At 40.6% G+C, this 143,031-nt stretch overlaps 5 protein-coding genes across 13 annotated transcripts; 3 read left to right on the top strand and 2 right to left on the bottom strand.

The window, feature by feature from the left end:
• The first annotated feature begins 10,121 nt into the window (after positions 1-10,121).
• CFAP206 (cilia and flagella associated protein 206) lies at positions 10,122-24,924 on the top strand. Of its 2 annotated transcripts, XM_069011186.1 has the most exons (12): positions 10,122-10,363; positions 11,669-11,752; positions 12,049-12,139; positions 13,204-13,392; positions 13,659-13,817; positions 14,281-14,489; positions 15,208-15,327; positions 17,785-17,983; positions 18,708-18,845; positions 20,814-21,007; positions 22,035-22,178; positions 24,616-24,924. In XM_069011186.1, the coding sequence occupies exons 1-12, from the start codon at positions 10,256-10,258 to the stop codon at positions 24,844-24,846; spliced, it is 1,866 nt and encodes a 621-aa protein (XP_068867287.1). In that variant the 5' UTR covers positions 10,122-10,255; the 3' UTR covers positions 24,847-24,924. The 2 variants fall into 2 exon arrangements, with proteins under 2 accessions (XP_068867287.1, XP_068867288.1); XM_069011187.1 differs by lacking the exons at positions 11,669-11,752; positions 12,049-12,139 and having other exon boundaries at positions 10,296-10,363.
• Positions 24,925-26,480: 1,556 nt separating this feature from the next.
• On the top strand, positions 26,481-42,822 carry SLC35A1 (solute carrier family 35 member A1). Its single transcript, XM_069011188.1, has 8 exons — positions 26,481-26,736; positions 29,927-30,104; positions 34,415-34,574; positions 34,937-35,089; positions 36,827-36,893; positions 40,215-40,391; positions 40,796-40,930; positions 42,267-42,822. Exons 1-8 carry the CDS (start codon positions 26,481-26,483, stop codon positions 42,395-42,397), a joined length of 1,257 nt encoding a protein of 418 aa, XP_068867289.1. The 3' UTR covers positions 42,398-42,822.
• A 1,428-nt stretch (positions 42,823-44,250) lies between these two features.
• RARS2 (arginyl-tRNA synthetase 2, mitochondrial) lies at positions 44,251-75,752 on the bottom strand. Its single transcript, XM_069011189.1, has 20 exons — positions 75,657-75,752; positions 74,894-74,967; positions 74,187-74,292; positions 70,816-70,899; positions 69,413-69,510; positions 68,242-68,297; positions 66,604-66,687; positions 63,051-63,127; positions 61,394-61,549; positions 59,831-59,937; positions 59,144-59,239; positions 57,102-57,162; positions 52,664-52,740; positions 51,238-51,362; positions 49,897-49,964; positions 49,688-49,797; positions 48,580-48,675; positions 46,726-46,800; positions 45,753-45,816; positions 44,251-44,396 (listed from the first exon to the last, which is right to left on the bottom strand). Exons 1-20 carry the CDS (start codon positions 75,693-75,695, stop codon positions 44,310-44,312), a joined length of 1,740 nt encoding a protein of 579 aa, XP_068867290.1. The 5' UTR covers positions 75,696-75,752; the 3' UTR covers positions 44,251-44,309.
• A 144-nt stretch (positions 75,753-75,896) lies between these two features.
• On the top strand, positions 75,897-111,817 carry ORC3 (origin recognition complex subunit 3). Of its 5 annotated transcripts, none has more exons than XM_069011182.1 (20): positions 75,909-76,005; positions 78,425-78,479; positions 80,190-80,287; positions 84,244-84,388; positions 85,647-85,751; positions 86,502-86,656; positions 87,585-87,721; positions 89,400-89,559; positions 90,381-90,494; positions 91,919-92,052; positions 92,546-92,609; positions 95,547-95,663; positions 96,570-96,649; positions 100,437-100,570; positions 102,942-103,024; positions 103,501-103,598; positions 104,493-104,634; positions 108,901-109,017; positions 110,061-110,140; positions 111,259-111,817. In XM_069011182.1, the coding sequence occupies exons 1-20, from the start codon at positions 75,982-75,984 to the stop codon at positions 111,362-111,364; spliced, it is 2,148 nt and encodes a 715-aa protein (XP_068867283.1). In that variant the 5' UTR covers positions 75,909-75,981; the 3' UTR covers positions 111,365-111,817. The 5 variants fall into 5 exon arrangements, with proteins under 5 accessions (XP_068867286.1, XP_068867283.1, XP_068867282.1 ...); XM_069011181.1 differs by having other exon boundaries at positions 102,939-103,024; XM_069011185.1 differs by lacking the exon at positions 78,425-78,479 and having other exon boundaries at positions 75,897-76,005; positions 102,939-103,024.
• Positions 111,818-116,388: 4,571 nt separating this feature from the next.
• On the bottom strand, positions 116,389-133,376 carry AKIRIN2 (akirin 2). 4 transcript variants are annotated; one of them, XM_069011180.1, is made up of 5 exons: positions 132,736-133,359; positions 122,024-122,167; positions 121,196-121,330; positions 117,398-117,469; positions 116,389-117,086 (listed from the first exon to the last, which is right to left on the bottom strand). In XM_069011180.1, exons 1-5 carry the CDS (start codon positions 132,938-132,940, stop codon positions 117,076-117,078), a joined length of 567 nt encoding a protein of 188 aa, XP_068867281.1. In that variant the 5' UTR covers positions 132,941-133,359; the 3' UTR covers positions 116,389-117,075. The 4 variants fall into 4 exon arrangements, with proteins under 4 accessions (XP_068867281.1, XP_068867280.1, XP_068867279.1 ...); XM_069011179.1 differs by having other exon boundaries at positions 121,196-121,345; positions 132,736-133,352; XM_069011178.1 differs by lacking the exons at positions 116,389-117,086; positions 117,398-117,469 and adding an exon at positions 118,353-118,526 and having other exon boundaries at positions 121,166-121,330; positions 132,736-133,376.
• Between the last annotated feature and the right edge of the window lie 9,655 nt (positions 133,377-143,031).

The raw sequence follows: 143,031 nt of genomic DNA, 5'->3' as shown, positions 1-143,031 counted from the left end.
GGCGGCGCACGGGCGGCGGTGGCAGCGGAGCAGAGCCGCGCCCAGCTGAAACATGCGCTGGAGCAGGGCGTGGGGGGGGTCATCGCTTGGGGGCCTGGCCGAGACGTGGGTGCGGCCCCAGGCAGCGGCAGCGCAGCTGAGAGCAGAGGAGGCGGCGCACAGAGAGCTGAGCGGTGGGGCCTGGCCCGGCCCGCGCGGCCCCGAATGCGACCCCGGGAAGAGCGCGCAGGCACGAGCAGCCCCGACGGCCCCGGCAGCACTGACAACCCTGGCAGTTCCAACACAAAAGCGAGCAAAAGCGAAAAAAAAAAGCAAAAATGCAGTGAGACAGAAGACAGCAGCCACTTGGAAAAAGGAAAAAATCACTGTAGCTAAGGTTTTAGGAATAATAAAATGGTATCATGTTAAACAAAATTATGGTTTTATAACAAGATGTGACAACCAAGAAGACATATTGGTTCATAGAACTGCTATTAAAAAGAATAACCCTAAAAATTACCTGCAAAGTGTAGGAGATGGGGAAGTTGTACAATTTGATACAGTGCAAGGAAAGAAGGGTTTACAAGCAGCAAATGTTACTGGACCTAGGGGTATTCCAGTCAAAGGCAGCCATTATGCACAAAATTATAAACAATATCCATCCCAGCAACTTCCCTACCCACAACCTACTTTCCCCTTTCACCCTATACCCAATATGAACCCTTTCCTAAGTTTACCCCATCCCCAGTTTATTCCTAATCCATTTTTCACCCCATGGCTTCCCTATACAATTCCCTTTCCCTACTACTCCTCTCCGATGCCGAGGGGGGGATGAAAAGGGGGAGGGAAGAAATTAACTATTGTTGTTTAGAGTTCCAATAGGTACAAATGGAAGAAACCCTCTCCTGCCTCAGTTTCCCCACAAAGCATACTCAGAGAGTCCTGTCTCCCTTCTGTCAGCCCTTAAGATGTTCCAGAGAATCTGTTTGGACATTTAAAGACTCAGGAGGGTGGCTTGTTTTGTTTTGAAACTGTCCTTGTTATGTTTATCCAGTTGTTTTCAATGTTAAATTTTAAATCTCTTTTTGTTAAAAATAAACGGGTGAAATGTTGGGGTCCCTCCCCCCCTGCCATGTGGTCCTGGGAGAGGGGCCCTGGGGGGAGACACGGGGTTTCCCTGCCCCTGGTCAGCCTCGTTCCCCATTGGTTGTTTTGTGTTCCCTGCGCGGGCAAAGCAGCTCGGGTCCTGTGATTGCAACAGTTCCTAGGCAGATCCCGGCCATGCGGCTGGAGAAATAAACATCTCTGAAACATCTAGCAAGAATCAGTCCATAGATATTTCTTTCCACGGGCCTCGTTGTTTGATACGTGTGTTACAGTATCCACACTGCAACAATACCTCTTGTTGCAGGTGCAGAATGCCCACAATTTGCAACACTATGGAATCCACATCAAGGCAGATGGAAGTCCTTACACCACCCTCAGAGTGGGATTTAAGGAGTTTCAAGAGTCACAAGGCTTGCAAAAGCCAAGAATTCTGAAAAGTGAGTAAAAGCCTTGAAAGGTTCCAGCAGGAATGAAAATGAGAGATTCACTTCCCTCCTGATCTCCCCCTAGAAGGCAGCAAGGGCACTTCTCATGAGAGGCCAGATACTGGCCACACCTTCTCTTGGTCCATGTCTGGGTGAGGAGGAGTCCCTTGTTGCTTGGGCTGGGACTGAAGATTTGGACTACAAGGTAAGACCCAGAGTCTGAAAGGCAGAAACAGGAGCAGAAATCAGGGCAAGTGATTTGCTCACCAGTGAGTGAATTCTGAACAGATATAAGAAAAGCTGCCATTCCGTAGAGGCCCTAGTCAGGTATATGAAGTTTCTGTTTCTAATGCAGCCAACTATAAGCAGCTATCTAGTTAAAAGACAAATACTGACTAAGAACTCCGGGAGATGTCAGTTTGCCTGCTCTGGGCTAAAAGATATTTCTTACAGCTTTCTGCTCCTGGTTGATGCTTCAGACCAAGAAAGCTATTAGCATGCTGCTTCCCTCATGTGCAGGTATCCATATGTGCATGTCAAGATGTATGTAACTTATTAATAGTCTTCCTCCCAGGCACCACTACACATATCTCTAGAAAAAATTCTGATTAAAATGAGACTTAATGTTTACAAAAAAACAGGGTTGTGTAAAAATGTGGTCTCCTTCAGGATGAGGGGCTTGTAGCATTGGCTGGTGACTCTCTTGAAATGATGACTACCTCTGGCACTTCAAGGGAGCAAGGCATGCTCATGACTGATGGTCATGTGTTTTACATCCTTGTATCTCCACACAGAGCTGTTACTGAGGAAATGCCAGAGGAAACAACTGGCAAAGTTTTGGCAGCAAGAATTCAATGTGAATGTAGGGATTTTCTTTCTGCTTTTCCCAAATAGTCCTAGATGTTGCAAGTGACCAACTCGAAAGAATGGCCCAGAACTAGGGCTTTTTGGAAGCTGTTACTTCACATTATATTTCTCAGTAAAGCAATGTCTTGCTGCAGCATGGGAGAGCACTTGTGTTCTACATTTATTAATACTGAAAACTTTTAATCTGCCATTAAGGTTTACTGTGCTCAAAATTATCTGCCAGCAGACACATTTCTAAGTGCCTCAAAACTATAAAGGATAGGTATTGTCTTGCCAAAGTGTTCCTGACCTCAGTCCTGTGGTTGTGCACTGGAGTCAGCCTGCACGTTTATATGGCCTCCAGCTTACACTTTGATAAAGGCTTGAAGAAAACTCCAGCTGCACTTCAGTCATGGGAAGGACCTGAAGAGAAAGTCAGCATGGTAAACTGTCCTAGCAAAGGGCTTTCAAAATTGTTTTCAAGACATCTTTGATACAAAGCAAGCCCAGCTTGTGCTTCTCAAATGTTTGTGCATTCCAAGGAATAGGACTTCTGCTCTTCTGTCAGCAAGATGGATTTTATGACCATCTCTAAATCCTTTCATTCAGATTTTATTGCTATAGTTGAATGGTTCCTTCCGTATCACGTTTTGTTTACTTGTAATTTCACAAATTAGTTTCCTGCCTCCTTAAGTTATTTTCTATCCAAATATTGTTTTCCATTTCTATTAGCAAGATTAGCTGACATGCCAGATTGAAAAAACAATCACAGCTGGGCAGTGCTGTATAAAGTCTTAGAATTCATTTCTAAACTAAAAGGTAAGAAAGAAGTGCTACTTCAGCAATATTTCTGGTTTTCTAAAGGTTATTAGACATCCCATGATGTTAAAATACCACTTTTTTTCCAGTTCTTAGTGCTGCTTTTGAAGATTGCTGCAAACAGGCACAGCTCTCTAAAGAGTTTTCCTGCCAAGTATTCAGCACAAATTGACAGGGTCTTAAGCCTTAATAGTTGCTTTAGGGGAGAGAGGCTGTATTGGGAATAGAACTGCTTTTGGGAAAAAAAAAAATCAGAATTTTGGAGAACGGTTGAAATCTGCATATAACTACAAGGGTATCTATTTTGTTCCCAGCTCATTTCTTGACATGGGAAGGCACTGCAGGGAGGGCTCTGGAGTACTGTGGATAATAATCCTCTTGCCCTCCCTGTCTGATTCCCTGATCATTCCTTTCCTTTCTGATAGATGAATTAAGAGCATCCTTGTACATCAGTGAGAAGCCTGTAGCTGGATAAAAGTAAGCAGAATGAGAAGTTAACTTACAAACTGTGGAATAACCACATTCCCATTACTAGTACATTTTTTCTTCTCACACTAATGGAGTCAGACACAGCAGGATATTTGCTGTAAGATTCTCTCCTTCATCTATTTATTGGATAGTTGTAGTTCCATAACTTTGAAATAAGTTCCTATAGCCTGAACTGAGAAGAAAGTCTTCAGTTCTGCATCTCCTCAGGAATCCCATCAGTGCAAGGTGCTGCCCAGCAGTTGATTCTTAAAATTGCTGAGCTCGAAAAAAAATTACAGCACCAGGGATTTTTTTGCTGTTGTGTTTTGTTTGTTTGCTTTTGCACAGTGGTGGGACATTCTATATGTTGCAATGACTCATCGGAACACTGTACAAGGAGGTGGTCACCTGTAAAAAAATTTAATGTTTCTGAATTATTATCAGGCCCGGTTACTATTGAGCTAACCCATGAAATAGCAGTGTGTGCTTCTGGCCAAACTACTGCTCTTTTGAAACATAACTCATCAGGAATATGTGGCAACTACTTGATAAAGATCAAATCTATGATAAATCCTGCGTCTAGCTTTGAGCAGATTTTTTTAGAGGGATGATTAATGCAAAATGATCTTGATTACTTTTATAAATGCCTTTAACTGAAATGTTAATGTAATGTTAATATTGTTTAGGAGCCTTAAGTAGTGATTCATCTGAATACAGCTGAATAATGCATCTTTTGCAGGAGTTTCCAGTTGAGGCACTGATGGTATGTCTGGAATCTCTCCACTCCCTCTGCACAATGACAGCCAGAGCTCTCAAGGTTTGAAGGACAAATAATTGTGCTCTGCACCCTTTTCTGTAACCTGGCAAATACAGTGCATTTATTGTGCCTACTAAGAGATCCAGGCTAACAATAGTGAATTTATTAACTGGGTTTCTATGCCTCTGGGGTTTTTTTATCCAGAAATGCTCAAATGAAAGGTAAAATTTTTGTGCCGTGTTATCTGTCAGTGATTTTTTTTTTCTATTTCTGAGTTAAAAGCCAAATTGGACTTCTTTGTCCAGCAAAATCTTGCTGCCCTGGTGACAGTTTCATCCTGGGGTTAACTGTTGTCTTCCCTGATCTGAGTTCCCTGTACAATGATTTAGTCTAAGGCCCCTTCTAGGTAGCCTCATATTGTAGTGAAAGTCTGATATGTTGGGACTGGGGGGGAGACACAGCACTAGCATACTCAGACATCCTTTCTTTAATGCAGAAAAATGATGGAGCTGGGAGAGGTAAAGAGAAGAATCTAACATTCCTTTATCATATTTCAAAAGGGAAGGTCAGACCCTAAACTGTATGTTAAATAATTGCTATAAATGTAATCTAGGATTCCTTTGAATGTTAACCATTAGTCTGCACTGTGCCTCAATGAGTCTGCAGTGCTTACATACCTAGCATTTATATAGCTTTCCAGGAAAGTCATGGGAGCTTAAAATAGCACTGCATGCTCTTTTGTGACTATGTCATTAAAGCTGAGCTGGTCAGCTCTGTTGGCCGGCACCACAACTCTGTGCTCCAACCAAGGCATCACAAGCACAGAGGTTTCCATTTGTTGATATACAGGTTTGAGGAAGAAGAAAGAATAAAAATCCTTGCACCAAAACATTCTCAGCTTTGAAAGTTGGCTTTATTGTGAACTAATAGACAAGCTAAAAAAGGTGGTATGACTTGTCTGTCCTCACAAAATGGATTTCTGACTGTGACACTTCTCCATGACACTTTGGAAATAAAGCCAGATAGATGGAATGTATTTTCCTCTTGAAAGAGACAGGCCTTTGATTCTTGTGTGAAGACAGCCTTTCCCTGCACTGCTCCTTTGAAAGAAGCAAGCATAATAAAATGCACTTGTTTCTGCATCAAGGTGCAAGGTAGTTTTAGGACTCTGAAGAGTAGAAAACAAAAACCTGCAACCCACATCTTATGTTTTAACTTCAGAGATGAGGAAAGGGACAGTATCTCAGCTTCTGCTTGTATCCTGCACTGTCAGCTGTAAATCCCTGCACTTAAGTGTATCAACTTCAAAGAGCTTTAATCGGTGCCTTGGAATATTTATGTCAACAGAAGACCTTCAGGCCAAGGAGCTGGTGCTCATTCATCAGCAGGGCATCCAGTCAGAGGAGGTCTGAGTGCAGAGAGAGGCTAACTGAGCTGGAAGGTCTCTTTCAGATGAGCCATGAGTAGGAATAGGGTGGTTGCAGAATCCCTTGGTGAATGTGGCTGTGTTAATGGAACTCAGACAGACTCTCCCTCAGCCCAGCATCTCCACTGGGCACAGGGCAATGGGTGAAGCTTCAGAAAACAGTGCTTTTTGCCATCCTGGCAGTCATTATCTTCTGGTGTGCAAGCTCTCTGTTCACCTAATATGACTCAGGCTGTGCCCTGAACTGGACTCCTGAGTCATGTAGCTGCTTCTGGGTTGTGTCCTCTGCAGCTCAGTGGTGTAAGAGCACCCAGCTGCAACTTTGTCCCCACACAAGCAAAATGAGGGTATGAGCTCAGACTTGAGCAACCTGTTAAGTAAATCCCATTTTCTGTATGTAGCTGGATAAAGGGGTGACTTCCTAGATGTCAGTCTATCTTCCTAGATAGCCAGTCTAATGCGACAGCAAATTCATCAAACAGCTGATATGCTTTCCCATGAATAAAGCACTAGGGTGTCAAACTTTGCAGAGATTTTTTAAAAACCGTGTATGTTGTTTTTAATGTCTCTTCAAACTAATTCGGGAATTCCTCCTACCCCAAACCAGGAAACTTTTTACTGACTGTCTGTCAATGGCTCAGATACGCCGCCAGGGGGAAGAGTTTATCTGTCTTTCGTGTACCAGGCCTCCATTCCTGGAACTGTTTAAAACTTGATACTAATTCTAAAAGAGAAACTCAACCTCTTTGGTTATAAAACAGTGTTCTGCAACCTAAGTCTTCGGTAGGTTGCAAATAAGTTAAAGTAATTTTTGTGGTTTAGTACAGATTACATACCTTCCCTGAAAGTACATTTTTCTTTGGAAAATAAATAATTCCCTTCCCTTCCTGTCCCCTCCCCATGCTGCAGGGAATTTGTAATTTTTGGATTCTAGTGCTATCTGAAATACAGGTTAATGCTACTGAAATGCTTAAAACAGTAAAAGAATTTAAATTCTCAACATGCTAAACTGAAAATATATTTTTCTTTCCTTCCAGCCTGCAGCCTAAAAGTGTACAGGCAGTTGGACATCTCCTACTGGGATTTATGGGTGTGACCTAGCACTGGTAGCTTTTCAGAAGCTCCATATAATTCAAGTTTTTGCAAAAGGAATGCAGTAACAGTGTGATACAGTCACTCATATTTATTCCCAATATTTTGTCTTTTGAATTAAGTTCTCTTTGGCATATAGGTGTCCTACTGACAACAGCAAAGTTGTATTTTTCAAAGAATGTCAGTTATTTCAATTGAAGTAAGATGTGCTTATATCTTATTTTTCCCCCAGGAAATACTCAAGCAGACTAAAATGACTGTGAATATTGAGGCAGGGGGAAGTGGGATGATAAGGTGTGTGGTTTTTAAATTTTGGATCAAGCATGTGTTTACAGAGAGACTCTCTACATAGTCCTCACCTGCTGTGCTTTTGTTTGCACAGTACAGCAGGCTTTGAGCACGTGAATATTTTGGGTGAAACTAAGCGTGAAGGAGAGCTCTGGCTCTTAATGCACTTAATGCACTTCAGCCACAAACAAAGGATCAGTCACTGGAACCAGACTAAAGCTAGTCTGAAGGAGCAACTGCTAAAGTATGTGTGTTGTGACTGTCAGGTCCTCAGCACCAAATGTTGTGCAGAGATTGTGCTAACTGTAGATATAGACACAGACACACATTGAAATAGTCTGTAAATCATCTTTACAAAGTCCTTTAATTGCTAGGCCAAAACTGCACAATTATACGGGCTGTGCATACATACTAAAAACCTGGTCACATCCTACCCGCAGATTCATGCTCTCTCTGAAAGTATTTGTTTACTAAGCCTGTGAATGTGTCATCAAAAATCTCACTGACTGTTACGGGATGGAAACTGACTTTCTGCATCGGCAAAGCTGCAAATTCCACCTCCATCTCTACTGCAGACAGTGTTTGTTTGAACTCTGTAAAACTGCCTGCTTTTAGATGATAATCTTTTCAGGAGGACGTGTTACCATTACTGCTTTCAGCACCAAGTTTTAGAACTAACTTTTAAAATTTGCTTTTGTAGAGAGAAAGTTGGCACTAGCACCTTCTCTTTTTCCTTCTAATCCCAAAAACTACATTCTTCTTCTCCTCTTGCTCCTCCCAACCTGCAGCTCCAGAAGAGCTGGTTCTTATGTGATTTACCACAAAGCACAGAGGAAAATCTCTATGACCCTAAGCTCACCAACAGCAACACACTTCTGCTCCAGGAAGGACCCCAAAAGCTTCTCGTCCTGCAATTTGTAGAAAAAGAAAGGGGTGTTGTAGATTTCTATTCTCTTGATGAAAGCCTTGCTACAATTACTGAGCTTAAGGGTATTGAATTTTTTAAATGTCAATGCAGAAGACATATTAAGAAGCCCCATTATCTGTGCTACTAGAATGAAACCTAAGACTTCACAATGTCCGTTGCAGGATTGTTTTGATGCCTGTTCCACAGATCTTCCCAAAGCATTTCCCATGGTGATGCTGGCACTCCTTGCATTGCACCTTTGTACACACACTGACAACATGGATGTAACCCTGCAGCTACTTGCCAGGTAGCATAGTATCATCTTAATTTTACTGATAAGAGTGACTTGTCTGAGGTCACAGCGGAAAAAAAATTATCATTTTGATCTCATTGTGATTCTCAGTGGAGTTCCCTATGTCTGACAGCATAAATCAAAGGGAAAAAAATTAAATCAGTGGAAAACTGGTGCAGCTTTTCATCAGTTATCCCTGCATTCCTTGTGCCTTTTGAGCTTATTTGATTGCCTTTCAGGGACATAGCTTTTAAATTTAATTAGCATGCTATTGCTCTTTCCTCTATCTGATATGGAAAAGCTGGAATTAATTGCATATTGACTAACTGAACCAGTTGCAGCAAAGCATTGCATTCATCCAGTGGTGTGCCCACTGGTGTGTGCAAGAACTTGGGGGTCACTGGGCTGCTACTTGCAGGCACTATATCTGGAGGAACTGCCACCTCCAGCAGCAGGAATGAGACCTGAAAGCAGACACAAAACTCTGCTTGTGTTGCAGAGCAAAGTTGCCTCATCTGTACTGCCTCTGCCTGCAGCACTCACTGTGTACCACAAACACATTTTGTTTATACGTGTATGTGTGAATTTATCTACATATTATATGCATTTATAGGTGTGTAAATACACTTATCTGTACCAGGTCTGGCTGGGATGGAGTTAGCTTTTTTATCAGCATCCCCTGTGGTGCTGTGCTTTGGATTTGCGGTGTGCTGTTAACACACGTGTTTTGGCTGTGTGCTTGCTTGGCCTGAAGGTTTTCTTTTTCCCACTCTACCTCCCCCCACCCCTGCAGACCATTCATAGAATGGTTTGGGTTGGAAGGGCCCTTAAAGATCACCTAGTTCTGATCCCTGCTGCCATGGGGGGTATATATATTGTATGTATGAGTATATATGGGTCCACAAAAAAAACCATTTGGGATCTGGAACATCCCTCTCATAAGGAGAGGCTGCAGGAGGTGGGCCTGTTTGGTCTTGAAAAGACTGGGAGGGTATCTCATTAATGCACATAAATATCTCAAAGATGGGTGCCAAGAGGATGGTGCCAGACACTTTTGAGTGGTGCCCAGTGAGAGGGTGAGGAGCAATGGCCATAAACTCAAACAAGAAGTTCTACCTCAACATGAGGAAGAACTTTACACAGAGCGTGGCAGAGCACTGGAACAGGCTGCCCAGGGAGGTTGTGGATGTCCCTCTGGAGATGTTCCAAACCCACCTGGACACATTCCTGAGTAGCCTGCTCTAGGTGACTCTGCCTTGGCAGGGGGGTTGGACTGGATAATTTCTAGAAGTTCCTTCCAACCCTAACGATTCTGTGATTCTGTGATATTAAGGTATGTATACCCACGGACGGTATATATGTGTCTTTATACACACGTATGTATGTATATTTACACGCACCTACATACAGCCATAGCCGCAGACGTCCGCGCACACGGTTTGTGTGTGCACCGAGATGGTCATGTACACATACACACCTACAGTCCTGTGCCTCTACAGCCACGTGCTGGGCATATATGCAGGCGTGTATGTTTTGCACGCACACCGACCCATATATCCTGTACAAACACGCGTCTCCCTATGCGCTGTGTGTAAATTCACACAGCCGCCTGCCCCTCGCCGCTCTCCCGGCAGGCCGGGCCGGGCCGGGCCGCGTCCCCATGGCAACGGCGGGGCTGGCGCTCGGCCGCGGCCGCTCCCGCCCGTCGCCAACGGCTGGGCCGCGGGCACAGCTGCCGCCGGCGCGGTCTGGGGTCGGGACGGGCTGCCCGGCAAGCGGCGGGGCCGCGCCGAGAGGAACCCTCGCTGAAGTGAATGTAACCCCGCTAAGGCGTGTGGGCTTGGCCAGCATGTCCGGCGAGCTGACCCGAAGCGTGATCAAGAGAATAATCCGCCAAGTCGGCCTGGAGTGCGCTGCCCAGGGACAGACCCTCTCTGAAACCTTGGTGGCCTTCATGGTAAGCGCGAAGGGAAGAGTTCAGGGGCTGGCGGCAGCTGAGGCTTTCAGGGCTGACCAGAGCTTGGAAATCTCTTGGTTTCCAATTGCCTGCATTGAGAAATTTTAAAGGGGCATCCAGCGACATCCAGTATAGGGTCCTGTAAAAGTATTTTATTCCCCTGAAATCTATGTGAATATAATGCCCCAAGAAGGCTGCAGGTCCTGAGTCTTGGAAACTCTCTGAACTCCAACTCAGAGCTCTTTCTCAGTTTTGTTATGCAGGCAGATTAGCGTTATTTTCTTTCAGAAATGGAAAAGGGAAGTGTTCTCAAGTTTTAATAACGTTTCTTCACAATCTCATTAATGAATGTGTGATCCACAGGTGAATGTTTAATGCAGCAGCTATATTTGTTCTTCGATGTTCACCTTCTCTCTCTATTGTGATGGATAATTTTTTTTTGTTTCTCTGTTCACACAGGGCCAGGTAGTATAAATGGGCTGAATATTTGAAGGAGCAGGCTCTGATCCCACTTAAAGTGAAAATTTAATGGAATCAGTCTCAGTATTGTCCTTGGTAGACAACCATAAGTATCCAAAAAACATTTTACATCTTGGCTTCTGTTAGGAGACACAGCACTGCTGCAGAATATAGTCTGAATGCGCCTCCAGAGCTGTGTCTGAAGAAAGATGGAGCTAGGTTCCTTTTAAATTGTTGATCAGCTCTTGATAAACTTGTGTATAAATGTAAATGGTTCACAGCAGTACTGTTAATCTGCTATTTTTTCCCCTAAAGGTGACACTACAGCTCTAGAAAATAGATTGGGCTTAAAAGCAGTATTAATCAATTAAGCAGGAAAATTTTAATGAGTAAAAAATTCATACAAGTGGCTGGAAAGGCACCCAGCATGAACACCAACTGCAAATATGCACATATTTTGCTGCATGCAGAATACTATGGGTTTTTTATTCAAATGGTAAATGTTTATACTGATGCCTATAACACCAACAAAGAAGTTTATAAACAACCATGATGGATTTTCAAAAAGTGTTACTTAGGAAAGTATTTTTCCAAGTAATTTTTAAAGGAGCTGTATTTAAATGTTTTCACCAAAAAGAAGGTTTTTTTCTTCATTTGCACCTGAGAACTGAGATTGAAGCTGACTAGATGAGAAATGATTTTGTTTCATTATCAAAGATTGAAATGGATAAAAATGAATAGTAAAGAAATACTGAATGCATCTGAGATTTTTCAGAAAATAAAAGGTGAGGTGTGAAGGTGATATTTTGAGATGTAAATTAGTATCTTTGTTTTGGCAATCTCTAGGTGAAAGCTGTTGTTTTAGATCCAAGAAATGACTTTAATATGGATCGAATCCTTACAGAAAACAATATGCAGGATCTTATCCAGGTAATTCTGACATGATGTTGAGAGTCAGTACTTAGCTAAGACTACAGCATTATTTTCTACCTGTTCCTGTAACTAAAATGACATGCACACTTTCAAAATTCTACTGCTACTTTATTCTCATGGTTCTGTTGCTAAAGACAACAGTTTCTGTAAATAAATGCCTTAGAAAAGCTTTATATGGAGAGAATGGTAGCAAGGGGGCTCTACAGCTGTTGTGAAACCTGTAGTAGATCACTGTCAGTTCAGATGTTTCCCCAGAGATGAGAAAGAATTCACTTCTCTGACTTTCTTTTTAGTGCTGTGTTACCAGACTGCTTGACACAACAAACCCATCCCTAAGCACAATTAAGATGCAAGTTTACTTTGATATGAACTATGCAAACCGAGGTAATTTCAAATATGTTTTCATAGAAGTTGATGCTGAGTTTAGAATTTAATAATAGTAATTACTGTTAAATGAATGCTGGCAGTAGAGCAAAATAAAAATCCCATGAGAAATTTACTGTACAGGAGTCTGATGTTTCAGTATGGTTATAGTAGGGAAAAGTGTACATAAAATTTGAGAGGACACTCTTCTCATCCTGTCTGAGAGATTTACTGAATAGAATGCATTAGGTTGCTTGAGGACAATTACTCTTTCAGGTTCAGTGGTTAGCTGTTTTCAGCAAGAAAAGCTTGCACCTGTACCTGCACCTGTGTGTCTGAAGGCACTCAGAACTCTGCTCATGTATCTCAAAGAGAACTCAGTGTTTTATCAATATCCCTAACTGGGAGATTTGAGTAATCTTGAACAATCAGTTACCGTTTTAATTGAGTACATTTTTGTCTCATCAGTAGTAATTTCATATGGTCTGAGAATGGGAATGTGAAAATAAAATGAGATGGGGAAAATGCCTCTGCTGTAAATGTAACTTCAGATCTCAATGGGACAGTGGAGGCTGGCTGGGAAATAGAAGACACAGAACAAGTACAGACATGAAAAAAGCATTTCTGTGTGGGGAGATAATGAAAACATTTTCCTGGTAGCATGGATTAAACCCAAAAATTAGCAACACTGGGAGCTGCTCCTAAATCCTCTGAACTCTCTAAGCTCAGTAACTCCAGCAAGTTTTTGAGATCCTGAGTAGCGTTCAAATTTGAGCATGTAAGTTCCGGTGTGTTTGAAATATGTCCTACAGTCAGAGGAGTCCAGAGAGCCAGAGACTTGCTGTTTAATTTGGCCTGAATAGTTCTCAGGACTCTACTGGCTGATGTTAATCATGCTAATTATGTTAATGTGTAACTCTTCTGTATTAAATTCTAATGGTGTGGTACTATGAACGTCTTTTCCACATACCTGTGCTTCAGAAACCTTAAGGGGGTGCTCTGACTGTGGAAATGAATTGTACCCTCTGTATAAGCCAAATTTCAAAGAATTTAGATAGCACTTTCTAAGTGTCCTTCTTTCCTAGATGATTTACTCAGTGAGCAGCAGCGTGTTCTGGAAGGAAAACTGGCTCCTATGGTCAGAGCTATCACAGAGGCTGGTGCACGTGCTCAAGAAGAAAGAGAGAATATGTATCAAAAGATTGTTACCTACGTGCTGCTGAGATCTGGCCTGGGATCCCCAACAGATATTGAGGCTGTCAGGGAGGTAACAGGTCAGTAAACTCCCAGCTGTGAAATTGGGCTTTTCTTCTTGAAAAATAAAATTTCACCTTCTCTTTGCTGACATTTAGATACAAACAGGGTAAACTGTGATAAATGCTTACTATCCAAACTGTCATTGCTCAGCTTTGAAGTGTAAATTTCCCATGGATTTCCTAATTTATGCATTTGTTCAGGAGAGGGTATTTTTTCTTATTTAATGATTTTCTTTTCTGTTCCCTCATATTGAGGGTTTTCTCCCACTTTGTAATGCTTATAGCTGCCTTGCAGAGTGTATTCCCCCAGGCAGAGATGATTACTTTCATCTCACTCAGTAAGAAGGACAAAGAACAACAGCTGAAAGATCTTGCCGTGCTAGTCACAGGAATTCGTTTGTACAACAAGCAGTGCCAGAAAGGAGGAAGCAGCATTGAGGACTGTAAGTAAACTGCATTTGATCTGGGTATTCCCAATTCATTCTTCCTGGCTTTCTTCACTGGAGCTGCTCCAATAAGTTCCCATCCCAGGGAGGCCTGTTATTGTTATTAATATTTTACAAATTAGGAAACTGAGAATTCAAAATTGTGCAGATTCTCTCAGGAAACCCATGTCAGTTCTAGCAACAGAGTTGCATCTAATATGAAGCAAGCGTTCTCACGTTCCTTGACTTCACTGTGATATTTCCACACCTGTAATTCTAAATATTTGAAACAACCTGACTAGTGAGATAGGGTGGTTGAATCTGGTTCTCAAGTATTTGGAAATGCAAGAATATGAGGACAAAGTTTAGAAATTAAAATTTTATCAGAGGACCATTATGCTCAAATACTGCACTTTAACCACTCGATAATGATTTCATTATTTCTCTTTATACGTATTTCGTATTTATTCTATGTGAATAGTGCCAGCCGTCCTGAATGAAGCCATTCCGTCAGCTACACAGACTGTCGATGACCGTCTGAATTCCTGCCAGCTGCTAGCCCACCAGTACACAGCCCTGCTGGAATCCATGCAGGAAGACCCCCACAGATACTCCTGGCTTAGTACTTTTAAATTAAAAGAAGCACTGTTCAATGTGAGACAGTATGAAAGCTTCCTAAGCATCCTTCTGGTGAGATATCATCGTGTTATATCCTGTGGACTTTTATTGCAGATGGAATGTCTTCAACTTACCTACTTGTACAGGACAGAAATATAAGAAAAAATATTCAGAAATAAATAAAATAAAATACATTTTTAGATAAAGAACCATAGATTGTTTAGGTTGGAAAATACCTTTAAAATCATCAAGTCCAACCATTAACCTATGAGTCTTGGCACTGCCAAGTCCACCATTAAAGAATTGTTTGCATAATGATTCTCTGCCCCAAAAGGCATGAGAGAAAAAATCTCTGTGATGAATCCATAAATTATCTCAATTTTAGTCTGCAGACACCCCCAAAATATATGGAGTCATCAAAAATCTTTGAAGAATACAACTTAAATGCTTGTTAATGAACAGCTTTCCATTTGTGTTTTGAGAAACTGCAGGCATTTCTTAGTCTTTCCTATATAAGGCATTGAAAAAATATTTTTTTTAATTTTATTTTGTTCTCTTCATTGGGAAAATGTAGAGGATTTTCTATAAAAATTGGTAGTTTATGTGTGAGTGAAGTGCCTAAACACCTGAACATTTAAGGAAAAATGTATTTTGTGGAAAGCTAGAGTACATTTTGTTCCCTAAAACAGTTGTTCTGAAAACAGTTGAATGAAGAGATCCAAGTAAATACTTATTACTAAATACTTGATTTTTTGAGTATGATGCATCTTACCTGGAGTTCTCTTTCCAGTCTGATGCAATTACAAATGCTCAAGAAGTTGAATCATTGGGTGTTCAGGTTGAAGCAACAATGATGGTACTGAAAAACAGAATGCAGGATAAGACTTCCATAGAGTCCAAAGACGTTTTTGTAAGTATTACAAATGGAAAACCCATTACTTCTTCAATAGAAAAAGATTATTAAAGTAAGATACTTTGCTGGTGTGTTCTTGACTAGTTTATATTAAGAAAGGGGCTGCATATTTTTTCTCTATATTACAGTATCATCTGTGATTTTTGAAAGGACAACTAAAAGACTTTCTCTTAAGGTATAAAAAAGGCAAGGTACAATAAAGGAGCAAAGGAATTAAATGGTATTTTACTGTAAGTGTCTTGAGTTATTTGTCAGTATTTGTAGATTTACAGTGATATTTTCCTTTTTTGTGTGTGTAAATATTCTTTCCTGTTCCTTGCAGAAACTGTAAGAACATAATGATTGCAGAAAACAGCACATCAGAGTGTGATTCTTTAAAAGTTCCCATGGATAGCAATCCCTGTAATTACAATATGAGTCATTGATATAATTTTTCTGAAGAAACTGGGTTTCTGTGATAGGGGTGTGACCCTCTTTTCCCCTCACAATAGCTTCTGAACCTGTTGGCAAGTTTCAGTCACATTTGTCAGAGTCCAGAGATCTCAAAATATGTCATTTTCTGCAAGTTTTGTGGAAAAAAAAAAAAAAAGAGCAACTAGAAACACACAATTAGAGCCCTACCAAGATCAAGTCTGAAATGGTTTGTGTGCTGCCTGGCCAGTGAGCAGCCACTGAAGGTACCTCTGCAGGATTGATATTCTGTACTGGTGCACCCTTGGTTGGGAGCTACAGGACATGGGAGGGAGGTATTGGGGGGAGAGGGAATGAGTGCTGTGAACTAAAGGTATTATGGGGCAGGCTGCTTGATGAGCCTGGGAAAACCTGGGATTATTATGCTGGCATGTTATAAAGGAAACAGGAGAGAAATATGCTAGAAACCAGCTTCATTTAATTTGCTTTTCATGTAAGAGCTCGTTATTTTGTGTGATTTGATTATCATTCCAATTCCTTGTGGATAGCTCCTGCACCAGCATGCAGTTTCATACATATTTTATGTTATTTTTCAACATTCTAAGCTAATTATTAGAAAGCAAAATAAAACCTACTGTGGAGGAAGAGGAAGATCATGACCTCCACCTACTCAGTTTATTTGTTACACTTCCCATAAGGGCATCCAAGCTGGAAACTCCTTAGGAACAGCACTTTAACTGAGTGATCCAAGCTTCAGTTTATGTATGCTTTTGATTTTATAAGCCAGATGTTCTCATTTGGAGAACATTTTCCCAGCTGCTCAAAGCAGTTTTTTCTCTTCTATATCTTTGTGGGGCTTAAGTGACTGATATACCTTACCCCTTTCCCTAAAAGCTGTCTGTTGTTGTTTGCTGCCTTCCTAGAATTTTTTTTTGCTCCAGGTTGGTTAGTTGTTTTGTCTTCTCTGCTGAAGATGGAATATATAATGCTTTTTGATTTCAGATTTTCAGATTTTTATATTAACACACCATTTAAATACCTTTTCTTGTCTTTGGCTTGTTGACAAGCTGGATCCTCTACAAAGGTAGAGAAGCAGGGCATTCTGTCTTTTAAAAGTATAGGATAAGGCCTATATCTGTAGTAAACATTTGTTTTAGGAAAAATAGTACATTTCATTAATATTCTCTGTTTATTCTATTAAGAATGTTTTTGATCTTGCTGCCCTTCCTTTAATTTCTTCCATTTTTGTAACCATAACATTTCCACAGCATTAGCGATGCTGATGAATTCCAGAGCTGGCTCTGTTGGCTGTTCTTATGATAATGTTGTTAACATGCATAAAATGTGTTGTTAAGTGCACATTTCAGATTGGTTGAATCTCTTCCTGTAAATGCTCTCTGTGTGTTTAGATGTAACAGGGCACTTTTTATGTCACTGTCATTGAAAACAGCATTTATACTTAAAGCTTATAGGCTGCTTCTTTTTGTGCCTACACCTGTATACCAGCATCACTGCCAGGAAGGACAGCTTCCAGTTTTGCCCTGAACCATGGACCACTCTGAAGAGGCCTGCACCCCTTCCATTTGGCACACGTGGGGCTGTGGTACCAAGTCACTCTGGAAACAGGGCAGACAAAATAAAAACCCCTGATAGTTTGTACACAGGTGTGGTTTTACCTAGTTTGGTAATTAATCAGCTGTGTTCCTTCTGGTCCTTATTCCTGTACACCATATTTTCAGTTATAAAACTGTACTGTCAATGAAGTGCTCAATTCAAAGCATGGTCACAGAATACATTTATTTGGAGTAAAATACAGAAAAGTACTATTCTTGCCTGTGGGATGACATGCTGGATATACTTGCTTTAGGCATATGTGGTGGAAGCTCCTCTTACAGTGTCCCTGAGTTCCCCTTGAATTTCTGGTTGCTGAAGGCCTTGGAGATCAGCCCTGCTTTGTTCATAGCAGAGACTGTTCACAGTGCTTGGGTTACACTGTAGACATAAAACAAATCTGCAGTTCAGATCATTTTCTTTATGTTCTAGCCTCTGTTTATGGAACTTTCTAAGCTTTGGACTGGCTTTCAGGATGCGAAACTACTGCTAAGCTTCCTCACAAATATGACTGACAATCTGCAACAATTCTTGGAAATCCAATCACAGCTTTTTCCAGAGGAAACACTAACATCTTTTCTGGAAGGAGTGACTGTGAAAAGTGATGAGGAAAGGATAAAAGAAACCATGGGTATGGAAAGTTAATACTTGTTTTTTTTCCCTCATTTTCCAAGATTTTGTAGTTGGAGTTTTCTTTACAAAAGGTGCTTTACAGAAGGTGCCATATATTGATTTTTTGAATACTCAGAATTTGCACAGTAAATTAAAATAAGCATTGTAGGGTATAGATTTACATTTTCATGTAGTGTAGCTTGGAATTTTACTTTTACATGTAAAATTTAAATGTAGCTTCTAGATTCAAGCATACCTTACAAAAATGGCATAATGATCAGAGAATATATATAATATTTTAAAAGGTTTTAAAGTGTATTTGTGTCTTTTTATACCTTTCAGAACTTTGGAAATGGAGGGGTAGGTGATAAACAAGATAATTTAACAGTGTTTCAGTTACCAGAAGTGTTTGTTTGTAAGATAGTATCCCTAGGAACCAAGTGTTATGCCAGGGAGTTTGTAACACATGGGTGGGTGAAAACAAAATGGAAGAGTAAGATATTATCTTCTTGTTGTTGTCCCCTGTTTCCAGAGAAAACTAATGCTACTAAAGAAGATTCCTTCAGGACTGATTTTTCAGTAGGTTCTCTTTCAAGACAGGACTAAAATTTGGCTTTTGGGATCTGGGCACTGCAGGTCATCCTGTGAAAATCAGAATAATCTGGTCATCCTGTAATATTATTATCTTTTAAACATCTGATATTTTAATATTGAAATCCTTCCTTTGTTTTATCTTTTCTTAGAAACCAGAGTGAATGTTTCTGATTTCAAGAACCAAGAATGGCTTTTTCCAGAGACTACTGATGATTTTGATGAGTTGCTAATCCAGTACCATGGTTTCTGTGCACATTCCATTGGTGTGAAAGGTCTCACCCTAGTAGGTATGCTTCGTGGTTAGACATTTTCCATACTATATATTTACACGAGGACTAGGGAAAATGTAAAGGCATTCTGAATGCATCCTCTTATGTCAAAGCTGGAATACTGTTTTTCCACATTTGCAGTTTTCACCTCAGCTAACTTATTTCCCTTGTTAAAGTATCGTTCTTTAAATACATGAATAAACTGCCCTTACTAGAAGGTAGGAGGGCTTGAAGAGCAAGCAGGGGCAGAAACAAGATGGGATGGAGAAATGTTTCTTCCTGCTGTATGTGCATATGTATAACCTCCACTGTAGCAGAATACAGGTTTGTTTACTGTTGTTAATGGGCTATAATGCAGGCATAGGGAAATGACCATTCCTTCTATTTTGTGTATCTGTATGTTGCAAACATAGCCATTCATGCCTACATCACATGTATTTTTAAATAGTCATGATAAAGTACTAAAAATCTTTCCTGAAAAGAGTCCAAAAGCGCACTTGATTAAGTCAACTAATTGTAGGAATTTTTGTCTCTCTAGGCTCATTTGTCTTGAAAGTAAGCCTTATTTCAGCTACCCTAGTTCATGTTTTCTGTCTCCCTGTCCTTTCTAGAACCTGTCCATATAGAATTTTTTTAAACCTACTGGAGTTTGGGAGGAAAATATGGCCATTTACTTGTCAGTATTAAAGAACAGCTGTTTCAATGGCAATGTAGTTTATTTACACTTATTTATTATTGCACATGAGAACATCTGTCCTGAGTTGGACTGAAGATCTCTCTAGCCCTGTATCTGATTACTGCTCATGGACAGTCATGAACACTTTAAAATTACGAGAATTCCAGTCAGAGTGATCCTTCCTTAATTACATCCTTCCTTGTTCTATCAGTTAGTGGTTATGGGATTTCCTCTGATTAATGTTGAGTCTGAAACCTTCTGTTGAATAATCCTTCAAAGAGGTTTTTCATTTATCTAATTGATTTTTGAATCCATCTAGAGTTTGCCATGGGATATTCTTATTCTCAAGAGCCCCACAATTATATATGCTATGAAAAGGTACCTCTTCTTGAGATGGTTTTAAGCTCTGGCTTGATAATTTCAACAAAGACTTGATAGTCCTTCTATTAAAGGAAAGAAGTCTAGTAAACAGTAATTTTATATTGCACACAATTTATGGTTTTATAACCTGCTATCATATTATTTCTTTTTTTTTTTTTAATGCTGAGGAGGCTTCTTCTTTAACCACTCCTATGAAAGGTACCACAAGCCTTTGATCACTCCTAGATCCCTTTTACTTGTTCTGTTGTATTGGAACAAAATGTATTATTAAAAATGTAGCCTACAGGTTGTTATAATGTTGATTTTCTTCTCCTCTGTTCGCATACTAATAATGCCTTTTTTGACTGGGTATTTTCAGGGCACTGTCCATGATGATTCTGGTCTTTCCTGGGCAATGACATCTGAAGCACAGCCTGCCACTGTCCTTGAAATCAGTTTGTGTTTTCCCATATAAGTTATTTGGCCTTTAATGACACTTCATTTTCTCTGTTAATTTATTGTTCAGCTTCCCAGCTGCTTTATCTGCTTCTTCAGTTATTCTCAGTGTTATGCTCTTTGGTATAAATGCACTGCTGATCTGCGATCAGATATTTGCTGGAGATTATAGGGGAAACATTTGAGAGTAGAGACTGGTTTCTTATGGCTTTGCTATATGTGCTTGATCTGTTGTTTTTCTGAGACATGCACTAAGGCATGCTGGATGTGAACTGATCAAAAGAAGTTTTACTGACCTAACAAAACAGACTTTTCTATATTTGAAAAAGCTTGCTTTCAAGGGTTTATACTGAGTTCAGAAAAAGAAGGAAGTGAAACTAACTTGAGGGAAACACAGAATCTTGATTACAAATGTCTTTTGTATTGGATATCATACTGTTCACTATTTTAATTTGTGGAGTTTATTTTGGGTTGGCTTTTCTTCTCATTTTTAGGAAATCCTGCTATTGGAATTTTGAAGCACAAGGAGAAATGTTATGTTTTCAGTTCAAAAGAAGCTGCATACATCTTTGCTCAAGATCCAGATAAGTTCATTCAATTGAATGTAGAAAAAGCAAAAGAATATCCAGAGCTAATTCAACTGCTTGAGCTCCATCATCAGTTTGAATACCTTGTTCCACATGCACAGGTACACACTGCCCATGCCTCTTGCTGAACAGCTGCTGCATCACTGATTGGCCTGTCCCTTCTAAAAGAGAATAGGTGATACCTATCTTTAGTGAAGAATAAAATCTTCTGCCTATCTGAAGGTCCATCTTTTCCAGGTCTTCGGTGTTGAAAAAACGTTTCTACTTAATGTCATTTTCACCTATCTCTTCATAGGAGAATATGCAGATCCAAAGCATTCTGGCAGTGATAAAAGCTATTAGTCCACAGCCTAGGCAGGTCTTGTGTCTGATGTTTCTTTTCCTCATTTTTGCAAAAGTAGCTTAAAAGAACAGTAAATGAATGCAACAGAAGATAAGTCAGATTTCGTGTTAACTGGAGTTTTAGCTTAGCAGTCCATCCATGTGTGCTGGATGAGGGTGTAGTGATACCTGGGGACAGGAGTTATGGAACATATTACAAAATAACAGACAAAGTAATAGGAGAGTTATCAATAATGAATGTGATGGTGCTACTATGTGAAATTCAAAGACTTGATTTGGATTTATAGACAAGACTCCCTGTGATCCACTTGTGAATTTTAGGTCCCTAGCAGTGGAAAGAATGTAGTCTTGAACTGGCCCTTGGTGTGAAACATAGTTTATATCCTAGCTGTAGCAGAGATGTGTGCATTTCTCCCAGTTATGATTTGTGATACTTAGTCCATTCATAAAGACAAACTGAGGTGCCTGCATCATAAAATACTGGTGGTAGCGGGACCCTTTTTTTTCCAAAAGTCAACGATTAAGCACTCACAAGGTATCCAGGAGCCTGCAACTCAGCAACTCTGCCTCAAGGGTTTTCTGTCAGAAATTAAATCTATCAGATACTTAATGTTTTCCTTTTAGCAGGGGCATGGGGAACAAAAATACTGTTGAATGTAAAAATCATTATCCACTTGTGGTTTGCAGGTCTCTACTTGCTTTTAAAGAGTAGCATATCCATATGCTATTTCTCTGTATTCTTCTCATTAATGCCTTGCTTGGCTTTGGTTGTTTTTTTTCATCCAGGCCAGAAATGCAAGCAAATACTCGATGAAACCACCCCCAAAGCATGACAGCGGTACTCAAACTGATACTCATATCTTGCCTCCAACTATTGTGAGATCCTATGAATGGAATGAATGGGAACTGAGAAGAAAAGCTATAAAATTGGTTTGTACTGTTATTACCAGATTTTCATTGTTGGATAACAAAGTTAAGAATAAATTATTCTTAACTTTTGTTCCTTGAACGTAAATCTAACCTTTTATTCAAAGACATATACTTCATTACAACTGGTTCAATTTTTTTTCTAGGTATTTTCTCTCCTTATTTCTAGACTTCTCTCACTTCTTCCATATTTTTCCCTGTTTTTTGAGCAGTGCTTCCACTGCTGTATCTATTAATTTCAAATTTTGCAGTTGCCTTCCTTATGTAATAAGAGTTTGTTGTTTTGAATTGAATTGCATGGAATATTAAATTTGTTCTACATTCAAATCGATTTAATGGGTTGAAGATACTACTATATAATTTATTTGGGAAAAAAAAGCCAGAGCAAATGTTTGTCATACTATCATGATGATTTTCTGATGGATTGGAAATCAGTCTGTCCATAGAAGGTTGACCACATACGTACATAAAAACTTCTAAATTAACAGCATATATTTCAGAAGCTTCTTTCTAGGGTTTGCCAGCACATGTAGTTGTCAAGGTATAGCACCTGATTTTCACAATTCAATCAAAATGAACAACTTGTGAGTCCAGGGAATATTGCAGTTGACAATATCAACTGAACACAGAATACTTAAAGGGATTTTTTTCTTCTGTGAACAGATGCACTGTGAAAGCCTGTGGTCTGCTGGGCAGCCTATTTCCTTTCTGTTTTTCTTTTTGCCACAAAATCTCTAACATTATAAAAGGAATCCAGAATTTTGAACTGAGGAGTCTTGCCAGTGTTGATAGCTTATAAAGGATTCTAAGAAATAGTTGTTACTGAGGTATATAAAAGAAGCCAATTACGTGTACAAGAAGCCTAGCTAAAAGCCTCTTTTGCTTCTGTAAAGGACAAAAGTACATAAATAAACATAAGATGTGGTCAGTGGCTCTTCAGCATAAGCAGAAGTGGATATTTTCCAAAATCTGGTCATGAAGACCATTCACAAACAAATTTGTAGCTTGTTAGTTTGAAATATTTAGAGAAAGTACTTTAAAGTACTAAGGGTGTTTGAGCCTCAGCTGTCCAAATGGGAGATTAGTGATGTGGAGCTGAATCCCAGATGCATGCAAAAGTGCTTTGACTATGCTCATTTGTAATATGGAGGTGATAAAACATTTAATATCAAGGTGATAAAATGACAGAAGTAGTTTACCAGTACATCAATGAATTTGATACTTCAGGGGAGCATCAGATGTATTTGTGGGTTTTGTTAGAGGATGAGCTCAGATGCCTTTAGGGTTTTTTGTGTTGTTCATACTTAACCAAAGACCTTGTAGTGGTACGAAATGTAAAATATTACTTTGTTAGAACACCTTTATGCTGTTAGAAGTAATATTTTTAGCTCACATTTGTTTCTCTCTGCAAGCCCAGTTCCTTGTAATTCAGTCATTAAAACCCTCAGAAAAAGAAAAGATTTAATATATTGTCTTTCTTCCCATACCATCTCCTCTGTAAGTTCCTTATTGTTCTTTTCTGGATTCTCCTTGATGACACTGCATATAAAATTTGGTGCCTACATTTACGTGCTTCACCCAACATTCCAGTGGTGGAGTCTGGAGAATGTTTTAACTTGCCCAACATTTAGAACTTTTAACATTTTAACTTGCACAACATTTAGAACATTTGGCCAGCTGTATCACTCTCCAGCTTCCACTGACTCCAGTCTTCACTGACTGGACTGGACTTCAGGGACTTTCTCACTTACGTGGAGGGGTCTGATTTCCAGCACATGAGACTGTATTTTGTATATTTTGAGAAGAACATTATATTATATTTTACAGTGTTTTACATTGTTGCTGACATAGAAGGCTCAGTGGGATAAGGGACATTTTTTTGTTTCAAGTGCTGGCTTTAGAATACTAACAGTTTGTGAGAAGTGGTTTTGTTGTTGTATCTACAGCAATTTCTGTGAATAACCAGCTTTAATCATAAATTACCCTAACTTTTACCCCTTGTCAAGGAGTTAGTGAGCAACCTGGTGTAAGAAGGCATTTTTTCACTTTTATCTGATACTTTGTGGCACCAACCCCTAAACCTCATCACATTCGGCAGAAACCAGACAAAGACTGGAAGCACTTGCCATGAAAACATTTTACTCTAACAAAACAAAGGTGAAGCATTTAACAAAATTTGAAGGACAATGACCAATGAAAAATATGAAATTATAAAGAGATTCACTTAAAATTGTGTGGGCTACATAAAGTGCTGTTCACACATCCTGTTAGTTCAGGAGTTACAAATCACAGTCGCAACCAGGTATTGACAGGAGGGTAAGACGGGCCGTGTTCCAGGTTTGTGAAGCCTACGGATGTAAAATAGACAAACATGCCCAAGTATATATTAGTGCTAAAATGTTCAAAGTTTTCCTTAATCTGATTCTTTTTGTGTCTTTAGGCCAATTTGCGCCGCAAGTTAACTCATGCCATGCAGACTGATCTCAGCCACATGAGAAGAGAGAACTTCACCCAAGTGTATTTGCCAAAAGATGTCGGCACCCAGACTAAGCGTGACAACTCAAGCAATGTACCCAAACCCCAGATTTTCCTGAAGGGTCTCCGAGGAGGATCATCTCCCACTACTCATATGGTCGCAGTAGATTTAACAAGACCACTGGATGAAACCTAAGTGAAAATGAGAAACCTGAAGACACATCTTCAATATGTATATAAAAATCCCTGAATATATTCGAATTTAGACACTAAAGATTTTTCTGTGTCTGTTGATTCCAGGAACAGTTGGTCTGTTTCATTTATCTTATCTGTTGGGGCTGCTGACTGGCATTAAGTGACAGAAGAGATAAGACTGAAGCACAGATTTTAAATAGCAATTTAGAATCAAGATGTTCCCAAGGACTTTCACTTCTAACATTTAAATGCATAGCATTGTGGGATTTTACTGAAGTTTTAATGCGACGGTTGCTTGTTGAAATACTGTCTTTAAGTGAAAAAACTTACCCCAGGAGAGTCACTCAAGTGTCACAGCTCCAGCCTTAGAGCAGAATTTCGAAGAAGGTAAAACCAACAAAATGAAACCAGTCTGGCTGCTTGGGCCTGTCCATTTGTGATGGTGTTAACCCAACCCAATGAGTGTAGGCCAAGGCTGGGAGGTTGAGAAGAGGGAATCTGTCTTGGATGGTTCTGGCACCCTTTTAGGTCTCTAGCAATTTCTTGACAAAATAGGTACAGGTGAGCACACTGCAAACCGTAGGAGCTTGACTTCAGGGGACCTTTTTGAAAGCTCTGTTTTGCTTGTGTTTGAAAAACTAAAGCACAACAGAGAAAAAGTTTCTAGCTTTATGTCATTGTGGCAAAGAAATATGTACCAGGTGTGATCAATGCAACTGCAGATAGCATTTCTGTTTGTGAAACCCTGAATCATTTGAGCTTTAGGATGAAACATCTTCTCAAATGGAAGCAGGGGGTACTTTAAAATAGATATTCTTTTCATGACAGTAAAGACTTCCACAAGCTGCTATCTGCACAATGCCCAGGTGCACAAATCGTTTGCAGAGGGTGTGCTAAGGTTTCTAAATCTCTTTTTTTTGTGTGCCTTGTGATGCAGTGTGGTTTCCTGGCTCGTTCTTAGACAGACTTGTGACAATGAAGCTCAAAGATTCAAGCTGCTGAATGATTTTTCTGTGGCATTGTGCAGGATAGCATTCTCTTGTTGTTTAACTGTTTGCAAGATACCTGACTTCACTTTTAGAAGTTATACAACAGGGATGAATCCCCAAAGCATTATTTAAAAAACAAAGGAGCATGAGGGGAGCACTAGGAAAGAACTTTGCTAAATGGTTTTTGACTAGGTGATTTTCTCTGTTAGGAAAATAAACTAGTAGCAGCCAGATGTGCTGCTCCACCATGTTTTTAAATTATGAGCAGGCACCAATGATTAGATTTATTAATTAAAATATCAGTTCAGTTACTAGCTGCAGCTTTATTTTTTTTCCCCAGAGAAAAATACCCTGTCACTTCTTTATTAATAAACACTTTTTCTTGCTGTGATCTCTCTATATTATCATCATTTGCTTTGAGGCTTTTATGCTACAGTTCTTACCAACCAACTGGTATTTCAAGAATCCAGAAATACATTTTATTTAAAAGTAAACTGATGATTGAAATTTCATTTTATCCTACTTTGTTCTTTTCCACTGGAGAAGGTACTGCAGTGCTGTAAAATACTGGAGAATACAATTGTAACCTCCATCTCGGTTTTGTCGCGGCAGAAATGTGTCGGTGGCTACGAGCTTACTCCTGGCAATGAGAAATGCGTGTGAGATTTCCTGGATGTTTGCTGCCAGTAAAACAGTTCCGAAAAGCGGCCGGGTGGAGCAGGATGCTCTCCAGGATATCCAGGCAGGACGGAGCTCGACTCGATGGTTCGGCGCGGGCGGCGGGGCGCTCTGGGCGGCCGCGCTGCACTCTATGGTGCGATGGGAGGAGCGGCGGGGCACGGCGGGCGGCTCCGGCCCGGCGGTCCTGGCGCCTTCGGCGAGCACCATGTCGCCTCCGAAAGGTGAGGGCGGCGCCGCGGGGCGCCCGGCGGGTCCCGCGGCTCCTGGTGGGCGGCACGGCCGGAGAACGGGAACAATGCCCACCCGCTTCCCCAAGAGGAAGCGCGACCCGCGCGCAGACTCCCCCCCGCCTCCCCCCTGGCAGGGGGAGTGGAACTGGCCTCCCCGCTGGGGACTGTGGCGCCGGGCGCCACCACCGCGGGAGCGAATGGGGGGAAGGGGCTACGCGGGGCCGCGGGGTCGCGCTGGGGAGGGGCTCTCCCCGCCTGCTTTCCCGCCCTCCCGCTCTCCTCCCGCCGCCCGGGAGCTTCTTCCCGCGATGTGGCACCGCTGCGTCCCCGGCGTGTGGGCGGCGGGTGCTCCCGGTACGGGGCTTGCCGGGTCCCCGGGACGCCTCCGCCTTTAGAATCAGCCACAGCCGCGTCTTTCCTGGTGCCAGTTCCCCTCTGGAAGCGTCTGACCGTGGCGCAGCATCTTTGGGGCTTATTTTTTGGGGCACCTTTGGCGCAGGTGTTCAGTGCATGGGGACATCCCCTGCACCCATTCTGTGGGCGCCGCAGGTGTCCCTGAAAATGCCGCCGCGCCCGGGTGCCTACTGGAGTGTGTTTAGATTGGACATTAGGAGGAATTTCTTCACAGAAAGGATGATTAGTTGCTGGAATGGACTGCCCAGGAAGGTGGTGGAGTCACCATCCCTGGAGGTGTTATGGAAAGACTGGATGTGGCATTTAGTGGCACGGTCTAGTTGACTATGTGGTGTTCAGTCATAGGTCAGACTCGATGATACCAGAGGTCTTTTCCAGCCTCATTGATTCCGTGATTCTCTGTGATTCTGTACAACGAGGCCAGAGCCCACACGGTCCCGGAGCCAGAACCTCGGGCAAGCCGGGAGGGTTTAAATCGGCCGGGAAGGCGCCGCCTGCCCCTCTTCCAGCTCCCCCATGGAGGGCCTTGCCCAGGGCTCCCCAGCTCCCGGCAGTGGCTTGGCGGGGCCTGGAAGGGTGAGGGGCAGGAAGCTCCCAGCGGTGTGTGCCAGGTGCGCACTACCCCGGATAACCTGGCAGGGAGCGAGTTGTGATCCCTATGCTAGGCTTGGCCCGCGGCTGCCTTCCAGGAGCCCTGGCGGGGAGCCCTTAGATGAGCCGTGGAAATGTGTGGGAGGCCCGCACTTGTAGCCCTTAGATGAGCTGTGGAGGTGTGTGGGATGCCCGCGCTTGTATCCTGAGGCTTTTGGCCTCTGCTCCCTTTTTGCCAGAAATCATTTCATCCAGGTGGGATTTACTAGGAAAAAACCAAAAGCTTCTTCCAGTTCTTCTTTCTTTAGGCGAGTATGAGTTCAGATTTACCAGCAAAAGTTACAGATGCCCCAGCTATGTTTTTCTTCTGCTCCCCTCGCTGCACTGGTACTAATGCAGACATGTGAGCCAGGCTGGAGAAATGTCCAGGCTGAAAATAATTACAAATACTTTTTTACATAATGCTGGAACTATCTAGTCTAGATACTAGATTCATTATGTCTTGCTGCATTTGGTTTACCCAAGTTTCCAAACTATTGCCAAATTGGGGCTTTTATTTTTTTTCCTTTTTTTTTTAAAGGGTAGTTAATAGAGGCAAGGATTAAGTTTAGCTTTAGTTTGGTGGTGCATAGACTTAAAATCTTCACGTGTCAAATCACAGCATTAGTGTAATTTTTGTCAGCACTGAAACATCATTAGAAAATACATTTTGTAAAACCAGATGGGGTTAATTATATTTCCTGGTTGTTATGCCCTTGGATTCCCTCCCCACAATCCAAATTTAATTTAAAAATGGATTACAGCTTGTAAGTCTCTTCTAAGCATTGTTAGTCCAGAAACTAACTGGCTCACCTTTTAAAAGTGGTTACTGACGTGGGTAAGATTTTTATCTATAAGGAAGTAGCTAATTTAAATTATTGCAGTGGCAGGAGGTATTAACTGTACCTTGCAGAAATGTTATGCAATTGAAGACATCTCTGGCTTGAAAGAAACATGAACCAAAGCATTGGGAGCACTGGATTCAGCAATTCATTCCTATATTAAATGGCAAAGTTTTTACAAAACTACTTATCCTGTATCTCGTTCCCTAATCAGCAGAGGAACACAAACTTCCACCAATTAAAGCACATTTCTTTAGGATATTCGAAACATGACAGTGGCCCTAAAGGTGCTGCTGAATGACCAGTATCCACCAGAGAGATGCCAAACATAACAATCTACCAGTTTGAAAAAGGATTTTGTAGAAGCCACACGTTTGCTGGTGTCTCGTGTTGGGTTGTACCTTTATGTAGAGAAATCCCGTTTGGAGCTGTGTGCTGTTTTCTTTGCTGGTTTAGATGCTGGCTTAGCCATTCCCTGACCTGGGAATGCACTGGAGTGGCCTGATAGAATTCTCAGGCCTTAGAGGAGTGCAGATTTATGAAAAACTGCCTTGTGCCAGGAGACCTTGGACAGGCTAACTCCCAAATTTTGCAGGATAGTAGTTGGTCCAGGTCAAAACTGTTACAAGAATTGCTACTGATGTAGGAGTATAGCAGTGGGGAAGACAGAGGGCATAACGCAGATGATACAGAGTCCTTGTGTTGTTTATTTTACTGGAAGAGCCTTAACCTTAGACCTTTATACAGGGAATTTTTCAAGAAAGCCCTTTGTGTGAAGTCCCATCACCATTCAGAGCAAAATCTTCTTCTTTTACTAACTTAGGTGGAAAACAGGGCTGAAGGAAATTCTGCCTTATTTATTAAGATTTGCTAGATTTCTTTGCTGATACTGAACTTTTCCTCTTTCTGCTTTTGCTAGTCCGCCAACGCTCTTTGTGTCAGAATTCAGTATATTACGTGAAGAGGATCAGCTGCCATTTCAGTGTGGGTGCCTAGTGTCAGCTAAAGAGCAGGAAAGCACAGAAAGACTTTTTGATTGTTATTAGATAAATATTAATGTATGATTTGTTTTTCTAGAGCATCTTATTTTCAAACACTTGGAGTTCCTGTACCAGCTTCTTTGAGAAGGCTGTAAAATTTAATGGAAACTTTTTTATGGGAAGTGTTTCCTAACACTGTAATTATTGTCTGCTGACTCTGGTGTTTGATACAGCCCTCCAGCTGGAGAACACACTGTTTCAGTTTGTAAATTAAAATGGGGGTCACGCTGAGTTATCTCCTCTGTTTTGTTTCAGAAAATGTCAGCTTACTGTTCAAGCTGTACTGCCTCACGGTGATGACCCTGGTTGCTGCCACATACACAGTGGCACTGCGGTACACCAGGACAGTGGAGACAGAACTCTACTTTTCAACGACAGCTGTGTGCGTCACTGAAGTTATCAAGTTGTTCTTGAGCGTGGGCATCCTGGCTAAGTAAGTATGGGAGTGCTGATCAGTGTTTTGAAAACCAGTCCTTGCTTCTAACCTCAGGTTCTCAGGTACTGAAGTGCAGGTACATTCGAGAATGTGGCTGGATAATCATGCTGTGGAAGGGTAATTTTAAAGAGGGTTAGAGTTTGTGAGTCCTCATCAACAGAAACTGCTTTGTATACAGCATGATACTGAGGTGTGTCCTTTCTGCATATTTTCTATTTTTGTATGCTTTGGAATCAGTTCAGAGCGTCAGCATGGATTATCCACGATGTTTTGGGTCTTTAAAATGTTGGTGTAGATGAAAGTTGGACTTCAATCATCTGCTGTGAGCCATTATCTGCTGAGTTACATAAAATTCTAGTGTTCCTACTAATAAACTTTCCCAATGTTGCAGACAGACATTTTGCTGTCTCTAATAATCTGCAAACCAATGCTGAAAGACTGTGATCAACAAATACTCGTTTCTGTAATCCTAGACTGCTGCTAAGAACTAGAACTTGTCCATGCATGAGCCCTCCCTCAAGTAGGGAGGCTGTCAGTCTGCTGCCTTTTCTGTCAGCTTCTCTGTGCTACATCCTTCCTAGGAAGAATCTTCATATTCCAGACTTTTCCAAAGCCCAGTTCTTGCTGTTGTGGTAGAATTTGTTCTTTTAGGGTCTCTGTCTCTCTTTGTGGCTTTTGGTACATCAGAAGGCTGGCTGTTATCTGCCAGAGGATTGTGGAGCCACATGATGTACTTCAGATTTTCATCAAGTCTTTTCCTCTTAACATACAAATGGCATTTTACTTGGAGTGAGGCAATATTTGAGTGTGACAAACTGCCTTTTTTTTTAACGTTTCATTAAATGGAATGTGTTAGAGTCGGCAGGTGTGAGTAGTAGGGAATTTCTGTTTTTCTCTTCATGCACCCTGGGCTTCTCACTCTGTCAGCACAAAATGCTGGCAGAAATGACTCTGCTGACACGTGGTTGTGCTGTGGTTCTCACTGTTGTGACCAGTGAGGATCCCACTGGCTCTCTGGAGACTGTAGCAGCCCGTGTTTCCCAATAGTGAGGGACCTCTGGGTAGCCTAACCTGTGTGTGTAATTTGTCAAATCTTGTGCAGCTGGGACCCAGGCTGTTTATAGTACACCTAGTGCAGCGGGGTAAGCGATCCCTTTTGTTAAGGGTCTGTAATACTGTGTTCATTAAATGTATGAATGGTCTTTAATTATTTTGAAATAATTAAAAACTAAATTACTTTTAACTTGGAAAGAAGTCTTAGCATGTTGTTGTTTTTAGAACAGCCCTGCACAGCCAAAAGTCTCTGTAGCCCCTCATCTTCCCTTTATCAGCAGAGGATGTGTAGAATAGAAGTGTAGCCAAGGGGGCAAGCATGGGCTGAGCTTTTCTTAGCTGATGGCAGAAACGTACGGATTCTGTTGTCTTGTGTTGACAGATGTGATGAATAATCTTTCTTCCTTCATTTTGCTTTTCATATCTCTACGGATTTGTGTTTTCATCTCTAATTTATTTTCTAAGCTGGGAGTCCTTGTTTAATTTTCTGTGATCGTTATAGTTCCCATCCTTAGAGCACTTCCAGTATTGTTACATCCCTTTTGAAACAGGATCCAGAGCTGCATGCTGTATTCAGGATGTGATCGTGCCATGACATTAGGCAGAGGGCTGAAGGTGCTTTCTCTCTTGGCCTCAGTTCTTTTCCTAAGGATTCTGCTCATTTCTCTGAAGCTGAGCCTTGAGGTGGTGCCATCCAAGAGCTACTTGCATCTTTTCGTCAGGTACCCATGACTAGATTAGAGAGGGTTGCTGTATTTAGGGGTTGTCATTTCCTGTGGTTCTTTCTCCTTTATTGACACCTGAGCCTTATTTATCAGTTAAAATGGGAAGAATCAGATTGACTGAGCTGTTTGGAGGTTATAATGTCTATTCTGATCTGGTCAGCTGGTGGGGTTTTTCTCTCCATAACTGAGAGAGATATGGGCACCTGCAGACACCATTCATCAGGCCATGCTCACCGCTCCTTGGTAGGATGTCTGGCATGCTGATGGGTCCAAAAGTTGCCAGCTTTCTAGTAACCTCCCTTTTCAGATCACTTATGAATATGCTGAACAGCATCAATTCCACGTAGCTTCATTCTGTGTCTCCTTTACAGCTTCCTTCAGTTTTAAATCCTAACCAATTTGTCTCACCCAAGGCAAGGTGCCTTTGTAGTTCAGTAACCAGTCAGAAGATAGAGTACCATCTCTTTTTACTGTACAGCAGGATACATTTATGTGGGTACCTTTTCTTTTTGAAGGAGACAGCATTGATAACTGCAGTATACAGGATACAAGAGTACAACTCCTGCGTTGTTCCAGCTGCAGAATTTGTTTTCTTACACATTATTACATGATGCCTTCACTGTTTACTCTTAAGGTATCTCCCGGAGGGCACATTGAATGGATAAATGCCAAAGAATTGTCTTTCAAAAGTGAAGCTTACGATAGTTTAAATTGTGCTAAAATTAAGTCAACTGTACTCTCCATTTCTCATGCTTATTTAAAGTCTTGTTCACCATCTGGTAATAGCATTTGCTACATTCTTAGCTGGTACATAACTACTTAGCAATGGATGAAGAAAAGCAGAGGTGTTTTGCAAACTCTAGTTTTAACTTCAGCTTTGCTAACAGATGCATGTTTCTGTTGCACAGCTGATGGTTATTAGTATCTCTCACCTCTTCATACCTAGGAATTGCCTTTGTGAATGGGGTAATGAATTTATGAAAGGAGAAATGGCTTTAAAGTGAAAGAGAATAGCTTTAGGTGAGATATTAGGAATAAATTCTTTATAGGAATTCCTTTATAGGAATAAATTACCCAATTTTCTTGTACATCTTACCTCCCAGTCCTAGACAATGTAATAAATACATTCAGAAATGGAATAAATAAAAAAAAATTGCCCATAATATCAACAACTCCTAACATTTTATACAGTTCTGTATCTAGTGCAAGTAACCATGGTGAGCTGTAGCATGAACTCTTCCCCTTTTCTTGTATTGCAAACTTCACTTTGAGTGCTACTTGTCCATGGATTTTTTTGTCATGGTTGTTGTCTGTGGCCAGACATGTCTGGTTTTTTGTGTGTGCTTTCTGTTATGGAAAAATACAAAAAGAATTCCTTCCTGCCTGTATAAAGACTGCTCTTCCTACGGGGGAAAAAAAAGCCAGGAAAAGGACGTATATGCTTGGTGCAAGTAGGGAGGAAGGCAAGGAAGGGGAGAAGTTTGGATGGAAGGATCATGAGAGGGTAAAGCCTGTAAGTTTTTGTAGAGGAAAAGTTGAGAACTGGAGTACAGAGTCAGGGGTTGATCAGGAAAGGAAAATATGCTGAAACGAGGTGGTTAAAGCTATTTATTTATACAAGTGTGCAACAGAAGCACAAGGAGAGTTAAATTTAAGAGCAGTACAGTTTGCAAGTTGAAAGGCCTGTGGGAGGGGGCAGGAATTATTTTGGATGTTGGTATTTGTCAGTGCTAAGCCAGTGAAGATTGGAAAGGGGGGCTGTGGGAGAACTGGGAAGAGGACTGGAGCAGCAGCAACAAGTAAGCAGCAAATGTCAGATTGATGTGCAAGTGATAAGGGAGAACCAGTAATGCAGAGGTCAGCTGTGAACAGCTGAGTAGCAAACTGCAAAAGGGGGCAGCAGCCAGCAGCAACACGTTCTTCCCCATTGCCTGCTCTTTCACACGCTGTAATTACTTGAAGGAGAGGTGTGAAATGCAAGGACAGGGACAGGCACGGGGAGCTGCCACACACCTGCCAGACCTCTTCACGTGTGTGCTGGTGCTGGTCCAGCATCTCCCACGGCACAAGTGAGACTGGGAACCCATGGCTGACTGAGGAATGAGAGGTTTTTCTAGGTAAGTAGTGTGCAAGGGTACAATCCTTTTTTGGCTGTACTGTGAGGCCCAGTTTAAAGGGGATCTGGAAAATCATGAGCATTTGACATCACACACAAACATTAATACTCAGTAAAAAAGGGGAGACACAAACAACAGCCTTCTGTTCCACTGCCTGTATTGACCCACTGCTACTCGATAATGCATCTAACTTCCTGATTCCAGAATGTCTCTCTCGCCTTCAGGGCTTTCTACTTGTTGAAAACCTCACTTGTTTTTTGCCAGTTAACATTTTTTTTCTTGTATGAGCAGAAAGTACAACTGATTGTGGAGAACAAAATTTCAGGCCTCCCAAAGGATTCATTGATTTGATTTCTGTTGTAAAATACCAGTTTAAGAATGCCCTCAGTTACGCTACTATTTTATTTTGCAGAGAAACTGGAAGTCTGACGAGGTTAATAACATCTTTAAAAGAAAATGTATTCGGAAGTCCTAAAGAATTGCTAAAATTAAGTGTTCCATCTGTGGTGTACGCTCTCCAAAACAATATGGCGTTTGTGGCTCTTAGCAACTTGGATGCTGCAGTCTACCAGGTAATACACGTTTCTGTCAGTAACAGATCTGGAAATATATTTCTCTTTCCTGATTCATGAGGGACACGTGTCAGGTATCTGTCTGCCAGGCACGCAGCACTCTCTTCAGCCTCAGTGTTAAAAGCCAAACTGTGCTTTGTTATATTCAGAGCATACACTGCTGCAGGGCTCTGGCTTTCTGAGCTTAGCAACTCACTGCTGGAGTCACTTCAAATTCACTTAGTTGTAGTTGGCGATGGATCTGTAGGAAATCAATGAATATAAAAATCTATCGTTCTGTAGTTGAATTTCCTATTTTATTTTCTTGTCTTGGAGGAGTTTCTAAAACCATGTCCTCTACACTACATTCCCGTCTTCTTCAGGTGACGTACCAGCTGAAGATCCCTTGTACAGCTTTATGTACAGTCCTGATGCTGAACCGTACCCTTAGTAAGTTGCAGTGGTTCTCTGTCTTCATGCTCTGTGGTGGCGTTACCCTTGTCCAGTGGGAGCCTGCTCAGGCCACAAAAGTACAGGTAAGAGTTAGTGTTTTGCCTCTTCAGCTAAAGAATAAACGATCATTGATCACTGGCTTTCACATTTATTGTGTACCAGTTCAGGCAGGCTTATGGTATTGCTCCAGTCTCACTTGTTGGAAATGCAACTGATTGCTACAATTAGTATAAATTACTACAGTCATCATAATCAGTCTAATGCACCATCCTAGGAGTGTCTGAGTAATAGATTGTTTCCAGCAGTTGGCCTTGGTAACATCATAATTGTTGGAACAGAGAATTTGGAATCAAAGCACTGGGAGGAATTAGGAGCGAAGCTCCAGCGCAGTGTGGGTATGTCATTTAAACCCACCCTTCAGAGGTACTGACCTAATCCCGTTCTAGGGATGAGCAAGTGTCTTCTGTTTCTTAGGTCAAGGCTGCTGCTCAGCTGCATTAGTGGGAAAGGCAGGTCATGCCTCTGGGAATACCGGCCACAGCCCAGTAGACAGTGCCTCTGAGCACTGCAGGAGTACCCACAGAAAACAGAACACCACACAGCTACAGCGAGCTGAGCTGAGGGACAGCCTTAGATATGCAAGTGCATGTTGTACTGCAGTGAAATGCTAATAATTTTGCTCCACTTAATGAACTACTTCTGTGTCCTGATTTTGGCTGAGATAGAATTAACTTTATTCCTAGTGATGCCATGAAGATTTTTTGCCTTTTCTTTTATACCCCTGTTATACCTTTTCACAAGTTCTGTATTCTTAGTGCTTTTTGCCTACATTCTTGGACTTGTTTGTTCAGCTAGAAGACTAAACATTTTAGAAGCTTCGTAGATAGGGGTTAGTGTGCCCCAGACCCCAAGGTCCTCTCCAGAACACATTTTATAAACTGAGATAGAACCATCCAGGGGAAGGTTCCTTGGAGAGGGGGGCTCATTCAAGCCTCTCATTGGGGAATCTTTGATAGATATGCTAATTAGTAAGACCTATAATGTTACACCAGATCTTTTGGGGGTGTGCACTGTGGTGTGCATTTCAGTGCATTCCACCTGGATGTGGTGCACCTAAGGATCCTTAAAATAAATACCAAGGTAAAATCCCTTTTTCCCTTCTAACCATGTGTGACTCTTGATTTTAAGACCAAGAAAAGGCATCACTAGTATCTGGTTCAGTGCTGTGTTTTGGATTTGGTATGAGAACAATGTTGGTAACACTGGTGTGTTACCACACAACACAGTTGTGGCTCAGTAGTGCTTAACCATGAGTCCAGGTCTTTTCAGTGTCTCCTGCTCTTCCAGTGAGGAGGGGCACAAGAAACCAGGAGGGAGCATGGCCAGGACAGCTGACCTGAACTGGCCAAAGGGATATTCCATACTATAGTATGTTACATCCAGTATAGAAAGTCAGGGAATTTGGTCAGGAGGGGCTGATTTCTGCTGCAGGATGGGCTGGGCATCTGTCAGCAGGTGGTGAACAATTGTCTTCTGCATCACTTGGTTTTCTTGGGTTTTATATCTCTCTCTCCTTTTGTCAGTAGTAGGATTATTAGTAAATTTTATTTTTATTTAAGTATTAAACTGTTTTTCTATCAACCCACAAAGTTTCCCTTTTGTTTTTGATTCTCCTCCCCACTGTGGGGCTTGGGGGGGAATGAGTGAGGAGCTGGGTGGTGCTTAGTTGCTGGCTGGAGTTATACCGTGGCACTCTGGAATTGATTACTGTGAATTACTGAAGTGTTGTATCTTTTTTAAAGTAAGGGCTGATGTTGCAGGTGGAGCAGAATCCATGGCTAGGGTTTGGAGCGATTGCTGTGGCTGTTCTGTGTTCAGGATTTGCAGGTACAGTATTATTTCTGTTCACGGGCTGCATCTAAAGGACTGGAGAACTCAACAATGTTTAAAACTGAACATTCTACATTTGTTAACTGTCTTCCTGTAATAGTTTATTCCCTCTGCCCATAATTATCTTCTACTTCTGGTAATTATGGCAGATTCATAATATGATTACTCCCATTGTCAAGCAAATGATAGGAGCATGTGCCATTGGTTTTACATGATGCAACATAGAAGGCTGCTTTGCAAGTGGAAGTGTCTTTCAAATGCTGTGAATAAGACTGTAGGGAGCAGCATAATGACTCACTGCGTACATTTAATTAATGTACATCAATTTTATAAAGTTTACTTTGCAGTGAATAGCTCCCCTATGGTGATCACATGAAATAGTTGCATTTTTTTAACGCAGGGAACTGAGCTCCTCACCAGTTCTTGTACCAGCCCTGAAATACACATTACCATAGTTCTGTAGGTGGAAAATCTAACTGGGATGCAGAGGGAGCATGAGGAAGGCAGAGAGGTAGATTAGTAGCAGGAAGTCTGGATAAACTCAGTGAAGGATTTTTGGTTTTGTTTATTTTTGCTTTGTTCTAAAGCCAGTGTCTCTCCTCAGGGTAGTTTTTTCTCTGTCTTCTGGAGAAGGACACCAAAACTTTAGGACAAGTGAACTGGTGCTCAGAAATAAAGAAATGCAAATTACTTCTTAATTTGAAGTTTGGCTCACAGGGGCATATTCCCCTGGCTGTAAACTGGATTCTTCCCCCCTCCTCTGTAAAAAACCAAGGTACTGTCACCCACCTCTAGTACTGTAAAATCCTGAAAGAATAATCTTGGGCTGTGCATAGATGCCCATTACTCATGGAAAAACATTCTGGTGGGCAGAGGAGGAAAGGAGGAGAGTGTCATTCTTATTTGGTTTCAGTGAAATGGGCACTTTGGAGCAGAAATATTAAATAAAACTGTGTAGAGCTCAGTCAGCTTTCCCTGGAAGGTTATGAATTTCCTCATTTAAATAGATGCTCCCAAGCCACAAAGACAAAATACAGCCTTCAGAGTCTCCTAAAACTCCTGCTTTCCCCAGTAATGTGGGTCAACAGCTATGCTTCCAGAGGTCTGCAAATTCAGAGCACTGACAGGCTGATGCAGACAGCTCGAGACACTTAGGGCTTTCTTCTCCTGCAAAAGGATTGCAGCTTGGGTTTCCTTGCTGACAGCTGAAGCTCTGGGGCAGCTGGGAGGGACAGTGTGTTTCATCCGCAGAGCTCCTTATGCCCTTGGGGCTTTACATGTTGAAAACATAAATCCTATTCAAATTCCCTTCTCTTCTTCCTTCCCACACTCACATGAAGCAGTTATTTTGGCATTAGACCTCCAGTTTCTGGACTGACCATGTTTTACAGTGTGTTTTATTATTCAAGCAAAAGGAAAAAAAAAGGTTAAGTGTTTTTGTCACTTAGAGATCGAAAATAAGGTTTTTATTCAAATTGCTGATCCTGTGATAATTCTCAAGTATCTGGGGCCCCAACAATGCTTCTAAAGCATTGGACAGATAATTTAATGGCAGATCCTTTATGACTTAAAACAGTTCTGAAGAGTGAGTTCTCTTATCGGCCCCCATACTTTCCTTCCTCTTGCCTAGTGGATTTGTGAACTGTATATTCACAAATCTAGAAGCATAGTTTTATTGGTTTGCTACTGTTTTCTCAGTTTATAAAATTTGCAAATTTGGTTCATACTTGCAAATTTCATGCCAAATTTCTGTTACATTGATTACACCTGGTTGTGCTCTGTGGGTCTTCTCAGGGGGCAGAAATCTCAAGGTAGTTATTCTGAGTTATTTTAAAGGTTGCAGTCAACTAGTTTGTTGTTGTTTACACTTCAAAAATTTATATTCTTCTGAGGTAATATAGTATTTCCTTGTTTTTGTAATTATTTGAACCCCTGAAATAGAAATCTGCTCTGTCATTTATTCACCATAAATACTCACCATACTCTATTAAATTATAAATTGCATTTTTTGTCAATAAAAGAATAGCAAGACCTTCCTTGAAGCTAACTTGGGGATTTTAGAGGGGGGTGTGCCTAGGGCTTATAACACATGGGTCTTTGTGCCATCTGTGTTGGTTCCATATTATTTTCTCATATGGTATGAAGGATCTTGTGTGATATTAATCACCAGTAAACTTCTAGTCAATAGGGCTCTCACCAGAAGGTCATGGAAGTGGCTGGTAAGAGTCCTGCAAACTGCTCTCCCTGTTTTGAAATGTGGAGGAAATTCCAGAACTTGACAGAGTCGTGATGGGTGAGCAGTGGTTAAAAAGGCAGGTGGTGATGGCCTTGCCAAATGTCTGCCTTTTAGTCTGACAAATGCCTCCCAAGTAGGATAATGAAGAAGTGTTTGGGGAGTTTCAGTAATGCAGAACATAAAAATAATGCTCTTCAGTGTGAGCTTTAGATTAAAATGAATTCCACTTCCTCAAAACCAACCTGTAGTTACAATTAGCAGAAGGCTTAGATTTTGATTTGCTCTGTAATCGTCTGAAGCTGTGTGTTTCAGAACGAGCTGCTCTGCCAAGTGCTCTGTGAGCACAAAGCTCCTGAGGAGTTTTCAGTTTCAGTACTGAGGTAATAGAGATCCTCCCTTCCTCCCCTACCCCCCAAGAAAAATTGGACTAAAATCAATCAATATAAAACTAAAATCAACATTAAATTATTTACATGGAGGCTGTGGATTGAAAAAGGGAAAAAATGGGAAAGGGTAAGGATAAAATGGATTGAGGGAGACCTTCTTGTTGAGTCAAAGCAGATCCTCTTGCTGCTGAGCCCCAGGGCCTGACCAATGGTTTAGGCCTAAAGGTTTTAACTGCACTTAACAGCCTAATTTGAAAAATTTAACAAAAGATTCTGTAAGACAACAGTAACTCGCTTATAGGCCTAAGTTAGTTACAAATCTGAAGTGCTTGAGAATGTAAGAGAGGAACATCCATAGTTCCTTTGCTGTAGTATATGCACACTCACACAGATATAAAGGAGTTTGTACAGGGCAAAAAATGCCCCTGGAGTTCAGTGAAGGGCTCACATGGGATGCCTTTTCATCTTCTCAGCGGGCCAGGGGTTGAGCCTGGAGGAGTGGGGCACCAGCCAAGGATCCATCATTGGCGTTCAGCAGTGGTCTCCCAGGGATGGTGAACTTGAGAGTTTGCTGGCTCCAAGAGGTGTCCCACTCGGAGCGAGGTTGTCTGGTTTTAAAATGCAGTAAACTGTGAATCATTCTTCTCACTGAAATGTTTTTGGTTTTTTGTTTGTTTTGGTTTGGTTTTTTTTCAGGAGTTTATTTTGAAAAGGTGTTAAAGAGTTCAGATACTTCCTTGTGGGTGAGGAACATTCAGCTGTACTTATCTGGGATTGTGGTGAATTTATTTGTTGTGTACATGTCAGATGGAGCCCAAGTTCTAGAGAAAGGGTTTTTCTATGGCTACACATACTACGTCTGGTTTGTCATCTGTAAGTATCTTGTGGTTTTAGTCTTTTGGCATTGCTTTTCCTCTTTAACAATGATATAACTGATTGCAGGAAGCTACAAATTCAGTCTAACACACTCTCTTTCTACTGTGTTTTGATGGATTTTATTTAAAAGTATCATTTTCTTGGAAGTTACTCACTTACTCAATTTAAAATTGTGCTGAAACAGCAGCCTAAATAATTGACTAGCAAGTAGATCATCTTTAAGTGAGTCATATCTTATTTACTGGATGCCACATAGACATCCCATTCCATTGAATGATACGTTAAATCACTAATTAGGACAATGTAGCCCGAACTAGGAGCACACTAGTGGAGTAAAATGCATCATTTCAAGAGTAACCATCTGCACCTGTACTAATGGTAACACCTTATCTGCTTCCCAGTTCTGGCCAGTGTTGGTGGCATCTACACCTCGGTGGTTGTTAAGTACACCGATAACATCATGAAAGGCTTTTCTGCAGCAGCAGCCATTGTTCTCTCTACTGTGGCGTCAGTCATCCTCTTTGGCCTTCAGATAAGTAAGTGCCTTTTTGCCTTTGATTTGATGGCCGTGCATGTTTCCTGCCTGTCCAGCCTGCTATACACAGCCCATACCAAAGCCATAATTTGTGCCCCCTCTCAGTTTTTCTGGTTTTAGCTTCAAGTCTGCTCCAGGACTCCTGTGCACTAATGCATCATCATCCCTGTTGCGGTACACAAGGTGCCTGATGACTCTGTGCTTTTAAAGGCATCGGTGGTTTGTTCTTTCAGAAGCATGTACAACATCAAACAGAAAGGTTCTTTTGGTTTAAACAGCTTTATTTTCATGCATCACTTTCTGATGCAGTTTAGTGTGTGATACAGCTGTTTACCTGGGACTGCTGTTAATAGGTTATTATTTCTTGTTGGGTTTAGTACAGCCAGTGCCAAATTAATTCCTCAGCTATTTCTTCAAGGGCTTTACACATCCCCATTGAGTTACACCCACTACAGCATTAACTTCTACTTTCCCCATCTGCTGTGGACATCACCACGTCAGAAAGTCAAAGAGCAGCTGAGGTTTTGACTGACTGATGTGGTGAAGTTTTTGAGGGGAAAGAGCAGATGGCTCTGGGCTGTTCTGCAGCTACAAAGGATTTTTTCCGCAGTCAGGTCTGCATCTGGTACTGTGCCCAGGACTCCTGCTCAGTCCTTCACTGTTTAGTTGTGGGTAGTTTCCTACCTTAATCCAAAGATGATGTGGCAAAATGGTGGAAAAACTAGCTTTCTGATGTAGTGAGACAAAAGGAAAGTTTGCATAACGAGAAGACAATCAGTGTTTGGCTGCAAAAGAGCACCATAAAGCAAGGGATGAAAAAAAACCCCACTTAATTTTAAAAACTTACTTGAGCAGAGTGTTTTACTGACAGTTGACACAAATCAAACCTGGACTAATGAGCTTCCTGCAAAAGCCTTGTTAATAGTTTCTTAACCCTGTCTAGACATGGAAAGGCAAAAAAGATGTGTTATCACAGGCTACTTTATTACATTCACTGCTTTTTATTAATTTTATCAATAAGGAGTTAAGTTTATTGTAATGTAAGCCTGTCCAGATGGCACCTGGGACTTCAGGAGATGCTTTACTCTTGCTTTTATGACCACCACCACCACATTCTTGCCGATGAGACTAACGGGAATGCTGCGGGGATTGTAAACACCCAAGAGTTCCCAGTGACATAGGATGAAGCTAAATGCTGTGACTTACCAATAGCTTGCTGTCCTGTTTATTTGTGGGTAACTTCAATGCTGTCATTCAGATCTCATCATAACTTACACAGCTTGCTGAAGGTTTCTTCTTACATGAATATTTATTTAAGCTATTTTGTCTCCTTTCAGCTGTTACCTTCTCCCTGGGTGCTCTCCTGGTGTGTATTTCTATTTACCTCTATGGATTACCTCGACAAGACACCACAAAAATCCAGCCCTCAGAGACTAAGAGCTCAAAAGAGAGACTTGCTACTGTGTGATGTTGTCCATAAAAAGGGACAGATGGACAAGAGAAAAAACAGACTTTAAAATTTTTTTTTTTTTTCCAAAATTAGCCTTAAGCTAGTCATGAAATGGTTTAAGTGGGATAGACTAAAAGCAGAAGTTAGTTCTGTTTTATGTGTGGAGTTTCCAGTGGCTGACACTGAGGCTACACTGCAGCTGAGAAGCTGGCTGGGTATTTTATGGAAGGTATTCTTCATTCACATTGACAATGAAGAGTCTGATTTACAAGGAAAACCCAATGAAGGAACTGATCACTCAATTGTATATAATGTATATAACGGAGGGAAATCGGTCCTTTGTGTATTTGATAAACTGTCTTGCTCTTTGAGGGCAGAAATGCCTGAAAGCTTCATAAGAAACTATTAAAAAAAGCAACTACTGCCAGCATTTTCTCTTAAAATACTTGGCAATTGTAGTTTGATTAATGACAGGAAGTGTTTCTCTTCTAGGCAATAGGTACGAGATGACACAACTCTACAGGGAAGACCCCTGCTTTGAGCATCACCTACCTCAGAGTGAGTAGAGGCAGCCCTTGCTGTCTGGTTTAAAAAGTCAGAGGAAAGACTCTGAAGTTGTGGATTTCCTTCTTCTCTTCAAATGTTTTCTATACCTGCTGTAGGGGGTAGAGGGATCTTCTATGTGTAGTACAGGGGAACATTTGTATTTGTTCCTGTACCTCTGGCTTAATTATGAGTGAGTCAACACAAAGTTTCTGGCTACAAGATTTTTTCTCTCTAAACTTCTCTGTGCATACAGATTGATGCTTGAAAATGGTTCCTGTGCATGTTAGCCTTTAATTTATTAGTGCCAACTCTGTAATTTCAACCTCCTTCCTCATCTTGCTAGGCTTTCCAGAAATTTCAACTCTACATTGGGGGAAAACTGGCCCTTGTGCATTCGGGCAGCTTGTTGACATTCACAGTGGAGTTGTAACATGACCAAGTTCATACTCTTGGACATATTCCTTCAGCCATTAATTAAGCAGCTGGGTTTTACTTGAAAGTGGGGCATGTTAAACACAGCAGTAACAAACATGCTTAAATTCTCTTCCAATGGGAGAGGATGTTCCCCTCTGCCTTTCGCCGACTGTTCTGTGTATCAGAGCAGCCACCACAGTGCTGCTCTTGGGAGTCGAGGCTTCCATGGTGGAGGGTAGTGCCAGGCAGCTGCAGGAGCTCACAGGTGCTGCTCCACCTCTCTCCAGCAGCGTGAGGCTCAGGGCTGCCAAGCAGCACCTGCCACGTCTGCCAGTGTACACAGTGCTGAGGGAACACTGCGCTTCCTGTTCCACCAGCTGGCCAACAGTCTCTTCTCACCGGCCATCACATCAGCGTGACAGAGGAAGGGCTGTGGAACAGGGTGTGGTGTGACAGCTGGCGGTTGGGCTTGGCTGAGGCTTCTGAAGGGGGAATGCAGCACAACACACAGGAAAAGGTCTCTGCGTGGTCTGAGTAACTCAGTTTGTTACAACAGACAGAGCACCTTGACCCATTGTGCCATTAGGCCTTGGTACACAGTGGCAACCACAGGAGTGGAGAACTTTGCTTAGGGCAGCACAGTTAACACCACTTCCTCTACCAAAAGGATGTGATATTTACATGGCAAATACACAGCAGGTCTCTTTTATGGGAAGTTCCAGGTAGAGTAGTGTCTTAAGTACACTGCTGTCACCACATGCCTGAAGAAAGCGATTGTGACAGCCTTGCCCCCTGCAAATGGCCATGTAGCACCTGCTCTTCTGCAGTTGGTAGGATGGAGAACACAAACTTCCCAGCGCAGATGGAGTTTCCAGCCTGCAGGAGCAGTGACACACAGGAGAGGATTCATATCATTGTGGAAAAAAATCATTTTACTAAGAGATGTGACTTTACATCGCATATGGCCTTGTTACATTTGAGTTACGGGTGTAATGCCAAGAAGTTTCATTCCGTTGGCTAGAACCAAGCGTGCAGCTTGGAAGAGACAGAGCCGTGCCTGGAAAACAAGAAAAAAGTCATTTTAGGGTAGTGCTACAGAATAGGGTGTGGTTCCTGAAACAGCAGTTTGAAGCAGAGGTGAGAACACCATGTGCAGCCTGTCCCTGTGCAGTCTCAGCCCCTACCAAGATTCAGATCTACACATAACCTGAGCACTAGGGAACACACCAGTGCTGCCAGAATTCACACCAGCTGCTGGCAGCCCATTGCACTGTCAACAGAGGGACACTTTGTCAAACAAAGGAAGCTGGAGAGGAACATCCAGCCCAGCCCTTGTGGCAGAGCAAGCAGAGATGCCTGAATAAGAGTGCAATGACTAAAAACTGAAAATCTTTCATGCACCACGGGCTAGTACAGCCTGAGGATACCGCTGGAATCCATCCCCTCGCTGTGCCTGGGTGACAAGCTGTCAAACAGCTATGGGCTGCTTTGAAAATGTCTCTCCCTTGTCAATGTCTTGGCTGTTATACAGCTGGCTGTTGGGAAGGGCTCTATCAAGCTTGATCCAAAAATCATAGTTCTTGAAAGCTGTCACATTGCAAGATATTTAGAAATATTTTTATTTACAGGATAAGGTACTGAAACTTTCCTTTAAATCTGATGTAGTCCATCTCCAAAGGCACAGATGCCTACAGTATCTAAGCTCAAATACAGACTGCAGCTCCACCAATTCCACTGAATGTTTTTCCCCTACAGCACAACTCAAGACTTAAATGTGACTTCCTACCAAAATCAAATAGGTAATTCCTTTTGAAATAGATGAAAGAAAATAAGAGGCAGTGTAATTAATATATCATTTACTGAGTCATTAGGGGGTCAAACATTGCCTGGGAGATCAGTAAAAAGAATTTGCATTTATTTGGAATGGCACATTAACAGTTGTCAGCCTATGTGCTTTAGGTAGAAAGGCAATACCGACAACTTGGGATATGTAGGTGGCAAGAGGGAGGAGACAGATTCAGTTCTCTCCTAATTCTCTATCTTCCCACATAACCACTAAAGGAAACCATCAAAAGTCAACCACCAATTAAATGCTCAAATGTTTACTCTTAAAACATTTAGAAGGAAAGGTGACGAGAAGGTGTTTGACTGGGTCTGGAGCAGCTGTCCTTAAGGAACGTTGTGTTTTGGGAAGATCAAGCAGAGCAGCCCTTTCCAGGAGGCACAACTGTGAACAGCAATCCCTGCATTCCTAAAGCAGTGCCGCCCTCGGGAGAGCCTGGCTGTTGGCTCCTCTGCCTGTGGGTGCGTGTTCCCCCCCCAGTGGTGACACAGCTGGGCTGGCAAAGCCCTGACGGATCCTTCTGCAGGGCTGCCCTGCCAGGCTCCAGCCCCCAACCCCGCGGTGCCGTACCTGTGCCACGTCAGGCGTGCTGCCTTTCACGGGAAGGGTTTTGTGTGCCACGGCTGCCAGGTGGCTGAAAGGAAAAATACAGGAGAACAGTGAGAAGGAGCAAGTCACTTGACAAATGCAGCGCTGTGGGCTACAGAAAGCAGCAGAACTGGAAGAGCCACCCACAACTGCAGCATGCCAGAGGCTGATTTCCAACAGCCTCTTCACCTGGCTGAAGGAGGGCATGGTTTTCTGTAGCCTGCATGGTGTTGATGGCACGCCCTGACAACTTAATTCTCCTGAAATAACCCCAAAATAATCTCCCTGCTAAACACATACCCTCCCACTTCCTGCCCTCCATCCCCCCAAAAAACCCACAAAACAATCTCAGGACTGCTCTGGGAAGATCCTTGACAGCCTACCCTATCATTCCAAGATGCATGATTCTTCGTACAGTTTTCCTTAACTTGTTAAAGCCTTCCCCATACACAGGCTCTACAGCTTCCTCCACCAAGCCTACTCCACCATTTCATGGTGCTGTCCAATCCCTATGGGAATCAGATACACAGTAGAAGTTACACTAATAACAAGCTTTGTTCATGGGCTGAGATAGTGGTTAAAAGCAGTTTGGATAAAATTTCCTAACTGAAATGTTGATATTGAGAGGATGTTATCAGCTCAAATCTGCTCCTTAAGACATCATTAGTCCAGCATGGTTTTAGGTTCAGATACTGTGTTTCAGCCAAGTGATTATTTTTTCTTAAAAGCTGTTAAGCTTCTGGGGAGGGTCCTGGCTCCAGCCTTGATCTCTACTATTTATTACATTATTTGCTATCCTACTTTATATATTTCCTGCTTCATGGAAACTGTCCCACACATTTGCATCTTCCTACTATTTTTACTCTTCAAAGCAGTGCAGATGTGAGGGCTGCAGAGCCAGCTCAGGAAGACCTGTCCTCACTGGAGACACCGCCAGTATCAGCAAACACCTTACCTCAGTGTGAGGAGGTAGCTGACAATGTGCTTGGGTTGCAGATCCTGAGAAGATCTATACAGGACCTCGTCATACCTGTAAAGGAACAAAAGGATTGTTTGGTGCTGAAGTGGTACAAGGTGTACTCAGATAGAAGGCTCATCAGACTTGATTAAGTCAGAACAAGCACACAACCACAGCTGTAGAATTAGCACAACTAATCTTCTGAAGCAGACCTAAGCCATGTCATTAGCACACAACTGATTATTCCTTCCTTTTTCACTTGTTACTGAAGGAGATTGCTTCTGCTCCCCATCATGCAAACACCTCAGAGAGGCAGGCTATAGCAAAGAGAACACGAGAGCTATATTTGCTCCTGGAACATTATGTCTGGTTTTACATCTCAACACTAATTGTAAGTTTCTAGGAGCAAAAAATGTATTAAATAACCAAGGAAGTCAAAATAGTCCATTAGAGAGCATTGCCTTTAGTAAATGCAGCTTAGAATTTTAAGTAGATAAAAAGAATCTTGCAACATTACAAAAAGACAAATCCTGGAATACAGAATCACACAGAATGGGTCAAGTTGGATGGGACCACAGTGGGTGGTCCAACCTCCCTGGTCAAGCAGGGTCATCCTACATCACTTACACAATACAGTCAACTTTGTAAGACAGTATTAAACAGGGTAGTGCAGGCAGAGGCAGGAGATCTATGCTTTTCTTCATGTATTTTGCTGTCCTTTTTCACAGCCTGCAAGAAGGTACCAACACCTCTGGGGCTGAAGAGATTTCAAATTCAAAGTGGGAGTGGACTTCCCTGATCTCTGCTCAGCTCCCAGGCCCATCACTGCCAGCATGCCCAAGCTGACCTGCCGTGGAATCTTCCTCTCTTAAAGACAAGCTGCAGAACTGGGGAGTGCACCCTGATAACGAGGGCTCTGCAGTCATGCAAGAGTATAAAAAAAATCCCAAGAAACAAGTCACATGTTTTCTGTGAAATACAATGGCACTGGATAAATAAGACACTACTGGTCTTACTGAGAGCTGTCTGGCCCTGCTGTTGCACAAGAGAGCAGGCAGCAAACGATGGACTGCAGGCAGACCTCTGGAGGCAATTACAGTTAATGGTAGGGCTCTGCAGCCAACGTGTGCAGGTCAAAGGAGCCACCTGGTGCCCTGGCATAACTTTTGGAAGTCCTAGTTTTAAACAGATGGCCTCAGGAAGGTCTTAGTATGGTCAAAAGAGTTAACTTGCTGGCACTGCACAGTGTGCAATGCAGTATATAGGAATTCTCACTAGGAATTCTGAAAGCTTCGGTCACCTCCAACTCCCATCACAGGCTGCACAACATGGACAACTCCCTTGTCTCCATAGTTTAATTATATACCTATGAAATAATGAAAACAGAAACTGCTACACTTTAGGACTGAATTAATGAAGAATATTACTGCTATTACCAATTGTGCATGTTCAGTAGCTCTGAAGGATGCTGAGCTACTGAATGTGCACGCACATACTCCATTTACCTCACCTCCTCTCTCTTTTCTCACATGACAAAAAGGAGAACATGAGGGACCAAGCAAATCTGCAGCTAATATTTATACAGAGCTTAGTACACTTTTGTGAAGACAAGAAATAATTAGGAGGCTCATGTACACAGAGTATGTTCCGAATACTGCTTTTTCCATCATATGGCTTCTAAAGCCACAAACACTTCAAATGTTGCAATCCATGTGGCACAAAAGGCAAGTCATTGCCCCAAACAGCCATTTTTTCTGATGATCATGCAGTCTGTGCCCTCTCAATAGGTCAGTGGCCCATCCAGATATTTATTTTAAGGGAACTGGTATTTGGAAAGAACACTAGACAAACCTGAGAAGATGCTGAAGAACAGAGATGGCATCTGGCTCTTGCAAGCACGCCACATTAACGTCAGTTAGCTCTGCATTCCCATGCATCTGTTCTAAACTAAAATGTAAGAATGGAAAACAAATGCTTGATGTAAACCACCTCTTAACAATGCTGAACAAAAAAACCAGTAATCTGTGTTTTTAAGAGAAGAGGGTAGGCTCTGCTCAAGATGAATAGAACACTGAGATAGACTAGCTGACTGCAACCTAAGACAAACAAAAAGATTTGTGCTGACCATTCAGTTAGCAACACAGTTAGAGACATGCATGGACAACAGGTCCAGAAGCTAAAAGGACTAGGGAAGTAGTCAATCCCCCACTAATGGTACCCTGGCACCACCAATACCTACATGATAAGGGAGTACAAGAGGAACAGACCAGAGAAAGGGATCAGGCTTGCACGTTCTCCCTGAACACCATGTCCTGCTACCATTGCCTCAGAACATCAGGCTGCTACACACCTTTGGCCTGACCCAGGAAGGAATCTCACATGAAAACACGTATTGAGGTCTGCTCTGGCAGTTCAGTAAAATTGATTAAACTGTTCAAACTGGACTCTTCTGAAACTCTTTTAAAAAAATAATTAAACATGTCAGGTGTTTGACCTAAGCCAACAGGAAGGGATCTCCTTTTAATCTTGGTTACCAACAGTGGGAAATAACAATGTTAAAAATAATCCACTAGTTACTGTGGTAGCCAGAACATCCAAGTTCTGTGATGTGGTGTATTTTACAAGTTTTGTAAAATACATTTTGGCTTTTACATCAGTTTCCTTAGTTCTAGGCTCCCATTCCTCATCACTGACACCAAGCCACAGAGAGGCTGTTCCTAGAACTGAGAAAGTACATGAACAGTTAGCTCAGTTCCGTGGAAACGAGGTAGAAAATTAATTTTAATTGGCCTGCTCTTCTGGGAAGTCTCAATGATTTCTATCTTAAACTCACACCTCTGCTGAAAAAGTGAGCATGTGTCATATTTAAGGAGTTAGCAGTACTACTACTTAGCAAAGCAGTAAGTTAATAAGGTTAAAATTCCTGTCAAACTGTACTGTGCAGAAATGCTCCTCTTACCTATGGAGTCTGGCATGGGTGTACTGCAAGAACACACCTGTATCTCCCCGACTTTGGAGAGCTCGATCCCAGCTAAACTGGTAATCAGATGACAGAAGGCCCCGGAAGTCCTGCAACAATAAATTGGTGTCGCCCAGATAGGGCTCTTCATCTCAATTTGTAACTTCTCACAGATGATGCAAACACCTCGTGAGGCAGCTCAGACTCACCTGAATTATGAGTGCTGCAAGACCAACCTTCTCTGCTGTCTCCACAGGATCTTGTACCTCTTTGGTTGCTGAAGAGAAACAGAAAAAAAATCATTAAGTCTGCAGTACTATAATGACCTCTTGCTCAGACCTGGAGATGCCAATAAAAGAGCTTATTTTCCATAACTGTAAACTAGCAATATGGAAATTGTCAGCATGCATGCAGCAAGGAGTCTAGGATATAAATCTCTCTTAAAAGCTGAAAACAGCTGTTTCACATGGGCTTTTTCCCACTTCCCCAGATTTTGAGGTAAGAAGGGTTCATTATGACAGGCCACACAGGCTACCCCAAATTCCTTTTCACAATTCTGACAGCCAATCTCCAAGATCAGGGAAATGCAGATTTTGCTGAAAAACTGACAAAAAGCTCCAAGTGATACAAGATACATAAACAAAAGAAGGAAAAGTTGTTCTAATGGCTAACGGACCATTTGGATGTACGTTTAGGGAGTATTCACACCATCCACTGTAGATACCTAAACTGACTATACTAAGGGCATCTGAACTGGGAGAATCATGGAATGCTCTGGGTTGGAAGGGACCTTTAAAGATCATCTAGTCCAAACCCCCTGCCACGTGCAGGGAACACCATCTCCTTGTCCAGCTTACAAGGAAAATCATCTGTTTTAAAAAAGCTGAGAAGGCAGAGCAAGGAAGATGCATACTACTTAAGATGATCACATTGCTGACTCAATCCAGCACCTAACTCCAGAGAGCACAAGAGGGGGCAGCATTTCACTGGGAACAGCCTGAATCTGTACTGCATCAGGAGGAAACGATCCTGGAACCACAGCCCGATCGAGGTGCAGGCAAACTCTCCCTTCAGTACAATCTGGGGCCGAGCAGTGACCTCCCGGGCACTTGGAACAGCCACGAGGCTGGCAGGGTGACAAGGCAGTAGTGGGAGGCAAGCGAAGGTCACTCTTGCTAGAGAAAGCTGTCAGAGCTATAAATCCTTTGGCTGAAATCTGACTGATCCCTGAACTCCAGCCCCAGCCCCACTATTGACTAGTTTGTCTCTCCAGAAAAAAGAGATTATTGTCCCCAAAGACAGGTAGTTCCTTCCCAGGGTATGATGAAATAATTTCACTGAATGTGAATTTGCAAATCTGTAATTTAGGGGAGTTCAGAGTTGCAAAGAATTATTTTAACATTGTTTGTACTACGGGAAGTACTAAAAGAAAGAAAAGGGTGTATCACTGTGATTAGTGCAATGCAGGGAGAAGCGAAGGGTGGAAAAGATGACACAATTTGATCAACACAGAACATCAAAAGAAACTAATAAGACCTGAAATAGCTAACTTTTTGTGGAAGTCATGTTTTCTAACATCCTTGAGCGAACTTCATTTAAAACATCTTCCAGAAAAATTACTTCTCCTCTCCGAGTCTTCATGCCTTGAACTAGACCAAAAGACACATGCTGGCACCTGTGTTGAGAAGCAGCAGGACCAAAATTACATTTCAGTTGAGAGAAACGTTTGTGGTGTTTGTTCAGAGCTGGATTCTCTATCAGGAAACAGCAATAACAGCTGAATAAATAACACTCCAACGTGGGAAGCTTGGTGATATAATCAGCAACTCTCGTTTCAGCAACCAAGCTCCATAGTTATTATATAATGAGAAAATTATGATCAGAATTACGATAGCCTGGTCATTTGTGTGCTCTCAGGAATCTCTCTTGCTACTAGCTTTAGTACAGAGGCCTCAATGCAATAATTTGCAATAAATTGAGGAGAGGCAGGATACAGACAGATCAAATTACTGTGGCAACAGAGATCTGTTAATATAATTAGAAAAGGAGTCATAATAATTCTACTGTGGCCACATTAAACTAATAGTATCATTAATCATTGCTAATAATAAAGTATTCATTGTTTCTGCTCATAATAATCCCAAGCATTATTCATGATTGAGAATCTAAGGTAATTTTAGCACAAGCTTAAGCACTGTGAAAGGAGGCAGGTTGGTATTCCTGAAGGCTAAAACCCTTTATTTAACCACAAAAGACACACAGTCTGGCAGAGAAGAATATGATTTAGTCTGTAGATCCATTACTGACCTTTGCTCAGATTGCTAACAAGATTGGTAATTACAAGGAATTACAGCAGGGATACAGTTCCCTGCAATAGATACTTCAAGCCTGAAGCATGATTCAAACTCTGATTCTGATCTCTGCTGAAATAAAATACTTCAAGAGCTAATAATTTTATATGTGACCACACAATATCCCAGAAGCTATGCCACAAAGTCTCTTAAAAGTTGTTTCCCTTTTTCACATCAAGCAGTTATGAAAAACCTGTTAAATGAGAGACAGGGCTGTTTTTCACATCCTAAACACACGGCAATGACTCCATTCACAAATAAATCAGACCAGCAGGAGTGGACACATAGAATGAAAAGGCTGCTCATGAGGACCTGAGGCTCACACTGCACATAATTCTGAGGGTTTGTTTCTCTGCTGGACTAGTATTAGTTGGGTCCTACAGACCAAATGTCTGCTTGTACCCTGGAGTCCATTACTTGCACACCAGCACCCCATCTTGTAGCTTAGTTTCATCCAAAATGCCTCCATGATGTGTGCTATAGCATGGTGGTGGATGGACACCATCAGAAGATTCTCTTCAAAAGAGCACTCCACTGAAATTCCAATGTACATATTATACACATTCTTGGGGGAAAAAAAATTAACCACCAAAACCAGTATATAATTAAGGTTTTTAGTACATACCTTTCTGCCCAGTCATAACCCATGAGCTTCAGTATTTGGAATAAATGTTGAAAGTGATTACTTTGACTTTTATCTGTCTAAGGAATAGAATTGATGCATATCAGAAAACACTACGAGTCTGATAAGGAGTAGCTTTTAACACACAAACACACAATACCACAGTGCCAGTAAGTCACTGCAAGCAAAATTAAGACCTACAAAGACAAGCAAGACTTGAAAATTGTGACAGCTGGAATCTATGGCAACGAGTTACATTAGGAAAAGAAATCCACCTTTTCAGAAATGATTATTCTCAGGTCATGAAGGCAAAGACACTAAGTGAAAGGAAACCTTGATGTTCTTTAGTTTCTCATGATCTGTGAGCTGCCCACCAAACAAAACATCTCCATTTTCACTTCAGAACCTTGCTGCCCATTATATCCCTGTGTTACATCACCAGACTCCAAGGGTCTTCTGGCTTAGATACAGAACACCTCTTTAAGCTCTCTGCCTCCAGAACCCACCAGTTTCTATCATCTCCAGTGTGATTTGTAGTTTTACATCATAAGGCAGGTACATAAATCTTTTTTTAAAAAAGTATACATTATCATAATTTCATAGTGATACATCTTGTGCTCTCTTCTACTTTCAGTTACTCTCCTACGAATTGAAGTAGTTTCTGACTGTATGTTATGTCTAACAACAACTACCATATGGGTTTCTAGCCACAGCTGTTGCTATGAGGTTCATTTTCCTACCTAGTTGTTTCGACTGACTCACTCAAACTCCTTTTTATCCCTCCTTAAAGAGACATGCAGAAATAACCAAATAATCACTATTTCCTCATTTGTTTGGTGTTCTGTGACAGGGAGTGAGCAGTGAATGAAGTGCTTATCTTGTGTTCATTCTCAACTCTACCATGGTATCAAGCACCTGCCTCCTCTCTCCTAGCTCCTCATAAGATGCTCTGCTCCTGGGAGTCACCTCCCCATGCCAACTCACAAGCAAGGCTGATAAGTGGACAGCAGTGGCCAGTGCTTTAAACAAGGCCTTCCTTTTCCATGCACCCTACAGATGAGGTGCATCTCTGCACAAAGCCAGACCTCTCTCACTAAATGGCTGGCTTTAAGGTAGAAGCCTGCAGTCTGACAGCATGGATTATATTTAATTCTTCATATATAAAAGCATTTTCATCTCCTCCTTGAGTGCAATATTCAATGGAATCTGAGTATTTCTTTAATAATATGTCATGTTTTAAAATGTTTTGAATATTTTGCTCATATCACTGCCTTTTTATGAAATAAGTAGGATTGTTTTAAAACCTAAATTGATGAATGCACTGATTTACAGCATTACAAGTAGTAAACCAAATTTATGTTCTTTTAAACAAGTTGATCTGATGAAAATAAGATGATCTTATGAAATAAGACTCTAGAGTCTCTAAATAATTTTCTTGTAACAAGATTAGGATTCTGAAATACATTTGTATTTAATTATTAAAGACTAAAATCATTAGCATTCTCATTTAAATCCATTAAGTCCTCCTGCCTCTGGTAACACTGAGTAAAGTCCTAATTCACCACAAAGCAGTGCCACAAGACAGCAAAGCTCAGCAAGACTGGCAGTTCCCTCACCAGGTTGTCTGTCCCACAAGAGTCTCTTAAGAGTTTGTTTCGCTCTTTTATGACCCACTTTCTCAGCCCTCAGAAAGTCAGAAGTGATAAAAATACTAACCACGTCCTCTGAAAACTATACAACCTGAGCAAAGCTGAGAAGACAGGCCAAGGCTGATCTGTCATTTCCAACTTGAATGAGACATTGGCTATGATGGACAAATCAATCACATCACAGTCTGGCTGTGCATCTCTTTGGACTTGAAGGAGGCCAGGGAGGCCCAGGCAAGGAATTAAATAGTGACTGATGTTCAGGTACAGCAGCACTCAGCTCATGACTATTGCTCCTATGCTTGCTCACTCCATGAGCTGAACATTCAGCTGACATCCCGATTTGTGCAAAGTAGACACCCAACTGTTCTTTTTTTTTAATTGTTCCTTCTCCCTTGCTCCCTGCTACCTCCTGGTATAATAAACACAAATAATTACACCTGCTCACATGAACTAGACAGGAAACATCCTGAACATCTAATGCACTGAATTTTAACAGCCAGACTGCCCTTTGATGCCAATGAACCCACTGTTCCAGCCAGCAGGGGCAGAAAAACTGCCACCAAAACTGAATGTTGGGGTTTTAGGAGTTTCCCTTCTGTTTTCTTTTTCTGTTAAAGAATTTTCCCCATACATGTTTCCAAGGGGACGAATTACTGGGTGCTTAAGAAAAACAAAAGACCTGGCCACAGGGGGAGGGGTGCATGTGGCTACTCTCTTTCACCTGGGCTGGTGGGCAGTTAGTTCCTGGCATTTGGACAGAGAGAGAGGCTGGAAGGAATTCATCAGCGCTGAAGACTTCTGCTTTCTCAGCTGCCTTCCTTCTACCAGTGAAACCCCGGGATTCCCAAGCCCGCCTTTCCCTGCCCCGCTGGGAGCCGGGCTGTGGCCGCCCTGCCCCTGTCGCTGCTTCGAGCCTTCGCTATATCATAGCCCCGCTCGCCCTGCCTGCCCCGACCTCCGGGGGTTCCGCTGCAGCTCTGGAGCTCAATACGTCTCGTCTGCCACCCGGGATTTGTGCTCGTCCCTGCCGTTCCAGACTGCTGTTCCCGAGGGTCCGGCCGGACACCGGGATCGGCTGCCCAGGGGTTTGTGAAGCCTTTGTCCCATCCCTTCCCGGGATCCCAGGGCACCGGTGCCGCGTGCTCCCCGAGCTCGCTCCGGAGCGCCCCCTGCAGCCGCGGGGGAACCATCGCACCTGCCCTGCTCACCGGGAGCCGCCAGCGCCCCTGCCGGCTGCGAGCGGAACTGCACCCGAGGGGAAAGGGCCCGACAGCCGAGAAGGCTGGGACTGGGTTTGGGATTGTTTGCTGTTACTGCCACAGTTATTGGTGTTTGTTTGACTGGTTATACACATACAGATATATAATAGTAAAGAACTGTTATTCCTGTTCCTCATGTCTTTGCCTGAAAGCCCCTTAATTTCAAAATTATAATAATTCGGAGGGAAGGGGGTTGCAATTTTTTTTTTCCTTCCATTTCAAGGGAGACTCCTGCCTTCCTCGGCAGACACCCTGCCTTTCAAACCAAGACACCAAACAATTTCCCCCCAAAATAACCAAAAAGTTCCTGTTCTATGACAACATGTAAGAATAGTAAGCGATGGGAAACATCCTGAAGACTGAAGCTAAAAGGAGGAATGTGGTTTAACTAGAAGTTGCACTTTGAAGTACCTATTTAATGTTTTGCTAACTGATCTCCCTCCCTGCATCTTGCTATGTGTCATATTATATTGACTTTTGAAAAAGCTGTACAGAGTAGGTACAAGGACATTACCAAACACATACAGATTTTTTCCACGTGTTACTAATTCTGGACTTCATATAAAAGAACATGGCTTTCATAATGAATTTTTTTTCTAAATCTGAGAAAGAAGATTTAAAAGCATCATATGATATCTCCTTGTTAATATGAGATCAAAAAACAGTTTCAGACAAGTAAGGAGATAGTCCTGCTATTCATATCCATTACTGATACTGGTAGAATTGTTAAAAAACAAAATAATGAAACCAAGAAATATAAAAAGATTCCCTGTCTACAACTGCTTCATTTGGATTGATTAAATAGTACTTTATGTGCAATTTCTACATAATGAAACTAAGGCATTGTTCAAAGCCATAAAAATGTACATTTCAGATAAGATATCAGGACTTCAGAGTAGACTTAGAAATTAACAGTCTAAAATTAATCTAAATTAGCATTTTAAAACCCTTTATAACACTAACAGCTTTTTCTGGTTTAATTATTAATTACAACATTTATACAGAAAATATGTCAAATCAAGTAAAAGTTCCTTTCAAACTAATTGCAATAAATTTTTTTAATAGAGAATAACTCCAGAGCTTATTTCCATAAAATCATGGAAAGGCTTGGGTTGGAATGGACCTTAAAGATCATCTTGTTCCAACCCCCCTGCTGTGGGAAAGGACATCTTCCACTAGAGAAGGCTGCTCTGAGCACCATCCAACCTGGCCTTGAACACCTCCAGGGATGAGGCAGCTTTTCTGGGCAATCTGTTCCTATGTCTTAGCACCCTCACAGTGAAGAATTTTTTCCTAATACCTAATCTAAACCTACTCTCTTTCAGTTTAAAGCCATTTTTCAACCATTGTAGGGGTCATGCACTGAAACAGAACCAAGAAACACTGCCACACAGAGGCACAGCTGCTGGGCAGTAAGGGCATCTATTTTACTGCCAAAAATACTGTGTGTCAAAGTCATATTTCAAGCCAGAGGCCCCTGGGTTACTGGAGAGAGTCAGCACAAAAGTGTGTGCTGAATCTAGAATTACTTACCACATAAATCATGGTATCCCAGCTGTGCTTATTCATTCTGTCTATGGCAGCTGCGAGATCTCTGAAAGAGATAACGAGAAACTATTTGGACTTTCACTCAAACATACCTCACTATTTGCCTCTTAGAAAAATAACCTGCTTTTTATGGAGGGGAGAGGACTTCCTGAATAGAAGGATCCATGTATGCCTTACACATAAAAAGGGATGTGTATACTTTGCTGATGACACATTTGAAATGTTTTTTTAAACCACTACCTAATAAAATAACTGAGAAAACAGTTCTTTGGTGCAGACTAAGTCCGGTCTCTGTCTGTCTATTGGGACGTGAGAAAAACAACCCTTCCCTGGAAAACTAACCCAGTGTTCAGCAACAGCTTAAATAGTACAAAGCTCACCTTCACACACACACACACACACACACAGAGAGGAGTGTCACAGGAGAACCATCAGCCTTGTATTCCAGACTGAAACCCTCCTCAGGGGTCACCACAGCAGCCCTCCAGACCACCTGACGAAGGGAGGGTACTGCCTAAGGGACATGCAGGATGAAAGGGAAAAGCATTTGCAATTGCACAAGACTTGTTATGGGATGCTTAGGGGAGGAACCAAAGGCAAGAAAAGAGAAGGAGAAGATGGTAACCAGGATGGGTGGCTTTGATTGCTGGTTATATGTTTGCCTAGTTCTGCCCTGCACCTCATCAGCACAGTCTGTCCATCAAACTCCATTTCAAACTCTCCTTGGGGTCAGGGGGCTCTCTCCTATGTGTGCATGCGTGTTTGGAGTGTCAGTAGCTGGAGCTGGGGACTACAGCTCATGTAGGCCCTGCATCCGTGGTGCCAGCAACTGAGGGGACTGGGAATAAGCAAAATGAAGTGGTAACAACTGGAGTCTGACCAAGGGTCACAAGGCATCTCTGCTGCCAACAGCTGGAGTGAGGGCACACGCATCCACGCATGACTGACAGCAAATATCAAGCTGAATAGCCAAGCAAGTAGGTGAAGTATCCTGGGAAGTCTCCAGGTGTGCCTTCAAAGATGAGGTACCCAGAGGAGTCTGTACTGTTGGCATCAGAGGGTCCAGGCCAGCTGCTGGAGAGACCAGCTACTGGAGGGATACATACTGCACATACAATACATATGTATATGACTTAAATTATTAAATAACATATACATCACATACATGATACAAGTATATATATCAATATATATCACATACACATGTGTATCTATACACATACATACATATATGTCTATTTCTTCACAGTAATAGATACTCATCCTGATCACCCAGAGGGCAACAAAATGCCCAATGTGCTGAGTGGTTTTGGCCCTGTGCATGGGCCTACTGAGATCAGGGGTTCAGCCTTATTCCTGGCTGACTGGCAGACATGGAGCTGTGGCATCTCTGTCTCTATTTGGCTACAGGATTCAGCAGCTCCCTCATGTGCAGTATTGACTGTAGCATCTCTCTAATACCCTTGCCCTGAAAAGCTGTGCAGTTTACCTTGAGGGCTAGACACTAGATTTATTTACATTCCTGGCACAAAGAAACTGTTAAGGCTTCCATATTAAAATACCCAAGAGGAATTTTAGGATACTGATGAGATGGCAGGAGAACAGCAATAAAATTGATGTTACAGTGCTGGTAGTCCACTGAGTCAATGAAGGCATGGCTGAACAAGCAATTTTTTTCTGCATCACACTGTCAATAAACATTCTGAGCAAAGGTCTTTCTAAAACCTTCATCATTTGGCAACTATTTATTAGATCCAGAGATCCCAGCTTTGTTTTCAAAGTTAGTAGCTGGAGAGAGTATTATGATTTATGCGAAGAGGAGATCTACTAACAGATTGCTTAAGGGGAGGAAAAGTATTTAAGAGCCATTTTCATCCCACCATAGTTACATTGCTAGTTTCACTTACTAGCAAAGGTGTTCCATCCTAGAAATAAAAAGCTTCAAAATCCATGCTATCAGTTACAAATGTGCTCATGTTCACAAGTTCCCTGACAAAATAACTGGCAACAAACAAAGATGGACTTGCCTTGTTATATAAAGAGATGTCCCATCACTGCGCATGACAGTGGAAACTGTTGAGAGGTCTTTCTTCTCCGAGAGATCCACAATTCCTGTCCCTTTTCTGTAAGTTGAGGGAAGATACTGATGTCACTGCAAGCTAGTACACAGGTATGTTCAGGTAAGACTGAGGTCAGAGCCAAAACAAAGGCCTCTTGCCACAAGGAGGCCTCCCTCTAGACACTCTCATACTTTTTCTTTGAATGATTGTCTCCTTTAAGTCTTTTTTTGTAAGTTTGCTGTCACCACTGCTGATGCCAGGGAGCAGCCTGCCCACATTCTGGTGCATTCCACAATTACAGCTTCCATCCCAATTCAGCCAGGCACCTCTTTCATCAAGGCAAGGGTCTCATCCAATTCTGCTCATTAAATGGCACATGCAGCTACCAAACTAACCAACAGGGTAAAATACCATTAGGAGTTGAACACTGTCATTGCACCCAATTTGTCACAGCCAGACTTCTGTGCTGGTCACAGAAAAGGAAAATGTAATTTTTAGCTGTGACTGCACAAACCCTGATGGTCTACCAAAACAGCTACCAAAACCATCTAGAGAAAACTCTTCCCCTCAGATTATGTACAAACCTCACTCATCGTATCTTGAGTACAACTGAGATGTTAAATAAACTAACCAATAGACTGAATGAGTTCATACATTGTTTTCTGAAGGAGTCCTTTATCTTCCAACATCTTTAGAACTTCCCGGGCCTTCTCTTGGTAAAATGATTCTCCAGAATATTCATCAAAGTGCACTCCTAGACGCTGAGAAGTTCCAAGAATATCAAAGAAGGGTAACATCGTTAAGATTAAGGCTAATCATTTTTCTTCAGACTAAGTCAGATGATAGGTGACAGACCAGATACTGTGCAAAGTTTAATTTTATTCCAGTAAATGTCACTTCATTGTTAAAACAAAAGGATGCTTGAATTTTGATTTAATCAATTTCTGCATTAGAATGAATCTCTCCCTGAGTTGAATACAGTGTTGGATATAACATTCATGAGAAATCAGGCATAAACTAGTTAGAGCAATTAGCACACAAATTCTGAGACAGGTTTCTAATTTGCTGTGCCAGAGGTGAAACAAGTGGGTTTGGACATGAAACCAACCCTATTTTAAAAGGATGCTAAAAGGAATTTTAAAAAGTAAAAGCTACTCACAAACATTGCTGAGCATATGGAAATCACTACCATGAAGGCTACGGGTACACTCAAGAGAGACAAGATGACCTTAACTGTCAAACCTGGTCAGGTCATCAGTTCAATACTTTTTAGTTTGAATGAAATTGGGAGAGAAAGACCTAGCTGTACCAGTCATCATGTGATCGATGATGGGTGACCTTCAAGATGCAGCCCAGCACCTACTTGCCCTCAGAGGTCAGCTTTCCATGAGAATTATCAAGTGTCTTGCTCAGGAGATCTTAACTTAGAGTACTTTCTTGGCTCCAGTGATATGTTTCAGGGAAGAAGTTAAAGCACAGCCAGGTTATTTGGATTATAAACTGTTTCCCAATTTTTTAAGATTAATTTTTCAGTCAGTGGCACAAACATGTCCCATGGAACAGCAGACACTGGCTCCAGTCATGAGATCACAGTGTGCAACAGATGTCTGTATGTTACCTCAACTCCACCCGCAGTGAACTCCAGCTGCTACAATTTCTTAAACCCAATTTAATATGCAACATTATAACATTAGATCAGAAATGTGAAAACAGAGTTATCTTCTAATAAAATTTATTACATGGAAACTATTAAATTTGGTGGGTTGTTGCTGACTTCAAAGATAAAGCAAAACTGAGCAATATTTATCCAGCACTGATTTGCCTTGCTGCTTAGCATCACATTCTGAACTTCAGGACTTCTGAGAAAAGAGAATTAGTCTAAAAGCCAGTTACCTGGACACCATTAGATAAAATGTATCTAGGATGTCAGCAACTAAAGTAACAGCCTGCTTGGATGAGAAATCAACTACTCTGCTTTTTCCAAGAATGGAGCTTAACTGGGCATACTGAGAAAGAGCGTCCCCACAACATTCTAAAGTTTATGGGAAAGGCAATGAATTGATAACATTAGAGCAATCTCTGATCCCAAGTCAGTTCACTGCTTGGCAGTTTCCTGGATGAAAAGGTGCTGTGCACAGTCGATTATATTGATGAAGCAATGGAGAAACAGAGACCATTTTACCAACAACACAGAAAAAACATTTGGATGATTTGTACCTTGTAAATCCGGATGTATTCCTCAATACTGAGGTCTCTAAATAGCTTCCAAATTGACAATGTCTGCTCGTCATGTTCCTCCAGTTTTCTAAAGAAATCCTTAGCCAGCTTTTTTGTGTTTTCATCTTCTGCTGCTTTGTTAATCTGCACATACACCTAAAATATAATGACACTGAAAATGTTGAAGTAGTATAATCCTCTCCTCCAATAAAAGGTTCTACAAGAACAATACAAATTCATTTAAAGATGACATTTTTAATGTCAAAATTTTAAAGATGTTAAAGTAACACATTTCCCATTTAAAGAATGAATGAATAGCCCAAAGCCCAATAGGAAAATGTTCAGCTTTTCTTGAAAGAAGACGAATGCCCTAATTCCTTACTGCTGTCACTATCATCCTCTTCATAACCTTGAAACAATTGCAGCAGCAAAATATGGAAGAACTAACTTATGCATGAAAGGGAACCTATCATGGACTTTTAAACCACAGACTTGTCTTCAGAGGACCACAAAATTGACATTTATAGCAACTGCACTGCCTAAAATTGAGATAGCAGTTGAAGCAGCAAAATCCTTGATAGACTCAGTATTTTACAAGCTCATATTCATAAGAAAGATTGATTTCACACAACAGCAGAAAAAGCACCATTTTGAAACACATCTCAGTCTTTGATATTGCTAGGGATACAGCTGAACAAACACTTAAAAACTGTGAATAACTGAGAAACTAATTTGGTCTCAAACAACTACTGTTTTAGAATCTTTTCCATCTTAACTGAATACTGTTCTTTACATTCTTTACACTTAAAGGCAATTTTTTTAAGGTCATAAAGCCTACATGCTACTGCAATAGCTGGTATTTTAAAGCTTTAGTGCAAAATTCAAGTATTAAAAATTTAAATTCTAAGAATGGACTGAAATTATAAACAAAAATTAAGTAATACACAGTGATGCACAACCACAAAAATATGACTCCTTCTTGTTTTCTCTTTAAATCAGTCCTACAACTCTAGAACACCTCAGTGTTGAAAATCTATCAATTTAAATCCGCAGGGCTCAGGGATAAGGGAACAAGCGAATAGAATTTACCTGTGTCAAAGAAGCTGGCAAGCTCAGGAGAAGCTACCCTACCACATAAACAGTCTGACTAACATGCTTTAAGCTGTTGCACGTCCAAGTATTCAACCACAGTTTGCTCCTTTGCCAGGAGACACAAGATTTACACAGAGCACTTATCTTGTGACACACTGCCTGAACACCAGAATCAGCCATAGTCCCCATATCCAGCTCCAAGGGTGAAGCACAGCTCAGCTTCACGATAAGCAAACATCTGACAGTGCCACACAAGAACCCTGACTGACACAGCCCCATTAACATGTGAGATCTTTCTTTTAGAGGATGAGGGCTTGAACATCAGCCATTCATGAAATTTTGCCCATCTCTCCTCAAGGTTATTGGATCTGTGCAGGAAAGTACATAAATCCCTTATGTGCATTGTTACACCCAGCACCGCTGTCACAACTTACAACTACCAAAAGATCAGCAAAAAGTAAATAGTAACTCAGATGGTATTAGGCATATTTGAATGAAGCATGCCAACAACCAAACCCCTATTAATCCTGGAAAGACAAATCTAGTTGGTCTTCTCTGAACTTACCTCAAAAAGGTGTTGTAAAGGACTGGATTTTAGTTTTTCTTTGCTGCCAAAGGATTGGAAACCAACACCCAATAAACCTTGAATAATAATTAGATACAGAGTTAGACAACAGACCAGAGTATATTGAGAAGTTATTTTAGAAGTTATCTAGTCTTAACACTGTAACCAAAGCCTTACATTTTAAAACAATATAATGGGGGTATGCTACAAAAAGAAATCAAAAGCATAACCTATTATCCCACTGCAGAAACACCCCCCTCTCCCCCACCCCAACCTCGGAAAATATAATAGCTAGAAAATAGTCAGAAATACTATGTTGATTTTTAATTCCTCACGAAAGGAATTTGTGTTTCTGGACTTGTACAGATAATTATCTTTTACACAGCAGCAAGCAGTAAATGAGAAGCCACACAGTGGAAACCGTCCAGCAACAGAACATGCTCAAAATTCCTTGTTTTGCTTCCTCCCTTATTAGTACTACCATTTCAAGGATGATAAGAACTGGGATGCGGAATTCCTCATATCACTCATGCAATGTTTTCAAGGGAAATTTTTGCTGCCTGCTTAGGATACGCAGCTTTTTTGAGCATCCAGTTTGGCTTCAGGACTTTCCAAAAGCCATCCAAAAGGGCAAGAAATCCAAATCCCAATCTTTTTGCCTAAATGAAAAGACCCCATTAACTCTGTCAGTAATGTAGCAATATTAACATGTCAGTCTCTTAGATAATCTGAGGCTGGCTTTAAGGTCAGTTCATTCCTCTGAGCTGACAAGGACCAGGACCAATGTAGGAAAAGGTATGCAGGTATCCCTTTGGAAAACTCTCTGCAACTAAATAGCACTGTCTCAAGAACTTTCCTCTTAGAAACACTGAGTACAGAAGAAGATATGGCAGACTTAAAGAAGAGGAACAGGTTAGGTTTTAGGAAATAAAATTAGTCTAATACAACTGATAGGGAGTTTAGTTAAGGACAGCTTGTTCTATGGGCAATCAGAGCTTGGTTTCCTAATGATCTCTCTTAAATATTAGCATATCTAAACATTCCACTATTCAATGTTCACTTCACACTCCAACCTGCAGCACAGCTGCCAGTCTTTATTCAACCCAAACACATCCTTCCACACATTTGCTGTCTTTCCCAAATTATTCCCAGACCTTGTTACATTCACTGGTTAATGGCAAGATGCAGCACATGCTGGGACTGATTCTGACTTAGAGGTGCTGACTGGTTAGCCAGCAAGCTAAACACAACAGTTAATGTTCTCTCTCAGAGGTTAATAGATTGTATTTCTACCCTTACTCAACTGCCAACTGCCATTAATTCCAAAAGAAATTCACTCTCTTGGAGATATCTTTCTTTGTCAGATCTGGCTAAAGTTGCCCAAAGCGTTCAAAATTTATTAGGAGCAGAGTGAGTGACAGGAAGACAGATGGACAGATAGTGTGACTGCATAAGCTTTGTTACCTTAAGAAACCTGCCCCAAAACTGCCTAAAGGCTGAGGGTTTCTTTGCTATGTTTCAGGAAAATATGTTTTCAATTATTATATTTTAAAGCCTCTGACAACAGCAGTTGTAAAACCAGCTGACAGATCGTTAATTACAGCACTGCTTCTGAGAAAGGACCCTTACAATAACATTGCTATGCTATAATTCTGTGAAGCCTGAGTATTATTTGTTATAATACCTGCCATATATTTGAGCTGAGCCAGCCCAAATAGAGAGGGGAGTACCTACTTCGGAAGAAATAGTTGGAACTACTAGGTCAAAAGCATGATTGTAAGAGCTGTGTGCTGCACAAATGGCACACAGCCATTAATAATAATAAATAACAGGTATTGTGATCTCATACCTTCAGGAACCTTTTTATTAAAATACATAAAACTCCTGATATTCAGACTTCAGAATGCTATTTAGTATCTTCAAAGGCAGACTGAATGAGGTCAGCTGAGAAGCCTTTTATCCACATAGCATTTCACTATTTAACTGTCACTGCCACACTCATTATACAATAGTGCAGTGATAAAATTATGTCTAAGGGGCAAAAATGAATGAAATATGCAATGATGAAATTTACCAAATTTTTGGTGAACTCATTCTGTATTCAATTCTTATGAAACAAATCATAAGTGAAGCAAAGCTGTGCTATAAGCTACTGTTTCATCAGAAACAGGATCAGGAAAGACAAGCTGCAGGGGAAATAATTTAATAAGGAACATTCTATTACCGCTCTCACAGTCCTGAGAATGTTATACTGCACTGTCTAAAATCCAGGAATTTAGTCTAGAAGGACAAGAGGTAGAATAGAAATATTCTCGGCACTCTGGGTTTCTACAGAACTGAACATATTTTAGTTATCCACACTTACAAATCTGAATATAAAAATGGAGTGACAGTAGGGCATTTACATTCACTTTTTAACCCAATTCTGTTCATAAAATTGATTCCTTGATGTCCCCATAAACAGCAGTACCATTGAAAGTTGAGGAGGCAGCATAAGGGCTGGAATAAACAAAAGTGACCATTTAACAGACATTGCACTTTGTGATTGCCATCTACACATCAATAAATGGGTGGTTTCCAGAGCCTACTGCCAAAGTGGTGGGGATTTTTATAGTTTACAGAGGTGTACCAGCTTTCAAGAATGAGGAAGTGGGCATGACTGCCTTTTTTTTAATGCCTAAAAATATGCCAAAACCAGCTTTTTGGGGGAAATTGGAAAAGGAGAAGAGAATATAGATCAATTTCTAATGCAAGATTAACAACAGAAGTCAACAAAGTTGTGACTGCTATGGATGGGTCAGCTGCCATAACAGGAGGATAGCTACAGATCCAGCAATGGGACATAAATGATCTCTGGTCAGGGGATAAATACCAAGCCATGCATCCTCAGGCTGCACTTGAGAGGACTTTTCAGTCTCCACTGATCTAATGGACATTTCAGAAGAGGCAGGGGTGTCTATGTGTGTGCACACAGGACTGATAGTCTTCCAGGCCCTATTCACTTGCACATTCTCCACCTACACACCTCTCCTTTGCTACATTTTAGGGGGAAACAGTATTTTGGGGAAAGTGCAGGGATATCTCTAAAGATACAAATTCTCTGGGCCCCAACGTGCCAAAATGTTGTTGTTGTGGAAATTAATTATGCTCTATGAATAATGAGAAAAGGAACAAGAACAACAAAACCCCCAAAACCAAGCAACCAAAGAAACAAAATCCAAGCCCAAATGAAAAAACCAAACCCCAAACCAAAACATGTAACCCCCAAACTACACATTTAATCTGAGAGAGGAGCTACTGAGGGACAGAAGGACAGTTGGATAAATTTGGTCTTGTCTTGTACATCAGTACAGGTCAAACTGCTGATGGATCAGTCTGGATTGTTTTCTTCATATTTTAAGGAGATGAACTATACATTACATCCATGGAGACAAGATATCATTCCTTATGAGTGCAGAGTGAATCCAACGGGCCTACAAAAACTGAAGCTGGAAACCTAGATCATATCATACAGTAGAAAAGGGCACAGAGTAAAAAAAATATTGAAACGTACCAAACTGCATGCCCCAGTCACCAAGGTAATTTATTCTTACTACTTCATGTCCCAGTGCAACTTTGAGATTTGCTATGAAATTCCCTGGTAATGAAACAAAAATGGTATTATTCTTCAGTTGTAGGTAGTCTCTCATCCCTATAGAACAGTTTTCTGGTTTTGTATGATCAGTATTCAAAATGAAGAGGAAAAGCAATCAGATGGAATACTCCATAGAATTTGCTAAAATATCTGACAACTGAAAACAGCAGTAGCAGTAACAAGCAAGTTCCTTTCTGAGCAGGAACAGAAAGGCTGGGCATCTGAACTGTGCAACAAAGTATCTCACACAACAGGTATAAAAACACACACAGGTGTATGTACATGCACATACTGCAAAGTATAAGATCATGAAAAACCTTTTAAAGTCTTCTTGTATTCTCACAAATATGTGGCATTATATGTAATTCCATCACAGTCAGGCAACCTCATACCAGGTTAGGCAAGCACTCAAAATTCACAAACTGCTGTTAACTGTGATGCCAAAAAGAGAACATCAAGACCTGAATCTCTATAGACTCTTGGAGCAGTTCTGAGTTCTACAACTAACACACTATGCTCCAAACTTGTCATATCATATAAGGACTTCTTACTTTCAGCTGCTTTTACAACAAAAACCCTTCATCTCTTTCCTGAACTTAGTTATAGCCTTAGAATTACACAGTAGAAATACCCATATCCCTTCCTCTACTTTCCTGTGCTTCAAGGGTACTTTTTAATTACAATACTGTTGTAAAGGATGCAGAAAGCTCTCTCTTCTGCTGCTGTTACAACACCAGATTACAGCTTGCAGTTACTTTCAATTCCATTCTCTGTAGTTAATTAATTCTCTTACTCTGGGACAAACATAGATCTACAGAACTATTTTTGAAAGTGGTTTTCTTTTGTAACGAAGGATCCAGAAATGGAACATAAAAAAAGCTCAAGATATGTCATTTCACTGAACTATCTGTCCATAGAAGAGGCAATTACTTTATGTAATTAATAACTATACATGATACATTAAGTGTAATTAAAAACTAATACATTATTAGATACAGAGATTTTGTAGGATCTTCTGCTATAACCTACTAGTTTTTATTGTGAGATCAGGAAATGAGGGAGAAGTAAAGTTTTCCACTTACCATTAGAGCACTGCACAAGAAATTTATTAATTATTCTATTAGAAATTACAGCAACTGTGTCAGTAACACTGGCATAAAGCAATTAAGCATATAAAAGCAAGCTTTCTGCAGGACAGCCACCAAGACATAACCATCTGAACTGCTCTGCAGTCCAGTGCAAATTGAGAATTTAAATTTCAAAGGACTCTCATAACACCTCAATGAAAACTGCCTTGGGTGTCTTTGAAGACCAATTTTTAACTACTTCATTTAATATTCACAGTCGTAAAACTATATTATGTGTGACTTAATAAATCTGCCAGCAACACACCATGTTCTTTTCTTCACTGCATAATGAGCAGAAGGGTTTTAATTAGCAAGTTGAGCCTGACACGGCCACTCACACCCAAGCAGTGAAATGCTAGCAGTGCTCTCCTGTCAAGGGAAGCAGGCAGACAAAGCAGCCCTCCCAGGAGACAGTGAAATGCACACTCACCTACTATGGTGGAACGCAGATGTCCTATGTGAAACTTTTTGGCAATATTAGGGGAGCTGTAACAGATTTTTACAAATAATGTTTGTTCAGTGTACAAAACTGCCAGATCACCAAGTTAAAAGAATTCAACTCATGCATCTAGCTGAGCTGAAATAAAACCTCCATTTTCAATCTTTCCATAAGATTCCCTGATTAGCTTCTGTCTGAGACAGCAAGTCCTCCTATCCAACCAGCTTTCCCTCCAGTATCAGATAATAGACAGGGTTGTGGTTAAACCACCCCACAAACCAACCCAACAACAACAAAAAAATCTAACCAAAGCCCAGCTGTGCTAGTGATAAAGAACCAAAAATATCTCCTCCCCTTTTTACATGTTTAGGACATATGGATCATTCTCCTCATGTCTTTATTAGAGATAAATCTGATACCAGGATGAGAGGCCTTGTGTACAAGGATCAGTAACCAAAATTACATCTTTCCAGCAATGCCCACCCCCACAAAGAAAAGAACAACAACAAAAAAACAACTCTCTACACAACTGTTTGCCCAGATTAAAAAAAAGAAAGTTCAGCTATGAAAATTCAACTTCCAAATTAAAGCCAAGTTCTTACTTTCTGTGACTATGGAAGCCTGTAGAGGGAATATTACTCAGTAAAAATATTTGTCCATAAAAAAATCTGAGTCAGCCACTTTTCATTCTGTGAGTAGGTGACAGTCAACAAAATTGCACTGGAAAAAAATTTTGGGGCAAGATTTAGCCAGACAAATGCCTGTCTGCTTTAACAAGCCAGGGAGGAAGGTATTAAGGTGAAAAAAGAAATGGATTAGTGGCTGGAAATTCAGATTTTGTTGCTTCATAACAAAATAAAAAGAAGCTTTCTTAAAAACGGAATGCTATTATGCATTAAATGACAATATTCTTAATGGAGGGCAGTGTAAGGCACGAGCTCCTTAAATACCAAAAACATGTTCTGGGAAAAAGCCTGAAATCCCTGAATATAATTTATATTCTACTTGGTGAATATATCAGTGTCAAATACAGCTTAATATAATCCTGTAAAAATATGGTTTAACATCACAGGCATGACACTTTACAGCAATGAATGTCAACCAGAAAATATCAATCAGCAGACAAGGCAATTACCTCAAAGGACCCCTCAAATGGGCTTACCTGAACTCAATCACTGCCTTTTGTCTGGGAACTGCAGAGAAAAGTTCACTTTTTACTCCGTACTCTGAGCCATCTTTCCACACCTGCTGCAGCACAGTCTAAAGCACAGTTGGGAAAAAAACAAAAACACACACAAAAAAGTTTCATCAACAGAAAGTATCACCAAGAAAACTGTTTACCAGCCACAAAGGAGACTGATCCCACATCCTTCATTCACATTAGTAATCAGATTGCTGGTTTGCCAAGCAAACAAGGTCTCATACACAGATGAAAATGCCACCAACTTTAGAAAGCTGTATCTGATCAAGTAAAAAATTTAAGAGAAATTGTAGGCAGAATTTTGGTGAAAATAAAGGCTGAATTTTGTGAAAACCTTCTACTCTTTCAGTGCCAAAGAACGCCAACTCTTCAATTCCCATGTGTCCAAACACCCCTTCTTTCTCTCTCCCATCTGCAAGTCTGTAAGGCCACTATGAATGATCTGTACTAAAATGTGTCTGCTTTGCAAGTCTGGAGACTGTGTAAAATGACTTAAAAAATTCCTCAAGACAGTTTGTGTGAGTATTGTCAGTAATGTGTTCACAGCACCAAGTCAGTCCCTACATAAACAAACATGTAAGATCACACAGGCCAATGCTCTACAGACCTAATCCACAAAGCTGTATGCATTGGACAAGTTTCCTGAAGCTAACAGAAGCCTTTAACAAAGTGAAATAAAGTGGAAATCTCACTTCATTCACTGGAAATTTTTCTTATTTTTCCCACTCAAAAAAGCATTTTTAAATTTTTCTGTAACAGCTATTGATTTTTTTTTTAAGGAACAGCATCTGTAAAAACCCTTTAATTCTGTTCTTACTATGACACCTAAGAAGAGACATATACAAAATTTACTTATAGATCTATTCTCTAATAGCCATTGACTCGGTTACAAGGTATATGTATACTTCAGTCAGGATATTGAGGAATACATCTTCCCTTTGGGTTTTTCCCCCCCTTGATTTTTTTTTCCAGACAAGTGTGTAATGAAGGATCTGCTATCAAATACTTCTATTTCAGATAAAACCAAGAGTATTTACAAGATCAAAACTTTTGAGCTGTATACTGTAAAAACTCAAAGTAGATGTAACCAAGCCTGCCTTTTAAAGCACAGAGAGAGAGGAAAATAGAAGAGTTATGATTATCAGTGAACAGTGGATGCATTGTTTCCTCACAAGAAGAAACTTTCTTCAGCCTCATTCCAAATTCTAGGCCCACATAGCAAACCAGCAACAGGGATCCTCAGGGAAAACTTGTGAAAGACAGTTTTACATAGAAAATACCTTCCTAAGACAATAATAGGTATTGTATAGTTTTATACTGAGAAATTTATTTTTACCTTAAAGCACTTGAAAGACACTACTCACCTTTGCTAATAATTCCCTGTTTATTGTAAAATTCACTGTTCCTGGACCAGCGCTGATTTCACTCACTACTGAATCACATTTTAGCTAAGAGAATAAAACAAAACAGAAACTCTAAATGAAAACAGGTAAACTGGAAAACTGTATTTCAATCCACTGTAAATATTCATTTAATCCCCTGTAAACATTAAATGCGATTTACTGGTTTGAAGCAATCACAAATGGATCATTTCATCAATGCTGTCAGAAAAGGGATGATTTTATTATTTCCCATACATGCTTAATAAGCTCTGAATATAACTCAGCTTGAAATGTCACACATATGTTCCACTTCAGACCCTTCCCGTGCACAGTCTGCGTTTTCTTTTGATTGGGAGCAGTAGTTGAACTCTTTGTACAGACAAAAGCTGAGATACATTTGACAACTTACATGGTGGCTGCCAGCAGTTAACAAAAAAAAAAAAAAAGTTTAGTGACAACATTCTGCAGTACACAGTGTCACAAAATAAAGATATTAAAGGCCAGTTGATTAAAAAGCTCATTTACAATTTCCCTAAGGCACATGTCTTGAAAATTCTGAACCCATAAGGAATATTTGGCCAACCAACACCTAATGTCAACACAAATTTGGGTCTCTTCCTGTTGAGAACCTTGGATCTCAACCTGTCAGCATTGAGAGTTTCTTATTAAACTAGCTGTCTTTCATAGTCAAGAAATGTCTAAAAAAAGGAAAAAGAGGGAGGGAAAGTATATAAAACTATGACACAATCACCTTATCACTCAGTTGATATCTTTCAGAGAGGCAAGCTATACATTCCTACTGAAGCACATCACCATGAAGAGGAAATTGTACCCCCATGCTAGGTCTCCAGCTTAAAACAGTGACTTAACCAGGAGAAATCATAGCTAGCTTTGAAATTCCTTCATTTTCACAATCTCTGCTGGCAACAAATTCCAACGCTAACTGACAAGCTACAGGAAAAAAGCATTTATTGTCTTGACACTCAATTTCCTACCTTACTGTTTTACAAATGGTCCTTTGTACTTATGGGGCAGAGAGAAAATAGAAATACCCACTGGACTTTCTCCGTAACATTTGTTCTGATAAAGGTTTCTCTACATAATCTGTCATTTGTCATTAGCTTTTATCTCTCTTTAATATGAGTGCTCATTTGTCCTCTCCTTTAACAACTTCTTTTCCAAGTGCCCTGCAGTCCTTTAGTAACCAGATGTCCCTGCGCCCAAGGCTTGGAGTAGGATGCCACTGTGCAGTACAGAAGCACTAAAAAACCCAACACAATGTGCCTTCCACAAAGAACTAACAGTACAAAAATGAAACAAGAATCAGCCAGCCAGATGAAATCAAAAACCCATGGAAACAAGACCCTTCTGACCTTTCTGACTATTTTCAGTACTTCAGAGCACATTGCTTCATTTATTGTCTCCCTGCCCTACCATTTAGGCTATCTTAGTCAACTGGAAAAACTTCCATCTCTTTTTGCCTAGCCTAAATATCTGTATTTCAAATATTGTGACCCATTTCCTCAGAAGTCACTAAGAACATTCTGTTGAACCCTGAGGCACTCCATCAGCTGTTTATCACAACAAAAACTGGTAACTGCCTGCATTTTTCTGTCTGCTAGTTTTTGATACGTGGTTATATTTTGCTAGTTTATACACTACTTATTACACAGTAGTATTATCTTCTTTGGAGAAGACATGACCAGTCTAAACAAGTTAAACTAAATGCATCTCCTATATTCACCACCCAACAAAAACACATTCTGAAGAGATTATGGATTTTTTTTTTCCCTTTGTCTAGTTGGCATGGTCTATTCATTTTGGGGGCTTACATTGATAGTCTGTTCCTCTTTACTGTTATAATTGCTCTTCAATGTAAAGCTGTCTGGATAAATGTCTCAGGATTATTTACTGAGCCACAAACAAAAAAGAAGGGAGGAAACTTGCAGCTTCCTAAACACAGGGACTAGCAGCTGAGTTTAAAATTACACACAAGGAAAAAAAAAACCAAACTTGTTGCTGTGATGATACAATCATTGAAACAGATTGAGAGGGAGGGCTTTAACAGCTAACTGGATTTCAAAAGTTCTCAGCAACCTTATCCAAAATACCTGTGCTGGGGAAGATATGGGAACAGGTAACTTCCTGAGGTCCTTTCCAAACTGAATTATTTAATGTTTCTACATCATCTTTAAGTTGTGTCAGAACTTTTGGTTGTATATCTGTGCATCAGCAGTTCTTCTTCCACCTGAGTCAGAATATTTATCTTGCTAGAAGAACAGGTCCAAGATATGGATAACTTCAACACCTCAGCAGTGAAGAATGACATGAGAAATAGTTTAGCTTCTCAGCAGTATTACAAATGGTTTTATTTGTCCTTTTTTTAGTCTTAAAACCTCAGCTACTGCCATTTCCCAAACTAACACACCTGAAAAAACTGCTGTTCTAAGAAAACTCAATTTCAAGCAGTTATGGATTTGAAAGTTTGGCCTGTTTGTCCCACAGGCTAACTTTATCCATTGCCTTTCCAGAGATAGGTTTCGCAGCCTTTGGCTTTCCAAGCCAAATTGGCTGCTGGCTTGGAAACTGGCTCAATTTCTTCCTCAAGTGCTGGACAACAGCACAGACCATGGTATGCCCTTCAGATACCCACCTAACTTCACCAGTACTATTCACCTCAAACTGTTTGAAGACAACAATTTCACAAGAACCTTAACCAAAGCTGCTTCTCCTGATGCCTTTTCCTCATCTTAAAATCAAGAGTCAAACATGGTTAGAAAGGAAAAAGGGATTTTACCTTGGTATTTATTTTCAGGATCCTTAGGTGCACCACATCCAGGTGGAATGCACTGCAATGTACACCACAATCCTCCCCAAGAGATCAGGTGTAACATTATAGGTCTTACTAATCAGCACATCTATCAAAAATTCCCCAATGAGAGGCTTGAATGAGCCTCCCCTCCCCAAGGAACCTTCCCCTGGATGGTTCTATCTTAGTTTGCAGAATGCGTTCTAGAGAGGACCTTGGGATTTGGGGCACACTAACCCCTACCTATGAAGCTTCTAAAATATTTAGTCTCCTAGCTGAACAAACAAGTCAAAAAAGCACTAAGAATACAGAACTTGTGAAAAGGTATAACAGGGGTATAAAAGAAAAGGCAAAAAATCATAATGGCATCACTCCAATTCCCTGTGAAGAATTCTGTGTACAATTACAGTAAGTACAGTCATCAAACTACTTTGACCCAAACAGATGCTTGAAGAAAATAATACTTTTTACCTTATGATGCCCCTTATACCTCTAGTCTGTAAGTTCATTATTGCATAAATATATAATGAAATTATTAGCATACCCTTTCAGCAAGCTGCTGAGCTTGAAGATGCAGGTCTTGTGCTAAGCAATCACTGGAACTGTTTTCTATTATAGAAGCAATGGAAAGCTGGAAATCAGCAACATGCCTGAAAAAAAGAGCATATGAAAATCAGGAAAAAACCTTGGTGAAATGCTGGGGAGATTTGGCAGATCCAAGCTGACTCTGCATATGACAGGTGTAAGCATAACCCACAGATATCTGGAGATTCACTGCATTTAGAAAGCTGGACAAGAAGGCCAAATATCACCTTTGTTCTAATACAATCAAAAAGTAGATATGGTGAGAACACCATCTCCAAATAAACAAAAACTATGCTCATGAATAAGCAAAATTTACTTGCTAACGTTATTGCAACTCTTGAGCAGAAGACTGAAAAAAAATCCTTTATAATTTCCACATTGGCTCTAAGCAGTTTCACATTCAGGTCATCAATGCCGAAGCATTTGCCATCCATGCACTGCCTGTAATTTGTGCAGGCTCGTAAGCAAATATATTTACTTTGAACTTGCTTGAATAAATACAGGGATTTAATTCGATTGAACTATCTTATAATTAGATTGGTATAAAAGGTTAGGGGTTTTTTGGTGTATTTTTTCCCCAAAGTTTTGTTAAGCTTTTGCGGTAATAGGCATGACATAAAATAATAAAACATGACCAACATTGTAAGATAAAATGTAAACAACTACCGTTTTTTGGACACAGGAACTGCAGATATGGACTTTATTAAATTCTCTGGTGGCAGATCCAAAACTTTTGAAAGCTAAATTGAAAATAAAAGAAAAAATTGGCTTAAGCAAAAGGACAAAAATCCAATGAAAAATACGGCTCCCTGTTTAAATACCCACAGGGGATGCAGCCTTTATATCAGAAATCTAATCTCAGCCCAGGTAAAAAAAAGCACAAAACCTTCATAACTATTAAGAACAATACAATAAAATACTAACCTAAGAGATGTTAAAGGACCCTTAGAATAAAGGCAAGGGGAAACACCACAGAGGGTTGGGGATTTTTTCCCCACGAAGGACCCCATCGAACCCTCGCGTGCCATTATGGACTGAACTCGTCATGGAATGACAGAATGGTTTGGATTAGCAGGCACTTTAAACATCATCTCGTTCCAACCTGCCATGTGGAGGGTCACCTTCCACCCCAGGCCGGGCTGCTCAGAGCCCCATCCGCCCTGGCCTGGAACACTTCCAGGGATGGTCACTACACCTCCCTCACCTCAGCCCAACCCCAGCGGGAAACCCCAGCGGGAAACCCCAGCGCGCGCCCCGGGGAGGGGGGGAGTGGGGCGGGCCGGGGAAGCGCGCGCCCAGCCCGCGGCTGCGGGTCGCGCCCACTGTGAGACGCCCGCGTAGGGGAGACCCGTTGTGAAGGCACGGAAGGGACGTCTGGCTCACGGTGCACTCCCGCTCCGCGCCAGCCGCGGGAAGGAGCGGTGCGCACCTGGGAAGCAATGCTCCTCCGGAAAGAACCTGCTGCCATGGCCGCACCGCCCGGCGGAAGCTCCACGGCCGACCCTTACCCACCCGCCCCGCTCCTTTCTGCCCGCCCAGGGGCGGGCTGGGCCGTACCACTCTCAGGTTACAGGGGGAGAAGAAGGCCATTGGTTGCCCTAGGAGCGGAGGAATCGCACAACGGGCTGCACCACTGCTCAGGGAGAGGGTGGGGGGGCGCAGCGGCCCGGGGACGCGCGGGGAGGCGGGCGGTGCGTCGGGAGCGCGCGTGCGCGATTGCTGCTCCTCTCCGGTACCGGTGGGCGCGGGGCGAGATGAGCACGTGCTCCGTATCCAAGGTGAGGAGCGGGAGAGAGGGAGGGGGCTCCCCAGGGAACAGCGCGGCCTGTGCGGGAGCTGGACCCGCGGCACTGCCCGCCGCGCCCTGTGCCTGCTCCTCTTCCCGTCTCCTCCAGCTGCTGCTTTTCCCGCCTCCCTGGTGCCCAGGCTCCCGGTTGTCCTGTTCCGCTGCGCGCCCTTTCCCAAAGCCTTGCTGGCTCTGCGTCTGTGCCCGGACTCGCTTTGCCCAAGGCGCTGTTTGTCCTCACTGCAGTCCCACAGAATCATGGAGTCTCCTGGAAGAGACCCACAAGGACCATGGAGTCCAGCCCTTATCTCTGCACAGGGCAGTCCTAGAGTCACACCATGAGTGTTGAGTGACGCTGCAGTGTCACCTGCCCGCTGCCTCCCTGGCACAACAAAACCCATTCCTACTTGGAGTAAATCTCACCCAGAACAGAGCCGGGGGTGTTGTGGCTGTAGGTTTTGTCACTTCCAGCTGAAGTCTGGTGCCATCGCTTGCTGCCACACTCATTGCTTCCACTCCACCAAAACTAATTCAACAAAGAAATGGAAATAAATGTGCTGTCTCCCACACGTAATGTTAATTATCTGTTATTGCCTTGGTATTTCCGAATTGAAAGCTTTTATATGGGCTGTGTTCAGAGCTGGCTGTAGGGATAGTGCATTCATCAGAGCGGCAATGCACAGCGAGACTTAAAGTGTTGGATTGAAACATCTAACTTCTTACTTGATCATACAGTGAACAACAGCAGTGGTTCACAGCGTGTGTTTTATCATCACAGGAAAACTCCTGCCCCTTCTATTGTTTTTCACTGAGTTGTGATGTGCAGCTGCATCCTTTGGTGTGGAAGGCACTGTGCGGGTTATTACTTCCAGGAGTAAAGTGCTTCCAACCAAACTTAAAGCTTAATCCGAAACAGCTGGATTTCACTTTTGACAATGGCTGTTGCCTGATAGTTTTGCAGTGAATCATGTCCCCTTACCTTTCTTCCCACATCTTACATGTAATACTTCTTTGCAGTTTTATGTTCTGGTCTCAGCTATGTTCAGTGGTGTGGAAAAGCCAATGCTTGTAAAGCATTGAGCAGTATTTGTGTTTGGTTTGATTAAGCATACATTCTTCTTTCGTGTATATGATTTGTAGTTACTGTGGCCAATTCCATTTGTGCGTGCGGCAGCACAAATAAATCCAGAGGATAGATTTTTGCAGTGGAATTTTTCCAGAGTGTTTAGCACCTGTAGAATAACCACAGCTTTTGTCCAGCTGGTTTTAAATGGTCCTTAATATACTTGGTAAAATGGAATGTGTCTGAAGGCATCTCCAGTTCATGAGGCCGTTTTTCAGAGAAGGTCAATATAAATTGGTGTTTTACTGCAATTTCTTATTTGTGTAAGAAAGGAAATAGCATGTCTAAAGTCACTCAAAAGACTGGCAGCTGTGATCAAAATTGAACACATCTCTGGTGTTTGATTTTCACCACATCATTCTTACTCTAGTGGCTGAACTATCCTAGGTTGAGTTCAGTAATCCTTGCTTGTGTAAGCATCTCCATTGAGAAATACAGGATTGAATCCATCTGTTTGTCTATTTCCAACACTTAGGTGTTTCCTTCCCCCTTGCTGCAGCACAAGGACCTCACAGTGAGAGTTGGGCAGTGCCTGTGATTTCTGTTACACAGGAAATCTTTATAACTCTTTGAAAGAGATGAGCTTCTGTAGAGAGGATGGGGGAAGAAATTTCAGATTTTCTAGAAGAAAATGAAAAAAATCTTCAAGAATTCAAAGCTTAATACTTGTGTGATGAAATAAATCTAACTGGGAGATGACTTCTCTCTACAGGAATTCCTTGGAACAGAGGGTTTTATATGAACCTTTTCCCAACCAATTGTCATTCTGCTTCTAACCATCTACTTTTTTTGAGTTGGGATGCAGTTCACTGTGGCTTGGGCATGCCATTTCCTTTTATAAGGGACTTAATAATACTCATTGCATTATTCTGGATTGTTTTCCATTCATCTCAGCCTCTTGCCTTTTGTTTTGTTTTTAACTGTACTGAGAAAACCGTACTGATGTATCCCCAGGGAACAGTTTCCTTTTAATTCTAAACCTATTGGAGGTTTTGAGACATTTAAAGAATCTGCTGCTGGTCCAGTTAATGGTTGAGTTGCAAAACATAGTGGAAAAATGAAAAATTCCTAACAAGTGTGCTGGGTTACTGCTTCCACTAGTGTTCTACCTTGAAACAGAAATATAAAGGGGCAATATGTAACTTGATATTCTTAAGAGGCTGGCAATTCAGTTCAAATTATTTGTTTAATGGAGCACTGAAATAAAAGGACAATAAAGTGGCCTCAGGAGCCAGTTAGATTGATGCTCGTATTGAAGTCTGTTTGGGGTTTTTTTGCTGTTCTCTAGGGCTGCTTTGTTTTTAAACCAAGTACCAAGAAGAGGAGATCGTCTGAGAAAGCAGGTTAGTGCATTTTCATTTGTGTTTCTGTTTGAGAAGGGTTAATCCTGAAAGGTTCATCACATCTGATTGACTTCATATGATGAGTTCTGTCATTGCTATGTGATGTTTTCTCTTGCTCCTTGATTGCTGAAAACGCATTTCTTTGGAGGAATGCAAGCAAATTACTGGCTAGACTTTTTTCATCTCCAGAAATCAAGATTGTGTAGCCATCTTTGTCTTTGCACTTTTTTTTTGCAAGAGAACTCCTCATCATGCTACCGTAAGGTTTTTACTCACTGGCAAACAATTCACCTGAAGGTCTGAATGAGCCATTTTTAAGCTGTGGAGTCAGAAATTATATCCCATCCGTAAGTCTCACATTCTGGGTATTTTGCCCAAATTTCTTGTGGAAAAGAAGGAAGAAAAGCCATTTGTGGCTTCTGTCCATTAGTATTTGCTGTATACTTTTTCTCCAGATGTGTATGCAGGTCTGTTTTCGTTTGAGGACTGACTCTTCTTGGAACCAGAAATAATGCATCTTAAATAGTTGCTATTTGAGACTCAGTTGGGAAACTGTTTTTATTCCTTATCATCACTAGAGCTGTCAAAAGATGTAACAATTTGTATGAAAAAGATGGAGAGGAAAGTAACGAGGCCAGATTTTTATCATTGCAAGTTATTGCAACAAGCGAGGCCTGTGTACTTAGACCACATTGAAATTTTACCCCTTACTGGATACTGTGTTTTTGTTTTCACAAGATCAGAAATGCTTGGATAAACTGCTAAGCATATTGTTCTAGTTAGCAAATGCTTTGAGGTGGAAAAATAAATTTGGCTGGACTAGCCCTAAAAGAGAGAGGCAGAGGTGAGCTGGTTTGGCTTTTCACAGCAATTGGTTAGAGTGTTGTTCTAAAACAGTACTTGGATGTGCATCTGTTCAGTCTGGAAGCCCAGTCCTGTCCAATGTGAAGTTTTAGTTGTGAAACTCCACAGCATCAGTAGTTGATAATACTGTCACACCTCACAAAAGGCCTTCTGAGAACATTTGCACCAATAGTTTGGCTTTTGGTAGTGAAAAAAGGATATTATGCCTTGGTATGTTATCAGTAATATGGTGGCTGGATTTTCTTCAACTAAAAGCCTAAGATCTGTGTAATCAGATCTGGTTATGTGTTTTAAGTGATTTCTCTTAGGGATACAAATGAGGTGATAGTTAGGGGAGACAATGAAAATCGAAGCAGAGGGAGGTGATTTGTCATTTACAGACCTGTTTGGGGTGGGTTTAGTGCTTTAGGAGATGATGCTCATCAACTGGCTCTTCTCTAGAGATCCACTAGAAACCACTGCTGGTGTTCCACTGAATGGCAACCAGGTGGACCCACAAAACTTTCTGAAGCAAAAGTTTTGGGTTTTTTTATTATTATTATTATTATTGTTTCTTATTTTGTTTATTTAATAATAAAGGCTGTTTGCTCTGATTTAGTCTTTAGCTTATCTGGGACTTGAGATAGAAGCTACTTCTTTACCTTTTGCCTGCATACTTGGGTAATAGATTCTGCTTGTTCCCTTGCTTATTCTACCAAATACTAGCAATTAATTAACTGCTTAAGAGAAAAGTCATCTCCCTGAAATATGTATGTACAGTTGGGTCCTTTGTTTTATTCTCAGGAAAAAAAAATGTTTTGTTTTCATGAACTTATTTGTGCTTTCCTTTGCTTTCTGTGTTTCCAGCTCATGATTTCAGAAGCAGAAGTGATGATGCAGAGGATACTGAGTTACGGTTTGTCACTTGTCAGTCTTTATGGAACCAGATCAAATCAGAAACAGAGGTGAGTCTTGTGCCTCACACTGAAGTGGTGTTTTGCATTTGTGACAATGCTGCTTGCTTCTTTGTTTCTGGGGATCTTTTTGACATGCTTAAAAGTGCATGGCAGTTAGTTGAAGCAATAGGAGGGCCAGAAATATTGGTATCTGTCCAGAATATAAAATAGTAGTAATAAGTGCATCAAGTACACATTACTTGTAACCACAGAACTGTACACTTTTGAGGTTTCAAGCTGCTGCTTTTAAGCTTCTCTTCCTACTAATTGTCTTTTTTATTAACTCCTGGCATACTGCTGTTTCCTGCCTTCAATTCAGTTAGTGCTTAGGTGGCTATGAGGATTTTAGGCTGGTCTTGACCTTAGTGTTCCAGAATTCATACACAGCAGCCCAGGATTCATAGTGGATTTATGTGAACACAGCTGCATGGATGTCAAATACAGAATGATACTGCTGCAAGTACGGTCTATTGAATTTGTATGGTTGGTGTGAATGGGGTTGTCTGGTGGGGGTCAGAGTTAATTTCATACTGAACTGTGGTCTCCTGACTGCTGTGTGTTACATGGCGTGCTGTTGTTGTGTCCCTGTAGCCAGCTGGCTTGCATTATAGTATGAATAATTGCTTCCATACAGCAGGAATTTCCTCCTCTATTCAGTGTCACAGATTCTGGGCAAGTATTCTGTATGCCTCTGCTTGCTCTTGGGCTCTAGACATTATGAGAATTTTTTCCCCGAAGTTTGTTTTGGGATGTGCAGTAGAAGCCAGATGGATGTAGCTTAAAATCTGGATCCTTGGGCTAAGCTCATAAATTCCTCTAATTCTGTTCCTACCCTTGTTTTCTTTGAGGCTGTTAGGAGTTTGCCAGATACTTTTTTTCTTGTCTTACTCCTCCTGATGGAATACAGTTCCTCCTCTACTGACATACTGATGAGGGCATTTCCTTAGAGTTTTAATTGCCCAAGGGCAGATTACCTGTAGTTATTTCTGCTGCTACACAAAGAATTTTCTTCGTACTGCTTCTGAGATATCTGTGATATTTTTCCTTCTGAGTTTTGAATCATCATCCTTTTATCCCACTGCTGGCAAACGTGGAGCTGATGGTGGTTCTTACATATAAAATAGTGTGATAATTCAGATTGGAAGGGACTTTCAAAAGTCTCTAGTCTGAACTCCTTAAAGCAGCATCACCCATGAGGTCAGGCCAGGTAGGTGAGGGCTTTAGCTAGTCAGGATTTAATTTCTTACATGCTTTCAATCCCTAGTGCAGCAAACCTGATTGTGGCAGAGTATGTGGGAAGCAGGTGTCTTGGTGGTTTGGGCTTCTATTCTAGGGGTTCTGGTAGTGTGCTAAGGGAACCTAGCAGGACATTCTCCAGAGGTTTTGCCTGTGCACTGCTGCCTGGTGATTTGTTTGCTGGCCTTGAGCTTGTGCTGGTGTTTTCCTGGTTCTCTGGTATCTACTCGAGGTGTTGAAAAGACAAGAGGATTTGCCCCCTGAGGCACTTCATTGTAGAGCACTTCTGGCCTTTATATGTCCATCAAAAACTGTGGTGTGGTTGTGGCAGTACCATCTGTCATCTGGCATTGACATCCTTTCATGCTTCTCACAACTGGAAAGCTGACAAAAGTATGGCAGGAACTGCCCTTTGTTTTTGGAAGGTGAATTTTGGACTTCGTTTTTCTTCAGTATTGCAATGTATCCCAGTTTTGACCCCTGCTGTCAGAAGTGGCCTTGTAAAGGTGCTTATGATTAACCTCACCAAGGGCTTGCAGAAATATTCCTCTCCTGTGAGGTGAGAATTCCATTCTACCAGGATCCAGGCTAGAAAGAAAAAGGTGAGGTGCAGGGCTAAAATACAGTAATTTTAGCTCTAATATGAAGATAATGGTTTTCAGACCACATAACAAATAGTCATAACAAAACCTGGTGTCATGGCAGTGACTGAACTTCCAGTTCCTGTGACTTTTCCAGAGTGAGTAGTGTCATGCAAGCAAATTACTTGGTCACTTAGGATGCAGAGCAGCCTGGTGAACTTTCTGGAACATTATCAAAACAATGCTATTAACAAAGTTGTTTTGACAGGAAAAGACTGATGGATTTTAGGAAAGTGAAGTAATTGTGTAATGCTATGGCCGACCAAATTCCATCATCACAAGTGCACAGTGGAAGAAATAATATATACTGTAATCGTGCAAAGTAAGAATTGAGGTTCTTGTTAGGTCATCTTAGCAAAAACAATAGTGATCACAGGAAGCTCAGGGTTTGATGGAATCTGGAACAGAAGCTCAGAGGATTGTTACAGGATCCATGATAATACAGGAGTTGTTACAATGATGTTATAACACTGATGGTGTAAATTCTTTCAAAAATGTCATGTTACAATTTGTTCTGAGTTGCATAGAATTTATCAGGTGGGAGTTCAGAGCTGCACAATCAGAAAGGCCAGAAGGACATTCTTCAATAAGTAGAGGATGAAAAGACTAAAATTACTCTGTGTACAGTTTTATCAGTTGTTTAGGAGACCAACAGAAGCTCTTCTGTATTATGGAAATAGAGTTCCGGCTATTGAGCAGGGAGCATGTGCAGTCTCTTGGAGATCTGACCTTAACTCTTTTATAGTGGCCTCTTCTATGCTGCTACAGATGACCTTTGCTACCTTGCTTAAAATCAAATTCACTGCTGTGTGTGTCACTTTTTGCTGCTAATAAATCTTGATGATGATTTTGTTTGGGACAGGGGTTTAATCTTGTTTCTAACATCTGCGTTCTAGAGTATATATTGATATCCTGAACTTCAGAGTACAGGAGGGTTTTTTTGTCTGTTCCAGCAGAAGGCATATCTTGGTTTAGGGACAAAGGCACACAGATCAAAAAAAGAAATACAAAATGCTGCTGATATACATATATTTGTCTTTAATATTTATACGTTCCTGCTTATAGAAATTCTTATGTGAAAATCATCCTGAAGGTCAAAAGACAGTGTAGCAAACATGGCAGTCATGTGGTTTAGAATTTTTTTCCTATAAAACATAATGATTTCCTTTATGACTATTTTTTACTTCTTTCATCCTGAATTCGATTTGGAAGAGCAGAATATTTTCTTTCATTTAGCTCTCTCAGAAAAATGTTTACAGGTGTTTTGTAAGGTGAGAAGGAAGAATAAGAATTTCTATGAACATTGTTCCAGAAACTAATGATATTGTTTTATATTGCCTACATCACTTAGGCTTTGTCAGTGTGTTGGTTTTTTCTCCTTCTTTAAAGCCTGTGGTATAACAACACAGTTAAGCTCACTTGCTTTCCAAACTGTTGTTGAGGCACTTGACCAGAAGTTCCAAGATGGGAAACATGACGCCTTAGGTTTTAACTTTTATATTTTTTAAATTCTGTACTGCCTAGTGTGTAACTCTGAAGGTTTCTTGTAGCCTGTTAATTTCTGGTCTCTCGTGCTAGGTAGACATAACAAAGCCTCTCTGGTCTTTGTCTTCAAGGACACCCAGACCATCCTAGGCCCAAAAAGTATAAACCAAAAGCCTTTGAGAGGGGGGCAAGCTGAGGGGAATTACATCACTAAACTGAAGCTTTAATTGGAGAATTAACCTTGATATGCAAATGAACCAAACCTATAAAAGTGTGAAGAACTCGTGACCTGTTGTCCATCTTGGGGTCCATCTTGGCAGTAGCCTCTGGCTCCCCAGGGTGTACCTTTGAAGGCCTTTCAAATAAATACCTACCTTTATTCCCTTACTCCTGTCTAGTCTCTGTTTTTAGGTGGACTCTCAAGGCATCAAATGTATTTGTTTGCCACACAATGAATAAGTTAGTGTGGTTTATAGATCACAGTAAAATTTAAACCCCGGAGTTTTAAGGGTTAAAGATTATGCAGGAAAGAAGTAGAAAAAGGAAGATACAGTGGTGTTTTCACATTTTTTATAGATAAATTCTCTCTGTGTATGTTTGCAGCAAATACAGGAAGACTTGAATAAGCAGTTGCTTGATAATCTGGTGAGTTTTTTGAGCCGGTCTCATTCTGAGTTTCAAGAGAAGACAACAGAATGGACTTGCAGGATGAAGTTCAGAGAAATCCCTACTGCAGCTCTTGTCTTAGGTAATTTTGTAAAGATATTTTTTGTTATGTACATCTGATTAAAACTCACAGACAGATCAAAGAAACTTACATTGCTGACTCCTAGCGATTACTGTGAGCAGTATCAGCTTCAAACATGTCAACAGAAGAGATTGGGCGGGGAGAAGGAAGTCAGATAAAACCTCCTTCCCCTTTTGCCTATGTTGCTTAATAGTCCAGTAAGTCAGCAACTCCCCTACAGGTCTGTCTTAAACAGCTGGTAGTGATTGGAGGTTTTTTTGTTTGAGGCACTGGAGGTACTTTGATTACATCCGTGTTTCTGCTACCAGCATGCTTGGTGGTTTCTACGACTTAACCCTGGAATTATGTAGCTTCTGTATTTCTGGTCTGTGTTCTTGCAGAGCATCTTTACATGTAGGAAAGTAGTGTCTTTATCTTCGGAAAAGAGCAGAGGGTGAAGAAGATAACTGGAGATGAAATTAGTGAAGTTCTGAAGTCTTTTTTTTTTCTTCCCTTCTCCTTTCTTTCAGAGGTTTGCAACTATAAATCCTAAACCTGATTCAAGGCAAGTTGATTACATTTTCAGTGGATTATTTTAGGGAAATTAAGATCAGGCCTGTGCTTCAAACTTACCATGTAGCCACTAACAAAGAGTGGAAGGTACTCTACTTTTGTAGGTAGTATATTGAAAAACTACTGCTTCAAATATTTCTGTGGAAGCAGCTCTGGATTGCCTTCTGGAAGAGTTTGCTCTTTTTTTTTTGGTTGATTTAAGGATATTAACAAAGACAGTAAATACTACGTTGGTCATAGTGAATTCAGGCTGTGGTTCACAGTAATTTATAGTACTTTTCCTCTTTAGCTGAGCCATGAGAGGATCCAGGTATGGATACAGTATCCTTCTAGAGAAGGTGAATTTAATTTCTTGTCTGCAGGCCTTACATGGCTGTGGGTGGCTTCTGAGGGATGTTAGAAAACCAGTCCTGGTTCTTGCAGGTTTGCAACTTGACAAGACTTTCTTTAGAAAACCCCACCAAACTATGTGATAAAGGGTCTTCACAGTGGCTCCCTGCTTCTCTTAATTAGGGAGTGTCAACATGTTTGTCTAATCTTTTGCTAGTTTTTCATCTTTCCTCACAGCTGTTGTGATACTTTTCATTCTTTCCTTAAATATTTGAGGTATCTTCTGGTTTTTGTCTACTGTTCAGTTTACTGTTCAATCATTGTGCTCATGAGTCATGGAAAAATGCCCCTTAAAATTTTGTCCTTTTCTTTCTAGGTGTGAATGTTACAGATCATGACTTGACTTTCAGAGGTCTCTCAGATGCCCTTCAGGATAACATTACTCCTTATATAGCCTTGCTGGAAGCCAAAGATTGCCCAGGTAAATACTGCAATAGTATTGCTGCTTCTTTTGAATAAGATACCAATTAACTAGGAATTCTAGCTTTTGACCCTAAATGTAAGAATAATGGACAGAGGGATCTTGAAGACTTTCCAAAGATTTGCTCAAACCTATGTCACCAGAGCAGTAATGCCTACTGTATTTTGAGAGGTATCCAGTTCTGTTTAAAACAGTGAAGATTGACATGCTAGTTAGCTGTAGCATAAGTGTTAAGAACATGCTGCTTAGTGTATTGCATGTTGATATTGTAGGTTGGTTTTCTTCTTGTCTAATTGGATAGTGTATGTATGCATTCCACTTCTTAAATGCTTGCAAGTCACATTATTTAGTGAGAGAATGGGTAGAATAAAATTGTCCCACCCTCCTTGCTCCTTCTTTATTTTTTAAGTAAAAAGATTAAAGTCACTTATGGCAGCATCTTCAGTTCTGTGGATTGGCTGCCTTACTTATTCTTAGGTCACTCTTAAAAGCATATGGCTGGAGCTCAGGGAAAGATGGAAGACCAACATCTTAACCTCAGTTGTTGCTATCTAGGCAAATTGCATTAACAGCATACATATCATTAATGCTTTCAGGAGCATGAGATGTGCATTCTGGAGAAGGAGAATAATCAGAAATGTGAAAAATAATGACTAATAACTTCGGGGTGGTTTTTTTATAGTGTGAGACGGAGAACTGTTGTCAGATAACCAAATGTTTTTACCACGTGTCTAAAAATATTTTGTGAAGGCATAAAAAATCTGATGCAGAAGCTGATGGGGCAGCTGATGAATTGTGATATAGATGTGGACTCACTGGAAGATGAGGACTGTGTGCAGGTTTCACAGAATAAAATACGTTGTTCAATGTCTTCTCTTATCAGCTGGTATGAGAATGTAACAAAGGTATGTTGTTGGCATTTTTTTATCCCCAGTTTATGAAAATACCTGACCTTTAGATGTTTTTAAAACAGAAGTTTAATAACTCAGCTCTCTGTGAGAAAATGCCAAAGGTTAATTTTTAATGTAATGCTAAAAAACAATGTGATATTGAGGTGATGTGAATATAATATGTGACACATAGAACAACTGTGGAGTTAGTTACTGATGATGTACGAATGTCAGAATTCTGGGACACAAGCAAAAAGTACTATTTTGTCTTATGTTTAATTGGTAACTGGAAGCTTAAAATGCAGTATCAGCTTCATGCCAAATGCTTTTCTCCCAGGAGCGCTGAGATATTTTGTTTATTAAAACAAAAGGTTGCAGAAGAACGGCCATCCAGGGCAAAGGTACTGTATTAGTGCTAATGAGCCATGATGTCGTCTGCAGCCCACACTACATTGGCAAGCAGTAAGGAAATAACTTTCAAAATGTGTTTGTATCTTTGTGTTTGCTGAAGCTATTGAAGCTTCAAATTGTATTTCTGTCATGAATACAAGTTACAACTGATTTTCTGATGACTTTGTCGGAGCAGTGTGATAAACCAAAGTGTACTGAGTACATGCTTTTTTTATTAGTGGGTAAAGATACAGAAAATAAGCAGTATCTGTATACACAACTCAAATCTTCTCCCTCAATCCCAACAGAACTCCACCAGTTCTGTCTCTCAGAGCTATTCTTGTCATTGTTGGGAGTGTTTAAAATCTGTTTATTCTTTGTACTTCATGCTGTGCCAAACAGAAGGAAGAAAAATGGCAGTTCTAGATGCTAATAATAAATACAGCTGACAAAAAGTTGGTCATGTCACTTTGGAGTACTATAGTATCATAGATATGATTCAGTCTTGTTTTGCTGGCTTCTGTGTATTAATGTTTAATTAATGGCTTTAAAGAAAACAGATTCTGAAACTCCAAGCAAAAAAAGAAATTCCTCCTCTAGACACTGGCAGTCTCCTCCAGTTATAGTAATATTCAAAGACATGGAAAGTTTCACCACAAAAGTTCTTCAAGACTTCATAGTCATCAGCAGGTAAATGTGACTTGAACTTTAGTTCTTCCACTCCTTTGCCCATTTTTTTTGCAGCTGTTTTGAAATGTAGCAGTGAGGCCAGTGGAGCATTGGAATCAAATACTGGTGCTGCTTCTTTGCAGCAGTGATTGAGCAAAAACTACTTGCTGGGTTTTAGGCATAAATTATGCTAAAGCTAACTTGAGGCTGTGAACCAGAGTGCATAAGGGCTAGGTTGAGACAATGGGTAGGTTGATTTAATTTTTCACATAGTAGGATTTATTGGTACTAGTTGTTACAGAATTTGTGAATGTGAAACTAAGCTTTTAAGATGTGTATATCTTTTAAAATAGTTTGCAGAATGTATTTTTGTGTGACTACTGATGTAATGCTGTGTAAAGGTCACTAGCTTACTAATAGGGGTGTATATGAAACTTCCCCAGTTGGCCAGGATCTGTAATCAGCAGCTGACTACTGTAGGTGCTCCTGTACTTCTGTTCTTCTTTAGCCTGTCTTCCTTAATGTAATCTCAGGCATGCTGATCAAAGACTCATGCTGCTCTCCAAAAAGAGCATCTTGCACTTAAGTCCCCAGGTTGGAGCTACAGTTAAAGCTGTCAGAATTGGGGCTGCAGTTTTACAGTTAATTCAGCTGCACCTGATATTACCTCTAAACAAGGCCTAGGCAATTCACTTGCTGAGACACAGGCAAGAAATTGCATAGCTTGTATTACTCTCTTCATGTCAGTCTTAAGCATGTTTAATAAAGTTGAAGTGGGTAAATATGAGAGGTTCCTCTGATTTGTTAATCACAAGTTCTGATTCCCTTCTAAGATTCTCTAAGATTGTCAACAATGGACAGTAATATATGAAGTTTATTAGTTTTATGCTTAAGTCTTCAGTAATTTCTTTTGAGGAGTTAGAGAAATGAAGTAATTGTGGGATAACAATTAAAATCTAAAGTCAGAAGGTTGCAGTGGCAAAAACAAAGGAAAGAAATAAATTGACAATTTTAACCTAGAAGGTATTTAAAGTAGCAGAATTTATACTTCCTTGAAACTACTAAAAATGGAAAATAATGATGAAATGATACTGAAAACACTGTATTTTGTATAAATTGTATGCTGTCCACAAGGAATACACGTTCAGTCCTGGTTTTCAGTTCTAAAGCAAATACTAAAAAAATTATCTGAAGAGAAAGATAATCTGGAGAAGTCAGAATTTTTTTTCTTACATGTGGTTGGAACATAAAATGTTGGAGATGTTTCATACTTATTTTGAATTTATTGAATGGTGTAAATCTTACCATTTTTCTTGACTGTTACCTATTTAATGCATCTTCTTATTTTTTCTCTGTATCTTTGAAAAAATTCTATTATAAGACTCAGTTCTCTGGATATAAATTTTTGGGAAGGTAGGATCAGCACAAGACTCTAACTGAAATGATGCTTTTTGTGCCACTTTCTGAAATTTAATCCTAAAATGAAATTTCATTTTCTTATCTACTTCAGGGCTTTAAATAGCATCTTTTCTTTTTCATTTTATTTGACCCCAAAATTCTTTTGGTTTACTGGCAGTAAATCTTTTAATTTACCCCTGTCTGCATCTAAGCTCAGTGCTGTAGTAGGAACACAATGCATTTGTGACACAAGCTTCTATAATGTAACTATTACTTTTTTTTCCCTTCCCCCTTTATCCAGTCAACATATCCATGAATTACCTCTAGTGCTGATTTTTGGAATCGCTACATCACCAATGATTATCCACAGATTACTTCCTCACTCAGTTTCCTCTCTGCTGTGCATAGAGCTTTTCCAGTCCCTTTCTTGTAAGGAGCACCTGTCTACTATAATTGACAAGGTAATTCCCTTTATAAATAGAAAGGAGGAATGTGTGTGTGTGTTGAAGCACAGTTTGCATGTGTGGCCTTTAAAGGCAGGTTTGTCTGAAGGTTTTGAAAAGGACTCTGCTCCTGAGATCTGTGGATTTTGGATATTTATACTCACAGCTGCAGAGCAGTGTAATACTGAGAGCTCTCTTCTCATACTGAGACACATACACACACACACACCTGCTTTCATCTTGCATTTGCATTGGCTTGTGCAATTACACTTTGACATTCACACTTCTTCATTAAAGTCAAGCTGTGATTTCAGTTTTACTTTGGTCCAGAAAAAGATAGCTTTGAAACTTAGCCTAAACTTTGAAAAATAAAGTTCAGCCTGAGTTTTACCACCTGTCAAACATTAGGTGAGTTATCCATATGTTCAGGCCATATAAGTGTTGTGTCTGTGGATTTTTGGTAGAGTGTGCTGGATTTGTGCTGGATTTCCAAAATCTCTGTTACACATGCTAAAAGTAGTGGTATCAGTGTTTATTACAGCAGTCTCTATTCTATTTGTAATTTTACAGAAATAGCATTAAGCAAAACTAACTTCAAACATTATATTAGTGGAAGATACTTAGGAAGATGTGGTAAAATAATAAACTGAAAATCAATCTTTGTATGGATGTTTTAGTAGAAATACTATTTTTAGGAGTTGGCAGTGTATTTAGTATGTAGTTCAGTTGAATGTTAACACATACTAAGAGTTGTATCAAGTTGTTTATATAAGTTTTGCTAATTTGAATTCAGGAGAAAATTTCTACTATGGCTACTTTTTCTTTTTTCTCCCTCTTAGCTGCTTCTGACACCCCAGTTTCCCTTTAAACTGGGTGAGAAAGTTCTGCAGGTTCTCATCAACATATTCCTGTACCATGATTTTTCTGTCCAGAATTTTATCAAAGGATTTCAGGTAGGCAGTGGTAACAAGAATTCAAATTATGGTTGTGAAAACAAAGGGTAATTACTGGGCACTGAAAGATGTCTTAGGTTCTAATATTGCTGAATTGTATGAAAAAATATCCTTTGGAAACACTTTGGATCTGTGAACAGATGGGTGTTTTAAAACCTTTACTGATACGGGTTTAAGAGCAAACTTGTAGGACAGGTATGAAGAAGCACATAAAAGCTTACTCTGCCACAAAACCTGTGATATTTTAAGGTTACATTTAAAAGGGTGACCTGGCTTAAAGAAAGTGGGCAGAAAGAGCTGTGTTTTGCTATAGATTAATTTGTAGCTTTCTAACACCCCTGGCAGAAGTCTCCAGTTCTGATCATCTTTATGGGGTCCTTGTACTCTGGTTTGTCTTGGTGTGAATAGGCTACAGCAGTGTCTCTTCCCCATTTGAACTCCTCTGGCAGTTTCTGGATTCACACTTCATACCTTTTCAGGGAAACAGGAGCTGCAGCATCATTTACTTGGTGCCTCAGAGTAGGTAATAATTGTGCTCTAAGCAGCCGTGTAGCAGTGTGGGAGTTCCATTTACCCTCTCTCAGGAGACAAAGTGGAAGAGCTCAGGGTTTCCAAAAAGAGTCTCTACCGAGCACAATAGTTAAATTTTTATTGTCTTACATAGTTCTTCATATCTAGATGTATTTCTGTGTCTAGGTCTCCTTGTAGCTCTTGTGGATTGCAGACAAGGGTTCTCTGAAGAATTTGTAGCCCCCGTCATCTGTTTTAATGTGGGACTGTGAAATTGTTTCTTTCTTGCCTAGTTCCATGTGTGAACCTGAAATAAGCCCTTTTAATGTCATAGACACTTAGAATTTCATTTAGAATGGATTTTTTGATACATAAGATTCAGTGATTACATGTGGCCAGGAGAAGTATCCTGGCCATAGTACCTCTTCCTAAAGATAGAGCTATGTGGGCTCTCATAGGTCTCAACTCCTCTTATTTGAAAGAGTCATCAAAATTTAATACTTCTCCATTGGCCTGACATACAAATAAAAGTTTTAGACCTGACAGTGTATGGCTGTGTCCTTGTGTATTAAAAGTATTCAAGGATGAAGCAATTTCAGATCAGATTTTCTAAGTGATAAATACAAGAGATCACCATCATGTCATTATATCTACGTGTGATGTTACATAAGAGGGGGGAAAAGCTGAGGTACTGAAAATGAATAGCACATATAGCAAAGAAGGTAATTATGTGACTGTTTACAACTGTGTAATCAATGTCCTGTAGTGACTTATGGAATATTTATGAATTGTAATTTTTTTTTAAAGGAGTATCATTGCTACCATTGTAGTATATGCAGTGTAGTGGTAAGAAAGCATTAAAAGGAAGGAGCTGGAATTTTATTAACATCCCTAGTTCTTGGTTTGTTTTTCAGCTCTGTATTGTGGAACACTTCTATTCCCAGCCTCTAAGTGTACTGTGTTGCCAACTGGTAGATGTTAAGAAGAGAGTTTATTCTTTATCACATGATCAGTGTGAAAACATTCGGAGACTGCCCTCTTTCAGAAGGTAAAGGTAGAAATACATTTTCTGGACAATCATATACTGAGTCAGCTTTAAAAAAGATGAAAAGAATCTGTAAATGTAGTTCTGTGAACACTGTAGCTCATTTGTGCACGTTTCTGTAGCAAAGGTAAATTGGTCAAACAGAGGACAGTTCTAAATAATTTCAGGAAGCCTTAATATTCTAGTCTAGAGAGTACAGCTTCTGTGATGTGTAATCACTTGAATTTTTTTTTTTTTCTTCTTGTTCTTAATACAGAAAGAAGTTATTCTGGCAAATAACCATAAACGACTTTTGAACGTGTTAAACTGATTTGAAGCATAATCTCTAGGGTTTTGGAGTGGCCTTTCAACTTGTTGGATTTGACTGTCCTTTTGAATCTTTCCAAAGAAAGATACATATTTCTTACAGCAGCATAAGCATTTTAAATGTTTCTAACCCTAGAATCTTCCTTTACATTATAATTTTATGTTGTTTTTTTTTTTTCCTTGCCATAAGGTATGTGGAAAAGCAAGAGTCAGGGAAACAGGTTGCACTGCTGACAAATGACAGCTTCTTAAAGGTAAAATTTTAAGAATGTCCTTGGAGAACTGAAATAACTTGCCCAATATATCACTTGGTGGAGGATAATAAAATACAAGACCAAGATGTATAGTTCTGTATAACATCTTTCATACAGAACATACTGTGCTTTGTGACCAGTAAATATGAATTAGGATTGGCAGGTCAAAATTCCAGATCTCTGGGGTTGCCAGGTCAGCCTTCATACGAAGCTGCACAACTTTATTACATCAACTTTTAGTTATATCTAGAAATATAACTGCTTAAAAAGAAGGATACAAGGTTTATTTATGGCCAGGTCTTTTCATGCTTACTCAGACTGCCTTTCTTGGAAGGTCAGTTAAGTGTTTGAAGAATGTGTAAGTAACCTTTTAGGTTATTTCTTAAGTTCTTAATCCTTCATAGCCTCACTTTCTGTTTGAACTCAGTAGGGCAGAGTCTGTGTCCCAAGGCACACATTCACACTAGACCTCATACAGGATTAAAACTAATTTGTTACATATTTATCTGAAGTTTTGCCAACTGATTGAAGCCAGACTACTACAATTGTGAGCCCTTTAGGAATTCACCAACAAAAATCTGTTGGTTATTTTCACCATCTGAGCCACTCCCAGTAGAAACATTGCTGAAGGTAAAGGGTTTCTCCTGACTCTTCATTTCAAGTATTTGTAACCTGTCAGGCAAATGGTACTTGCCTGGTGTGTAAGGCTTTCTCAAGTGTGAAAAACAATGGTAATGGCTGGAGGGAGGTTAGGAACAGGCAACTTTGCAAGTGCAGTTACAGTATTCAAGATGCGACATGATTTTACATCATTTTATGATCCATTATCTTCACTGGCAAAAATAGCTTAAGCTACTACTATTCCCTTGTCCTTTATTCACACCTGCTTTGGAAGTTGAATACTCATGTGCTTAAACTTTATATGTTTTCAACTTTACATGTTTGATAATACACCCCTTATTTCACAAGCTTCACCCTGCAGGTTTGGGAAGGAAGCTGGAATTCTCGTGTTTAGTTGCATATCATGCTTCTCACAAATTTTAATTGATAACACTTGTTCTAATCTCCACAACAGAGGTAGGACCATTACTGCCTTGCCAAGCTGGCAGTGTATTCTGCCTGGGAAGAAAAGGTGCTACTGCTGCATTAATGAGGTGCTGTTTATTCTGGTGTCACGCTGATCTACAGTGTCACGCCCAACTTTGGAAACACTTTCAGAGTCACTATTAGTAGTCTTCCATATAAACTTACTGTTTGTGTTTCAGCACCAGGTCACTTGAGTCTTCCATCTTAGCCCCTAAACCTGCAATACACTTTATCAGATGCATTTTTATTCCATGTTGTTACCACTTCTTTTAAGAACTATGGGAAGAGTTTCACCTGTTTAAAATAATCAGTTTTAAAAGTAATTTTACATCCTAATTTTTAACAAATCTGTCTGAAAGGTTTCGCGGCAACTTTAATTTGAAACTATGTAAATGTGGCAATCTGTGTCTTTTATCTCTGTTCTGGAAATAATATTGCATAGTCTTCTAATAACATTTTCAAACTCTTCTAAAATGGATTATGCCTTTTCACTTCATTATTTGGCAAAATACATAGCTATTTACTTATATTAACTATATCTGTTTTGAGCTAGGACCAAGATGAGGGAAATACAGATGTGTTAATAATGCTTGGGGTTTGGGGAAATAAGATTGATATAGCAGCATTAGAGTAAACTTGCTTTCTTTTCTTAGCTTATTTTGTGGTGGGGATAATTTCTTTCTTAATGATCCTACTTAGAATTAAAATACGAACTTGTGAGTGTCTACCCTATGGTTTTGGAAGTTGCCTTAACAGTTGTTATATCAGTGACTCTTAAATTTCAATATATAAAAAGTCTAGGGGGAGAAATATCATTAATGTTTTTAATAATTTAAAACTTTTTTTAACATCAGAAAGCTCTCTGTAGCACTTTGTTACTTTCAGTCTTTGCATACATCTTTTCTTTCCATACATCTGTACTTCCTTATATTGCCTGCAGACAAGGTTTTGCTTTTCTTTTATTGTTGATACCCTTTGTTTCAGTTTAACTCTGGGAAACTTCAGTGGCTTATTTTATTTTCCTCTTTCCATTTGGAATAGTTTGGTCAGAGTTAAGCAAAAGGGTAATATAGAGGATCCTGTGGTTTTTTCCTCTTTATTTTTGTCTGAAGACAGGGGAGAGAAGATCTTTTGATTCACAAACATGTAAGGAGCCCAAAGTACTTCAGTACAGTTACCAGAATTTTTGAGTGTGGCTTTCCAGAAGTGTTAGTATGTGCTTCCATGGGAGGCCAGTGATAATGTGGTGCCATCTAGAAAATTCAGTAGAAGCAGTCAATAGTTTATTTTTCCTAAATGTGATTTTTTAATTTCTGTAGTTTTCAACCCATGAATAAACAAAAGTCAAATTAAAAACACGTAGGAGCAGCAACTGAGTATCTGCTTGTTTTCTGTGAACTGGTCTTTTTATGTACACATAACTAATAAAAACAGCAGCCACCCACAATATAAGAAATACATTTTTAAATGCATTTGTAGTATAAAAATGCAAGTTTTCAAGTAAAAGTAGCTACATAACTTCTCATTGCCTGATAAAAGGATAGTGTATACTCTTACTTTTGTGAGATGACATTTCAAATCTAAAGGCCTATATATAGCTGAAAATGGTAAAATAATGCTCATCAGTAGCAAATCTCTACTGAGCTGGAGGAAGAAAGTAAAGGTAACAATATGCAATGTGAATGCAGTGAACTGTTAAAATACAGCTTGTTTGCTTAGCGGTCTCGATTTAAGATGGGTGATTTAAATCATGGCACACTACAATATCAAAACTTCAGAGTCATTTTAAGTGCTGTATGAGAGTTTTAAATGGATGTCAGAATTACTTCAAAAATTATTCTATCACTGTAGGAAGAAACAGAGAAATTGCTGGAGGACTTACATGTTTACCATGAAAATTATGTTTCAATTCTGAGATGTCTTCATGTTTTCACATCTTCTCTTCCGAAGTATCCTTTGGGCAAGCAGGTGATGTACTGTTATATGTGGTTTTTGTTGTTTTTGTGCTTTTGGTTTTAGGGGGTTTTTTTTGGCCTCAAAGTATGACATCTAAATAAATATTTACTCTTTATTTACTAAAGTGCTGTTTTGCCCCCTGCTTCTTAAAATGGAGACAGATGCTTTCTTGCTGTGGGCGGAGGACAGCAGTATGTGGTTTCTTTACTGGCAGGGATGATACCATGTCAGTCAACAGGAAGGAGTTTCCAGGAGGAGGCAGGTGCACAGATTAGCAAAAGAAGCCACACATTGACTTTCCCACATCTGGGATTATCTGTATGCATTGCAGACAATGTACACTCTCCTACCACCTATTAGATCACTAGTCAAATTCAGATTAAGAGACTGAGTTTTTAGCAACCTTCTGTGCAGAAAAAAGCAATAGTAGGAGGAACAGTGATAATTGCTCTTAATAGTCCTGTTGCTCTAATGTAGTTTAATCCACCTTCTCATGCTAAGTGATTTCTTCTAGTAGAAGAGCAATTATATATTCTGTGCATGTGCACTTGTCTCTCAGTTCTCAGTGTATTCCATACTGTTACTAGAATCTGTCACTGACTACAAAAGCAGCAGGAACTGTCCCAGTATTTGAGAATAAAAGGATGTTTTAGTTGGGGCATTTGATTGGAGTTCCTTTCTGCTCACTGCAGTTCTCTTCACCTGAATGTTGGTTGTTTGCAACCTGGTGCAGAGTAACAGCCTCCAGCAGAAGCTTAGTTCTGGAAGATATTAAGTGCTCTCATTTCTTTTGCAATCATTCTACATCTTTGGAAAACAAGCTCTAAAGGAATTGCATATTGCTTTGAACAGCTTGTTGTAAGATTTCCACATTACTTAGTAAAACACTTTATCCTTTCTTCACCTTCTGCATAACAGATCAGGGAGTTGCACTGTGCGTGTTTGGAAACCCGAGTGTGGGAGACAGAGGAGTATGAGTCATCTCTTCAGCTAGCAAGGTGATTTTTTTCCCCCCATTTTGTTTTAATACCGCTGTACACCTGGAAAATATCAGTCATCATTTCTTCTGGAAGTTAAAGCTGAGGATATTGCCTGTTCACAGCTAGTTTTAGGGTTGTTTGCAAGTGTAATTGGCTGCTTTTTTCAGTTTGGTTTTCTACTGATTTCTGTGAAATTCAGACAGGTTCTAGTATCCCATATGCCCTGAGTAATTATGCTGAAACCATTGAGATTACTTTGTGGGAATGAGAACGAGTTTGCCTTTTAGAGTATAATTGCAGTAGATATTATCAATCAAATTATTAGTCTTAGTTGGCTTAAATTTTAATCTGTTGTGATAATTAGAATCTGTTCCAAATGAATATTTGCTGAGGCCTTTCTTTTTTATTTTACTGCTTTCCTTCCCTTCCAAATTGCCTTAACAGTTTTTACAGGGACTGAGTTAATTTTTTGTGATACTGTGAGCGTAGGACTTTAGGAGAGCCTGTACTTGTGTTGTCTGTCTGTCTGTCTGTCTGTTTAAAATGCCAAAATCGTCAAAGCCAGTTTTCTTGATAGAAAACCTTTCAGTTGCAGTGTTGCAGCTACAGACTTCTAAATGTGCTTTAAACATACACATGGCAGGTGTCTGTCTCCTGATAGTTGCACTCATTCAAACAATCCCTTGGCTCTGTCCCACAGGGAACTGGTGTGACCCCGTTACTGTAACTGTCTCTTCCAGACCCCCTGAGCTGGTCAGGTTTGATGTGTCTGACAGTAAAACTGCACAGAAAAACCGTACCAGTGGTGGGTGGAGGGTAACTTTCTGGGCTGATACACACACAAGGAAACACACTCCTCAAACTGTACCTTTGCCATACTGAGTGGTTCTTACGCACAGCCACTTTTCTGTGTTCTTTTGCCCTCATCCCTTTGAAAGGATTACATGCTTGAGTTGTCATTTCTGCAGTCTTTCCTTTGTGTTCCTTCTCTGACTCTCCTGAATCTTGACAGCACTCAATCACCTCTGAGCTCTTGCCCACAATGTGTCATTCTGCTTTCCTCTACTGTCTATAATCTCTTAATAACTCTCGGCCATTTTTCCCTCTCCTTTTTCTTCTCCTGTGTTTAATTTGCTTTCATCCTCTCTGAATTCATCTGTCTCTACTCCTATGTCAAAGTTGATGTTGCCATCAGATTCTGGCTTGCTCCCCTTTTATTCTTATCTGTTCATCTCCCTCCTGTTGTTCTTCTGGTCCTGGCTCCCACTGTGGGAGCCTCTGATAGAAATACAGTGATCATGGTTGCTGCTTTCACTGATGATGATTCTATGATTCTTTTTTTTTTAATCCAGAAATTTTGTCATTTTCTAACAAAACTCCTCCAACACAGTTTCTTCAAATACTTTGAATTCTAGCTGTGATTATCATTTTTTCAGCTTTTGACTTCTGTTTGTCTTCTGACAAATACTTCCTCTTGTCTCTGCTTTTTCTATATAGAATCTTGCTGCTATCTTTTAGAAGAAAATTATGAAATGTAGTCTTTCCCCTTCTACTCACAATCTTTTTTTTTTCCCCCTTTTGCTCAGGTTTAGAAGTTATTCACTGTTCCTTAATATCTCTGCCTTCCCAGGGGCCACATCACCTGTTGATATATCCTTATGTTCACCCCTCCCCATCCCATACTCCTTTTCAGCGTTTTTCTGGAATCCATCTTTTTTCCCCTTGTATTTAGAAAGTAAGAAAATAGAGAAGCTTTAGGTCAGCTTATTTCTCATTCTCTAACGAAATCTCTCATTTGCTTTTTATTAATTATGTTTGAATGTAGGGTTTTAAGTTGCTGAGCCATGTTTCTTACATGATTGGTTTCTCTACTTCAGCCTTTCCCTGGATAGGCTTTTATCCCTTCTGCTAGAAGTGCTTTCCTCAAAGATGGTGCTTCAGGTGATTTAACCTGAGCAATCTAGACAGTAGTTACTCTACCTGAGTTTTCCAGAGTCTAAAGATACCATGGTATGACAGAGAGAATGTGTGAGCTTTAGTTCATTTTGCATTAATTCCATCAGAAGAGAGAGATCAAGAAGATTGGAGAGTGTCTCACTTGATTGGTTGTGTAGAGCTAACTGGCTGGGACATCTCATCAAAATTTTGTGTGGCAAAACTTCAAGGACTGTCTGCCCTATTGTCTTCTGTCTAGATGTTGTACTCTGGTTTTTGTCTGCTAAGTATGGATGGCTTTTCATCACATGCTGCTTATCACAGTCCTTCCCTTCTGTGACCAGTCATTTTGGTGCTGACCAATCTGGTATCACTTCTTCAGGTGATTCCCCACTTCAGCATTCAGAATGAGTTTCTGTAGACTTCATTCTAGCTTCCTTTTTTCTCTTTCATAACTTTTGTCTGAATAATCAGAGACATTTATTTACTGCCTTTTGGTAATTTGAGATCTTCCTTTCTGCTTTAAGCCCGACTCCTCACGAAATTAAAATCTTAACCCCACTGATACCTGGCATACTTTGCAGTAATCTCAAACCTAGAAGGTTGAAAAGGATCCTTTACTGATTTCTCATTTGTGATAACTGTCTTCTTACCTGTTCTTTGGGCCCTGTAATCCCATCGTTGTAGTAAATAATTTTTTCTAGAACTTGCAATTTCCTTTTGAATAATACTATGAAAATAAATTTGTTCTTTCCCATTCACAGATCTCCAGATCTGGTTATCTTCTCTCCATCTTGGGTATTTAGCTGCAGTGTTTTGTCTGGCCTAGAACAAGCTATCTTGTTTACCCATTATATTATACAAGACAGTTTCAAAATGTTTTCTAGCCTTTTGTGTGGTCAAGGTCATCCTTTCTGTTGTTACCTCTTGATGCTTTTCTGTATAAAACAAGTGTAACTGAAGGCAGTACTTGACTTGCAAAAAATCTGTAACCCTGAAGCAGATAAACTGCAGTTCTAAATTTTAACCTTTATAAGCATTTAGTATCAATTGCCAGTTAGAAACTAGAGCTCAAATTGCAATCATCCCTCCAGATATCCACAAAGCTTCCCCAGCCTCTTCTGAATTCTTCCTTAAAATCTTAGTCAGTTTTTAGGTAGCTGATATGGAAACCCACTGCCTGAGACACTGACCATCATCACTGCTTTGATATCTTTTAAAGTAAGATTTTGAGACTGGGCAGTGCTTGGTGACATTTGGGAAAAGCCCTAATAACTAAATAATAAGTAAATGCTGAGCTGGAGGCTGGCTAGATGATTTCAAGAGATCCCTTCCAACTTGGATGGTTTTGGGATTCTAGTGATGGTTAGATGTACAGCAATTAAATACAGAAAACAGCATACAGATTTCTTTTGAGAGTAATTTTGAGTCACAGAGAGTAATTCTGTGGATGTGTTTACATAGTGGGGTTTTTTTTTACCATTTTATTTACCATTCTTGGGAATGAGTTCTCAACCCTACCATGATTGGGTTTTGGGTGTTGGGGTTTTTTTGTTTTGTTTTGGTGTCTGACTCACAGTTTCAAAAATTGCAACTCCTGCGTCCAGCAAGTGTTTTTAGATAATCAGAAAAACTACTGTTCTGCAGGAAAATGTGAAGGACATCATCACCAAGCCTAATTGGTTTGTTTCTTTCTGTTAGGGACAGCAGGAAAAAAATTGACTTTGCTTCAAGATTGAATGCTTGAAATTGTGGAGATTTTTTCTATTAAAATGAGTTTTTCAATTTTATTTTTTTAAACTTTTTTCAGCTAAGAACACTTGTTTCATCATTCTGTGTTTCAACTTCAGCTAACAATTGTGTCTTTTAGGATGTTGAATAAGACTGATTTGGTAACCATGCTCCAACAGTGTGTGGAAATTTTGATGTCATCTTCTGGAAAGGAGTTTGATAAGACAGTAGAAAAGTTGAAGGAGTTCTTGACCCAGTTTCAGAATCTAGAAGGTGGGTGTGAACCATCATGTATTCCATTGCAAATTATATAAAAGCTGTTTTGTAATCTGACCAATGAGTTCCATTTTCCCTGAGCCTGTCATCGTATTAAACCATCATATTTGCAGGATTTTTTTTTTTTTAAATACATGCACAAAATTAGGAAATGTTTGTATTCTTTACTGATGTGTGGTTTGTGTTTTTTATAATACGGAAGAGTGATGTAAGATAAGAAACTGGACAGATCAGCAAACATTATCCCCTAAATCTCTCATAAATGTATTTTGAGCATTTTAGCAGATGTTGCAGTCGTTAAAAACTAACTATTTTGAAAGATAAAAAGCAGCAGACCTTCCTTATGACATGGTATTTTAGCCCAAATGTGTGTGAGTTTCTTTCCCCTGCACGTTCAGAGCTAGGACCCCAAGTGCAGGTTGTCAGGGCTCTGCTGTCAGGCTGTAACTCATCAAGCCCATAGACTTGATTGTTCATGGTAGAGGACATATTTCACAGCTTAGCAAGGCAAACGAGTAGCAGCATTGTGTCTGTCAGAGGCAGGTTAACTGAAACTGCTGCATTCTTTCTGAAATAGGAGCATGATGTATTCCAGCATTCTTGGAATAGGAATTTCCTTGCTTCCCCTGAATTATGGAGAAGCACTGCCCAAAGATTGGGTTTTGAAGATTAATTGGTTATCATCGGGTCTGTTTTATGCATATTAATTAAGCTCATGACCAGTGTGGTTGCTACCCAGCATTTGGACAAGTAGGCAGCAACCCCTAAATGCAGTCAATATTAATTAAAGTAGTCATGTAACACTGTAGGGTTAATGGAGGTTGTCTAAAAGAATCAGCTCTTGTCTGTACCATGTATTTTTTAATAATTGTAGTAAGAGCAGAGCTATGGTAGAGAAACTAGGTCATCACTCTGAAAAAGCTGTGTGTGTCACTGATGGTACCAGCACTGAGGAATCTGAACTATGATGGAAAACTAAAGGTTTGTCTAGTTTGGAAAAAAGAATTGAAGCCAAAGGCTTTTAAGTAGTTGCATTTTTACCTTGAGGAAATAAATAAACAGCTCTGGGGATTCAGAACTTGCAGAACTATAAAGCAAAGAAGACAGTATTTATTTTCACTTAGGACTTGAAGATGGTTTTAAAGCGGAGAAGGTCTGCTGTATGCATGAAAGATCTTTGTTTTCAAAGTGGATTTAAGCTCCAAAGGAAAAGTGAGAAGGGGAAGTTAAGATACACTGTACATGAGTAGATTGCTGAGTTAGAGAACTTACTTTATATTTTTGTGATGGTATTGATCTTCAGTGGGAGTTTTCAGAAGTCTGCCAAGAATTTGATATACCCAAATTGCCAACAGAGCCCCTAGAGTGAAAGGATAGTCCAAAATACTATTTTTTTATAACAACAACAAAGTCCATTGTCCTGACTGCCTAATGAACTGAAAAGTATAAAATTAAGCTTGAACAAACAAAATATCTTCACATTCAGTCTATTTTGAGCTGAAGGATTTGTAAAATAAAAAAACATACTAGTGGAGAGGAAGTTTTCTGATTTGAAGTCTTCAGTACTCTCACAAATGTCCACAGGACCCTAGAAGATACCAAATTGTTCTCTGCAGGTCACCAAAAAGCTTTTAAATATAATGATTGTCACTGCTGATAGAGCTTTACTTGTGATGTGTGGGTGAAATCTCCATCTGCCATCCTCTTAAGTAAGGCAAGAAACCTTTTGTTTTGATTATCACTCGTCCTAGCATTGATTCTGCTTTGGGAGGTTTTGCTTCTTTGTTTTTACCTAAAAATTACTAGTAATTGGTGCAATTGATCAACAAACTACATGTCCATGAAGATGAAATTTTGTTCTAAATTAAGGTGATGACAAAACGGCACAATGAAATACCTCAGCATGTTTCTGTTTGCTGCTCTGGTTGCATTTTCTGGGTTATGTAGGGGGAACTCGTTTCTTACTCAGTATTTTTCTGCACATGAGAAGGGAAAAAAAAAATGCAGCATGTGGGTTTTTGAAGACACCAAAAGCATCAGTAGTACTTAGCACTAATCTGTCCAGTTTATAAATGTTGAGAGTATGACTTAGGAGACTTAGGAAGGCCTAAACAGAATTAAAGTGATGTGCAGGGCTTGTGCTGGGCCTTTGCTCAGGGCTGAATTGATTCTGTTATTTAATTGCTGTTGGCTAAGTTGCACTGCAGACTCCTTTTTAACAGTCTTTTACAAGATGCAAGACCCAAAAACTGTCTGTGGTTGGTCTATGTGAACAAGTAACTACTGAGTACTTCTAAGATGCTTGGGTTAGGAGGTTTATGTAGGAAAAATTTACCCCACATATCAAACATTAGTTTTGTTCTAGTAGCAGAAGCTTCCCAAGAACGAGATGTGTCCGTATCGTCACAAAAGGAGCTCCAGAAGAAGACAGACCTTTATCACCTTCAGAAGGTTAGGCCTGCCTAGGCTTTACTGACTGGTTCCTTAAATTAATGTTTTAAAATGTTCATGGTTAGTTCTTCCCAGCTTGCTGGAGCTCTGAGTAAAGGGTTGTGTGTGAGTGTCTCATCTTAAAAATGAATGAATAAGTACCAACTATGTATTTCAGGCCTTCCTGACACATAGAAAATTATAGAAAATATCTATCATAAACCAGGATTTTAAAATGCAAATTAGATGGGTTTTCTTTTTATTTAACTTGTAATTTAGACATTCTGCCTCAACATATTTCTTTGAAATTCTCAAACTCCTACGGGTTTGAGAACTGAATACATTGGCCTAAATAAAAATAACTGCATGATTACATTTCAAACATCATCAGTGAGAACATGCCAGCAAAAATTAATTATACATGCTAAACATGTAGATTGTGTTCTCCAGAGAATAACTGCCTCCCATGTAGTCTTATGCACCACTTTTTTTTAAAGACTTTGTTGGAGTTGAAGGAATCAAGGAGGTCTAAGAAACTGACAAAGTTTGAAATGCTTCGTTTTGAAGTTGTTGACTATATAGACAGTCTTGTAAGGTGAGCCTTCCTGTTTTATATTCCTGCATTAGTTTGCACCACAAGTTGTAAATGAAATTTTCCTAACATGTTAATCTTGTCAAAATTGTGTCTCAGTCCCTGTGGCACACTTTTTCTTTCCCTTCCTATTCTTTCTTTGAGGATTCTAAAAGTAATAACTAAAAAACCAAAAAAAAACCTGCACCTCTTTTTCAATAGATCAGTTGAAAGAGGATGCGAATTGACCAACCTACTTTGGCTACTGAGACAGTGTTGAGGGAGGAGTGGGTGTAAGTGGCAAAATAAAGTCAAAAGTCTTTACCCTAATCTTTGCTGATCTGTTCTACTTATGAAACTGTACAGATGTCAAGTGTGATATCCTGTCCATTTTGGGAACTGTTTTGGTGAGCAACCCATAGCAGATACAGTTTTGGAGGCAGCTCTGTAGTGGAAAATGTGAAAGGCTTGTTGTGGTGGGGGCAGAGATAAAGGCACTTGTTAATTATAGAGGGTGGGGGGGAGGCAGAGAAGCCAACAGAAGTATGACTGTGCCAAGCAAAAAGCTTCAGATAGGAAGACAAAGATGAGCAGAGACTCATCATGAGTCCTTGAGATAGATAAGCAAGATCTGTGGAGCACTTGACTGGGTTAGCACTGTAGCTGCTGCCCTTATTTTTAATTTGTCAGTGTCCCAGCTAGAGTTCTATGCTAAATCCATTAGATGTAGAGTTGATAATAACAGACTTCTCTGCTTAAAAGTTTATTTCAGTGCTGTTCATCTTGTTTTGCAGAGATTTTTCAGTACTGATTGGGAAACATGCATTTTTGTAGTCTGACTGCAGCAGACTTTTGTTGTTTCCCTTAAGCTGAAGCTTGTGTCTCCACCACTCCCCCCCATACCTCCTGCTTTTCCAGAAAATACCTTGTTCCTGCAGACCACAGGACCCTGCATGAGATCATGTATTTCAACGCAGCCACTGTTCTCCGAGGGCACCTGAATGCTGCCCCCAGGACTGCACTGCACACAGCTTTAAATAACCCACACTGGTACCTGAAGGTAAGAAACAAGTGGGCTGTTTGTGGTGCCAGGGTGGTTCTGGAAGGCTGTGTGAGGATGGTGTGCAAGGCTGAGTTTTGCTGTTTCATGAAGCTTGGCATGTATTCAGCTGTTTTGCAGAGAACTAGCAAGTGCTGATAAGCAACTGGGGACTTTGTTCAAAGAGCTGGGGAATCTGTCTGGCTGAAATAAATAAGGTAATTCTGGAAAGAATTCTGTAGGAGGAATCCATTTTCCAGAGCGTATTCTAGCCATGATATTTTCTTTCTTCTGTAAATGTATCAGGAAAGTAATTTTGTCCTCCACTACAGTTGGGATGACTGTCCATGGGAAAAATACAGTGTCTGTTACTCTTTCCAGAAACTTTCTTTATAGGGCTGGTGCTCAGTCCTCACTATGTAGATTAGCTGCAAGGTAAAGGCTGTTCAGGTGGAATCACAACATTAAAATAGCTTAAATACAGCATATTTAACTGAGTCCTTTGTTTTTCTTGGTAACTTTATTTTCATACTTGTTATGTATTGATATCCTGTGTTTTCTGAGTCCAAGAAAAGGATTGTCCTTGATTCTATCAGCCTAACCCTGCCCTTTTCTAGAAGAGAAAAGCAGACTATTTTCCACTTCTTTCGTAAGTCAAACTGACAGGATGACCAAAAGAAAAAATAGACTAGGATTTGGAAAAGGAGTGAACATACATTTCTTTTTGTCCTTTATTATAGGTGGTACTTGAAGTTGTTCTTATCCCCTAACATTTTTCTTAAAAAACTGATCATAATTTTGAAGGAAGTATGGTTGTAGCTGTATCTGAGTAATGTGCTACTTGAGTCAAAGCCAACACTTACCAGGAACCATACTTGATAAAGATCAGCCTCTGAAATCTACAACCTGATTTGTATTGGGTTTGTTGGCACTGTCCTTGATTTGAATGAGGGTTGTCAGTTTTGCTGTGTGCAGGAGTTATTACTGAAACCACTTACAGAGCTTATTTGTGAAAACAGTAGTGAGCAAGTTACCATTAAAGAAACCTAATATGAGCCTCAGTAATTTATATTTTTAGAAGACCTGTAAAATATAGACTAGGACAGCTAAGAAAATCTAACTACCAATGTGTTTAATAAGTATTCTTTTCTCTGTGATGCGTTGACCAGATTTAAAGTTCTCTGTCATCCTGTACTTTGTACTTGGACATGCTTTAACATATTTCCAATGTTTTCTGAGAAGATTGTGAATTTTTGGCATAGTTTCTAACAGTAGCAGTATTGGCTGAGTACCTTGCTTAGCATTTTAATCCATGTGAGTCAAGTATTTTTTCTGTCTATAACTTTTGTGTGGTTTGTATTTTTCTGCACCGTGACCAGAGCAAAGTTCTCCAGAACTGTTCCTTCCAGAGGGCCAGTACAGAAAAGAGCTTCAGTAGAGTACCAGTGAATGATTAATATGTGATGCATTGCTTTACAGGAGTCCAGTCCAGTTATTTATTTAGCAAAACATGAACCAAGGGTTATATTTATGGAGGTGGGGGAGAAGAGAACCCAAAAAAACTGCACCAAACCCAGTATCATTCTGTTTTCGCTGATCCCTTGAAAACTGAACAAGCTGAAACTTGGGATACCAGCTCCCATATTAGGGAAAGAGGATTTGGTCCTTGGGATCACAGCATTGATTTCAGAGCAAGGTATGAGTGTATCCTCTGTCTAGCCTTGGAGCAGGGTCAGGCAAGAGCATTTCCTCATCAGCAGTGTGCTGGGTTGCACCCACTCCTGTTCTGTTCTTTTGGGAGCAGCACCTCTGTGCTGTGCAGATGGTTTCACAACTGGCTGCTCGCTCTAGGGCAGCTTCCTGCTTGTCAGCCTGGTTATTTCTCTTGGGACCACACGTGTGCTGCAGCCTCAGGAAGGGGAGGTTTCCCCGCTGGTAGCTGCGGCTCCCTCCGGCTGCACTGCAGAGGCTTGGCCCAGTGATCACAAGGGGGGCTGGGTTCTCTCAGGTGCTGGCAGAGACCCCCACAGTGCCCATCAGGAATATCTTCCTGGATCACTCTCGGCACTTGTGTGTGACCCAGCTAGATACTAATTTCTACAGATGAACCTGTTCCAGGAGTGTGCAGTTGCTCTGGAAGTTGCATCCTGTCTTGGTTGTGATAACTGTCTTGACCTTAAAATTAGAAAATCAGTGCAAAGTGTCCAGCATTGCCAGGGTGGCACCTGGGTGAGTAGTAGGAAACCACAGAGCTGGGTGCAGTAAGAGAGGGGAAAAGAGAAGGGTGTAGTGTTGTACTTCTGGGCAGTGGTGAGCCGCTAGATCTAGATCAGCCAGAAGTGTAACCTCATGTGTGCCAGGTACTAACACAGGAATATTTGACACTATTATGGTACACTCCTGAGTTACAGTCTGATAAACTAATGTCTGCATTGTAATATTTTGAGTTAGCCATATTGCTCTGAATTTTTCTGGAAACCGTCTTGTAATGAACTGAGAGTTATTAACCTAAGGTCTACAGCTTTTGTGTTCCTTGTAGAGAGTAAATAAACTTGAAAATTTCTGGGTGTACTGGAAATTGTGAAATGTCTCATAAGTGCCAGAGTCCAAACTGGAGCAGAGTCTCAAAAATTGCAAGGGATTGAGATCTATGGGTAAACTAGAGATTCTTGAGCAAAGTTACATTCTTTGCCTAGCCTTCTTTCCTATCTTGAAAAACATTTTTCTTTTGAAGGTGTCTGTCATTGCTACAGCTTAATAACTTCCCAAAAGTAGATTGTATATTTTACTAGCATATGAAAGCATTTTAGAAAAAACTTCTATGAGCTGAAACGAATGATCAGTGGTTGTTTTCATGTTAAGACAGCTGACTTCTTAGAGTGCATGAAACTGAAATGAAATGCCGTCAATTTCTCCAGCTGTACAGGGGGTTTTGCCTCTGGCTCGAGTGGCTTTTTAACTTCCTGAGTAAATGGTTCAGTGCTGATGACCTGAATCCAAGGGGCTGGAAATCTGCCCAGCAGAAAAGGACCTGGGGATGCTGGTCAAGAGCGGCTGAACATGAGCCAGCTGTGCCCAGGTGGTCAGGAAGGTCAATGGCACCTGAGCTGTATCAGCAATAGTGTGGGCAGCAGGAACAGGCAGTGATTGTCCCTCTGTACTCAGCACTGGTGAGGCCACACCTCAAGTGCTGTGTTTAGTTCTGGGCCTCCTCACTTTAAAAAGAACATTGAAGTGCTGGAGGGTGTCCAGAGAAGGGCAACACAGCTGGTGAAGCGTCCTGTAAGGAGCAGCTGAGGGAGCTGGGGGTGTTTAGCCTGGAGAAAAGGAGGCTCAGGAGGGACCTTAGCACTCTCTACAACTGCCTGAAAGGAGATTGTAGCCAGCTGGGGGTTGGCTTCTTCTCCCAGGGAATCCGTGACAGGACAAGAGGAAATGGCCTCAAGTTCCACCAAGGGAGGTTTAGGTTGGATATTTGGAAAAATTTCTTCTTGGAAGGAAGCAGCATTGGAACAGGCTGCCCAGGGAAGTTGTGGACTCACCATCTCTGGTGAGATTTTAAAAGACAGGTAGATGTGGCAGTAAAGAAAATAGTTTAATGGTGGCCTTGGCAGTGCTGGGTTAATCACTGGACTCAGATGATCTTAAAGGGCTTTTCCAACCTTAACAATTCTATGAATTTCCTGCAGTGTAGAATACTTTGTGAGAAATTAGATTTTTGCCTTTATAGATGCTGAGTTTCAAGCCAAAGATAAATGATTGTTACATTTCAAAGATAAAACTCTGAGATGAGAGAAGCAATTATGATTTTCAGGACATAAAACAGATCTGTACTAAGTCTTCCTTTCAAGGGAGCAGGGGGAAAAGGATACTTTCCTATTTTCTACACGGCAAATCATGACTTGTATCTTCTCTTGAGTCCATAAAACTGACTATTTCTCTCGTATGTAAATAGAACTAGCAAAAAAGTGCATAAAAGCATAATCAGATAACCACTCATTCCAGTAGATACTGCATAAGTGTACGAAGTTACTGAAGGAACACCAGAAGCGAAGTAGGTGTGTGGGGTTTTGTTGGGGTTTTTTTGATGGTATGCTTTCTTATTTTCCTGTTTGTTTTTTGTTGTTTTTTTTCTTTGTACCATCAACTTGCCATTAAACACACAAACAGTAAACATTTGCTTAAAATACCTACTATCTGAATTACCTGAAATAATGCTTTATCTAGCCCTTAAAATTGCTCAAGATTAAACACTGACCATTACTGCCTTCAATTTTTTTTCATCAGAATCAAGCTTTGAAATGTGACGGAGGAGGCATTTCTAATAAAGCCCCTGACATATGTATAGTGTATAAGCTTCATTTGGAGTGTGGCAGATTGATTAATCTCGTTGATTGGTTAGAGGTATGTGATGATGCAAACAGTACCTTTACCTGCTTTCAGTATTCTGATTTATCTTTTTGCTGCATGTCTGCTTTTCTTTAGTGCCCCTTTTGACAGCTGAAATCATTGCATACCATGGTCCACAGTACCCACAGTAACTCAAATAAGTCATTCTCTGTTGTGAATCATTTATTTCCAGCTCTGTTATTCTGTGGTGAAACTGTTTTGCTTCTGTTTTATGCTCTGCACGGATCAGATTTTGTGCTTAAAAAAATGACCTTTCTTTTTTGTTTTTAAGTATTCTGTGACACTTTTACAGAAACAGGCAAGTGGGGCTCTTGGAGAGAATGCTTGTGCCAGGGAAAAGCACAGGTCATTCTAGCTTGATAATCTGTCTCATACTGTAGCCAAGAGCAGAGGTAGTATAGGAAGAGAACATACATTAATATGATAAAGTCTTCGTGGCTAACAATCACACTTCGGTTCTAAAGTTTCCTGAACTTGAGTGCTTCTTCTGTATTTTGTAAACCTACCTGGATGCCATTACCAGTACATTTTAGTAACCACAGCATCCTCTGCAAGAAACTCCGTAGTGCAACTACCTGCAGTTTAGAGGATACTCTTTTTACTTGTTCCAAGTGTGTTTTGTTTGCTGCTGTCTTGCTTTTGTATTGTATATTCCTATCCAGACTCTTGCTCTCCCTCAGTTTTAAAGATTTCTTCACAGCCAACTTACCTCTATCACTTCCCCAGAATATTTAAGCAGTCTCACTTTGAGAATTTTTTTCAGTTCTGTAGTTTCTCTGAGAATGGGTCAGGACCCAGAGATTGTTGAGATTTAAAATGCAGGCACATGAGTTCACAGAGTGATGTCTTGCATTCTGTATTGCCATGGGAATATGTAACCTTGCTTGCTCTTCGATTGCTGCTGAACTGACACGCTCACAGAGTTCTCCTTGCAAGATCTTATTGCCCCTGAATGATAGCCTTCAGCTCAGAGCTCACTATTTTGTATCTGTCTGTCTATGAACTGGAATAAATCTGTGCTGTTTTTCCCTTTCTAGGCTTTCTCAACTGTGGTGATGGCAGCTGAGGAACCAAATGCAGATGCAGCTTCCTCAGACCAGGTGGATGATACTATCCAGTATCCTTTCTCATTTCTCTCAAGCTTGCCATTGAAAAGCTTACAGGATTTATGAACCAGGGGTTTTAAAATACAGTTTCATGTGCCCTAATTAACTAATTTCAGAAAAATTAAGCAGTCTTAATGTACTGAAAGTGTCTAAGAAATAGATCAGTTGAAATAATTGGGCTGGGAGTGGTGTGGGAAGAGAGCAGCTTTTGTCTATAGGAGTTGTTTGGGTCTGAAACAGAACCAAAAGTTCATAAAACAAGTTGAAACTGATAAAATCATCAGAGTTGGTATGGCTGCTAGATAGGGGTAGAGCATTACTGGGGAACAGATGGAAAGAGGGCTGTGACCTAGAGAGCAGATGGAGAAACAGAAGCAGTAGTTCATTATGTTCTAGTACCTTAGAGCTGAGAACTTCGTTTCCACAGGACACCCGTTCTGCTCCTTACTTTGTCCTGATCCTGAACTGAGGTCTAAAAAATATTTAATAGATGAGCATTAGAACCAAAACTCATGGCTACAGCAGTAGTGCTGCTACAGAGAAGAAATAAATAGTTGTACCAAAAAAAGGCTTAACTAAAAGAGGATAATTATATGCTTTAATACTATACCTGGCTTTCCCGGCTTTCCTTTTTTACAAGCTCCACTGTTAATTGTCACTCAGAATAAATTAAATTCTGTAACTCAGGATATAAACCTGTATGTCAGGCAGGCAGCAAGAAAGGCAGAGCAAATAAAAAGTAAGGAGAAGGTGGTGCTGTGAAACCTCAGAAGAAATCTCCATAATTATCTATTCATTTTTTTTGTCAAGGGACATAAAAGTATAAGTTCTTGTGAGACACTGCATAATTGGTATGTTTGTAGGCTTTAAGCTTCTCTCAGCAGTGGGAAAAAGAACTCCTCCTTTGCTGTCACGTCATATGCATGTGGCAGAAGTACTGATCAGATTGAAGATTTGTGCTTCTGTAGGCAACTCGTGCTCTGCCCTTATTTCCAGCAATTTTATTGTGCAACACATTGTGTAATCTGTGCTTACCCTGACTTAGAAATCTTGCCCTCCTAGAAGAGAACAGTGTCTCTGTCACTGTGTCATAAAAAGTGTACTTGGTTTCCTTCACTCACATGTCCAGCGCTCGCTTTATTCGAGCTGTTTCTGAACTGGAGCTCCTGGGCTTCATAAAGCCCAGCAAGCAGAAGACTGACCACGTGGCAAGGCTGACATGGGGAGGCTGTTAATGTGCCACCAAGGTGCCAGTAAACCTTCCCAACAGAGCGAGGGCTGTGTTCCCACTCCACCACTCCTCGCTAACTTTGCATACTGAGTCAAAGTCAGCGGTGCCTGAATGTTGAGAGATACATTCTGAGTGCCTGGGCAGGCTTGAATAGAGATGTTGTTTTTTAATGCTCATCTTCCCTGTGTAATGTTCTGCTCTATTAATGCTCATGTTCCAAATACTGTATTGTTGTGCCAGTTCCGGGCTTCTTTGATGTGTGATATTTAACAGACCCCTGATACAACTCAGGCTAGCAAGCCAAAAGGGCAGCACTGGCTGTGTAGGCCACAGAAGTGATGAAGCAGTATTAACATCCTTATAAGCTGATAGGATTTGAGTCATTATTATAAAATGCCTCCTAGCTCCTTGAACTAGATTTAAAAACAAATAAAACAAGTATGCTAAAGACAACAAATTTTGTGTTCAGGCTCTGCTGTGTGTTCTTCCAAACTGGTCCTAACTCCCTAAAAACTCCTTGAGGAAGAGAAGGGGAGAGAATAATTATGAATACATGAAGTTTTGCTCTTTGGTAAGAGCAAAAGTTAACTGCTTAAATAATTTCCTTTTTCTAGTGAAGGTGATGGGTATTAGCTGACTTTCGCTGTTAGGGAAATTTGTGTCAGCTTAGACTGAGTACATGGTACTTGTGCACTCAGGTGGAAGATAGGAAAATCCCCACGTAAAGCAGATGTTTTAACCTCCCTCTGCCAAGGGTTTGTGTTGCATGCAGGCAAAGGGAATAGCTCTGTGAAAGGCAGTGGAGGCTGAGCATGTAAAAGCACTGCTCATCTGATGATCAATTTTCAAAAAGCCTTCTCAGACCAGCCTTTTTCCTTGACTCCGTCTGAGGAGCAAATGTGTTTATGCTGATGTCAGGGTCCTGTTTCTCAACCATGGGAAAAGCCTTTAGGAAGCAAACGGGAAAAGCTGCATTGCCCTCCAGAGCAGTGTGTCTGCTGTGCTTCGATAAACCCTCCCGAGGGCTGTGACAGGCGCATTGCAGCACGCTGTATAGGCAGGAACTTCAGGGCAGCCCGACCACCTAGGAAGGGCTGCAGTTAAGGGAGGTGTTCAGACTTCCTCCCTCCCAGACAGCTGCAAAGTTGAGTGGTAATTACTTTATTGTAAAAGACTACCTCCACAAAACTTCCAGACATCCTCAGTTGACTGAGAAAGGATTACAGGCTTCACTTGCCTACTGAGGAATTGAAGTGCTGCCCTTGTTTAGCCAGCAGTAGACTCCAGATGCTCCTACTTAGTTGCACTGGCATTTCAGCCTGGAGCTGTGAGGACGAAATCATTTCCATAAACCAGATCTGCACTGGAGAGAGGAAGTAACGTTAGAAGAACCAGTAACTTACCCAGCCATTTCCCCAGGAATGTATGTAAGAGATGTCAGGCTTGTTTTAAATATGTTCAGAGAGAGTAGGAGTCGTGTGTTTTCCAATTACAGTAATTGCAGAGTCACAGCAACACATCATGCTGTGTCTAAGTGAGAGTCTGGTTCTAAATGCTGCCAGACAGTTCAGGAGGGGGAGGAGGAGGAGCTTATCAGATGCTGCCTGAACACACAACTTGGGAAACAAGGACAAAAACCTCAAGAGCTCAAATTTTTCGGATCACAGTGGAGCACTTGCAAAAGTTCCAAGACACAGGTAAAAAATTCGCCTGTTCTTCCCTGGAGCCCAAGCTCAGGGCCCTGTTCAGTAGCATATACAAGCAGCTTTCTAGCAGCAGAGGAAAGCAAGACATTTCAGCAGAGGGGAATGCTGGACACCCCCCATCCTGAACCTCGCCCCATTTATCTTATAAACACACTTGACAAATGAGAGGCAGCAGCACCAAATGTCTCTGATGTGCAAGAGGAGAGGGAGCCAAGTGCTTTGGCTGTGTAGCTGGCCCCTGCCACCCCCCTCTGCTAACCTCACCCCAGGTAACTTTCACACCCCTGGAGGGTAAAGCATTCAGAAATAAAGAGAAACCAGCCTCAACAGTGTGTGGCCTTTAATCCCCAAATGTGCAGGCAACATGACATTAAAACAGTAAAATTAATAATGGCTGTTTCTTCCCTTTAACTAATAACAAGTCTGTAAGGTTAAAGTCACATTTGCTGTGCTACATATGGTTTCTCAGAATCAAATCTTTAATTCTGTACTTGGTGCTTCATCTTCTGCAGCAAGGAGGGTATGAAGGTTGAATAGTTAAAAACACAAACTAAACTGGTCATAAATTTAATTTAGTTCACCTTTCTTTCTTCAGAAGCTGGACTTTACAATCAGTCCTACCTTCCTGGAAAGAGCTTAACATCACTGAATCTGGAACCAACATCAGCAACAACTGAGACATCCTCACATACCTTAGCTGAAATACAGATTTCAACTGGAAAATTAAATTCTACAACTGTCTGCATAGTAATAACCTTTTGCAGACACTCCAGAAAACCTTCACTGTCTGCAGTGTTCACTTAAAGAAAACAGGACCAAAAAACCCCAAAGTGCCAGTGTCTGTAGTAGTTCTGAAACCCTTTTTACAGTGTAAAGCCTCACCTCTGAACTAACTGTATCATATTCTTAGGTAGCCACATCTTTCAACAGAACTACTGCCAAAAATCATACCTGAATGCAAGTTAACTCCTATTAAAATAATTTTCCAACCCTTAAGAGTTAAAGATGCTGTTCTTTGACACCTCTTTACACTACTGCACTACTGGTTTCAAACACCAACTTTGTAATTTTTCTTTTATCTTGAAGCCTACAACAGCAATAAACTCTAAAAATAGGCCAGGTGCCTGTAAAAGCCATTCATTCTCACATTTTTCATCACTGAGAATGACTTCTAATACAAAAGTCACAAGCACTGGTTAACACGAGCATTAACTCAATACCAGCCTCCATTTTTCTCCCTATTGTGGAATCAGAAAGCTTAAATCCCTCCCAGTTCCCAGCTCGGGAATGAAGAGAGCTTTCACAAAGCAGTTTCTAAGCAGAATCTGTGACTGGTCATGCTGTTCAAGAGCACACAAGCAAATCTCAAGTATCAGCACACAAGATCGCTTGAATCTCCCTTCCTTTGCAACCTTGAAAAATGCTGAATCATCTCACAGCTATAAGCTCTCATGCCTAGACACAAAAATCAACACACATGCTGCTTTTCAAGTACACAGCAACAGATCTGCTTGGAAAGACATATACACATCAATACCTTAAAAACAGGTTAACCAAGATCTTTGGTTTCACTCTGTTAAGTTCCAATTAACTGTTCTCAGCTTGCGTGGCTTTTGGGTAAGACTGCAGTTACACACAAATGGCTAAAATATTCTGCACGTGGGCACCACAAAGTGTAGTGCCAGTGCATAGTTACTGAATTGTACCCATTTCTCCTTGACTCAAAAGCCTTTGAAAAGGCTCTGCAAAACAGGTTTGTTTTCAAGCAGCAGCCAGCGCCTCACAGCACCCCAATTTCCCTACTTTTTCAACAGCCATCAAGCTGCCAACCATTTTCCTACTGAAGAGTATTACGTGTCTTGTTAGAACAAGCCTTTCATGTGTGATTCATCACACCAGATACTGGCACTGAGATCAGGAAAAGGAGCCAGTTTGAAGTCCAAGACAGAACAGGTTAAAAAATGAAAAATTTCAAAGAATGCAACCTCGTTTCCAAAACAGGCACAAATTAGGCATACCACAGCTGTGATACATCAGCACCTACGGTGCCATGCTTTTCATCTGCCACAAGACTGCTTATTATGTATCACTTTAGAGCAGTACAGGAATGGCTGGGTGCTAACATGACATCACTTCTTATTTATAAATCTTAATATCCCATAGGAAAAGATAAGAACACAGGAAATACATGAGATGTATCAGGATACCAGAATTTGCACAGTGGTCCACCTAGAAGCAGTGGATTTTCCTAGCCCGGGCAACTTAATAAAAGGTCAAAAAGTGAGGAGCAGGAAGGAGAGGGACTCAGGACTCCAAGGCAGACAACAGAAATAACAGCCCTTGGTAGTTTTATCTTCAGTGACCGAAGACCTGAGAGGGGAGCCTAGCAGAGATTTCTCATTTCTGGGATTCTGAAAATAAAGTAGAAATGATCCAAATATTTAGGTAAGACAGGTTTCAGGAAAGTGAGCAGAAAATACTCATGATACTTTGGCAATGTGTCCAATTCTGCACCTTCAATCTCACTCCTAACTGAAAGAGTTCACCAAGAACCAGAGCTCATCACAGGGTCTCTGATACTGTTAAGTAAGCATCAGCATGAGCCAATTACTGAGTACATCTACCAGCTTCAACTTAAAACTCCTCTGTTAATTTGAGATGGCACAGAGATCTATCACAGAGCAGACTTCCATTTCACCAGAAGCTGACAGTAAGTTAGAGAAGACAGCAGTTTATAACCAAAGGATTACTTTGAAACTGCTTTCTTGTCCCCAAAGCAGGTAACTGAAGGCCTTTGGTAGCAGTACTTCCACCCCACAACACACAAGATCTGGACTTGCCATGTAGGAACTTTGCAGTGATCCAGAGACTCAGCACTGCCGAGACAGGAGCAGCCAGCACCATTAGAGCTGAATGCATCCAGCAAGCGCCTCAGCCCATAACAGACATTTACACACCTTCAGCTCTTGCAGTACCTACACTGTTCCAGCTTCAGAGCAGGTCCATGTCCTATCTCATGAACAGATTTCCTTTAAATGTGTCATTGAAATCTGAAGGAAGGCAAGTGCAGCTGCTGTTTGAGTCAGCTGCAAGTTACATCACCAGTTTCAGTCCATTCTGTACCAAACGTTACTTCCTCAACACAAAACAATACAGCTGATCTAAGGAAGATTTCTCTGCCTCTGAAGAATGACCTGAGATTTTCATTCACCTTCTTCTCCTCATCTTAAACTGACCCACCCACTATTGCTAGTAAATAAAGTTTTCATTTAAACACTCAGATTTAAGTTTATTCATACACAGCAAAAGTTCCACCTGCATATTAAAAACAAACAGATTAGAAGTAAATGTTTTATTCTTCCAACTAAATTCCAGTACTACAAGGGCAGTAAAACAATGATACACTGAAAAATTGCAGCAATAAACATTTGTTAAAGACTGATAGAATAAATAAAAACTACAAAAATGAGAAATCATATAAACCCATTCTTAACCCCCAAAAAAGTCATGGAATACAGAAATGCCCTCCTTCACTATTTCACAGGCAGTACTGTGGGCTATTTGCTTAAAATTGTCCTGGGATTACATTCTAATTTAACTGTGATTACAGCTTTGTTGTAGTGCACAGTTATGAAAACCACACTAACTTCAGTCAGAAGTGTCATTCTACATTTTTATTTACACAACCAGTGAAGGGCAACTTCTAGAACACCAGCTTTAATCCTTTACTTTTTCAAACTTATTAACATAAGAAGCCAAATCGTAATGATACAGCAAATGAGGCCACTGGTATTATTACAGGTAGCAAAGGTCCACATCCAGGTGGTACTGACATCAGGGAGCACTCCAAAACCAGTTGCTGCATAAGAGTGGTTGCCACTGACAAAAGCTTGAAATAACCTGTGTTCACAGGGGGGAAAAATATGGCATTGCTGCAAGTCTTTACTGGGATAGCTTGCAACAATAAATCAGGGTGTATAGGGCAGCCCACATATGCAGAAAGTGTGATTCATGAAACATCTGGAAAGAGAAAAAATAAAGAGTTAGTGACGGAGGTAACAAATGTCAGCTCTGTGCAAACCTGCTATGGTAGTATCAGAACTGGTTTCAAAATGAAAACCCCAGCGTGCTGTGGGAAAACAGTTCTAGATGTTTTAAACACAAGCTGCGTTGTCTCTCACACGTTCCTTTCAACCTCAATATTCCGTATTATCAATTTCAAGTATTTTACCTTGGGGCCTAGCAGCTTAACAGCAAACAATGGCCATTTAAATTATTGAACACTTGGTAATTCAATGCTACTACAGGGATCAGAAGAAATAGATACTCACAGCTGGCAGGCTGTTCTCCATATCGTCGCATGATCTGATCATGCGTGAACTTCACAAATGCGTCATATTGTTCTGCAAGGATGAAGCATTACAAGTGTGAGTATTGAGTTTAACTCAAGCTGAAAAATACTCAGGGCTAATTTTTATACACAGAAATCATACAAGTTAAACACACCCCCGACTAGCAGTAGTTTTAAGTAACTTTATACAGTTCATAGCTGCCGTTTCTTTTTTATCCTCCAGAACAATTCAGCAAATGTCCCCTTAATTAAAAGACTTTCCCTTACAAACTTCTGTGAATGAGAAAGATAGCAATAAACTCCAAGAGAATTATGCTGCACATAACAAAGACCTCAGTATACCTCACACCTGCTGAGTATCACACACTGTGTTTTGAAGAAATGAAGTGTGCCCATTTTACAGATCCATAATGGAGACAGAGTAGTTAAGGAAAACATGGCAGAGAGGCCAGTGCTAGGGTTGGAAACATAATCTGTCTGCTCCTATCACTACCAGATGTAACAAAATTAATTTAATGAAATGGAAACACAACAGTACAGGAAAGGGATTTGCTACAGAGTTAGAAAATCTTTTTCATGACCACCAGAAAATCAAAAGCAAACAAGAAACTGAAAGGATGAAATGCTAAGTGACTAACTTTTGAGTAATTCCAATCACAAAAGTAGCTACTATGGGAGACATACAGTTGACTGTGGACTGCATGAAAACAGTTACTGTGTCATCTGAAATGAAATTTTGATATGAAACATACTTGGCTTTGAACTAAGCACTGTTACTTCCCAGAAAGGTTACTCTTTCTATACACACATACATACAAATACATTCACAATATTTTATTCAGTTTTAATACTGCACTCATCAGCAGGATATCACCTTTCAGAATTAGGAAATTGAACAAGGAGAGTAATATCTACCAGATGCCGCTCCTCTCCATTCCCCTTCCTCCCTTGTGGAAAAATACATGTGCAGCAATGTGGGGTGTTCTGAGAAAAGGGCAAGGTCAAAGAAGGCAATCTTCAACCAAAAATGCAGTTAGATTTGTAGTAGTTCCTAGTCCCACAGGTTTGCCCCAATAAAGTCCCCATCCTCTTGCAGGGATGAGCTTCACCTTTGAAGTAAACAGGGTATCAGTAATCAGCAAGTAGTGCAGCAGCAGCAGCCCAAAGTACGGAGCGGACCCAAAGATCTGAGGACATTCATCCCTGACCAAGGGGGCGTGGGATCATGGCAGCCAGCTCCCCTCTGCCCACAAGCAGGACCTGTTTCACTGCAGTTCTGACCAGCGGCTTTTCAGCAGCCATGCAAGGACTTCAGCCAAACAACAAAAAAACACAAAGAGCAGACTGAAGGATCTAGTGCCCTGAAACCATTTCAAAAAATAACAGCAACTGGAACTTTTCCTAAAAGTATGTATTAGAGGCCAAAACTGAACTTGCAGATGTTCTTTTTTAAAGGTGGTAGTCAACATACACAGCTGCTTTGTAACATCATCCTTGTTAGAACTATGGCTTGGCAAATATTTAAAAATCCAGTTACTAAAAAGTCCCTTTCTTGTGACATTCAGATTCAGAAGTTAAGCAATCCAAAGGTAGGAGCAGCCTATAGTGAACTACTTGAAAATTTAAGTGAACACTGCACAAATATTTACATCACTGTATCATATACATCCTAACTATTTTAAGTCAGGTGGCTAAATGACATGAACACAAATAGAATTACAATACTATAAAAGGCTGTTTTTCACAGATTCTTTAAAACTTTTCAAGCTAGTGTTTCGCTAAGGTGCTTCCAAAACCACGTTTGTGCTAACACAGCAGTTTCAGGTAACAGAGGCAGAAAGAGAAATCAAGGCATTACAATGATCTGAGTTTTCCATTTACCCCACATTTATTCTGCATGAAAAGCAACTTTGCTCACAAAGAACATGGAAGAAGGAAAGAATAGGCAGTATCTGGCTAACTACCTACATGACAACTCTGATTCAGAAAATATCCAAGATGCAAACATTAAGTCATTTGAAAGAAGCTATTCAATTGAGATTTATTATGGAATTTCCAGTTACATTTCCTTTGACTTCACTTTCGTAAGAAAGAGTATCACCTTACTGCACAAAGTTTAGAAAGGGATATAACCATTCTGTCAGCACACAATCATAACTGGCCTTCTACGTGAGGAATTTCTAAATTCTTTTGTCAGTCTCTCTTTCTAAATTTCCATATAATGTTGAAAATGTATTACTGGCTTAATATATGTGATGCAGTAACATGATCTTCCTAATTGCTCTTTTGGTGAGCACCATGGTAAGAACAAGTAAACCTAAATCATCTCACTAAACCACAACTCCCCAGATAGAATTCAATCCCCTCCTTTTCCCAAAAACAAACCCAACAGTGCTCCCTTTGGGACTGAAAGACAGTGCACATGTAAGGAACTTGACAGAGGGGCTTCCGGTCTGTAGCTTGTACTCCAAAAGTGTCTGGAACAAATGTAAATCTATCTGGTCTTCAAATGGTTATGATGCCTGCTAAATGAAATGCCATTTAAGAAAATACTAGAAATGACCCAATTCCTAATATACATAAATTAGGAGAAAAAAGTTCTATGGAGTCCTAATTCATCAGGCTGAAGCAGATTAAAAAGAAAAACACTGAAATGGAACACCAGGCCCAAAGCAGAAGTATTCATGGCTCTAGTTATAGTTTTAAATAGATGTAGATTTAAGAGGGACATAGAACTATAGCAATTTCTTACACAGAAATGGCAGATCAGCAAGTGCAGAACATGAACAGAATCTCGGGTGCAAGAGACAATACTATCACAAGCAACCCACAAGCCTGGTGACATTACACATGTGCGTGCCTGTAAAGGTTTTATTCCCACACCTGAAGAGACCTGCCAACTTTAATTCTGATGTGTTTGCAGGAGGGAAGCAGAACAGCAGTAGGTACTCAAAACCAATGCTGCAGAACAGTGTGCTCAGATTTTTATTATCATCACACTGAACATTAAATTAGACTCCAAATAGTGAAATTGTGAAAATTGTGAAAGCACCTAACTCTGAATGCACAAGAATTTAGGTGCTCAAATGCGAACAAGAGGCTTAGAAGTAAAAGACCTCAAAAACTGAAGAAAGGTCATATTTACAATGCTGACATTAGCATGATCCTTATGGAAAGATAAGTTGGCATCAGGTGCCAAGAATTTCAGCTGAATTGTGAAATACAAGAATTCAACATGGAGCATCAGAAAAGCAGTTGAACTGACTCTCAAGCAGATACCAAACACTGCTGGCACCAGTGTAATGGTAAGTACTGGGAAGAGAGAGGGAAAACTTAGCTACTGTCATCTTGCCAGATTCCAGAAAAAGGAAGTCAGTTCCCAAGCAGGAAAAAAAACAAGACAAAAAAACAGTCCTTCAAAAAGAGCTCTAAAGGCAGTCTTTCTGGAAGGAAAAAAAAAAAAAAAAAGAAAAAAATAAGAAAAAAAAAAGAAAAAAAGAGGAAGCTACCAATTCAGACACAATAGCAAGAGAAAGTTCTAACTGAAATAAAACCACTGTCTGCACTGACTAGTAACAGCTAGGAGTCATAGTTTCTATCCAAAGCAGCACAGAAGGAAAAAACCCATCAAAGGGAATAAACGTCATCTTTTCTGTCATGTATGCAACCCCATTCCTTCATCAGACTAGGTCAGAAAAAAACATACACTGTAACAAAAATAAGAGAAGTTTTAGGCTTTCAAACTCACTCTGACATATTATTCTGAACTGTAAGATACCTGCAAGTTTTGTGGTCAAAATTTCTTCATACTCTTCACGGATTTTCTCTTCACGTTCTTTCAGCAAACGTTCACAGATCATTCCAACTTGTCTGAGAGTAAACAGGGGCTGTTCTTTTTTCAATGGTGATGATGCTGCAGATGAAGTACCTAAGATTAAATATTTGGGCATACCAATTTACAATTACAAATAGATCAGAACTAGTTTTTTATAATCAGTTTTTTCACACCTTCCACATTAAAGGAACTTTACAAAACATTTGAAGAAGACTTTCTCTGCTGTTTGATCCTCCTAATCACTACTGAAGCAGAACTGGATGCTCAAAAGGAAGACATCTGCAATGGACAACAAGTACAGCTATCAAAACCCCAAGCGTTACACAAACAATGCAAACACCATTTACATGGCAGTGTCCATGTACAAATTTAAGCTTCTATTTTATATAAAAATTACAGTACAGTATTACAGTGTATTGGTGCAAAGACAGATGCTTTGCAAAAGCCTATTACAGTATCAGCGACAGAGCAGACAGGATGGTCTCCTGAAAACAATGCCAGCTTTCTGTCCTACCAATTCTTAAAATGAAAAGCTACCATCTTCCAGACCAATGCTATTATTGCCAAAAAAGTAACCAAGGGGTAAAACTATTTACTCCAATGGAATCTGACAAAATAACAGAATATAGCAGAATTACACACAATTTATGGCCAAAAAACCAACAGTAACTGGTGAGAAGGTGCCATAAAACACCAAGTAACTAGAAAAAAATGTTTACACAAGCAGAGTCTAAGAAAACATATGAAAATTACACAGAATTATCTGGGTACCTGGCAAAGCTGGTCCAGTAGGGAGAAATGCATGTGGCTGTGCATCAGTAGAACAACAAGGATCTGTCTGCTGGAAGCTATTTTCTAAATGTCTTCTCTTCTGCATGCGTTTGTACTCCTGTTTTATGTTGTACAGAATTTGTTCTAAAAAAAAAAAAGAAAAAAACCCTAAAAGAATCATCTTTACATTTCACCATTTTGCTTGATTTCCACTCAAACACCAAATGCTGTATATAAGTAACAGATGATAAAAGACATACAGACCCTTAAAAAATGACCTGCAAAACCCACAATGTTTTATCTAAGACATAAAACAATTAAACTAATTAAAAGAAAGGTAACCCAGACTGTTTTCACCAGGAGAACACTAGCAAAAGTGTTCTTAGTTAAGGTCAAGTATTGGCACCAGAGTACTGCTAACAATAAAAACTCAGCATCCTAAAATTTAGGAATACACATAGATAAAAACTTGGCTGTAAAATTCTACTGGTATTAATTATCTTCGCTTCATTTATTTAATCTGCAATTTAATCTTTCACCCACACACAGCATTTATCACTCATGCAGTTAACAGTAACAGGAGACTCCAGAATAAAACATCCACATGAATTACCATTCCTCTCTGTAGGTTGAGTGGCCTACAGGCAGCACACTGAAGAGGAAAACACAATTTAGGCAATATGCATTAAGTGCCTACTGCTTAAAATATCAAAGAACTGGAAGCTGACAAAATACTAAAGCTTTCCAGAACATTTCTGACAGCCTCAAATTAATCCAAATAAATACAGTGGATGGATCAACAGTCTTTTTTAAAGCAGTATGGCAATATGTAGTGCAGCTTTTGATTGCAATGAATAAAGTACAGGAAATTATTTTAATAATCTCATCTCCATTGTAAAATCATAAAGGAAAAACTAATCCTTGCAACAGAACTACCAATCCTGTGTGCATTCTCTCTGAAATTCCACATACCAAATGGCTCTCAGGTGCATCAGTGGCCTAACTCCATATCCTCTGGCAATGTAAAATATTCAAGAAAAAAAAAAGTAATTTTCCATTTTTTACATGAGACCTTCCCATAAAGAAATTTCCAAAGATTCTCATCCTTTATGAAACTCTTAATGCTCAGAAGCATTTAAAAAAAAATCACCTGCAGGATTGGCTTCCACTTAGACTGCTGGACTTTTTACCAAAGACAGCTTTCCAAAACTCAGGTACGTACAAATTCATGGGATCATGTCAGAGTTACAAAGGACTCCACTCAGAACCTTCCTGTTTCTGGTTCTCATTTTGCCAATACCATGAAAATGTAAACCAACTTTCATGTCTGTAATCCGTAGGCTACTGAAGTTCCGTATCTGAACATTTTCTAGTAAGGAACCATGTGATGCAGGTAACTTCAGCTACCACCTTCTTCAGTCAGTGGCTGAAGCCTCTGCTAGACCAAGTGGAAGCAAACCCTTAACAATTCTCACCCAGTTCAGATGTTTAAATACTGTCATGGTTCAATTCCATGAGTCAATCTAGAGATTTCCAATTCATGAAAAGAGAGAAAACTGTTTCCAGTCAACAGGAGCGTCAGCAAAGGAGCTTCTTCGATTTTGTCCATTGATTAAGGACTTAATACCTTTCCAGTCCCATGCCTGCAGTTGTACAATGTTTAACTCTCTACTGGGATGTCAGTAATATGGTTCAAAGAAGCAGCAAATGCAGAAGATGTAATAAAAAAGCACAGCAGGTAAATTAAGAGAAGGAACCACCAGAAAGTGGTGGGGGGCTGGGGGGGAGGAGGGAAGGAAATACTCAGAGGGGATGGAAGATTCATACCTTCTGTAGGACAAGATGCACTCCAGTATGGTACAAAAGTACATAAATCATGCTAAACCAAGATGCAGTCAGGCTTCCAAAATTAAACAGAATCCCATGTAGAGTTTGTCATGTGCACACACACATCAGTCACAGAACAGCCGAACAGTATTTATCTTCAATGGCATTATGGTGGTAGAACAATACTTCTCCTCAAAATCAAGTGCTGTTCTGGCTGCAGTGATACTGAATAATTCTGAATGGGAACCAAATTAGCTCACAGGATCACATCTGTCCTAACGCATGCTCACACTATGAAAAACATTACTGCACATATTCACACAGCATTTGTATTAACAGAAGAACATAACAGACCATGATCATCCTTCACTATGACTACTCTGTCCTGGATATACTTTCCGAACTCCATGTGAACCGCAAAAACATCAGCTAAATTTCAGGTGTAACAACTTGGATAAAAATATTTTCTACAGTTCTTTCTTGTAACTTTTTGCAGAAACATTCTCAAACCACATTAACCACCAAAAGCATTAAGGACAAAAAAAGTAAACAGACTCTGGTCAAATGATAAAACTGCAAGAGTTAAATCAACAATCATATGCCATGTTTCCTCCAGTCCTAACAACCCCTGGAAATTAAACAAGCAATAATTTAGAAGAAATGTTAAAATACCAGCCAGAATAGAAGGAGCAAAAGCAACGGGGCGTGTGTGTGGGAAACAGGGAGAGGAGGGAGAAAAATCAGGTGTGTGGGCAACAGGGAGAGGAGGGAGAAAAATCAGGTGTGGACTTTGGGAAAACAGTAACAACTAGAATAGAAAATTAAGATTTGTGCACCAAAGATACATGATTCTATTCCAAATTACACTGAATTATGGACAAGGAAGTCTCAATGATATCACAGCAATTTAATCTACTTCTAATTTGGCAACACTTTTTAAACTGCCACCTTCAAATCTTGCTGCCAAAATCACAAATCTAAAGAAGCACTACTGACAGATATTGGGAGATCCCCATCCTAACAAAATCAGTTTGACAGTTTGCATTACTGTGACTTCAGCTAAAGGTACAGAACTAAGCAAAGTGGGCTAAAGGAAGAGACTATTTAAACATGACACTGCCTACATTGCAAACAGCAACCAGAAGAAAAAAGCCTGAACCGTTAAGCACTGACTAAACACTTGAATAGCATGTCCAGAACCTGGTTTGGTAAATGGTATTCCTCTGTTCGGAATAACTTAGAAGACTTAAGGCACTATTGCCTCAGCACAGAGGACTGGACTATAAGATGTACCCAGTACCTTGCTGATAGCAGGCAAGGAGACTGAAAATGACTCATCTCATGCTTCTCAATTTCCACCAGTTATAAAATAGAGATTACCAGTCAAGAAACACAAGTTTAACATAGCACCAAACTTTCAATGACTTCTCACATGAACGATCAGACCAGGAATGCTTCAAATAAAGCAGGCACATTTTTGTATCAGCAAAGACTAAGTAAACATTAACTTACAGTACCATAAAATCTTAAGACTTAAAACAAAAACTACTTCACTGTGAAGTGAAATGTAAGCCTGTGAATACTTATGATTCATTCTAAATGAAAATCTGAATGCCAAATTAAAATAATCTAGTACAGTAGAAAAACTGCTTAAATGCACCAAGTTACTTCCACTACTTACAGTTCTGTTTCGTAATTCCACAAAAATACTTTTAGAGCATCTCAGCACTTGCAGGAAGCCATGAAATATTAAGGTAGTGCAAACCAGACAACTTCTGAACACCTCCTATATGGCAGACATCTAACTGTAAAGACTTTTAAAACTCTGACCCAGTTAAACAAAGCTTAGAATTAGTAGATCCAACCTAGTATTGCTTCCACAAGACCTTCCTGCTTTTTCAAGTTCAGTTTTTTAACTTCTCTTGCTCCCAATTAGTTCTGACTATTTTCTCTGCAGTGCATAACTGAATTAAAGCGTGCACAGAACTGGTGTCAAACACAGGACAGTTTTTTTATGTGCTCCTCAGTGTGGAGGACCAAACTGTCCTTTAAAACGATGACATGCACTTTAATTAACAAATTATTTTATATATAAAAACTCACTCATTAAACAAAATTTAGTCTGTGAGTTTCTCTAAGACTATAAAAATTTAAGTGAGAACTTGAATCACATATATTACAACTTATTACATATTTTAAATAAAAGCTTTCATCCATCTTGAACATATGCTGAAGTTCAAATCAGATATTGTACATCAGACAACGATTTGATCTGAGACGACAAAAGAAATATATTTAATATGATGAAATACACATCACTGTGGCCTATTCTCAATTTCACTGTGCTCAGTGTTTCCTACTGGTTAGAGATGCCTCTGAAGGCACAGAGCTATTTAACAGGAAATACCAAGCAGAGGTGCTAAAAGTGAAAATCAGACCTTCTTAATCTGGTGTAGCAGCAAGAAAAAGCTACACTGCTAACACACCAAAATGAATCAGTACTTCATAAATGGCATTTCAAATTCAACATGACTGAATCTCCACCAGCTACACAAGAGTCTCTGTTATGCCCCCTTCTCTTTCAGGTTCAAGGCTAAGATAAAGAATGACAAGCAAAAACTGCTATTGTCTCACCATAACCACCAAAGGCATCAGGGATTCAGTCAAATATACCTGAATATAATGAAATGCACGGATACTCTTTTTTTTTTATTCAGAGCTCTGTACTGAGAGCATAAAGTTCAGTACATAGGCTCATTAAAGTTTGCATTAAGGTCTTTCAGAACTTGAGATGCTGTCTGGAGAAGGAAGATTTCCAAATGAAGAGAGGATGAGATATGAACACAGCAAATTAGAGTTCAAGTTTGGTATGTGAAATGATTGTCACACTAACGGATTACAAAGCCAAATATTCATTTCCAAGGAATGATGTAGTCTTCCTACTTCCTTTAATTCATGATAAGAAGTTAATCTTTTTCAAAATTCTGCCATCTAATTGCATCATCCGGACCTGTAATTACCTAGAAATTATGTACAAAGGAAAACAGCAGTTTAATTTTAAAAAGTAACACAGCAAACAATTATTTTCTCCATTTTAATAACTGCTTATCAACTATGAAGGTGCTGATTGTTTCACCTGAAGGATTTTCTTCTTTGAGCTTGATTTTTAAACTATCAATCTCTCATCACAGTTCCTGGCTTCTCTCATTTAGCTAAAGGAAAATTCAGCAAAACACACAGGAAGGTGACTCAACGTGCTGAAATCAGACTAGCAGTCTTCCTGGCCCGAAATGGAACCTTTAGCTCAGGTTTCAGTTTGCAATGTCACCATTCAACATATGCATTCAAACTTGAACCATGCCTGAGATTTCTTCTAAGTAATCCATTAGATACTATCCTGATGTCAATGGCATACATCTTTAGGGATTTCAGTTCTGTTAAAGCAAAACTGCTCCACTATCCTAGTTCAAACTAACATACAATATTTCCATTAGGCCTTCACCCTTATTCAACACTGATGTTGAATGATGTTACCATACTCCTACTGTTGGTCTCCCCACCCGACTACTGACAGACAACGTTAATTTTAAGATGCCAGTTTCCCCTAAAGGCAGCACTACAGCACAGCAATGGGTAAAGGTATTCCTCAGGGGGTTTTTTTCTACTTAACTAGAGAACCCTGGCAGACATAAATTAAAACAACTCTTACCCTCTTGCTTTGGTCTCAGATATCAACCACTCCACTTAAACTTTTTAATCAGGCATGTTAAAACGTTAGTAAAACAAGGTATACTCTTGGAAACCATGCTCCCCCTCAGAGGAGCATGCTCTAAGCCCAAGAAAAAACACTGAGAATGGGTACATGCTGACACCTCACAGCCACTGGCTATAGCTACAGCACAAACAGAAGCAGCTTGCCATGGACTGGGGCACAGAGCAGGCCACCTCATGAGACCCAATTACTCCAGGTTCCAGGCTGACAAAAGTTCTGGTTCTCCCACAGGCTGGATGCTCACATACGTATTAGCTAATTCTGCAAATGTGTTATTTCAGGAAGTCCCAGTTCTCCTGATCAAGGGACTGAGGAATGAAAAATAAATCAAGCAATGCAAAATGTATTAGGCACAGCAATTAGATCTTTCCCTTCACATAAAAAATTGTCACATTGCATTTATCAGACTTGCCATTAAAACAAAAAAAAAACTTCTTCAACATTTTATGACATCTACAACCAAGGGTATTCAACTTATAGACACCACAGGCATCTATACAATATTTCTCATATAAATTAAATTATGAAGTCCAGATGCAGCTATTATGTGACTTCTTTTAAGGGGTGGGAATGTTTTGTTTTGTAAAATCCTAATGATTTCTGCAAAACTGGAGCACAATGAGAAACCTGGCATCTCACCAAGATAATTTAGCAATAAATACACATGTGGATAAGCTAACAAAACAGAAATTAGGGAGAAAGAGATGCAGCTCTACTAATATGTCACATTCCAAAGCCACTGGATCTGTTCATTTAAAAGCCAAACCTATGCTTGGCCATTGCCTGACCAAGTTTCAGACAGAAGTAGTTCAGTTTGCTCAAGAGGGCAACTCAAAGGTCATAGGAGGACAGCCCATAAGGAAAACTAACAGTTCTTTCTATACAAAAAGGTCAAAGACATTTTCTTGCATTAACTTTGAAAAACTGTGTCAATTAGATAAATCTTTTTCCAGACTCTTCTGTGAAAGAAAAAGGACCTATTAAAGGCAAATTTATCTACCTTCTGTTTTGTAGAGTCCCTCATAAGAGGCCTATTCTCAACAGCTCCACCCACTAGGGTTTTTGGTTTGCAACATTAGTTAGTTGCTGGGGAAGTGTTGAGGCAGATGAATGTTTCAGATGGAGAAAAAACTGCATGTCCTAAAGTCTGTGGATTTTTAAGTGATTTCATTAACTCTTTTTAAATACAACATTCTTTTTGATTGCATAAAGTTCTTACAAGTTAACCTCTGATTTTGGATGGAGTGTGAAAAAAAAAGCTACTGATCTCAGTTTGTCTTCAGAGTCTCTATGTACCAGGAATTAGGAGATTTAAATCCCTAAAATCAACATTATTTCTCCCTTCTGTCCTCCCATCTCTTTCAACCACTATTTCCCACCGTAGCTTCAATCTTAGAAAGATTCAGACATGCAGGCTTTCAATAACTCACCTGCCTTTGAATTTAAAAAATTTAAGTGTAGTTTTCTTTTTTTTTTCCCACTTGCAAACAACCTGTCATCAGGGTAAAAACTGCAAACAATGATTCCAAAACATCCAGTGGAGAATAGAGAAATAATATTGCCACTGCCTTCTCCTTTCACCCTTGAATTCATTTAACAGCTTTGAAACAGAAAAGCACCTTTTGGACTTCAGAAGAAACCCAACAAGTGTATGCATAACACGCAGGCAGCATCCAGACCCAGGTGCAGTTATTCTGGTTACATAGAACAGTCTCATTTATAGGTAGAACTTACGTGAAACTAAAACTCATCTGTAGTATTCAATCAGTAGAAATATTTTTAAGAGGAGCCACTGTTTCAAAACTAAACCAGTTTTACACCAGGCAGGCGTGTTCTGCACTGCTTACAGTGAACGCAGTTTTAAAAACATCATTCTACATGCAAATAATGCTATTCAAAAATTAGCAAACATACGCACGAGTATACTCAAGCCAGTAAGCACAATTCCATAGAAAGTAGACTGTAAAGCCACAATTACAGTTTGGCTGCCAAATTCACCAAGAAACTGGAAGTGACCTAACAGCTGTTCAAATAACCACAAAATATTAGAACACTCTTGTGAGAGATAAATTTCATCTTGAATAAGCCTACCCTCTCTCAAACAGACATTGGTTATTTGTCTATGATCACTCCATACAGACAGCTGTTTTCTCATCTGACTACCACACTGTATTCTCAAGTTCTCAGCACACCCCTCAATCAATTGGTATTCTGCTTCCAGATAATTCATTTCTGAAATGATGAATGATGTGGTAAGAAGTCCTGGTGCTGATATGGTCTCCACCATGTGAAGTTAAACACTACCAGGTCAGAGTATCAGGCAGAAGAAAAATGTTTAAGCATGAACTTAAAATCAAGTCTAAGCATCAGGTCCTTTATATCCAGAGCTCTGATTTCATATGACCACTAATTTTCATTACACAGAATTCAGACAGATGCTTCTTAAGTGCTGGAAATCTAAGCATTACAGTAACAGGCTGAGAAAAGCCTACGTCAAATCAACTAACTTCTGGCTATTGTTAATAAATTTCCCAACACAAAAACTAACACAAAATGGTGATTCAGTTGGGAACACTTTTTAAATTGAACTGGAATTCTTTTCACACACAGAGCAAGATTTATCTGACCCTAATGGAGACATCTGCATCAGAAATAGTCATGTAAATTCATTTTAGAGTCAATGGAAAGCAAGATATCTTTCTGCAGCACACTAGGCCCCAACCTAAGTCAGAACTCTAGAATAAACCACCTGATTCTTCTAAGTGACTACCAGAAAAACTGCAAACTATTAGGTCAGATGTACATTTACAAAAATTAGATGATTCACACACAATCCTTCAAGAGACCCCTATAAAACGATGAGCTCTACTTTGCTCAGTTGAGGGTCGAAATGAAATACACACCATGTCATAATACCCCCAAATTCAATTTAAAGTAAAAGCTACACAAGCTGATTAGCAGATGCATTTATACAGCACAGCATAAAGATTTTCTTTCTGTAACAGAAACCACAGAGGCAGCTTTTAAGCAAAACCCATGTAAAAGTGCACAACTTATAAATGCTTCAAGTTTTCCTTAGGAGCATTCAAGTGCTGTAAGAGACATTTTGATTTACTGTGCTTCACTCTTCATTATAGAAATTTTTTATACATAAAATACATCCTTGTCTGTACAGAAACCACCTTTTCACATGGATTGCCACCTGAACCTCTGGTTTTCTCAGGCGATAAAGAGGCCTGTGTTTGCTCAATTTCAATAACATTTTGGTTTTTAAGCCCTTCAGAATGGTCAGGGTAGGAGCTTAGGTATTACTTCAAATACTGCTGTAGATTGACTCTGCTGAAAATTTTATTGATTTGTCTCCTTTCAGCAATACATATTTACTGACCAGACAATATCTATATTAAAAATTCATAACCTAAGCTCTCCAAATCCCAAAGAAACCAAAAGGAATCACTGCAAAGAAGCAACACTTATCCTTTTTAAGAATCAAATTAATTCTGATTTTAAATATCTATTTCAAAGTACACGTAATGCCTCACTGTACCAGGGAGTGCCATCCATCACAACTCTCATCCCAGACCGCTGACTCATTCAAGATCCTTTCCTAGAGGTTCAAAAAAATATCAAGGCACTGATGCCAAATTTAACTCTGTATGCCCTCTGTATTTCCTCCATATCAATTTTTTATTATTTGATTAAAACCTGTTAAAAAATGTATTCTATGGTGCAGTTTTCCAAATTAAGAATATTGAAACAAGGCACTGTCCTACGTGGAGATGGCAATTTGAACATTCAAACTTAGTGCTTGGTAACCTGGAGCCAACTTTTGTTACAAAAGGGAGTACCAAACACAACAGCGGAAGGAATTCTGCTGCAACAACTGCAGAGGGCTTTTTTTTTTTCCTGCACACAAAGGACACGGATACATCCATACCTCGGCGCTACAGCCGCTCATGGCCGCGAGCTGCACCGTCCCTGAGTGCATTGCTCGAAACTGCCCACCGGACTAAGCATAGCACGGGCCAATCAATCCTGCGTGCCCAGCCAAGACTCGTTCCTTTCTTCTCTCCCTACTCGCTGCTAAAAAGAACTCGGTTGATTTTTAATTGACAACCATTACACAAGCAGACCTCGAGCTTTTAGGGCCGCCGGTTGACTCATCTCTCGCACCTTAAGAATGTAAAAGGGTTTCGTTCTTGCCCCGCGTCTCCCAGACGAGGAGCCCGATTCCATTTTATTTGCCCTGAAGGCAACTCTCACCCTTGTACACAACCGCTCTTAACGCTCGGTTTTCCTACAGAACTTTTAAGGATACCACAAAATGGGTTAGCCGGAACGATGGCCCGTATTAAGAGGCTGGGAAGTGGGATTACCCCTTTGTTTTATCCGCTTTTGCCTTTTCCCACTGGCGTTTTGCGGGTGATGGATGACAGGCCAGCCTCCCCGCCCTGCCCCCCTCGCCCTCCCCTGATGTCTGAGCGACGGGAGGAGGTGCCGCCGCCTCGACCCACCGATAATGACTGCGAGGAAGGAATCGACTCCCCCACTCCCGACCCCAGCCCCACCTCGGTCACACCCCCATCCCCTGCCGCCCCAGCGTTTCCGCAGCTTGACTCGCCCCTGCGGCTCTCCTTGCCACATCCAGGCACCCGCGGAACAGGAAAAAAAAAAAAAAAGCCGGCCTCCTCCTTTCCTAGGATCGAACTTCCCCCAAACAGCACCCCCATCCTCCCCTTCCGCCGCTCGGGTCCCTTTCTCCAGTCTCACCCCCCCGCCTTCACCGACCCCTTTCCTATGGCCACCCGCCCGCATCGGCTCAACCCGCCCCCCCTTCTTCCTCCCCGTTCCTCCTCCTCCTCCCCCTCCTCTCCTGCTGCAAACGGCCATTTCTATTGTGTCTCTCGGTGCCAAGCCGAGCAGGGATCGCCCTGGCCACTGCCAGTCGCACAGCCCAGCAGAAAATGGCTGGAGGGGGACGCCAGACCCACCCAACCCTCCCCTCTTCTTCCTCCTCCCCGCTTCTCGACCGCGTTCCCGGCCCCCTCCCCGCTGAAGTGCCCCCGGGGGGGGGGGGGCGGCTGCCGGGCACAGGGGGTGCCGCGTCTCTCACCTGTGGTGAGCCGGGACGACACCTCTCCGAAGGGCGAGGGCTCCATGCGCAGGTATTTCTGCGGGGAGGAGGCAGCGGCGGCGAAGGAGGAGGAGGCGGCTGAGGCCGGGGCTGACAATGGCGCACATCGCCTTCGTTTCGGGGACGCCGGGCTCAGCAGCGGGTCGAAATCCAGAGTCCTTTTCAAAGTGGCGCCGCAAGCCATGGCGCGGAGCGGCCAAGGGGGCTCGGAGTGAGGGGCAGCGGTGGAGGCAGCAGCAGCCGGCCCTGCCCAGAGGCGTCTTCCCCGCTGTCTGGAGCGGGCTGGGGGGGAGGGAAGGGAAAGGAGGGGGCGGCTGCGTCAGGGCCGCCTCCGCCGCCTCCCCGCCGGCCTCTCTCTAGGGAGCGGCCCCGGCAGCGGCAGCAGCAGCCCCGGCTCAGTCCGGCTGGATCTCCGCTCTCCCCGCCCGCTCCGCCCTGCCTGGCCGGGACAAATTCCGCCCGCGGCCGGTGGCGGGGCGCGAGCAGTGCCGAGGGGCGCGGTGCCGGTCCCAGGTGCGCGGTGCGGGGCGGCCGATGCGGAGCGATGGCGATGGCGGGGCCCGGGCGGCGGCGATGGCGGCGGCGATGGCGCTCCCGGCCGTAACCCCCGCACCAGCAATATGGCGTCAACAACAACGCCGCCGGTTCAAACGCCAGCCCCCCCCCGCCGCGGAGGCTCACGGGACTCGTGGTTTCCCTGCCTCGGCCCCCGCCGCTCAAAGGCAGATGGCCACTGTGGAGCTGGGACTACAACTCCCGGCGTGCACCGCGCCGGCAGGGTAGGCTTCCGGGTTCTGGTTTAAATCCCCCCTGGGAGGGTGCGGGCTGGGGTGTGGATGGAGGACGCGGCGGGACCCTGAGGAAGGGTCGGCCGGCTCCTTTGGGACGCGCGGACACAAAGGGGGCGACAGTCCCGCCCGGCCTCCTGTTGCCGCAGGTGTCGAGCGGGTCTGGCGGCGGATGTACGTCCGCGTGGCTCTTGTCTGCATGTGAAATCGGGGGCAAAGTGCGTTTAGTGGCCTCCATAGTGAGGGCAGAGCAGGGAGCGTGCGGGAGTCCGAGGTGACAGCTAGGGACACGCATGGAAAGGCCTCACGGTCTCGAGATCTGTGTCACGGCGTAGCTGAGTGGTTTCCTTGCAGTTGCATAAAGCTCATTCTTGCTTAAGGAGGGTGGTGAGGGAAGAGGTTCAAAGAACTGTAAAGCTGCTGCTGGGAAGAGCACAGCTCTTTCCTGTGCAGCTTCCTGATTTAAACAAACTGTGTTACAGGTCACCACAGTGGGAAAGCTAACAGAGGTTGATAACCCCCAAAATATATGTAACTTTCAGGTTTTCTGTATCTAATACTGTTAAATTTAAGCATGAACACAAAGACAGGTTGTCTTTGAAAGATAACAATGGTGAATATGCCCTCATCAAGTTTTAACACTGGTGTTTTTTGATTGTGTTCTGAAGTGTAAGCTAGGCTTTCTCTAAAGGCATAAAAATCCCCCACAAACCTTACCATCCTTTGGAAGCAGGATTTGCTGTACATGTTTGGTGTGTGGCACATACTGTTAATTAAGCCACAGGGACACCCAGTCAGTCAGTCTAAACACCAATCTGATTGTGCTGGCACTGTGGTTGTGCTGCTCTTGGGGTAGCTGAGGTTTCAGGTGATGGGGTGACCTAGCAGAGCCTTCCTTCTCAACAAATGACTTGTTTTCTGTGATAGATAGCTTGGGAAAATGTTGGAGCAATTAGGGGAAGTTTACCTTACCTGAGTTGCCTTGGCCTAAAATTAATACTGGAAAATCGCAAAATGAATCCTCTGCTGTGAGCTGTTCCTCTGAAGAGGAAGTACTTAGAGTATTTCCTTGGAAATGAGGATGCTGACAAGCCTTTCTAAAACTAAGACAAGTTCTGCTTCTCTGCAGCAAGACTCAGGAAATGTATTGATGTTATTACAGTGTTACAATTGTCCTACTATTACTGTACTGGTATAACTACTTCTGTGGACACTCTCCTTTGGAATAATGCTGCCTGGTTTTCCATTTGTTTAATTCTTCATTTCCATTACATTTCCCTAAGCATACAGTTTTCCCTGTGTTTGGGCACTGGTGTTAAAAATTCTTACCAAGCAGTTCACCCAGCAAGACTAGGGCAAAATTCCTCTTGCAAGCTTTGAATTAAGGAAACCCAAAGTGTCTCTCAGAGTGTGCATGATGCACCTGTTTAGTTTGGAGTGCCCTGTGTCCTGCTTCTGACATCATCTGTATGCTGAGAAGTGCCTGTGTTTGGGTGCAGTAGTGGAAAAAAGAGATAAATTTCAGAGTAGCCATTGAAATTATTCCCATTGAAATTATTATTTTAGATATATATTCTCCATTCCGCAGCAGCAGCAGCTAAGATTTGGCTACATTAACCATGTATCCTAAGGACCATTCAGGCACAATTTAAGTCAATTAAGACAGTCTGAAGAATCAGGTGAAACTTCATCAAGATAAGCTACCAGAAAGCACAGGCAGCACTGTAATTGTAAGCAATTGATTAGAACTGTGATTGTCCTAATCAACAGAGTTACTTGGCTTTTATCTGACCTTTAATTTGTTGAACTAAACTGAAGCAAGTCTGATTTAGGTCAAAATAAGAATTCACACAGCCCTTTGCAGCAAATTAAACCCAGCCAAACCAACGTAGCTTTGCATGTAGACAAGCCCTAAGGCAGTGAAATGTCCAACAGCAGTGACAAAGTGCTTGATGGTTGTCAGGGAACATGTGTTTTTACTTTCATTGTGGCAGGAAACACCATAGCGTCAAGGCTGCAAACCACTGTTTATATTGTTCTTTCTTCTACTTACTTATTATATAACCAATTTTCAGTGCCCCATTATGTGCTACATGGGGTGCCTTTAAAATTGTATATTATAATTTATATAGCATATTTTTAAAATAAATAGTACCCATAAATTTTATTAATACTGGGAATGGGAGACCTTATTCATAGCTGTTGTGCTAGATTTTATTGAATCTGTACTTCAAGCATGACACCTGTTAAAAAGGCAAGTCCTGACTCAGGACAATATTTTGACCTCTGTACAGCCCTGACTGAGGTGGGAAAGTAACCCTTTCAGTGTATTGCTTTGGGATGGTGATGGAAATGTCATAGTGGAACAAATGTTAGGCTTTGTGCATTCTCTTTTCTTCCCTTTCCTTCTGCCATTGCTCCATTTCCCCAGTGGGTTTTTTTGGGGGTTTTGGGTTTTTTTTTGTTTTTTTGGGGTTTTTTTGGTGTCTTCTTCTCATTCTCTTTATATATCATTTTTACTTTGCTTCCTCTTCCTTTTCCTTGGGACATCCTATTCATTTGATGCAGGATCCATATCACAGTCCCTATCTTTTCTTCTATGCCATCCAACCATATTACTCCATATTATTATATCAGTTCACACGTGGCTCATTTCTCATTAACCAGTCGTGCTTGCCAACACAGAATCACTGATTAGCTGAACAGTTTCTAGGGCTTGTTCATTTCACCCCAAGTGAACAAAATTCACTTTAAGTGGTGTCATGCCACTTGAATTTGGACATGGGCACTTACTTATGTATTAGGCACACACTGTGGTTGCCAGTTTTGTGAGCAAAATGCAGTGGTGCTTGTCTGCCATGATGCCAGTGTAGTGTTTGTATGGTGCCAAGTGAGAAGGGATTAGTTAAGTTGAAAAAAATGGAGGTTAGTACAGGAATTGTAAGGTGGAAAAAACAGCTGAAAGAAAACTGGGGTAAATTTCTCAGTCTGCTTTGCTGTACAGGAATGTAGACAGTGCTGGCCAAAGGGAAAGGATACACAGGAACAGGAATGAAAGGCAGAGGTCAATGAAGGTCTGCTCTACTTCTTTAGACTCTGACTTACGCTGATAAACTGTACCAAAAATTACAATCTGAACCTGCAACATGCACTGACTTTCAATAGGACAAATCTCTTTCTTAGGCCTGAGCTACTAAGGTATTTCCAGCAGAAGTACAGAATACATTTCCCAATATAAAAGACATTCAAAACACCTGTTTCCTCTAAAATACTGTGTATACTTCCACATATTCAGGAAAGATTAATTAAAACCAGAATCTGTATAGGAAAAGGTAACTGAGCTTTATAATAATAATAGGAATATAAATGGAAATAATAGAAATCATAATGAAATATTATTATAATAATCGAAATAATAAATTATTAGAAATAATCATAGAAATATAAATGGAAAAATTAGCCCCAGGAAATGAAAGTGTTGTTATTTAAATGTTATTACCCCTACTAATTGTTGAAGTCTATGATTTTTCTCTAAAAGCATAAGGAAGAAATAAGTTCAGGAGATCTATTTTAGTGACGAAGACTGTGTTGATATAGGAACTGCCAGTTACCTCACCCAAACTGGAAATAAGAGGAAGATTTATAAATGCCAGAGGAATGAGTTTCCAGAACACTCTTCCAGTAGCACTAGTATGGGTGAAAATAAACCCCAATCTTTAGTTGCGGGTTAGGTGGGCTTTAGGTAAGGCTTAGTATTTTTACAAAAAGGGATTCTAAGGTATTGATGCTTTCTGTGATGTGAGACTATTGAGAATATCCCAGCAAGTTTTGTAGTACAAAATGACAACAACTAAGTCACAGTGGAAGTAAGCATTTTATTGGTGAGCTGTTTTTGGCTGGGACGGAGTTGACTTTCTTTGCAGTAGCTGGTGTGGGATAGGTTTTGGATTTGTTACTAAAACAGTGCTGATAATACAGGGATATTTTCATTTTTGCTGGGCAGTGCTCACACAGCATCAAGGTCTTTTCTGCTTCTTATCCTACCAATGAGGACACTAGGGGTGCATAGGGAGTTGGGAGAGGACACAGCCAGGACAGCTGACCCCTGAACTAATGAAAGGGACATTCCACATCATATGGCATCACACTCAGCATATAAAGCTGGGGAAGATGAAGGGGGAGGGGGGGGGGAATTCATAGTCACACTATTTACCTTCCCAAGTCACTGTTGGGTGTGATGGGGCCCTGCTTTCCTGGGGAGGTCTGAACACCTGCCTGCCCACGGGAAGCAGTGAATCACTTCCGTGTTTTGCATTGCTTGCGTGTGCAGCTTTTGCTTTCCCTATTAAAATGTCTTTATCTCAGTCCATGAGTTTTCTCACTTTTACCTTTCCAATTCTCTGTCCCATGCCACCAGGGGAGGGTGCCTGAGTGGCTGTGTGGTGCTTAGTTGCTGGCTGGAGTTAAAAAGTGACAACTTGCAAGGATGTGAAGCAGGAATAACCCATTTGAGTCAGTTCACCTATATTCAGAATAATATATTGAAGCTATAAAAAGAAAATTACTAAACTCACTGGTGTATATGCATGAATTGTGCTAACAGACCTGGATATAGAATAATTAGGAAGCACTGAGTAAAATTTTGCAGCTCTGACTACTGCAATTACCTTAATGATTTCAGGAAAGCATCAACTAGCAAAGCGTGGATCAGTACTCTTTTTTATCTGTTGTCAGTCACAACCTTGTGTAGGATCACCAAAAAAAGTAATGGTGTATAAGGAGGGCAATGTCATAAGGTGCTGGAAATGATACTGCAACCTAAAGAAAGATTGCCTTACATGACCCTTAACCCCCAATGTCAAACATTTTTATACACTAACATTTATATTGTGCCTATCACTTTCTTTTTCCCTTTAGTAAAAGTTAAGAATTTACATTTTTAAACTTCACATATAATTTTCCCTGCCTGGATTTTGGACAAACATTGCACCATGTTTAACTCTGCTTTGCTCTTGATTTTAAAAAAAACTGGCACAGTGCTTTAGCAAAAAGGAAAACTGTACTTCTTATGAAAAGATTTTTTTTTTCAAAATGTTCTCTTACATCTTTGTAAAAGAACTTTTCATAATTCATTATAAGGGTAAAGGAGCAGCATGGTTTGCATAATAATTGGAGAGTAGAATTGAGTCAACTAAAAATATATTGAGCTGGAATGGTGAAAAAAATTACAGGCCAAATATTAATAATGTGAGTAATACTGAACATGTAAATTAAGAGCCATATTTGAAGTCAAATAGGCTGAGCTGTGAACATCAGTGGACTGGAGCCTGGATCCTCCATGAACTTACACAGCTGAGATATAGTGAAAGTCAGGCTTTTCTTCTGTGCCAGTATGTTAGTGAACAAGCCAGCACAGGACAGAATGACAACTGAGCTGTATTAACTAAATACTGTTGACTTCCTCATAACTAGGAGGATGTTTGAGACACTGTTCATCCTGTTCACTTGCAATACATAAGAAATGGGCAGGTACTTTCCACTGCAGGCCTGTTGCCTCTTCAGAAATCTTGCATGGAAGCCAGCTGAAAATTTTGCTTTTATTAAGCTCAATTTTCTGCCTAGAATAATGAAGAACTGGGGACTTGAGTTAAAACTCCTGTTTTTCCAGATCGTTTACTAAGGGTTCAACTCCTCTGTCACTGTCTTACCTGTCTTATCCATCCTTCTGTTTTCTTCAGATAGTACCTGGCTACATTTTGTTCTCAAAAACTTCCTCCCTCCCGCTGCAGGTGACCTCCAGGATGCTCCTTGGTCTCCCAGGCAGGTGCTATGTATCTGTGCTCTACTGTCTATACACACTTATGGCTTAACCTACTTTTCCACCTCTTGTCAATCACCCCTCTGTTCCCCTCTGCCAATCCCGTACAGTACTTCTCATTTAGCATACCTTTTCCATTCATAAAACAAAAGACAGCACCCATCTTCTGCTGGCAAATCCACTCATTGTTCTTTCTCCACCACCACTGCTAATTCTGTCATCTTTCAAGCTGATCTGCTCCTTTTTCTCTCTCATATGAAAGCCGGTTTTAGGTCATGGTTGTCCTTCTGTGAAGTATTTCCAACAACCTGTTTCCCCACCTCAGCCTTGTTTCCAAAATTCTTCCCCAGACTTAGGTCACCTCTAGCCTGAAGATGCTCATAAATCACCAACTTTCTAGAACTCTCTCCCAGGGAATCTTTAGTTTCTCCTTTCCACCCATAGTTCAGGGTCTCTCTGTTCACCATTTCAGGAGAAAGCTTTCACTGCCCTCCTCACCCTTTTTCCTCACTAACCAGGAGCGTCTCACCAGCTTTGTGCCCCTTCTTGGACGTTCTTGGGTTGTTCATCCCTTTGGTTTCAGGCCTCACCTTTGGGGTCTGGCATTCTTCTGCTGATGCATTAACTTGGTGTTTGTGTCAATCCCACACATTCTGGTTCAGTCCAGCTTTCCTCTAATAACTTCCTTCCCTCCTTCATTCCTTCCTCCTGCTTTCCTCAGAGGACTTTCACTCATGCTGCCCTTTTTTCTTTAAGCCTGGAACAACTGCGCTCATGTTGTGAACCAAATCCACACTGCCTTCATTCAAATCTCCCCATAAAATGTACTTTTGCCATAGCACCTATCCAGCTCAGATTCTTCTCCTGAAGTATATCTTCTATAATAAAAAGCAATCCTGTTTCATAACAAAACAAAAAGAACTGAGCAAGAGACTGACTATGCAATTAATTTTTGCCAGTTGCTTTCTGCCAAGGGCAGCATGCTTGCTCTTATCCCACTCCTTAGGATTGTCCTCCCCATGTGCCTCCTGTTTGTCCTTCTATTTTGCTATCGGCTTTTGATTCCTTCCTGAGGGCTCCTGGCCTGATCCTGTGCTCACACTGGTGTGAAGTGAGGAGTAGCTCCACTGCAGCAAACAGCTTTGCCAAGGCGAAAATTCTGTGGAAGGCAATCAACCCTTTGTTTTAATATTAGCTAATAAAGCCTGTGCACAGCTCCAGCACAGCACTCTGGTTTTAATTAATAAGAATTAGCATATACAGCTACATACACTCTTCTTTTTCCTTCAGCTGCTTTGAAGAAAACCTCTTTGTATGTCTTCCTGGTTGTTCTATGTCTTGACATTAAAAAAGCCCCAAACGAATAAAACCCCAAAACCAAAGTAACATCAAACTCCCACGCAAACAAAAGGCTTTGCTGCTGCCGGTGGCGGGAGTGCTGGGAGCAGTCCTTCCCGCCTGCCGAGAGGAGCCAGCTCCCAGCCCCTGCTCCTCGCCGCTGGGGAGCCGTCCAATTCCCAGCCCGCCGTCCCTTCCTCCGCCTTTGCACAATCCCACTGCAGCGACTTCCCAGTCTTAATTGGAGCCTCTGGGCATTATTGTATTATTATTATTTAATAAACAACCACATAAAACACTGGTTGACATTTAAATAAAAGTAAAGAAAGGAAATCTCTGACTCCTAGACTGTTTTGTTTTCGTGTTGACTTGGGTGGAAAGTAGGAGCAGGTTTCCTATACAGTGCCCATGCTCAAAAAACACATGCTTACATTTAATGTTATAGGGAAGTGGGCCTACTGTGGATGAGCAGGCCAGACCTACTGCAGCTGTCAATCCCTGCTGCAACATAAGCTGTAAATACAGAGTCATAACCTGAGCATTCCTGAATAAAATGCACTGCTTTTCTTGCCTGAGCTACAATTTGCAAGGGTTCAGCCTCATTTTCGGCATTGTGACTCCCAGCATGTCCTTTTGAGTGGTTATCTGAAACTCACAGCCATCGGGATGCTATTAAAATATAATAAATGGAAAAGATAGTTTTATTTTTGCATTTGATTGTTTGAGGCATTCCAGTGTGAGAGTTACCATGACAAAAGAAAACGTGGTATCCTTGAAGTGAACACAGAGGAGCCCAACTCGTTCAATAAGGTTTTGAAAGAAAAACAAAGAGCTGAAGGCCAGATCTGACTCCTTTAGAAACAAGTCTAAAATGAGACAGGATTCAAAGTGCTTAAAATACTTTGGTGACAAGCAACAAAGAAGCGTCTGTTACTAGAATTGATTGAATTAAGGAAAGGGAGAGAAAATCTTGAGAACTTTTTAAAAAGTAGAGTTTTAATGTGTGGCGAGTATGAGGACAAAATTCTCCCGGGCCACGGCTGGAGGTCTGAATCAGCATAACTCTTTTTCTTGAAGAAAGTGAAAACTAGACAAGGGTGAGTATGCACACCCTTATTATCATTTTTCATTGTGGATCAAAGAGGAGGAATTCAAAGAGCTGCCAGCTCTCCACTTTACTGCAGTGAGTCTGGAGTGTGGGCTTCGTTTATTTCCCTCGGTTAGGCAATGCTTCTCTATTACTCTAAATGATCAGGTCCTGAAATGGACTTCTTGTGAGAGCTAAATCCTATTCATTTGTTTGTGTTTCTAAAGTATTCAGTAGGAGTGAAACATTCCTGCTGTTTATAGAAATTATGTATACATATGCTTTAATTCCAGGGAGTTCACCCCTCATTCTTCCCACCATTTCATTACACATTTGCTTTCCTGTATTATATATTAAAAACTTCATGCAGTGGCTCACTTGCATTTACATATATGGACTGTAATATTTCTGTGATGTTGCTTGGAACTTCTGTATGAACATGTTATATAGAGTCAATGTGGGCATGACAAATGTATTGCAGATTTTTTGTAGATAAACACAGTCAGTGAATGCAAATATGAGTGAATTTGTGTGCATGTTTTAATATCTAAGCAGAGCTAGTAAGTGCATGACACCTATAACCACAACTGCCAGTGTGAACAGGGAAACTAGTTTTAAGGCATTTGCACTGTTTTAAAGGTGCTGGACTTTGAAATATTTCAGCTGTAATGGTAGAGAAGTGTTCATCCTCCAGCAGTATTTAAGTGCGTGGACTCTGTTATTAAAAATACTGACTTTATTAGCAGCTGATATGAAAAAGTCCTTGTGAAAACAAGTACCAGAATGGTGAGGACTGCCTTATGAAGCAATCTGTGGCTTTTAAAGACATTATGGAAATCTTACTGAAAATTAAAAAGTGCTGGTTGATGATCTTAGGGGAATGGTGTTAAGCATGGAGATTTTTTTGGAAAGCAAAATGGGAACTTATCAGAAGGGTGCTGTATTTCCATGAGCAGCTGCATAGCCAATAATATCTCTGGTCTAGAAACGGGGAGCTTGCTTAGGAAAAGCACGGCAGGGACATATAATGTAAGGAGAAAATGTAATGTGCTTGAATATGGACTGTAGTAATTCCCTAGAGGATGATGGAGTGACTGCTTTTTGTGAGAATACTGGGGCAAAATTTATTAAATTGTTACCAAAGTTGTAGAGAAGTGTGTTCTGTAAAGATTTCTAGTGCATTTTATCAAAACCATTTTTTCAAGGCCAGGTTGAATGGGGTCTAGTGGAGTTGTAACTAGATG

Source organism: Aphelocoma coerulescens, chromosome 3, assembly GCF_041296385.1.
Source record: "Aphelocoma coerulescens isolate FSJ_1873_10779 chromosome 3, UR_Acoe_1.0, whole genome shotgun sequence".
In the NCBI taxonomy this organism is placed as follows: domain Eukaryota; kingdom Metazoa; phylum Chordata; class Aves; order Passeriformes; family Corvidae; genus Aphelocoma; species Aphelocoma coerulescens.
This window is presented reverse-complemented; position numbering and strand designations above follow the sequence as displayed.

Excerpts from the sequence above, each read along its gene's own strand:
- CFAP206 (XM_069011186.1), top strand. The coding sequence starts at position 10,256 with ATGTCCGGCGAGCTGACCCGAAGCGTGATCAAGAGAATAATCCGCCAA. Across the intron at positions 10,364-11,668 it reads AAACCTTGGTGGCCTTCATG|GTGAAAGCTGTTGTTTTAGA; the intron begins GTAAGCGCGAAG and ends GGCAATCTCTAG. Across the intron at positions 14,490-15,207 it reads GCTTCCTAAGCATCCTTCTG|TCTGATGCAATTACAAATGC; the intron begins GTGAGATATCAT and ends TTCTCTTTCCAG.
- SLC35A1 (XM_069011188.1), top strand. The coding sequence starts at position 26,481 with ATGAGAAATGCGTGTGAGATTTCCTGGATGTTTGCTGCCAGTAAAACA. Across the intron at positions 34,575-34,936 it reads TGGATGCTGCAGTCTACCAG|GTGACGTACCAGCTGAAGAT; the intron begins GTAATACACGTT and ends CGTCTTCTTCAG. Across the intron at positions 40,931-42,266 it reads CCTCTTTGGCCTTCAGATAA|CTGTTACCTTCTCCCTGGGT; the intron begins GTAAGTGCCTTT and ends GTCTCCTTTCAG.
- RARS2 (XM_069011189.1), bottom strand. The coding sequence starts at position 75,695 with ATGGCAGCAGGTTCTTTCCGGAGGAGCATTGCTTCCCAG. Across the intron at positions 74,968-75,656 it reads GGAGGAGCATTGCTTCCCAG|CTTTCAAAAGTTTTGGATCT; the intron begins GTGCGCACCGCT and ends TTTTCAATTTAG. Across the intron at positions 63,128-66,603 it reads TGACTGGGGCATGCAGTTTG|GTTTATTGGGTGTTGGTTTC; the intron begins GTACGTTTCAAT and ends TTATTATTCAAG.
- ORC3 (XM_069011181.1), top strand. The coding sequence starts at position 75,982 with ATGAGCACGTGCTCCGTATCCAAG. Across the intron at positions 85,752-86,501 it reads GGAAGCCAAAGATTGCCCAG|GCATAAAAAATCTGATGCAG; the intron begins GTAAATACTGCA and ends TATTTTGTGAAG. Across the intron at positions 110,141-111,258 it reads CAGGTGGATGATACTATCCA|CGCTCGCTTTATTCGAGCTG; the intron begins GTATCCTTTCTC and ends TCACATGTCCAG.
- AKIRIN2 (XM_069011177.1), bottom strand. The coding sequence starts at position 132,940 with ATGGCTTGCGGCGCCACTTTGAAAAGGACTCTGGATTTCGACCCGCTG. Across the intron at positions 121,346-122,023 it reads TACTGGACCAGCTTTGCCAG|GTACTTCATCTGCAGCATCA; the intron begins GTACCCAGATAA and ends ATTTAATCTTAG. Across the intron at positions 118,527-121,165 it reads GTTCAGAATAATATGTCAGA|GTGAAGCTCATCCCTGCAAG; the intron begins GTGAGTTTGAAA and ends TTTACTTCAAAG.